The sequence below is a fragment of the Lathyrus oleraceus genome, chromosome 5 (genome assembly GCF_024323335.1).
Source record: "Lathyrus oleraceus cultivar Zhongwan6 chromosome 5, CAAS_Psat_ZW6_1.0, whole genome shotgun sequence".
Taxonomy (NCBI): Eukaryota; Viridiplantae; Streptophyta; class Magnoliopsida; order Fabales; family Fabaceae; genus Lathyrus; species Lathyrus oleraceus.
The window spans coordinates 75,015,871-75,160,049 of NC_066583.1; the positions used below are offsets into that span (position 1 = coordinate 75,015,871).

Genomic DNA, 144,179 nt, shown 5'->3' on the forward strand with positions numbered 1-144,179 from the left:
GGTGTTATGTAAACCTTTGCCGTGTCTTATTTATGTTTGTCATGCCTAAAAAACATGTAAGTAACTTGCTCATGTCTTACCAATTTATGTATCTTTATGCATCTAAATCCAAGGGAAAGGATCTTATGTTGACTCCATAGTCATGTATTGTTTGTTTATTAACTTTGTTTGCCCGTTCATGCATTTATCCTAAACCAAACCCTACCCCATTTTCAATCTAAGAACACCCACACAAACCTTGACTTACTTTTAGTCAATGGAACTTTCAATTACCCTTGAAAATGCTTTAGTACATATGAGGCATTTCAAACACAACGTTGACTTACTTTCAGTCAATGGATTCTTCAAATACACTTTCAAATGCTTTAGTACACATGAAGCATCTCAAACTCAAACTTTAACTTACCTTTAGTCAAGTAACATTCTCCGAAACATGTTTATCCCTTTTATTCTCCCGGTCAAAAATACACACAACTTTTAAAAACATAGATAAATTCAAAAGGTTCCTGTAGAATACTACAGATGTTTAAGGTGTTAATATCTTCCCTTTTCATAACCAACCCTCGTACCTTCGATCTCTACTTGCTTTGCTTTTAGTTTTACTATTTTCCATGCATGTTTATTTTGGGTTTATTTTTGAATCTTTTCCCCTTCCCTTGGAAAAATAAAAGTTCGGTGGTGATATCAATGTTTTGCTAATCAAGTTAATCCAGTAGCTTGGTCTCCGATTATCACCGCGACAATATCCTTGTTCCCCTCACAGACCGAGAGTACTCCAGTCTCCTTTCAACATGAAAGATATTTTTATATTGTTAGGAATTTTACAAGACTCTTCCTAGTCTTTCTATACATACACTAACAATCACACCAAGAACAATCCTCTTGGATTTTTCACTAAATTCAAAAAGAGAACAATTCTCCCTTTTAATGAACCTCTTGTTTCCAACAATCCTGGACAACAAGGATGCACAAAGTAATCTGAATTTTCAATAAGTATGTGAAATGGAATTGTATAAGTATTAATTTATGGATTGATCTTCTCCTTATAACAAACAAATCTCTTAATGATATACGAGTTTTCACTATGAATGAAATGAAACTTAGAATGTTTTTCTATGAAGGTTAAGTGTAGAAAGTTACACTCTTAAAATTCCGATTTTGATTTTGGTTGAATGGAGTTAATATTTGGGGAAGAAGTTTGAAGAATAGAGTAAATGAGAGTTGAAAATTTTGAAGAATATCAATGAAGAAGTTGGAAAGTGAAAGATTTTTCTAAAAAAGCACTTAAATGAATAAGACAAAACATGAATAAAATAAATTTATGCACAAATAAATTAACACATGTCAATTAGTCCCAGGTGTAATCGGTTAACCTCATATGGTTAATTGATTACAACATCAAAATATGCAGAAAATATGCATGGAAAGGGGTGTTAATCGGTTAGCCACTTTTGGTTAATCGATTAACGCTGAAAAAGCAGTGACTTCATAACTGGCAACATGCATGAAATTTCCATAATTTTTCGCTTTGACATGTTATAACATATAATAATGCAACTTTAGATTAACCATACATGTCATAAAAATTATTTTGGCATCATGTAAAATGAAAATTTGTAAATATAAGGATAAAGTCACATTCTTGAAAATGAAATGAAATTTTTTATAGTTAAAATTTTGTGTACCTTTAATTTATTATAGAGTATAATGAATAAATATTAAGGAATTATATGTCACATTCATTTAAAATGTCAATCTCTCTTCAAATTTTGTAAAAAACTGTCGCATCCGCGAAAAACAACCGGCGGGCTAAAAACAAAACAAACAGAGCCGCCACCGTGCGTTATTTATCCCAAAGAGGGAAACGAAACGCTCGAAGTAAACCTGGAAAAGACATGGTCTCGCGACCAAAGAGAGATGGGATCGGGAGTCGGTTATGCGAAGGGAAGGTATTAGCACCCCTACGCACCCGTCGTACTCGACGGGATCCACGCTCAGAAAGGAAGAAAAAGGTTGCTAAAACTGCTCACAAACATCACACACACACACTGGAAACAACACAGGTGGATGAAGAGGGGAAAGGGCTCGCTAGGATATCGCATCCTATGCCTACATATCTCATCTGGAATGAGAATCAGAGCTACCGTAGTTCGGCTCACGCACGCCGAAACAAAACACACACAAACAGGCAAACATGGAAACCGAATGCCAATCGCTGGACTTACATCAGACTCCGAACCTAACACACACAGGAAACCAACTGCCAATCGCTGGGCTTACGTCGGATTCCACACAACAAACGCCAATAGGATACGGACTGCCAATTGCTGGTCTTACATCCATATCCTAACACACTCAAGAAGGTTAACCAACAAACAAGTTACTAAGGAGTCTGGCACTCGAGCCTAGTAACTGTCAAGCAAACACGCACAAAAAAGGAAAAGGGTGCCCAGAGAGATCTCGTACGACCTCCTGCCTACGTACCTCATCTGGTATGAGGATCAGGGCAACGTAGTTCCCCTTAACAGGGAAAGAACTTCTAACCTAACCAGAGACTGGGAAATGACAAACTAGAAGGGAGACTAACTAGAAGGGAGACTAACTAGAAGATGAGATACGTAGGCATAGGATGCGATATCCTAGCGAGCCCTTTCCCCTCTTCATCCACCTGTGTTGTTTCCAGTGTGTGTGTGTGATGTTTGTGAGCAGTTTTAGCAACCTTTTTCTTCCTTTCTGAGCATGGATCCCGTCGAGTACGACGGATGCGTAGGGGTGCTAATACCTTCCCTTCGCATAACCGACTCCCGATCCCATCTCTCTTTGGTCGCGAGACCATGTCTTTTCCAGGTTTACTTCGAGCGTTTCCTTTCCCTCTTTGGGATAAATAACGCATGGTGGCGGCTCTGTTTGTTTTGTTTTTAGCCCGCCGGTTGTTTTTCGCGGATGCGACAACTGGCGACTCTGCTGGGGATATAGAAGTTGACCTCTTGCTGGTCCATCTTCCCTAAGCGAGTCTCTCCTAGCGCTCTCTAGGATAGATTAGGTTGCTTGTGCCGCTCTATTTATTGCATTTATTATTATTATGTTGTGATTATCTGCATAAATGTTTGCATGCATCATACTGTCATTGTGTTGTCTTCTGTACAGGTTGGTTCCTCTGTTTGGGGTGGGTGTTCTGAGTGGGGCTAAAACCCAGGCCCGAGTATACACCTAGGATTAGTGTGGTCTCATGTTGCCTCTCATGTTAGGTCAACATGTTTTGGGCGACGTGACATACCACAAGCCGGACGAGGTTCTTTGAGGGAGCTCTTCCTTTGTGGAGTATCCACTTTGGTTGAGTAACTTCATCTGAACTATTGACTTCGGTGACCGTTCTTTCCCGGATCTTTGGTTTAGACGATCTTACGAGAGCTGCAACGGAACACCCGAAAGGGCAAACCCGTTGAGTATCTTTGCCCGATTGCCGAGACCATTATCCGCCTTAGGATGACCTGATTAGAATTCACCTGTGAGGGGAGGGTTGATTCTTACAGATGCACGTTCTGAGGATGACTTTGATGGTGACTATTGGTTCCGTTATTGATCAAAGTCCTATTTATAAGTCGGATTTATGGATTTATTTCCGAGACGCCGGAGTTATGTCCGTGGTATTTATCAGTGGGGATCCGTTTATTTCAGGATTCCCTGGGCTGGTTCAGAGGGTCTTGTGGTTATCTGTTCAGAGAATCTATGGTGATGATGGTGATGTACCTTTCAGTTCCGTTTATTTCGGAACCTCAAGTCGGATTTATGATTGTTCAGTACCGCAGATGGTTGTGATCAGTTCAGAGATAAAGGCTTCAGTGCAACAGATGTTCAGATGACTTGGAGGATGGCACAGTGCATTGTATTCATGCATCAGCATCATTCACATTTTGCATTTATCTGCATCTAACACATGTTTATCCATATGCAGGGACATTCTTGATCGAGATCCTGGTTGAGAGACTTCTTTGCTCCAGACATGAGGACCGGTTTGAAAGACGATGTTGTTTACAGTTTCTTCGACCCAGAGATTGGTGTGCTGAGAGATATGATAGCATTGATTACACCTGACCATGTGGGGATGTTCCGTGAGGCATACGGTGGTATTCTGAAGTTGGTTTTCAGGCTCACAGACAATGATAGGAGCGCCATTCATACTCTTCTCCAGTTCTATGACCCGGGCTTGAGATGTTTCGTCTTCCCGGATTACTTGTTGGGACCGTTGATGGAGGACTATGCTAGCATCCTGGGTATTCCGATCAGGGATCAGATTCCTTTCTATGCCACTAAGGGGGAACCTGATGTTGCTGAGATTTCTCGTGCTCTTTATTTGAGCCCGGAGGTGACCAAGGGGGGTTTGAAGGAGAAGGGAAAGTTGCCTGGTTTTCATCTGAGTTTCTTGGAGGCTAAGGCCAAGGAGCATGCTGTTATGGGTAATTGGAGGACTGTCTGTGCCTTGATTGCTGGAAGCATCTATGGGATCATCCTATTTCCTAATCAGAAGAACTTTGTGGACATTAATGCCATCAGGTTGTTTATGCAGAGGAATCCCATTCCTACTCTGGTTGGGGATGTATACTACTCGGTCTATAATCGGAATGAGAAGCGGCGTGGGGGACTGATCAGATGTTGTGCTCAGCTGCTGTACAAGTGGTTTATGGGGTATTTGCCGTCCAGAGGTGCCTTTGTCTTTTTTGACCCTACTGTCAAGTGGTCATTCAGGTTGATGGGTTTGCGAGCCCAGGACATAGCTTGGACTCACAATGGTATGGCTGGACAAGATTTCATTTACAGTTGTGGGAGTCTTCCCAATGTACCTCTTATAGGATGATTTTCCATTACCTCACATTGATGTGTTGGTAGATAATACAGCTCAATTCTCGGTGTTTTCCTTCATGGATGGCTTTTCTGGCTATAATCAAATCAAAATGTCGCCAGATGATATGGAGAAAACAACGTTCATCACACCGTGGGGCACTTTCTGTTATAAGGTGATGCCGTTTGGTCTCAAGAACGCCGGTGCTACTTATCAGAGAGCCATGATGACTTTGTTTCATGATATGATTCATCATGAAATCGAATGCTATGTTGATGACATGATAGCAAAGTCCCAGACAGAAGAGGGGCACTTGGTAGATCTGGCCAAGTTATTTGACCGGCTGAGACAGTTCAGACTGAGGTTGAATCCGAATAAGTGCACTTTCGGAGTGCGGTCCGGTAAATTGATGGGGTTCATTGTGAGTGAGAAAGGAATCGAGGTTGATCCTGCTAAAGTAAAAGCAATAAGAGAAATGCCTGAACCGAGAACAGAGAAGGAGGTTCGTGGTTTCTTAGGTAGATTGAACTACATTTCACGGTTCATATCTCATCTAACAGCCACGTGTGAACCGATATTCAAGTTGTTAAGAAAAGATCAAACGGTCAGGTGGAATAATGATTGCCAAGCGGCATTTGAAAAGATAAAAGAGTATTTGCAGGAGCCTCCGATTCTGATGCCTCCTGTGGAGGGACGACCGTTAATCCTGTACTTGACGGTCCTCGAGGGGTCTATGGGGTGTGTATTGGGGCAGCATGACGAGTCTGGTCGAAAAGAGCATGCCGTATACTACCTTAGCAAAAAGTTTACCGACTGTGAAACAAGATATTCACTGCTCGAGAAAACTTGATGTGCTTTGGTCTGGGCTGCTCACCGACTGAGGCAGTATATGTTGGTTCATACCACTTTATTGATTTCCAAGATGGATCCAATCAAGTACATTTTTGAGAAGCCAGCATTGACCGGACGGGTTGCGAGGTGGCAAATGATTTTGACCGAGTATGATATACAGTATACCTCTCAGAAGGCGATCAAGGGGAGTGTATTGTCTGATTATCTCGCCCAGCAACCCATTGAGGATTATCAACCGATGAAGTTTGAATTCCCTGATGAGGACATCATGTTTCTCAAATCGAAAGATTGTGAGGAACCAATCCCGGAGGAGGGGCCTGACCCTGAATCCGAATGGATTCTGATGTTTGATGGGGCCGTTAACGTGAATGGTAGGGGAGTTGGTGCTGTTTTGGTTACGCCGAAAGGATCCCATATTCCTTTTGCTGCCCGACTAACATTTGAGTGCACCAACAACGTGGCTGAATACGAAGCTTGTATCTTGGGGATTGAAGAGGCGATTGATTTGAGAATCAAGAACCTAGTTATATATGGAGATTCAGCTTTGGTTGTGAATCAAGTTAATGGAAAATGGTATACGCATCAATCTCATTTAGTTCCATACCGGGATTATACGAGGAGATTGTTGACGTTTTTCACCAAGGTGGTAATGCATCATGTGCCTAGAGAAGAGAATCCTTTAGCTGATGCTTTGGCTACTCTGGCTGCCTTGATTAAGGTGCAATGGTGGAATCAGTTCCCCAGTGTTGAGGTGGGACGTCTGGATAGACCGGCTTATGTGTTTGTTGTTGACACAGCGCCTGATGATGAGAAGCCGTGGTATTATGATATCAAGCGCTATCTGGAGACTCAAGAGTATCCTGGGGGAGCATCCAAGAAGGACCGAAAGACTCTGCGGAGGTTGGCCATGGTGTTCTACTTGAATAAGGATGGGGTTTTGTACAAGAGAAGTTTTGATTGGGTCTTGCTCAGATGTGTTGATGATAATGGAGGCCCAATGTTTTAATTTTGTGCGGAAGTGTCATAAATGCCAGATTTATGCTGACAAGGTGCATGTGCCTCCGAATCCATTGAGCTTGATGTCATCTTCGTGGCCGTTTGCTATGTGGGGCATTGATATGATTGGGAAGATTGAGCATACGGCTTCGAATGGGCACCGATTCATATTAGTGGCTATTGATTACTTCACAAAGTGGGTGGAAGCAGCCTCTTATGCGAACGTGACAAAGCAGGTCGTTGCCAGGTTTCTCAAGAGAGACATCATTTGCAGATATGGGGTTCCCGAGAGAATCATTACTGATAATGGTTCTAATTTGAACAATAAGATGATGGAAGAACTGTGCCGAGAATTCAAGATCGAGCATCACAATTCTTCTCCTTATCGTCCGAAGATGAATGGGGCGGTTGAGGCAGCCAATAAGAATATTAAGAAGATTGTGCAGAAGATGGTTGTGACTTATAAGGACTGGCATGAGATGTTTCCGTTTGCATTGCATGGGTATCGAACTTTGGTGCGTACATCTACTGGGGCAACGCCTTTCTCATTGGTATATGGAATGGAAGCGGTGCTACCGGTTGAGGTTCAAATTCCTTCTTTGAGAGTCCTGATGGACGTGAAATTGCAAGAGGCGGAATGGGTAAAGACCCGGTATGAAGAGTTGAGCCTGATTGAGGAGAAGAGGCTGGCGGCCATTTGTCATGGACAGTTGTACCAACAAAGGATGAAGCGTGCTTTTGACCGAAAGGTACGACCTCGTGTGTATCACGTAGGTGATATGATGCTGAAAAGGATTCTTCCTCCTCAAAATGATCGTAGGGGAAAATGGACACCCAATTATGAAGGTTCATTCGTGGTCAAGAAGGTTTTCTCTGGCGGAGCCTTGTTGCTAACGACCATGGATGGCGAAGATTTTCCATCCCCTGTGAATGCAGACGCAGTTAAAAAATACTTCGTATAAGAAACCCGCTGGATGAAAAGAATAAAATAGTCCAGGCAAATATGGGCATCCCGACGAACCAAAAGAAAAATGATGAAAAGGTTCGGGCAAAAATTAGGGATAAAAGGGAAAATGTACACCCGGTAAGTCGAAAACCTGAAAAGGCGACTTGGGCAAAAAAGGGTATCCCGGTGGACTGAAAACCCGAAAGGGCAGTCCAGGCAAAAGAGGGATTGAAACGAACAACTGCGTCCAGCATGATCTTTTGTACTTTGGATATGACACATGGATAATCCCCGGTAGGGATCAGTCGGAAGCGTCTTGTTCAGAAGGCAGAAAGCAAGGAGAGTATGAGGACATATGGGGTGTAACCGAGTTGAAACTCGATGAGATCGCGGTTTCACATTGCCATTAGAATAGATTTTTCCTTTTGTGCGCAATTACCTCTTTTCAGGAATTGCTTCCTTTGTATTGCTCAGTTTGAGCCACACTTTTTCAATCAATAAAATGCATATTCAGTCAAATAATTTTGTTTTTTGTTTTCATTACCGCTTTGATTGCAAAAACATCTAATTGTTTGTGATAAAGAATCTTTGCATTTTAAGACGTACAAGTCCCTTCCAATGCATGTTTATAAGATTGAAAACTTGAAATCTTATTCGGAAGGTTGAGTGACCCAAGTGTTGCAATCTTGACACGCCTGGGGCACGTTTTTATCTAACGATCTCTTTTGCAGGTACTGTTAGATGTTTTCACGCACTTGCAGGTCGTGATGTGGAAGCTTTTGACGAAAGATCCCCGTGGAGTCCAATCAGGGACGAATGAATAGAAGAATGTTGGAGAGACGGAGAAAGAACGTACGACGATCTTGGATATTAATCAAGAAGACTCTTCAAAGTCTGAAGATTAGAAAGTTTGTACTAATATAAGGAGTTTGTTCTCTGTAGAGGACGAAACAGTCGAGAATACAAGGTGATGAATCAGAAAAGTCCAGACGAGTCTGGGAGTTCTCAAAATTGGAAAGTTGACATTGGATTTAGGTGAATACCAAGGTTCGACGAGTCGACGGGTGTTCAGTATCAGGCTTTCCTGGTTTCCCCAGCAGAGTCGCCAGCTGTCGCATCCGCGAAAAACAACCGGGGTTTTTCCCCAAGCAGAGTCGGGATTGTTACCTCCTCGCGAGTTATCGTCAGGCGACTGGGGTTCAATTGGAGAACGGGGTTCATTGTTTGGCAAACAAGACTACTATGAAGTTGTCGGGGTTCAACTGCGGTGATCCTGGATCATTCGCGTAAAAGAAAATATTTGTTCGGGGTTCAAGAAAACGAAAAAGAGGAAATCATCATAAAGTTTCGGGGTTCAAGAAAAGTAAAAAAGGGTAATAATAATCCCCAGCGGATACGGTGTTCAGGCCATGGTATTCCTGTGTTACCATTTATTTTGGTATCCAGGTCAACATTCTGTTTCGGTATTCAGGCCGACTTGCTCCGTACCAGACGGATTCTTCCTTTCGAGATTGCTTCTTTGCCGATTCTGACAGGCATTGTTAATTATTTCCCATCAGAGTGCAAATTGTTCGTCTGTTCTTGGTATTCAATCACTCTTCACCCTGATCATCTGAAAGTCGAGGCTATTCATATCGACAGGTTCACAGTGGATTGAATAGGGGCAGCTGTAACACCTCAAAATTTGCCCTCCTCTCTTGGGACTAGTTTTGCATATTGCATTTTCATTTTGTAGGACATTAGGCATTACATTTTTTTGCATATCATGTGGAAGCATTGAGCAAGTCATCCTCCTAGGTCTTTCTCAGAAGATGGAGAGGTTAAAAGATTCAAGCCTGAGGGTCTCATGGATTGATCACTAGCCATCTAAGGGTTTGTGCTTCAATTAGGGTTTCTTGGTTCCTCAAGGAGATTGATCATTATTTTGGTTGAATTGGTACATCATCATCATCATGGTCTTATCATCACCAAGAGGTTCATTGTGCCTGGTCAGATTCCTTGGGATTAGGGTTTTGACCTCTGGTCAACCCTAATCAATTGTATTATACCAATCAGGGTTTGTCAAAGAGATGAGGTCTTCATGGAGATGGGGATCATCATATGGTTTTGTTGAGCTTGTATAAGCTAGGGTTTCATCTTGGAGCCATTTCATCAAGAGATTGAGGCCCAAGTTCATCTGTGCATGACCAAGTCATCTATCAACTGAAAAAGTCAACCAAAAGTCAACTGTTGGATTTGGAGGTGGGAAGTGGTTAGAAATACTTCATTCATGTTCAAACAAGTCTCATTTGACATTTCAAACATCAACATTGAAGAAAATAAAGTCAGGATAAAACTTTCCAAAAATAGAAAGTGACTTATAATTTGAAATTGCCAAAAATGGAAAGGTTTTCTCCTCAAGATTACGTCATCAATAAAGCTTCAAATGAAATTTTGTTGAACATGAAAGTTGTAGATCTCTCTCTCCCATTTCCAAAAAGTCCAAGATCATCAATTTCTCATGTGTAGTTGGAGAGATATGGTCAAAACTTGGTCAAGTGAACATGGAACTTCAAAAGGGCATAACTTTCAAACCATAAGTCCAAATGAAGTGGCTCTTTTTGCAACATTCTCCTTTTAACCTCTAGTTTCCAAAATTGGCATTACATGGCATGCATTCCATTCACATAAATATTTGCATTTTCAATTGCACTTTTGGAGGGAAAATTAAAATTTAAAAATAAGGCATTGTTTACACATTCTATCAATTCCATTGGCTTCAAAAGGACATTTTAAGTGCATTTCAATTCATTTTCGTGTACTGTTCACTAACAATTTCCATGCATAGGGTAAAATGGTAAATTTGCACTTACACTCTAAATTCCCTAATTTTCATTAGCATTTGGTTAAGCATGATTAGGACTTGATTAGGAGGGACTATAAATGCCTAACCCTAACAGAATTTCATAACAACACTTCACAAATCTCAGATCTAGAATTTTTGATCAAATTTTTCTCTCATTATTTTCTCTCAATTTCTCAAAATCGAAGCACAAATCCTTGCCTCATTCATCATCTAGTATCATTACTGAGCAAGATGCAAGCAAGAACCACTTGAATTCGTGCAGTTTGGAAGCATACATGAAGCTTGAGCAACAATGGTGAATTTCAAATTCTGTAGATTCGAGCTCAATTGAACATCAAGACTTCTTCCAATCCACTCCACAAGCTTGCTAGAGGAAGATTGAAGCATAGCCAGGCCTGGAACACGTGGAATCATCAAGCTGTTCTTCAAGAGGTCACTTTTTCGATCTCTTTAATTCATGAAATCATTGATATATTCTTGTAGATCTTTTTGCTGTGAGGATTCTGAGCTTTGAACCACTCAATTCCATGCCATATCCACTGAGTTTCGATAGATTAAAGTTTCATGTTGAAATTTTGTTTGCTTCGATCCACATGATTTATGATGTTATAGGCTTAGTTATTGCTTGATTCATGCTCCTTGATGTGTGATCTACATGTACATGTGCTTAATTCTAAGATCTGGAAAATTTGTTCATGATTGTTCTTGACATCTACTGTTCATCGCGCGCGAGAATTTGAAGAAGATGATTCAGACCTTTAGGCCACGGTTTCAAAACCGTTCCCGTAGGTCATGTTAGGGCAACACTGTGATTGGCTGCATGCCATTCCCATGCAGTGCGCCAATTTGGATTTTAAAATGGTGCCGGGTTCGATACTAGGCAGTGGAGATTTTCATGAGCTATATTCCATTTTTCTTCCACATGTTCATATATGCATTACATGTTTTTTTTGTTTTTTCTTTAACTTTCAAAAATCAAAACAAATTGAAAATAGATCCAAAAAATGTGGGATTTTTTGCATTAGGTCACATTTTGTGTCTAGTTTGTTTTGATTATTTTTCCAGAAGTTGTGCTTGGTTGTAAAATTGTTTGGCCTAAGGAATGTTGACATGTATGCTTTTTGAACCATGCCTTACTAATTCATTTGTGAAATGATGGTTGTTTATCCAATGCTCATGAAATTTTACATGTTGAAACTAGACATCTTGCTGGACATTTTGGTGTTGAGTTTGCATTTTTATCAATTGCCATTGCTGAGTTATGATTTTTCTAAGTTAGGTGTGACAATTTGTGTCACACCTTGTGATGCTAAACTTGATGAATTTCTTTGCCATGCCAAAATAAACTCCAATTGATGTGATTTTTTGTATGATACGTCTTAGGGATGTTGTGAATGCTCATGAATATTTGTGGAATTTTTGGAATAATTTCTGATTTGATTGAGATTTTTCATTCTGGATGATCATTTTTGAACTTTTGAATTGTCTTGAACTTCAATTGTTTGTGAAATGCTTGTGGTTTATCCTATGAATGTGAAATTTTGCACATTGTTTCTAGACATGTTAGAGGTTGTTTTGGCTTTGGTTTTAAGTTTTTATCATTTGTCAATTCTGTTTTAGGCTTGTGCTAAGTTGATGTATCAAATTGTGTCACATTTGAGCTTGTTTTGATTGCCTTGCCTTATGGAATTTGATTACCATGCTTAATCTTGTCCAATTGCCCTAATTTTTGGTGTGATGATCATGTTGTGTGTTCTGTTTAACCATGAATTTTGTTGAGATTTATTGAATCATTTTTGAATTAATGTGCATTTGTTCATTCTGTTGTCACAATGTGCTTTCAACTTGCATATCTTGCCATATTTGGTTCATGAAATGAAATTGGTAATTGATATTGATGTGGGATTTTTTTGATGATGTTCTTAATTGATTGAAGTTGATTCATGTCAATTTTCATGTTCTGTTTTGGATTTTTTTTCTCCCTCTTTGACCCTAGGCCTTGACCTAGTGGTTTGTCTCATCTTTGAGCTTTGATTTCAGGTTGAACATCCAGGTTATATGGTTCATGATGCAACCTCACTTGAGCATTTGATGCTTGCTTTTGACTACTAACATTGTGTGTTTTATAGGGTTGTTAACTCATTTGAGTTTGACTTGTTGGCTTATGCCTTTGTTCATTGGGTTTGACTGTTAATATTCATGATTATCTGTTTGTCTGTACAGTTTAACTGACTTGTGTGATGTTTCAACAGGTACATAAGTTGCTTAAGTTCATTTTGAACTTGCTTTTGCTTGGTTGCTTAACCACATAGGTATAATATCTCTGACTTCATGTAGTCTGGAAGACATGTCCTGTTACTTGGGCAGGCACCTGTCTGAAGCCCTCCTTAAGAGGCAATGCTTATGAATGTTTATTTTTGTGCCAAGCAGGAAAAGTCCTTTGATAAGGCAATTGGCAGATAAAAGAGATGTGCAATCCATCTCCTGCTATTCAGTGTGTCATCCCTTTTCTCACACACCTTGTGTTGATGCATTGTGGATATTAACCCAAGATCCATGTTGTGTCAGTCATATGTGGAGAAGAGTTCCAACTTTCTGAACTCCCACTTTTATTTGTCTGAAGCTCTCTCAGGCCAGGGATAAGAGTTGTGAGGCACACCCCTCACTTCCCATTTCATCTGCTTCACCCTAACTCTCAATGTTAGGGTTAAGAGCTAACATCACCCGATTCCAGTTGGCTTGTGTTTCACAGCCTAACCTTGTGTGAGCCCACTTTGTTTGTATATAGTGTGTGCTAATTGTGTGTATGTTCGCTTTGCTTGTGCTGTTTAGGATAGCTTGCTCCCTGTGCAAGTTAGATAGAAACTTCAACCTAGGACCATGGTGAATTTACATGATAACTATTAGGCTCGAGTTAGTCTCTCTTCTAGTTTGTCATTTCCCAGTCTCTGGTTAGGTTAGAAGTTCTTTCCCTGTTAAGGGGAACTACGTTGCCCTGATCCTCATACCAGATGAGGTACGTAGGCAAGAGGTCGTACGAGATCTCTCCGGGCACCCTTTTCCTTTTTTGTGTGTGTTTGCTTGACAGTTACTAGGCTCAAGTGCCAGACTCCTTAGTAACTTGTTTGTTGGTTAACCTTCTTGAGTGTGTTAGGATATGGATGTAAGACCAGAAATTGGCAGTCCGTATCCTATTGGCGTTTGTTGTGTGGAATCCGACGTAAGCCCAGCGATTGGCAGTTGGTTTCCCGTGTGTGTTAGGTTCGGAGTCTGATGTAAGTCCAGCGATTGGCATTCGGTTTCCATGTTTGCCTGTTTGTGTGTGTTTTGTTTCGGCGTGCGTGAGCCGAACTATGGTAGCTCTGATTCTCATTCCAGATGAGATACGTAGGCATAGGATGCGATATCCTAGCGAGCCCTTTCCCCTCTTCATCCACCTGTGTTGTTTCCAGTGTGTGTGTGTGTGTGATGTTTGTGAGCAGTTTTAGCAACCTTTTTCTTCATTTCTGAGCGTGGATCCCGTCGAGTACGACGGATGCGTAGGGGTGCTAATACCTTCCCTTCGCATAACCGACTCCCGATCCCATCTCTCTTTGGTCGCGAGACCATGTCTTTTCCAGGTTTACTTCGAGCGTTTCCTTTCCCTCTTTGGGATAAATAACGCACGGTGGCGGCTCTGTTTGTTTTGTTTTTAGCCCGCCGGTTGTTTTTCGCGGATGCGACAGCTGGCGACTCTGCTGGGGAAACCAGGAAAGCCTGATACTGAACACCCGTCGACTCGTCGAACCTTGGTATTCACCTAAATCCAATGTCAACTTTCCAATTTTGAGAACTCCCAGACTCGTCTGGACTTTTCTGATTCATCACCTTGTATTCTCGACTGTTTCGTCCTCTACATAGAACAAACTCCTTATATTAGTACAAACTTTCTAATCTTCAGACTTTGAAGAGTCGTCTTGATTAATATCCAAGATCGTCGTACGTTCTTTCGCCGTCTCTCCAACATTCTTCTATTCATTCGTCCCTGATTGGACTCCACGGGGATCTTTCATCAAAAGCTTCCACCTCACAACCTGCAAGTGAGTGAAAACATCTAACACTACCTGCAAAAGAGATCGTTAGATAAAAACGTGCCCCAGGCGTGTCAAGATTGCAACACTTGGGTCACTCAACCTTCCGAATAAGATTTCAAGTTTTCAATCTTATAAACATGCATTGGAAGGGACCTGTACGTCTTAAAATGCAAAGATTCTTTATCACAAACAATTGGATGTTTTTGCAATCAAAGCGGTAATGAAAACAAAAAACAAAATTATTTGACTGAATATGCATTTTATTGAATGAAAAAGTGTGGCTCAAACTGAGCAATACAAAGGAAGCAATTCCTGAAAAGAGGTAATTGCGCACAAAAGGAAAAATCTATCCTAATGGCAATGTGAAACCGCGATCTCATCGAGTTTCAACTCGGTTACACCCCATATGTCCTCATACTCTCCTTGCTTTCTGCCTTCTGAACAAGACGCTTCTGACTGATCCCTACCGGGGATTATCCATGTGTCATATCCAAAGTACAAACGATCATGCTGGACGCAGTTGTTCGTTTCAATCCCTCTTTTGCCTGGACTGCCCTTTCAGGTTTTCAGTCCACCGGGATACCCTTTTTTGCCCAAGTCGCCTTTTCAGGTTTTCGACTTGCCGGGTGTACATTTTCCCTTTTATCCCTAATTTTTGCCCGAACCTTTTCATCATTTTTCTTTTGGTTCGCCGGGATGCCCATTTTTGCCTGGACTATTTTATTCTTTTCGTCCAGCGGGTTTCTTATACGAAGTATTTTTTAACTGCGTCCGCATTCACAGGGGATGGAAAATCTTCGCCATCCATGGTCGTTAGCAACAAGGCTCCGCCAGAGAAAACCTTCTTGACCACGAATTGACCTTCATAATTGGGTGTCCATTTGCCCCTACGATCGTTTTGAGGAGGAAGGATCCTTTTCAGCACCATATCACCTACGTGATACACACGAGGTCGTACCTTTCGGTCAAAAGCACGCTTCATCCTTTGCTGGTACAACTGTCCATGACAAATGGCCGCCAGCCTCTTCTCCTCAATCAGGCTCAACTCTTCATACCGGGTCTTTACCCATTCCGCCTCTTGCAATTTCACGTCCATCAGGACTCTCAAAGAAGGAATTTGAACCTCAACCGGTAGCACCGCTTCCATTCCATATACCAATGAGAAAGGCGTTGCCCCAGTAGATGTACGCACCGAAGTTCGATACCCATGCAATGCAAACGACAACATCTCATGCCAGTCCTTATAAGTCACAACCATCTTCTGCACAATCTTCTTAATATTCTTATTGGCTGCCTCAACCGCCCCATTCATCTTCGGACGATAAGGAGAAGAATTGTGATGCTCGATCTTGAATTCCCGACACAGTTCTGCCATCATCTTATTGTTCAAATTAGAACCATTATCAGTAATGATTCTCTCGGGAACCCCATATCTGCAAATGATGTCTCTCTTGAGAAACCTGGCAACGACCTGCTTTGTCACGTTCGCATAAGAGGCTGCTTCCACCCACTTGGTGAAGTAATCAATAGCCACTAATATGAACCGGTGCCCATTCGAAGCCGTAGGCTCAATCTTCCCAATCATATCAATGCCCCACATAGCAAACGGCCACGGAGATGACATCAAGCTCAACGGATTCGGAGGCACATGCACCTTGTCAGCATAAATCTGGAATTTATGACACTTCCGCACAAAATTAAAACATTGGGCCTCCATTGTCATCCAGTAATAACCCGCTCTCAGCAGCTTTTTCACCATTGCATTCCCACTGGCATGGGTACCGAACGACCCCTTATGAACCTCTTTCATCAATTGGCTTGCTTCTTTATCATCAACACATCTGAGCAAGACCCAATCAAAATTTCTCTTGTACAAAACCCCATCCTTATTCAAGTAGAACATCATGGCCAACCTCCGCAGAGTCTTTCGGTCCTTCTTGGATGCTCCCCCAGGATACTCTTGAGTCTCCAGATAGCGCTTGATATCATAATACCACGGCTTCTCATCATCAGGCGTTGTGTCAACAGCAAACACATAAGTCGATCTATCCAGACGTCCCACCTCAACACTGGGGAACTGATTCCACCATTGCACCTTAATCAAGGCAGCCAGAGTAGCCAAAGCATCTGCTAAAGGATTCTCTTCTCTAGGCACATGATGCATTACCACCTTGGTGAAAAACGTCAACAATCTCCTCGTATAATCCCGGTATGGAACTAAATGAGATTGATGCGTATACCATTTTCCATTAACTTGATTCACAACCAAAGCTGAATCTCCATATATAACTAGGTTCTTGATTCTCAAATCAATCGCCTCTTCAATCCCCAAGATACAAGCTTCGTATTCAGCCACGTTGTTGGTGCACTCAAATGTTAGCCGGGCAGCAAAAGGAATATGGGATCCTTTCAGCGTAACCAAAACAGCACCAACTCCGCTACCATTCACGTTAACGGCCCCATCAAACATCAGAATCCATTCGGATTCAGGGTCAGGCCCCTCCTTCGGGATTGGTTCCTCACAATCTTTCGATTTGAGAAACATGATGTCCTCATCAGGGAATTCAAACTTCATCGGTTGATAATCCTCAATGGGTTGCTGGGCGAGATAATCAGACAATACACTCCCCTTGATCGCCTTCTGAGAGGTATACTGTATATCATACTCGGTCAAAATCATTTGCCTCCTCGCAACCCGTCCGGTCAATGCTGGCTTCTCAAAAATGTACTTGATTGGATCCATCTTGGAAATCAATAAAGTGGTATGAACCAGCATATACTGCCTCAGTCGGCGAGCAGCCCAGACCAAAGCACAGCAAGTTTTCTCGAGCAGTGAATATCTTGTTTCACAGTCGGTAAACTTTTTGCTAAGGTAGTATATGGCATGCTCTTTTCGACCAGACTCGTCATGCTGCCCCAATACACACCCCATAGACCCCTCGAGGACCGTCAAGTACAGGATTAACGGTCGTCCCTCCACAGGAGGCATCAGAATCGGAGGCTCCTGCAAATACTCTTTTATCTTTTCAAATGCCGCTTGGCAATCATTATTCCACCTGACCGTTTGATCTTTTCTTAACAACTTGAATATCGGTTCACACGTGGCTGTTAGATGAGATATGAACCGTGAAATGTAGTTCAATCTACCTAAGAAACCACGAACCTCCTTCTCTGTTCTCGGTTCAGGCATTTCTCTTATTTCTTTTACTTTAGCAGGATCAACCTCGATTCCTTTCTCACTCACAATGAACCCCAGCAATTTACCGGACCGCACTCCGAAAGTGCACTTGTTCGGATTCAACCTCAGTCTGAACTGTCTCATCCGGTCAAATAACTTGGCCAGATCTACCAAGTGCCCCTCTTCTGTCTGGGACTTTTCTATCATGTCATCAACATAGCATTCGATTTCATGATGAATCATATCATGAAACAAAGTCACCATGGCTCTCTGATAAGTAGCACCGGCGTTCTTGAGACCAAACGGCATCACCTTATAACAGAAAGTTCCCCACGGTATGATGAACGTTGTTTTTTCCATATCATCTGGCGACATTTTGATTTGATTATAGCCAGAAAAGCCATCCATGAAGGAAAACACCGAGAATTGAGCTGTATTATCTACCAACACATCAATGTGAGGTAATGGAAAATCATCCTTCGGGCTAGCTCTGTTCAGATCCCGGTAGTCCACACACATTCTTACCTTTCCATCCTTCTTCGGCACCAACACAATGTTTGCAACCCAAGATGGATAATTAGTGACAGCAAGGAAACCAACATCCCACTGCTTCTGCACTTCCTCTTTTATTTTCATTGCCATCTCAGGTCGAGTTCTGCGCAACTTCTGCTTCACTGGAGGACAATCTGCTCTCAACGGTAGCTTGTGCACAACAATATCGGTATCCAACCCTGGCATATCTTGATAAGACTAGACAAAGATGTCGACATACTCTTTCAACAATGCTACCATTCTGCTCTTAACACTTTCCTCCAAAGCAGCCCCAACTTTCACCTCTTTTCTGACCTCGTCGGTACCCAGATTCACTATCTCAACCTGCTCCTCATGCGGCTGAATCACCTTCTCCTCTTGTTTCAACAACCTGGCTAATTCCTCCGGCAGTTCACAATCTTCTACGACTTCTTCTTCGGCATGATAGATCGGATTGTCGAAGTCATATGAGGGTGTAACAGGATTGTTATCAATGAGATCCGGAGAATGATCGCATCTGCATGAATGTTGATTCATGCATCGCTTTAGAACCGGAGCGAGACAAATTGAAAAGGAAAATGAAAACATTGCCATTTTTATTTTGCAAAATGAAACATGAGGTGGCCCTTACAATGAACCTTTACGTTTCGGGAAAAACGTATGGCTTCCATGCAAATAAAATTGAAAATAGAAATTCTTACTCTTCGAGTAGAGTCACAGTGATGATCTTTTCAGCCTTCCAGTTCTGGACTTCCATCCCTGGTGCACACGACTTTATCCATCGATCCATCTCGCAGTCACTATCGACTTCTTCACCCACCACACAGATATGATCTGGATCCAGCATTCCAGCACTGGTGAATGTGACTGACGGAAGACGTCCTCTACCTTGTCCTGACGAGCCTCGGCTCGGCTGGTAACCAACCCCGAATCTGTCCTTTTTAGCGGAGATGTCCATCATCTTCCCCCAACCAGGAGCTTCTCCATTCTTCACCACCTCAGCGGCCTGCTTGTACGAAGAAATGGACGGTTTCTCTTCTTCTTTGGCAAAAAGAGCATTCTCCACCCCGACGGTTTCAAATGCTTGACTCGGCGTCTCCCATATCTCACCGTCCATTTCAACATATTTGAACGATGATAGGTGGCTGACAAAGATGTCCTTCTCTCCACAAACGGTGACGACCTGCCCGTCCCAAATATACTTTAACTTCTGGTGCAAAGTCGAAGTCACTACCCCAGCAGCATGGATCCATGGTCGACCCAACAGGCAACTGTATGCCGGCTGAATATCCATGACATAAAATACTGACTTGAACACCTCGGGTCCGATCTTCACCGGGAGCTCCACCTCTCCAAACACCGCCCGCTTCGAACCATCGAAAGCCCTCACTATCAGGTCAGTGGGCGTCAGAATCAAACCTTCGCAGTCCATCTTCGCCAGGGCTTTCTTTGGCAACACATTTAAGGAGGAGCCAGTATCCACCAACACGTGCGAGAGCACGGCCCCTTTACATTCCATAGCAATGTGCAAAGCCCGATTATGTTTACGCCCATCCACAGTCAGATCCATATCGGTGAAACCCAACCCATGACTGGCATTGACATTGGATACCACCGTCTCCAACTGGTTAATTGTTATCTCCTGAGGAACATAGGCTCTCTTCAGAATTTTCAATAAAGCCTCTCTATGCCCTTCAGAGCTCAACAGCAACGACAAGATCGAGATCTTGGATGGGGTCTGTTGCAGATGTTCAACAAGCTTGTACTCAGACTTCTTGATGATTCTCAGAAATTCTTCCGCTTCATCATCAAGTTCTCTCTCCGACCCACCAGGCGCCGGTGTCACCACAGGAGTACCTTCGTTCACTACTTGTTTTCCCCTTGCCCTGGCTAAAGCCTCGGCCTTTTCTTTCTTTTCTTTTTCTCCTTCTCCACCCCTCAAAGTGTCTGGTGCAAACAACCTCCCACTACGAGTGAAACCACTGGGTCCGGCATTATCCACCTTTGAAATGGTGGTTTCACCTGTAATTTGATCCTCCAACTTCTCTCTGTTACAGTACACCTCTCCACCATAATGCCACGGCACGGCATCATCTTTGTCATAAGGAATTGGCCCAGGTACCGTGATAGTAACTGGAGCCGCATCGGCAAGCGTTGACAAATCAACCAGATCGAAATAGATAGTTATGGTGGAGACATCCTCCTTCCCCAAATCAGCCTTCTCAAACCTGAGACTTCCCTCGTCCATCAGCCTCTGGACAGCCTCCCTCAATAGTATACACCCATTCGGAACAACAGTGCACGCAACACAGCAATCACCACAGCCTGGAAAGACCCCATTCTTCAACAATTGTCGTTTGACCTCAGCCAACGGAGTCTTCAACTGATTAACATTTAACAGCCCGATTCGGCCCTCATCAGAGATTGCATTCACCCCCATTTGACCATGCGCCGGCATGGGATTAGCATTCACATTTGGAGACGGTGCAAAATTGATCGCCTTAGAATCCACTAAGTCCTGGACCACATGCTTAAAAGCTTTTCAGTTTTCTACATTGTGTCCAGGTGCACCCGAGTGAAATTCACATTTGGCATTTTCATCAAAACTGGCTGGCCTCTGATCAGGTCTCAAAGGAGCCAGAGTTCTCAGTTGTACCAACCCCAAATCTTTCAGCTTTTTCAACAAGAAAGAATAGGTCACAGGCGGCCTATCAAACTGACGATCATTCATCCTCCCGCGCACCTGATACCCAGCCCTCTGCGGCCTCTGCTGAAATGGCTGACGTTGTTGGTGCGGTTGTTGCTGTGCAGGCTGATTATCAGCAGGAATGGTTACCGCAGCAGTGTGCTGGTAGTAACGATCCCTACTTTGTCCTCGTTGGGTATACACAGCACTTGTATCACCCTCCTTCTTCCTCTGACCGTTTCCATAGGGCTTCTTCGAACCAGATGACGAAGCATTATCACCCTGGATTTTCCCCAGCTTCAACCAACTCTCTATCCTTTCACCAGCCACCACAATATCTGCAAAATTGGTAACCGGGCAACCCACCATCCTTTCAGCGAATGTCCCCTGAAGGGTACCCATAAACAAGTCAGACATCTCCCTGTCCACCAATGGAGGTTGCACCCTGGCAGCCAACTCCCTCCATCTCTGCGCATACTCTTTAAACCCCTCATTAGGCTTCTGAGACATACCCTGCAGCTGGGTACGACTAGGAGCCATATCAGCGTTAAACTGGTACTGTTTAAAGAATGCAAAGCCATGATCTTGCCAGCTCTTGATGTCAGAAGACTTCAACTTGGTGTACCATTCCAGGGATCCTCCGGACAGACTGTCTTGGAAGAAGTACATCCACAGCTTCTGATCCATCGTATACGCAGAAATCTTGCGGACGAAAGCTTGGAGGTGAGTCTCCGGGCAAGAACTCTCATTATACTTATCAAATGCGGGCGCCTTGAACTTCTGTGGGATCACAATCCCCTCAACCAGCCCCATATTCGACATGTTGACAAACCCCGGAGTAGCGTGACTTTCTAAAGCTCTGATCTTCTCTGCCAGCAACTGAATCTCTTTATTTGGTGGTTGGGCACCATATTGACCAAACGGTTCGTTAAGCATGGAGAATTAATATGCTTCTCTGTCTTCCTCCCTATCATCCTCAGCCCCAAAGAAAGGAGGAAACAAACTATCCTTCATATTACCGGGTCCACCACCTGTGGCAGCACCAAAACCACCAGCATTGTTAGTCACTACACCCACAATTGTCCTCTTTCCACCATCCCTAGATCCACCAAGACCATGGTTAGAGACACCATCCAGATTGACACCACTGTTGGCAGCTGAAGCCCGCTCGAGCTTCTCTACTTTATCAGCAAGTGCTTTCTGCCCTACGGCAAACCCTTGCATGATATTAATCAGCTCGTTCATCTTCTCTTTCAGCTCGAGAACATCTGTATTGGGTAGATCCATCAGTCTAGGTGTATTGCGTCTGGTGAAGTATCTGTGTGGACGTGTTGAATGCAAAGGAATGACTCTACGCGCACGAGCAATGATTCCTGAAACAATCAAGCACGTTAGAGACTGATACCTGCAAAATAGAAAACAAGTTATTATGTTTATACATGAATGCAATGTCTATCCACATGAGGAACATTCTGTCTTTCGACCCTGGCTTCATCGAGACAGATAATAATTCAGCAGCAATATTCTGACATTCATCAAATGACCCCATCATACAGATCAGAGATATATGATTTAGCAAAATACCACCCAACCATGTGTGTGCCATGTGAGTGCATACAGGAAAGCAAATAAAGCTTGAAGATCGATCACTGAATGAAAATAACCATCGCATACCAAAAATGCACCATAAGTGCCATAGTCATACATCAAGCTGATATAAATCAAATACAATTCTCCAGAATCAGAAAGGAAATACAAACAAATGAATTCCGTCAACAGGCCTGACGGTAATCCATACAAATGACAACAAAAGACTACACTGAAGAAGGCCCCACAGACGGCTCTGCATCATCTACCATCTTGGTAAATTTCACCGCGAACCTAAGCTCGGTGTTCTCCTGCTGCAATCTCCCTATCTCCTTCTGGCCAATCTTCATCTGTCTGAAGTAATGATCTCTCTCAGCAAGATAATGATCTCTCTCATCAAGATAATGATCTCTCTCATCAATGATCTTCACTTTCTCCGCTTCCCACTCTGTAGCAATGATTTTGGCTCTGGCGTCTCTCTGATCCCTCACAAGAATTTGTCTCCTCTTCTCATCTTCAATGACCTTCGAAGCTCTAGCCAACCTCTCTTTGGTGATGTCGTGCTCCCTTATGGATGACTCTAAAGCTTGGCTGACCTTGCCATAGTAAGCGGTATCCATCTCGAAGCGCTTCACCACAAGAGCATGCCTCTTATCCTTATCTTCCATCCTCCCTTTAATCTCCTGATTAGCCATCTGAATCCTAGCAACACTCATCTCCAATTCAGTCTTCTCTACTTGCAACTGATCTCTGGCTTTCTTCATTTCAAGGAACTCTTCCATACTGACAGAAGAACGTGGCCCCTCAATCAAAGGACACCAAGGATCACCTCCAGGAAATGGTAGATGTGTGAGCTCTATCCTCTTCCTAAGCCAATCATCAAACGGAGGAAAAGACCTGCTGTTAACCTTGCCAAAAGGAACCTTGCCCTTCCTCTGAATGTCACGCCACTCATCAGACACTTGCCTCAACTTGGCCTGATTGCCCTCAATTGGGAAGTAGAAAGACTCCTGAATCTCTCGCCCGAGCGGAGGACCCTCCACGGCAAATCCCATTTGTCTCCTCAGGAGCACCGGGTTGTAATTAATGCAACCTTGAACTCCTATAAGAGGTACATTGGGAAGACTCCCACAACTGTAAATGAAATCTTGTCCAGCCATACCATTGTGAGTCCAAGCTATGTCCTGGGCTCGCAAACCCATCAACCTGAATGACCACTTGACAGTAGGGTCAAAAAAGACAAAGGCACCTCTGGACGGCAAATACCCCATAAACCACTTGTACAACAGCTGAGCACAACATCTGATCAGTCCCTCACGCCGCTTCTCGTTCCGATTATGGACCGAGTAGTATACATCCCCAACCAGAGTAGGAATGGGATTCCTCTGCATAAACAACCTGATGGCATTAATGTCCACAAAGTTCTTCTGATTAGGAAATAGGATGATCCCATAGATGCTTCCAGTAATCAAGGCACAGACAGTCCTCCAATTACCCATAACAGCATGCTCCTTTGCCTTAGCCTCCAAGAAACTCATATGAAAACCAGGCAACTTTCCCTTCTCCTTCAAACCCCCCTTGGTCACCTCCGGGCTCAAATAAAGAGCACGAGAAATCTCAGCAACATCAGGTTCCCCCTTAGTGGCATAGAAAGGAATCCGATCCCTGATCGGAATACCCAGGATGCTAGCATAGTCCTCCATCAACGGTCCCAACAAGTAATCCGGGAAGACGAAACATCTCAAGCCCGGGTCATAGAACTGGAGAAGAGTATGAATGGCGCTCCTATCACTGTCTGTGAGCCTAAAAACCAACTTCAGAATACCACCGTATGCCTCACGGAACATCCCCACATGGTCAGGTGTAATCAATGCTATCATATCTCTCAGCACACCAATCTCTGGGTCGAAGAAACTGTAAACAACATCGTCTTTCAAACCGGTCCTCATGTCTGGAGCAAAGAAGTCTCTCAACCAGGATCTCGATCAAGAATGTCCCTGCATATGGATAAACATGTGTTAGATGAAGATAAATGCAAAATGTGAATGATGCTGATGCATGAATGCAATGCACTGTGCCATCCTCCAAGTCATCTGAACATCTGTTGCACTGAAGCCTTGATCTCTGAACTGATCACAACCATCTGCGGTACTGAACAATCATAAATCCGACTTGAGGTTCCGAAATAAACGGAACTGAAAGGTACATCACCATCATCACCAGAGATTCTCTGAACAGATAACCACAAGACCCTCTGAACCAGCCCAGGGAATCCTGAAATAAACGGATCCCCACTGATAAATACCACGGACAGAACTCCGGCGTCTCGGAAATAAATCCATAAATCCGACTTATAAATAGGACTCTGATCAATAACGGAACCAATAGTCACCATCAAAGTCATCCTCAAAACGTGCATCTGTAAGAATCAACCCTCCCCTCACAGGTGAATTCTAATCAGGTTATCCTAAGGCGGATAATGGTCTCGGCAATCGAGCAAAGATACTCAACGGGTTTTCCCTTTCGGGTGTGCCGTTGCAGCTCTCGTAAGATCGTCTAAACCAAAGATCCGGGAAAGAACGGTCACCGAAGTCAATAGTTCAGATGAAGTTACTCAACCAAAGTGGATACTCCACAAAGGAAGAGTTCCCTCAAAGAACCTCGTCCGGCTTGTGGTATGTCACGTCGCCCAAAACATGTTGACCTAACATGAGAGGCAACATGAGACCACACTAATCCTAGGTGTATACTCGGGCCTGGGTTTTAGCCCCACTCAGAACACCCACCCTAAACAGAGGAACCAACCTGTACAGAAGACAGCACAATGACAGTATGATGCATGCAAACATTTATGCAGATAATCACAACATAATAATAATAATGCAATAAATAGAGCGGCACAAGCAACCTAATCTATCCTAGAGAGCGCTAGGAGAGACTCGCTTAGGGAAGATGGACCAGCAAGAGGTCAACTTCTATATCCCCAGCAGAGTCGCCAGCTGTCACATCCGCGAAAAACAACCGGCGGGCTAAAAACAAAACAAACAGAGCCGCCACCATGCGTTATTTATCCCAAAGAGGGAAAGGAAACGCTCGAAGTAAACCTGGAAAAGACATGGTCTCGCGACCAAAGAGAGATGGGATCGGGAGTCGGTTATGCGAAGGGAAGGTATTAGCACCCCTATGCATCCGTCGTACTCGACGGGATCCACGCTCAGAAAGGAAGAAAAAGGTTGCTAAAACTGCTCACAAACATCACACACACACACACTGGAAACAACACAGGTGGATGAAGAGGGGAAAGGGCTCGCTAGGATATCGCATCCTATGCCTACGTATCTCATCTGGAATGAGAATCAGAGCTACCGTAGTTCGGCTCACGCACGCCGAAACAAAACACACACAAACAGGCAAACATGGAAACCGAATGCCAATCGCTGGACTTACATCAGACTCCGAACCTAACACAAACAGGAAACCAACTGCCAATCGCTGGGCTTACGTCGGATTCCACACAACAAACGCCAATAGGATATGGACTGCCAATTGCTGGTCTTACATCCATATCCTAACACACTCAAGAAGGTTAACCAACAAACAAGTTACTAAGGAGTCTGGCACTCGAGCCTAGTAACTGTCAAGCAAACACACACAAAAAAGGAAAAGGGTGCCCGGAGAGATCTCGTACGACCTCCTGCCTACGTACCTCATCTGGTATGAGGATCAGGGCAACGTAGTTCCCCTTAACAGGGAAAGAACTTCTAACCTAACCAGAGACTGGGAAATGACAAACTGTCGCATCCGCGAAAAACAACCGGCGGGCTAAAAACAAAACAAACAAAGCCGCCACCGTGCGTTATTTATCCCAAAGAGTGAAAGGAAACGCTCAAAGTAAACCTGGAAAAGACATGGTCTCGCGACCAAAGAGAGATGGGATCGGGAGTCGGTTATGCGAAGGGAAGGTATTAGCACCCCTACGCATCCGTCGTACTCGACGGGATCCACGCTCAGAAAGGAAGAAAAAGGTTGCTAAAACTGCTCACAAACATCACACACACACACTAGAAACAACACAGGTGGATGAAGAGGGGAAAGGGCTCACTAGGATATCGCATCCTATGCCTACGTATCTCATCTGGAATGAGAATCAGAGCTACCATAGTTCGGCTCACGCACGCCGAAACAAAACACACACAAACAGGCAAACATGGAAACCGAATGCCAATCGCTGGACTTACATCAGACTCCGAACCTAACACACACAGGAAACCAACTGCCAATCGCTGGGCTTATGTCGGATTCCACACAACAAACGCCAATAGGATACGGACTGCCAATTGCTGGTCTTACATCCATATCCTAACACACTCAAGAAGGTTAACCAACAAACAAGTTACTAAGGAGTCTGGCACTCGAGCCTAGTAACTGTCAAGCAAACACACACAAAAAAGGAAAAGGGTGCCCGGAGAGATCTCGTACGACCTCCTGCCTACGTACCTCATCTGGTATGAGGATCAGGGCAACGTAGTTCCCCTTAACAGGGAAAGAACTTCTAACCTAACCAGAGACTGGGAAATGACAAACTAGAAGGGAGACTAACTCGAGCCTAATAGTTATCATGTAAATTCACCATGGTCCTAGGTTGAAGTTTCTATCTAACTTGCACAGGGAGCAAGCTATCCTAAACAGCACAAGCAAAGCGAACATACACACAATTAGCACACACTATATACAAACAAAGTGGGCTCACACAAGGTTAGGCTGTGAAACACAAGCCAACTGGAATCGGGTGATGTTAGCTCTTAACCCTAACATTGAGAGTTAGGGTGAAGCGATGAAATGGGAAGTGAGGGGTGTGCCTCACAGCTCTTATCCCTGGCCTGGGAGAGCTTCAGACAAATAAAAGTGGGAGTTCAGAAAGTTGGAACTCTTCTCCACATATGACTGACACAACATGGATCTTGGGTTAATATCCACAATGCATCAACATAAGGTGTGTGAGCAAAGGGATGACACATTGAATAGCAGGAGATGGATTTCACATCTCTTTTATCTGCCAATTGCCTTATCAAAGGACTTTTCCTGCTTGGCACAAAAATAAACATTCACAAGCATTGCCTCTTAAGGAGGGCTTCAGACAGGTGCCTGCCCAAGTAACAGGACAGGTCTTCCAGACTACATGAAGTCAGAGGTATTATACCCATGTGGTTAAGCAACCCAGCAAAAGCAAGTTCAAAATGAACTTAAGCAACTTATGTACCTGTTGAAACATCACACAAGTCAGTTAAACTGTACAGACAAACAGATAATCATGAATATTAACAGTCAAACCCAATGAACAAAGGCATAAGCCAACAAGTCAAACTCAAATGAGTTAACAACCCTACAAAACACACAATGTTAGTAGTCAAAAGCAAGCATCAAATGCTCAAGTGAGGTTGCATCATGAACCATATAACCTGGATGTTCAACCTGAAATCAAAGCTCAAAGATGAGACAAACCACTAGGTCAAGGCCTAGGGTCAAAGAGGGAGAAAAAAAATCCAAAACAGAACATGAAAATTGACATGAATCAACTTCAATCAATTAAGAACATCATCAAAAAAATCCCACATCAATATCAATTACCAATTTCATTTCATGAACCAAATATGGCAAGATATGCAAGTTGAAAGCACATTGTGACAACAGAATGAACAAATGCACATTAATTCAAAAATGATTCAATAAATCTCAAAAAAACTCATGGTTAAACATAACACACAACATGATCATCACACCAAAAATTAGGGCAATTGTACAAGATTAAGCATGGTAATCAAATTCCATAAGGCAAGGCAATCAAAACAAGCTCAAATGTGACACAATTTGATACATCAACTTAGCACAAGCCTAAAACAGAATTGACAAATGATAAAAACTTCAAACCAAAGCCAAAACAACCTCTAACATGTCTAGAAACAATGTGCAAAATTTCACATTCATAGGATAAACCACAAGCATTTCAAAAACAATTGAAGTTCAAGACAATTCAAAATCTCAAAAATGAACATCCAGAATGAAAAATCTCAATCAAATCAGAAATAATTCCAACGATTCCACAAATAATCATGAGCATTCACAACATCCCTAAGAAGCATCATCCAAAAATCACATCAATTGGAGTTTATTTGGCATGGCAAAGAAATTCATCAAGTTGAGCATCACAAGGTGTGACACAAATTGTCACACCTAACTTAGAAAAATCATAACTCAGCAATGAAAATTGATAAAAATGCAAACTCAACACCAAAATGTCCAGCAAGATGTCTAGTTTCAATATGTAAAATTTCATGAGCATTGGATAAACAACCATCATTTCACAAATGAATTAGTAAGGCATGGTTCAAAACGCATACATGTCAACATTCCTTAGGCCAAACAATTTTACAACCAAGCACAACTTCTGGAAAAATAATCAAAAACAACTAGACACAAAATGTGACCTAATGCAAAAAATCCCACATTTTTTGGAGCTATTTTCAATTTGTTTTGATTTTTGAAAGTTAAAGAAAAAATAAAAAAAACATGTAATGCATATATGAACATGTGGAAGAAAAATGGAATATAGCTCATGAAAATCTCCACTGCCTAGTATCGAACCCGGCACCATTTTAAAATCCAAATTGGCGCACTGCATGGGAATGGCATGCAGCCAATCACAGCGCTGCCCTAACATGACCTACGGGAACGGTTTTGAAACCGTGGCCTAAAGGTCTGAATCATCTTTTTCAAATTCTCGCGCGCGATGAATAGTAGATGTCAAGAACAATCATGAACAAATTTTCCAGATCTTAGAATTAAGCACATGTACATGTAGATCACACATCAAGGAGCATGAATCAAGCAATAACTAAGCCTATAACATCATAAATCATGTGGATCGAAGCAAACAAAATTTCAACATGAAACTTTAATCTATCGAAACTCAGTGGATATGGCATGGAATTGAGTGGTTCAAAGCTCAGAATCCTCACAGCAAAAAGATCTACAAGAATATATCAATGATTTCATGAATTAAAGAGATCGAAAAAGTGACCTCTTGAAGAACAGCTTGATGATTCCACGTGTTCCAGACCTGGCTATGCTTCAATCTTCCTCTAGCAAGCTTGTGGAGTGGATTGGAAGAAGTCTTGATGTTCAATTGAGCTCGAATCTACAGAATTTGAAATTCACCATTGTTGCTCAAGCTTCATGTATGCTTCCAAACTACACTAATTCAAGTGGTTCTTGCTTGCATCTTGCTCAGTAATGATACTAGATGATGAATGAGGCAAGGATTTATGCTTCGATTTGGAGAAATTGAGAGAAAAAAATGAGAGAAAAATTTGATCAAAAATTCTAGATCTGAGATTTGTGAAGTGTTGTTATGAAATTCTGTTAGGGTTAGGCATTTATAATCCCTCCTAATCAAGTCCTAATCATGCTTAACCAAATGCTAATGAAAATTAGGGAATTTAGAGTGTAAGTGCAAATTTACCATTTTACCCTATGCATGGAAATTGTTAGTGAACAGTACACGAAAATGAATTGAAATGCACTTAAAATGTCCTTTTGAAGCCAATGGAATTGATAGAATGTGTAAACAATGCCTTATTTTTAAATTTTAATTTTCCCTCCAAAAGTGCAATTGAAAATGCAAATATTCATGTGAATGGAATGCATGCCATTTAATGCCAATTTTGGAAACTAGAGGTTAAAAGGAGAATGTTTCAAAAAGAGCCACTTCATTTGGACTTATGGTTTGAAAGTTATGCCCTTTTGAAGTTCCATGTTCACTTGACCATGTTTTGACCATATCTCTTCAACCACACATGAGAAATTGATGATCTTGGACTTTTTGGAAATGGGAGAGAGAGATCTACAACTTTAATGTTCAACAAAATTTTATTTGAAGCTTTATTGATGATGTAATCTTGAGGAGAAAACCTTTCCATTTTTGGCAATTTCAAATTATAAGTCACTTTCTATTTTTGGAAAGTTTTGACCTGACTTTATTTTCTTCAATGTTGATGTTTGAAATGTCAAATGAGACTTGTTTGAACATGAATGAAGTATTTCTAACCACTTCCCACCTCCAAATCCAACAGTTGACTTTTGGTTGACTTTTTCAGTTGATAGATGACTTGGTCATGCACAGATGAACTTGGGCCTCAATCTCTTGATGAAATGGCTCCAAGATGAAACCCTAGCTTATACAAGCTGAACAAAACCATATGATGATCCCCATCTCCATGAAGACCTCATCTCCTTGACAAACCCTGATTGGTATAATACAACTGATTAGGGTTGACCAGAGGTCAAAACCCTAATCCCAAGGAATCTGACCAGGCACAATGAACCTCTTGGTGATGATAAGACCATGATGATGATGATGTACCAATTCAACCAAGATAATGATCAATCTCCTTGAGGAACCAAGAAACCCTAATTGAAGCACAAACCCTTAGATGGCTAGTGATCAATCCATGAGACCCTCAGGCTTGAATCTTTTAACCTCTCCATCTTCTGAGAAAGACCTAGGAGGATGACTTGCTCAATGCTTCCACATGATATGCAAAAAAATGTAATGCCTAATGTCCTACAAAATGAAAATGCAATATGCAAAGCTAGTCCCAAGAGAGGAGGGCAAATTTTGAGGTGTTACAGCTGCCCCTATTCAATCCACTGTGAACCTGTCGATATGAATAGCCTCGGCTTTCAGATTATCAGGGTGAAGAGTGATTGAATACTAAGAACAGACGAACAATTTGCACTCTGATGGGAAATAATTAATAATGCCTGTCAGAATCGGCAAAGAAGCAATCTCGAAAGGAAGAATCCGTCTGGTACGGAGCAAGTCAGCCTGAATACCGAAACAGAATGTTGACCTGGATACCAAAATAAATGGTAACACAGGAATACCATGGCCTGAACACCGTATCCGCTGGGGATTATTATTACCCTTTTTTACTTTTCTTGAACCCCGAAACTTTCTGATGATTTCCTCTTTTTCGTTTTCTTGAACCCCGAACAAATATTTTCTTTTGCGCGAATGATCCCGGATCACCGCAGTTGAACCCCGACAACTTCATAGTAGTCTTGTTTGCCAAACAATGAACCCCGTTCTCCAATTGAACCCCAGTCGCCTGACGATAACTCGCGATCGCCATTGTGAACCCCGCTCTCCAGAAAACACCCCGTGTCTCCCTTTCTCCATTTGGACCCCGTTCTCCAGAAAATGCCTCAACACTTCCTTTTCTCCATTTGAACCCCGCTCTCCAGAAACTTGTGATAATTCCGCTGGCAACGTCGGAAATAACACCAAAACACCACTCTGATGGCGACATATCAGAGGGTACACCTTCACAAAAGGAAGGTAACATGTGCATCTCTTCCTCAGAAGACACCCATAACGACCTCTGTTGACCTTAGCCAAAGTCTAAGGTGACACATGAACAGAAGATAATCCTGAGGACCTCATCCCGGATATAATCTTCAACTCCAATCTCTATTTGAACCCCGCTCTCCAGAAAATGTCTCAACACTTCCTTTTCTCCAATTGAACCCCGCTCTCCAGAAAATGCCTCAACACTTCCTTTTCTCCAATTGAAATGCATTTTCGCGTTGATCGCGTAACGTCCTTTGATTTTATTTCCATCTCCGCCCGACGGAAAAGTTTCCTCCAATATCGTACTACTGGGGAACATTGCTAACCTGACGTCATGATGCTAAACTCCTCAGAGTAACATCTCCAAATTCTATCTCGCACGACAGAAATTTCCTCCAGTATCGCACTACTGGGGAATATTGTTGACCCAACACCACGATGCTAAACTCCTCGGAGTAACATCTTCACCATCCGGCGAAACCAAATCTCAAGCGGTAACCACGGCTCGAGTAACTGATGCTTGCAATGCTGATGATTTTCCAACTAGCAAAACCACTCCTCAAATGGTAACCACGGTTTGAGTAGCATCTCCACCTACTGGCAAAACCAAATCTCAAACGGTAACCACGGCTTGAGACTAGCTGATGCTTGCAATGATGATGCATGGTTATTTTTTAGCGTAATGCTCCATAATCATGGAAATGCTACGCAATTTATTATGCAATATGCTATGATCTCTTAAATGATGAATGCATAAAAAGGTATCCCCCTCAAGGGACTCTTCTGGGGAGCTCGAGGCACTCTGCTGAGGAACTCATCAACACTCCAATCTCCACCCCGCTGGGGAATAGCACTGCTGCTGGGAAATAGGCCACCCTTATCAGGAATAACCTCCTCTGCACCCGATCCGCTTGGGGACTTCGCTGGGGAAGAAACCACCACCGCACTCTGTGGGGAAAAACAACAATCTCCGACTTGCTGGGGAAATAACAATCCCGACTCTGCTCGGAGAAATAACCACCACCAATAGATATCTCCACTGGGGAATAGCAACCTTCAGACCTGGCTGCTGAGGAAACACCGATTTAAAACCTGCTGGGGAGATAACCATCCCGACCTTGCTAGGGAAGACACAGACCTCGAATCTGCTGAGGAGGTAACAATCCCGACTCTGCTTGGGGAAACCAGGAAAGCCTGATACTGAACACCCGTCGACTCGTCGAACCTTGGTATTCACCTAAATCCAATGTCAGCTTTCCAATTTTGAGAACTCCCAGACTCGTCTGGACTTTTCTGATTCATCACCTTGTATTCTCGACTGTTTCGTCCTCTACATAGAACAAACTCCTTATATTAGTACAAACTTTCTAATCTTCAGACTTTGAAGAGTCGTCTTGATTAATATCCAAGATCATCGTACGTTCTTTCGCCGTCTCTCCAACATTCTTCTATTCATTCGTCCCTGATTGGACTCCACGGGGATCTTTCGTCAAAAGCTTCCACATCACAACCTGCAAGTGAGTGAAAACATCTAACAGTACCTGCAAAAGAGATCGTTAGATAAAAACGTGCCCCAGGCGTGTCAAGATTGCAACACTTGGGTCACTCAACCTTCCGAATAAGATTTCAAGTTTTCAATCTTATAAACATGCATTGGAAGGGACCTGTACGTCTTAAAATGCAAAGATTCTTTATCACAAACAATTGGATGTTTTTGCAATCAAAGCGGTAATGAAAACAAAAAACAAAATTATTTGACTGAATATGAATTTTATTGATTGAAAAAGTGTGGCTCAAACTGAGCAATACAAAGGAAGCAATTCCTGAAAAGAGGTAATTGCGCACAAAAGGAAAAATCTATCCTAATGGCAATGTGAAACCGCGATCTCATCGAGTTTCAACTCGGTTACACCCCATATGTCCTCATACTCTCCTTGCTTTCTGCCTTCTAAACAAGACGCTTCCGACTGATCCCTACCGGGGATTATCCATGTGTCATATCCAAAGTACAAACGATCATGCTGGACGCAGTTGTTCGTTTCAATCCCTTTTTTACCTGGACCGCCCTTTCGGGTTTTTAGTCCACCGGGATACCCTTTTTTGCCCACGTCGCCTTTTCAGGTTTCGACTTGCCGGGTGTACATTTTCCCTTTTATCCCTAATTTTTGCCCGAACCTTTTCATCATTTTTCTTTTGGTTCGCCGGGATGCCCATTTTTGCCTGGACTATTTTATTCTTTTCGTCCAGCGGGTTTCTTATACGAAGTATTTTTTAACTGCGTCCGCATTCACAGGGGATGGAAAATCTTCGCCATCCATGGTCGTTAACAACAAGGCTCCGCCAGAGAAAACCTTCTTGACCACGAATGGACCTTCATAATTGGGTGTCCATTTGCCCCTACGATCGTTTTGAGGAGGAAGGATCCTTTTCAGCACCATATCACCTACGTGATACACACGAGGTCGTACCTTTCGATCAAAAGCACGCTTCATCCTTTGCTGGTACAACTGTCCATGAAAAATGGCCGCCAGCCTCTTCTCCTCAATCAGGCTCAACTCTTCATACCGGGTCTTTACCCATTCTGCCTCTTGCAATTTCACGTCCATCAGGACTCTCAAAGAAGGAATTTGAACCTCAACCGGTATCACCGCTTCCATTCCATATACCAATGAGAAAGGCGTTGCCCCAGTAGATGTACGCACCAAAGTTCGATACCCATGCAATGCAAACGGCAACATCTCATGCCAGTCCTTATAAGTCACAACCATCTTCTGCACAATCTTCTTAATATTCTTATTGGCTGCCTCAACCGCCCCATTCATCTTCGGACGATAAGGAGAAGAATTGTGATGCTCGATCTTGAATTCCCGGCACAGTTCTGCCATCATCTTATTGTTCAAATTAGAACCATTATCAGTAATGATTCTCTCGAGAACCCCATATCTGCAAATGATGTCTCTCTTGAGAAACCCGGCAACGACCTGCTTTGTCACGTTCGCATAAGAGGCTGCTTCCACCCACTTGGTGAAGTAATCAATAGCCACTAATATGAACCGGTGCCCATTCGAAGCCGTAGGCTCAATCTTCCCAATCATATCAATGCCCCACATAGCAAACGGCCACGGAGATGACATCAAGCTCAACGGATTCGGAGGCACATGCACCTTGTCAGCATAAATCTGGCATTTATGACACTTCCGCACAAAATTAAAACATTGGGCCTCCATTGTCATCCAGTAATAACCCGCTCTCAACAGCTTCTTCACCATTGCATTCCCACTGGCATGGGTACCGAACGACCCCTCATGAACCTCTTTCATCAATTGGCTTGCTTCTTTATCATCAACACATCTGAGCAAGACCCAATCAAAATTTCTCTTGTACAAAACCCCATCCTTATTCAAGTAGAACACCATGGCCAACCTCCGCAGAGTCTTTCGGTCCTTCTTGGATGCTCCCCCAGGATACTCTTGAGTCTCCAGATAGCGCTTGATATCATAATACCACGGCTTCTCATCATCAGGCGCTGTGTCAACAGCAAACACGTAAGCCGGTCTATCCAGACGTCCCACCTCAACACTGGGGAACTGATTCCACCATTGCACCTTAATCAAGGCAGCCAGAGTAGCCAAAGCATCTGCTAAAGGATTCTCTTCTCTAGGCACATGATGCATTACCACCTTGGTGAAAAACGTCAACAATCTCCTCGTATAATCCCGGTATGGAACTAAATGAGATTGATGCGTATACCATTTTCCGTTAACTTGATTCACAACCAAAGCTGAATCTCCATATATAACTAGGTTCTTGATTCTCAAATCAATCGCCTCTTCAATCCCCAAGATACAAGCTTCGTATTCAGCCACGTTGTTGGTGCACTCAAATGTTAGCCGGGCAGCAAAAGGAATATGGGATCCTTTCAGCGTAACCAAAACAGCACCAACTCCGCTACCATTCACGTTAACGGCCCCATCAAACATCAGAATCCATTCGGATTCAGGGTCAGGCCCCTCCTCCGGGATTGGTTCCTCACAATCTTTCGATTTGTGAAACATGATGTCCTCATCAGGGAATTCAAACTTCATCGGTTGATAATCCTCAATGGGTTGCTGGGCGAGATAATCAGACAATACACTCCCCTTGATCGCCTTCTGAGAGGTATACTGTATATCATACTCGGTCAAAATCATTTGCCACTGTCATACCCTAAATTTTACCCTGAGTTTTTCACTCGTATCAACATAGCATGAATCGATCCATTTTGTCGTGCATTTCATCAGTTAAAAAGAATTTATCAAGTTTTTAGATAAAAAGTCAGGACTTTTGGCATTTTATCTTATCTTAATAACCTTCATTCATCATATGTTGATTAAGAAGTCGAAAGACTTGATTTCTCGATCTCAGTGCATCATTCATTCAATTACATCTTGTTTCAGAGGTTCAGAAGGTGAGAATCAAGAGTGTTGTCGTTGTCTGAATATATACATGGTTTTGTTTGTGTTTGAGAATGAGAAGCAAATGGTCCAAGGGCGATTCATTTGTGTCTGATTGTTTGTTTGTATTTATTTAGTCAGTGAATCAGTGCATTCAACAGAAGTTTGCATTTTATACTTGTCACAACATGCATATTGTTTCGCATAATGCTTGAAATTCTAGCTAGGTTAATTTTTCAGATCTACAGACAGACCAGTCGCACCATTTCTCAGCTGTACGTCGAATTAGCGGACAAGAAATTTCAAAATTGAGCTTGAAGATGTCAGTTTTTTTTAATCTACGATTCGCGTGGTTTAACTTGGCGTGCTAGTTTTAATTTTTCGACTACTTTTTCAATCTCAATTTTATCCGCCTGAGCCATTTAACCGGTCAACTTTTATTTCAAAAAATCGATCAAAACCTGTATTTTAAGAGAAGTTTATTTCACGCTGATCATTTTAATGCGTTCATTTTTTTTTTCCGAGTATTTTTGCGCCCAAATTTTACTCAATTTTTGTCCGATTATTTTTACTCTTTTGTAAAAAAAACAATCGGAAGATTTATTTAGAATTATTTGTATTTTCAAGTCAATTTTAATTTGTGTTTATTTATTTTTAATTTAATTTTTGAAGATAAAAGAATTATTTTATTTTTTAAATAAAATTAGACAACCAATCACCTTTTGACACTTGTTACTATTTTATTTTTTAAAAATAGATTAATTTTGAACCATCATAAAGTTGACATATGGCATGTGTTTGGATATCTTTCTCCTCTTTTCCTTCCTTCCCACGTGGTCTCTCTCTTAGATATTTTTTTTATCTCTCTTTTCTCATTTTTTTATACTCTCATATTCTCTGCTCCATCATCATCATTCATCATCACACTTCACTTTCTCATCCCTTCTCCCAACACTTTCTTCATAAACTGATACTCACCATCAACATCACCTTTAACCCATCTCAAGAAAACCCCTTCCCTATTTTTCTTCATGATATACATTTCACATCATTACATACAACAATACCTCTGTTTTAACCAACACATAACACATGCTTCATGAACAACCACACTATTGAACTCATAAGGATGGATGGAAAACTTCAATAAATAAAAACCACCATGTAACTTTCTCCTCACACAACAACCTACTCCATCTCTTCATTCATCAATACACTTGAAAATCTCCTCCATAACTTTAGAAAATCAACGTACTTCAAAGTTCCTCCATAAACCACCATTTCTTCCGCCATCGTTTTGCTTGCCGGAAACCACACCCTCTGATCGAACCTCACCCTACACATACAAAACAAATCTCAACAAGTACTTCCTCCGTTCGTTTCGTCTTTGTCGGAACCAAACGACCAGCACCTTCAACCCACCACTGAGCACAATAATAACAATATACTGCAGCGGTTGCACCACCGTAAACCATTTGCCTTTCGGTAAGCTTCTATTTTTTACTTCAATGTTCAAACTTTTGTTACTAGTTATGCTTGTTTGTTTTATATATATATAAACTCTCCGTTCTAAGTTTTTTTAAATATATGTATCTTGATACCATGTATATATATATAAACAATATCTTATCATTTTTTTTAAATTTAAAATATACATACTGATAGTGTTAGTTTTGTAAGTGTATATTAAATTTTTTGTTTAATTTTTTCTAATATATTCATACTGTTAGTGTTAGTTTTGCATGTGTATATATAATTTTTTTGTTCTACACTTTTATAATATATACATATTGTTAGTGTTAGTTTTGTATGTGTATATTAAAATTTTTTATTTAATTTTTTCTAATATATTCATACTGTTAGTGTTAGTTTTGCATGTGTATATATAAATTTTTTATTCTAAATTTTTATAATATATACATATTGTTAGTGTTAGTTTTGCATGTGTATATACAAATTTTTGTTCCAGTTTTTTCTAATACATACATACTGTTAATGCTAGTTTTGCATGTGTATATATAAATTTCTTTGTTCTAATTTTTTCATATATATATATATATATATATATATATATATATATATATATATATATATATATATATATATGTATATAAGTTATTCAATTTGATTTTTATGTATATAGAATGTTTCAGTTTATTATACATATAAACAAATATTTCAGCTTAAGCTTATATGTAGATATGTTTTTTAAGTGACTGTCAAATTCTTATTTAAGATCCTGCCTAACCATCCTATGCATGTGTTCTTATTCTGGTAGAATTTTGGGCCTGCACGTCATATGCATAAAGCTGATAAATTTTAGTTTTTTTTTGCTATTCTTTTACTTTATTTATTTTATTATTTCCTATTTGCTATCATTTAATTGAAATTAATTTGAATGACTTCCCTTATTGAACGGGATATCATTAGAATATAAGCTTATTTACTCATTAAACCACACTGTATTTTGATTCTCTTTTTCTTATTATCGGTTTTTTTAGTAGTTAAATATTTAAGCATTAAAAACTAAATCATATTAAAATAATAAAAATCCACATTTATTTTCAAAACAAAAAAAAAACAAATTTATTTTCATATTTAAACTCAAAAATCATTTTCGACAAGTCAAACCATTTTCACGACAAGTATTCGATCCAACATCGAGTAGCTCTTTCGCTTAATTCAAATTATTTCATAAGTTAAATTGAAACACTTGATCCAACGTCAAGTCGTCCCACTATTTTTAAAAGCTTTTCACAATAAAAATGGAAGAAAATGATTAAGTTTAGACTTTCTCTGTTTCGAATGTTAGGATACTGCTGTAGAGCTCAATGTTCAAACATTCGTCTTCCATATTAACATACAGTAATTACCAGAATTAGGTCATTTCTTTTATAGAAGAAAAAGATTGATTGGGTACCGACCTTCTCTTTCCCGATTATTTGGACACTGCTGTAGAGCTCTCTGTCTGACTAATCGTCTTCCGTTAGTGAACATTGACCTAATTTGCCATACATTTTCATAATAAACTTTTGGATGAAAAGAGAGTGATTGAGCTTAGGCCTCTTCCTTTTCGGGCATTCGAGTAATGCAGTAGAGCTCCCTGCTTGGATGCCTGCCTCCGCTTAAAATCAACTCAAACTCATCAAACTTATTTCCCGCCGTCGTGCGATCCCGAAAACATTTTCAAAAAAGAGTATGCAACGTCCATTTTGATGCGAAACAAACAAAGACTTCAGCCTCCAAGAGCGAGCAGCAAGTAAAGGTTTAATCGCTCAAACGTGATCCGAGCATCACTCTCTTTAAAAGCAATCCACCCAGTAGTTCTCTTTGGGTAGAACTACGTATGCCTTGAGTTCTTCATAGCACCTGGAGATACGTAGGAGCAGGATTGCGAAATCTTGTCAGGCACATTAATATTAAAAAACCCTAAGTCTTTCCTTTCTTTCTTTCTCTTTCCTCACTCGATAAGTAGAAGTTCAGAAATGATATCACGCTAACACTCTTACATGAAACTAACTAGATGGGTCCCATCGAGTACGATGGATGTGAGGGGTGCTAATACCTTCCCCTTGCATAACCGACTCCCGAACCCGATTTGGTTGCGACGACCATTTCTTTTTGATTTTTATGGGTTTTATCGATATTTCCCCTTCTCCTCTTTGGAAATAAAATAAAGTTCGGTGGCGACTCTGTTTTATTTATATTTCGAGCGTTCCTTACGCTCGGGTATTTTTCGCGCCACGACAGCTGGCGACTCTGCTGGGGATGTACAAGTTGCCTAAGCGAGTCAACCCTAATTTAGTTTATTTTGTGCTTGAGTGTTTCTTTTATCTGTTTATTTACTTCTTATTTGTTCTATCTATATATGCCTTTATTATCTGTATTTCCAATTGTTGTATTATTGATATATGGTATCATTGGAACTTTCTGGACTATTGGCATTTGTGTGAGGAAAAGCTTTATACCCGAGCTATGAGAAAAAACTTAAGTTAGGATGGTGGTTGTGTAGTATTGACCTGCGAGACATCGGACTCGTTAGGTTGATGCGAGAACCCCACTCAGATGAGATCCCTTGAAAGTATTACTGTCTTACGATTAGTCGTTTTGGCGGTGATACTTTCAACCTCGATCTATGATTCTGAGGACCTTTTGTAGAACCCTGAACCTATGGATTTTAGGACTGATGGTTGTGTAGTGTTAACCTATGAGACTTAGAACTCGTTGGGTTAATACGAAGACCTCGCTCATAATAGATCATTTTTGAGGATATTGTTGTCTTACGAGTAGTCGTTATGACGATAATATTGTCTGGTGTGATCCATGACTCTGGGAACCGTGTCTAGAACTGTGGAGTCGATGGTTGTGTAGTATTGACCTACGAGACTTAGGACTCGTTGGGTTAATACAAAGACCTCACCTAGAATAGATCCTTTTAAAGATATTATTGTCTTACGATTAGTCGTTCTGACGATAATATTCTTGAATTGGGTCCATGACTCTAGGAACCTTTTAAACCCTAGAGCCTACCTGTTTGGTTTTCCTATTCCTGGAACCTTTCCTCCATGAAGTAATTAATCAAAATGTTCCAATGATCACCTACCCAATTGTACATACATAAACATAAAACATTTCATAATCATAACACATATGACATGTGCATATTTTCAAGGGACCTAAAGACTCGTTTGATTTCAGGCATTCAGAAGACATGGGTAGCAATCAAAAAAGTACTTATTCATTCAAGTTCAGGAATCCAAAGCTAGGATTGATTAAGGGGTTGATCTCAGATGTGAAAAAAATCAGAAGGAACAACTTTTGTGTTGAGTATGGTGACCTGTTGACTATCATGAACACCGAGGTGGATGCTTGGGCCATTTTCACTTTGGCACAATTCTATGATCCTCCCTTGCGGTGTTTCATATTCCAGGACTTCCAGTTGGCGCCAACACTTGAAGAGTTCTCACATATAGCAAACATTGGTATCAAGGATGAAATCTCTTACACCGGTCTAGGGGAACTTCCTACACATCAACAAATAGGTTCAGCTATACGTCTAGATAAAGCGGAAGTGAAAGCTAATCTTGGACCAAAAGGAGGCACTTCAGGTTTCACTTTGAAGTTCTTAGTGGGAAAAGCTTCAGATTTCAAAAATAAAGAAGATTGGGTCGCTTTCAATGCTGTGTTAGCCTTGATACTCTATGGGATTGTCTTGTTCCCGAACATTGATGACTTCGTGGACATGACTGCTATTCGCATTTTCTTGCTCAAGAATCCCATTCCCACCTTGCTTGCAGATGTTTATCACTCTATCCATTGGAGAAATGAGAAGAAGGGGGGGATGATCCAGTGTTGCGCTCCTTTACTGTATAAATGGTTCTTATCTCACTTACCAAGCGAAGGGCCTTTTATTCAGAACAAGGATAACCTCAAGTGGTCTCAAAAAATCATGTCTCTCACTACCAATGACATCGCCTGGTACTCTCGTGTTTATGATGATGTGGACATAATCGTCAAATGTGGCAACTTCCATAATGTGCCACTTATAGGAACTCGAGGTTGCATCAATTACAATCCTGAGCTTGCTATGCGGCAACTTGGGTTTCCTATGAATGACAAACCAGAAGACAAGTTGTTAGAAGGTTTCTTGTTGGGAGAAGGAGTGAAGGACGTTGATCTGGTGAAGAGGATAGGTCGTGCCTGGACTAAAGTTCGTAGAGAAGGAAAAAGGGAGCGTGGGAAGAAGAATTGTATAGCTAGAGGGCCATATACAAGTTGGGTCCAAGCCAGAGCTTCTCAAGACAAATTACCATACCCTTATGAGCCTCTAATGCATATAAATCCTCCAGAACCTACTCACGTCACTATGGAGGAAGCTAAAGAGCTCAAAGTTGTCATCCAAAATTTGGAAAAAGAGAATGAAGAGCTACGGTTGAACCTTCTCCGGATTACTGAAGAAAGGGATAATCATAAGTGGGAGCTTGGGCGGAAGAAAACACAACTTCAAGCAAATGTGGAAAGGACTGATAAGGAGGAATATAAGAGAAAAAGAGTCAAACAGGGGTTAGATCAGGCTGAGAGCTGTTTGAATACCGTCAAAAGCCAACTGAAAGAGGCTGAGAGCTGTTTGAATACCGTCAAAAGCCAACTGAAAGAGGCTGAGAGGGATTGTCGTGAGAAGGAGAAATGGTGGAAGCTCGCCACAAAACAAAAGAAGGAGATAAGAGAGACACTTGAGGCTGAGATAGCCAACCTCAGTGTTTCACTCCGTGAATCAAAAGAAAGGGAAGAACGAGAACACCGCAGTAAAGAGAGTGTTATGGCTGCTACTCAGGTTACACCTGAAATGTGGAATGGAAAGTGCCAGGAGGCTGAAAATGCTAATGAGTGGGAACGATACTGGAAAGGCCGACATGACTCTTTGCTACAAGAAGGTGAAGATTGGATGAACGCAAGGGCAAATGTGAATGCTAGTTTGCCAGCCTTCGAGGAAACCATCCAGTTTTTACATGAACAAAGAAATGAGTATCGAGACAAGTTTGCCAGTTTGATAGACTTCTGTAATGGCATGGCTACAAATGTGCCTTTGATGCTAAGATGTGCTTTGGAAGACATAGACAATGACAACATCCCTCGTTCAGTGACTGAATTTATTTATCTTTGTGAAGACATGATAAAAAGGTTCAAAGGAGAGTTGGAAGATCTCAACAAACAGAAGCCTGCAGTTTGACCTTTTTTTATGTTGTACTTTCCTTTATGTTTGAAAGAATATTTTGTACTCAATCCTTGTACTCTATTTTAAATTGATTGAATGAAGGATTTTGAGTTTCTTTTGTACAAAAAAGTTTGGTTCCATTCTTGTTTTATTCCCCGTGATCTCTTTGAATGCTTGCTAAGTTACAAGGAATCTAACACGGTTCCCTGAAAATAAAATTGAACATAAGCATAAAAGACATTTTTAAATCCACGTGCATTAACATATGCATCATGCATTTCATTTCTCAAAACAAAAACTCATTCCATTTTTCCTCGTGTCCAGTAGTTCAAGCTGATTCCTCAACGTACATACGCTACTCGCTCCAACACAAGAAGAATCATGGATGTAGTTAGAGAAGAACAAGATGCCTTCAGAGAGGAGATGGACTCTGTCAAAAGCAAGATCGAGCAGATCTTTGAGGCTATACAAGCTCTGGCTAGAAGGGAAGAAGAGGCTCGTGTTGCCGCTGCTGCAAGGAACGATGCTCTAGTTCAAGGGGTTGCTCTTCAGTCCGGACCTTCAGTTCCTATTCCAAATCCCGTTATCTACGGTCTTCCCCCAGGTTTTGTTCCACCGTCTGAAAGAACTCATGTTCCTCCACCTGCGCATACTTCTGGAGTAGCTGATGGAGTCGCTGCGCAAGGACCTCCGATAGTCAATCAAGTAGTCATGCCCCGCACTGATGAAGAGCTCCAGGACGAGTTTGAAATGCAGAATTACAATGGAGCTACTCCAGTGGTCATGCCTACTGCTGCCCAAGATTCTGAGGCTATCTTGATGTGTCGTGCTCTGGCCGAAAAGCTAAGAATCTTGGAAGGACATAACTCAACCCATTTAAGTGCCTTGGAGATGTGTCTAGTCCCAGACGTGGTGATTCCTCCAAAATTCAAAGCGCCTGAATTTGAAAAATACAAAGGACTCACATGTCCTAACATACATCTGAAAATGTATTGCAGAAAAATGGCTGCCTATGCCAGAGATGATAAGCTCATGATCCATTGCTTTCAAGACAGTCTAACTGGGGCATCTTTGGACTGGTACATGCAGTTGGAATGTAGCAACATCCACACTTGGGATGAGTTGGCTGAAGCATTCGCAAAGCAATACAAATATAATACTGACATGGCACCAAACCGTACTCAGCTTCAGAGTATGGCCCAGAAAGACAATGAATCTTTTAAAGAATACGCACAACGCTGGAGAGAATTGGCTGCAAGGGTGCACCCGCCGCTGGTTGATCGTGAATTAATTGACATTTTCATGGGAACCTTGCAGGGCCAATATTATGAAAGATTGATCAGTAGTGTGTCCACAGGATTTTCTGACATGGTGATCGTGGGAGAAAGAGTAGAAGAAGGACTGAAGAGTGGTAAAATCCAGGGAGGTTCCAGCAGTCAACCAATCTTGAAGAAGCCTTTCAACGGATTCAAGAGGAAGGAGGGTGAGACTAGTGCCATTTCTTCTCAGAGGGGGCGACCACCATACAAAGCTCCTGCTTCTGTGCCTTATTATCAGTACCCTTACGTAGCGGCTGCTCAATATCCAACCATGCCTTACCGTCCAATTTCTCCTGTTCCTATTCCAGCTCCGGTACCTCACTATCAAGTTCCAGTTCCTCAATATCAAGCTCCACAACCTCAATTCCAGGCTCCTCCACCTCAACATCAACAGAGAAATCAACAGAATAATCAACCACGTCCAGTTTAGCAGCAACGACCAAATCAACAGAGGCCATATCAACAGTACAATAATGTGAATACCACTTCTATCCCAATGACTTACACTCAATTGCTACCGTATCTGATTCAGAATGGGACTGTCGTGCCAAGGGCATTACCTCCAATGCCAAAGACGCATAAGCCTTGGTATGATGAGAATGCTAGATGTGCCTTTCATGATAATTCAGAGGGTCATACAACAGAGAATTGCAAGGTGTTCAAGCTTCGGGTCCAAGAGTTGATAGATCAGAAAATATTGTTTTTTGCTGATGTTCCAAATGTGGGGAACAATCCTTTGCCTAAACATGATGGTTCAGGTGTCAATGCTATAGATAGTTCAACCGGTGATGGATTGATAAAGGATGTGTTCAAGTTGAAGACTCTTTTAACAGTGGTCCATGCTAGATTGATGGAAGCAAAATTGATGAATGGAGTACATGATAATTGTGTGGTGTGTTCATCCAACCCTGATCAGTGTGGTGAATTCAAAATTTGTCTTCAACGTTTGATGGATCAGCGGGTTATTCAGTTCACTATAGCAAAGATTGATGAGGATGTTGTTGTGATTGTGCCTATATTTGATCAAGAGAGGCTTCCCAAGCCTTTTGTGGTCCCTTATCAGAGAAATGTTGACCTAGAGCCAGTGAAGAAGATTGAGCCCATGGTTATCCATGTTCCCGCTCCATTCTCATTTGACAGTACCAAAGCCGTGCCTTGGAACTATGAGCCTGTAGTTTATGTGGGTAACAAACCAGTAATCTTGAAAGAGCCAGACGTGACTAACATTGTTGGAGCTAGTGGTGTGACTCGAAGTGGAAGGGTTTTCTCTCCTGAAGTGATCCCAAACAAAGAAAGTGCACCAACAGTTGAACCAACAAAGGGGAAAGAGGTGAATCCTCCAGAAGTAGGAGAAGGCTCATCTAAGAAAGCAGTGACTGCTGAAGAGAATAGAGAATTCTTGAAGATCATCAAGAAGAGTGATTACAAGGTCGTAGATCAGCTCAACCAAACTCCTTCAAAAATATCCATTCTTTCTCTACTTATGAGTTCTGAGGCTCACAGGACTGCTCTATTGAAGTTCTTGAACGAAGCTTATGTGGCAGAAGACATCAGTGTTATTCAGTTTGATAATGTGGTTGCTAATCTCAATGCTAGTAGTTGTTTGATGTTCACTGATGATGATTTACCCCCTAATGGGAGAGAACATAATATGGCGCTTCATATCTCCATTCAATGTACAGATGTTACTTTGGCTCGAGTACTTGTGGATACAGGTTCATCCTTGAACGTATTACCTAAGATTACCCTGGCACATTGAATATTGAAGGGGTGCAGATGAGACCCAGTGCTTTGATAGTTAAAGCTTTTGATGGGTCTAAGCGAACAGTTATTGGGGAGATTGACCTCCCAATCCTGATTGGCCCTCAAACTTTCCGTATTACCTTCCAAGTAATGGATATTAGGCCTGCCTATAGTTGTCTATTAGGTAGACCTTGGATTCATGCTGCTGGAGCTGTCACCTCGACACTTCACCAAAAGCTGAAGTTTGTTACTTCTGGTAAACTGATATCAGTATCCGGAGAGGAAGATATTTTCGTCAGCCATTTGACTTCTTTCGGATACATTGAAGTAGGTGAAGACATTGTTGAAACTCCTCTCCAAGCCCTTGAAGTGGTCAATGTGGTCCAGACTAAGCCGAAACTTGTTGAAGAACCCAAGGGGGTCATGACCTCGTGGAAGAGTGTGAAAGCTGCAATTGAAGCTGGTTGCCCTGGAAGTTGGGGCACAGTGATTGAACTACCAGAGAAGAAAGACAAGTGTGGATTAGGATATCAGCCGTCTATTGAACTTTTCAAAGATCAGAATATACATCAGGGGAAGGTTCCTAGCATCCAGGAAATATTCTCCAAAGCTGGTTTCCGAAGTGATGATCAAGTGAATGCTCTTGAAGATGAAGATCTAGATTTGTCCAGGATGGTGTTTTGTGGACCTCCAGATGCTGCTCTCACTAACTGGAAGGCAACAGATGTTCCGGATATAGTTTCTTGTTCAAAGTAATTTACTGTTTTATAAAACATCCAATGCCATGCCCAAGGCATATGGATAGCTTTGTAGGGCCCATTTTGTGTTAATATTTAAGCCTTATCATTAATACAAAGCACATTTTTTGAGATCCCTGTCTTTCATCTTTTTAATTTATTTATTTTTTTACAAACAAATAAACAACAAAAAAATGGCATTTTTTATTTCACATCACTTTCATTTTTCAAAATCTTCCTCTAAAAAGAAAAATCATTTCCATGCAGATCATTAATAACTGGATCCATTGAACACGACAATGCTATAATTCCCTATGACTTCGACCTCCCGATTAACCAAGCTGAAGAGGATGGTAAGGAAGACTACGAACTCCCAGAAGAGTTGACCAGACTTTTGAAACAAGAGGAAAAGATGATTCAGCCTCATCAGGAACCAGTGGATGTGATCAATCTGGGGACTGAGGAGGATAGAAAGGAAGTCAAGGTTGGAACTGCTTTGAAAAAAAATGTGAAGGAGGAACTAGTCAAGCTACTACATGAATATGTGGATGTGTTTGCTTGGTCATATCAGGATATGCCAGGACTCGACACCGACATAGTTGTGCACAAGCTGCCGTTGAAGCCGGAATGCCCGCCCATCAAGCAGAAGTTGAGAAGAACTCGACCAGACATGGCTGTCAAGATCAGAGAAGAGGTCAAGAAGCAGTTTGATGCAGGTTTTCTAGCTGTTGCAACTTATCCGCAGTGGATTGCTAATATTGTGCCAGTTCCGAAGAAAGATGGAAAAGTTCGAATGTGTGTAGACTACAGAGACCTGAATAGAGCTAGTCCCAAAGATGATTTTCCTTTACCTCACATTGATGTATTGGTAGATAACACAGCTCAGTTCTCTGTATTCTCCTTCATGGACGGATTCTCAGGATATAATCAGATTAAAATGTCTCCCGAAGATATGGAGAAAACAACTTTCATTACACCATGGGGCACTTTCTGTTATAAGGTAATGCCTTTCGGCCTGAAAAATGCTGGGGCAACCTATCAAAGGGCCATGGTGACTCTTTTCCATGATATGATACATAAGGAGATTGAAGTTATGTGGATGACATGATTGCCAAGTCTCAGACAGAAGAGGAGCATGTTATTCATCTGAAGAAGTTGTTTGTAAGATTGAGGAAATACAGACTGCGCTTAAACCCTGCTAAATGCACTTTTGGAGTCAGATCTGGAAAGCTTCTAGGATTCATTGTGAGCCAGAGAGGCATAGAAGTTGATCCTGACAAAGTCAAAGCTATTCAAGAGATGCCAGCACCTCGGACAGAGAAGCAAGTTCGTGGTTTCTTGGGCAGATTGAACTATATTTCCAGATTCATCTCGCATCTGACAGCCACTTGCGAGCCAATATTCAAGTTGTTAAGAAAAGATCAAGTCGTTAGGTGGAACGATGATTGCCAGAGTGCATTCGATAAAATCAAACAGTATCTGCAAGAACCACCAATCTTAGTGCCACCAGTTCCAGGAAGGCCTCTCATTATGTATTTGACAGTACTCGATGAATCCATGGGATGTGTACTGGGGCAACACGATGAGACGGGTAGAAAAGAGCATGCTATCTACTACCTGAGCAAGAAGTTTACAGAATGTGAAATCAGGTACTCCATGCTAGAAAAGACTTGTTGTGCATTAGCATGGGTTGCTCGTCGTCTGAGACAGTATATGATTTGTCATACAACAATGTTAATATCCAAAATGGATCCCATCAAGTACATCTTCGAGAAACCTGGATTAACTGGCAGAATCGCTCGTTGGCAAATGTTGTTATCAGAATATGACATTCAGTATGTAACTCAGAAGGCCATTAAGGGTAGTGTGTTATCAGAGTACCTTGCGCACCAGCCAGTGGAGGACTATCAATCGATGAGACTCGACTTCCCAGATGAAGACGTCATGTACATAAGAGACTATGAGATTCCAGGCCCGGAAGAAGGACCCGAACCAGGATCGCGGTGGACGCTCGTGTTCGATGGTGCCTCAAATGCATTGGGTAACGGAATTGGGGCTGTTATAACTTCTCCAAAGGATTTTCATCTTCCCTTCACGGCAAGGTTATGTTTCCAATGCACAAATAACATGGCGGAGTATGAAGCATGTATCTTGGGAATTGAAGCAGCTATTGACCTACGAATCAAGATTCTTGAAGTGTATGGGGACTCAACACTTGTCATCTATCAAATCAAAGGAGATTGGGAGACCCGCCACCCCAATTTGATCCCATACCGAGAGCATGTCATGAAGCTAATCCCCTACTTTGATGAGATTAATTTCCATCATATTCCTAGGGAGGAGAATCAGCTAGCCGATGCCTTGGCTACTCTATCATCTATGTTTAAGGTCAAGTGGGCTAACGAATCACCTGCTATTACAATTCAACGTCTAGACGAGCCAGCACATTGCTTGGCAGTTGAAGCAGAAATAGATGGCAAGCCTTGGTTTTATGACATCAAACAATATCTTGAAAAGCACGAGTATCCAAATGATGTATCCATCACAGACAAAAAGACCTTGAGGAAATTATCAACCAATTTCTTCCTAAGTGGTGGTGTTCTATACAAAAGAAACTTTGATTTAGTTTTGCTCAGATGCGTGGATAGACACGAAGCCGACCTACTCATCAAAGAAATCCACGAAGGTTCTTTCGGCATTCATGCAAACGGACATGCAATGGCAAAGAAAATCCTTAGAGCTGGTTACTATTGGTTGACAATGGAAACAGACTGTTACCACTATGCTAGGAAATGCCACAAGTGCCAAATTTATGCTGACAAGTTGCACGTGCCACCTACTCCTCTGAATGTTTTATCAGCTCCATGGCCATTCTCAATGTGGGGCATAGACATGATTGGTATGATTGAGCCTAAAGCTGCAAATGGACATCGGTTCATTCTGGTTGCGATTGACTACTTTACTAAGTGGGTAGAAGCAACTTCTTATGCCAATGTGACGAAGCAAGTAGTCACTCGGTTTATCAAGAAAGAGATAATTTGTCGCTACGGAACTCCTAGCAAGATTGTCACTGATAATGGATCAAATCTGAATAATAAGATGATGAAGGAGTTGTGCGAGACTTTCAAGATTGAACATCATAACTCGTCACCTTATAGGCCAAAGATGAACGGAGCGGTAGAGGCAGCTAACAAGAATATCAAGAAGATCATTCAGAAGATGGTGAAAACTTATAAAGATTGGCACGAGATGCTACCCTTTGCTTTGCACGGATATCGAACAGCTGTTCGCACTTCAACAGGGGCAACCCCTTTCTCACTAGTCTATGGCATGGAGGCTGTGCTACCGATAGAAGTTGAGATTCCCTCACTTAGAGTCTTGATGGAGACAGAATTAGAAGAAGCAGAATGGATTCAAACCAGATTTGACCAGCTCAATCTAATCGAGGAAAAGAGGATGACAGCATTGTGTCATGGTCAGTTATATCAGAGGAGACTCAAGCGGGCGTTTGACAAGAAGGTCCGACCTCGAGAGTTTAATGTAGGTGAACTAGTTTTGAAAAAGATAATCTCCCTCCAGAAGGATTCACGTGGCAAGTGGATTCCAAACTATGAAGGACCGTTTGTGGTGAAGAAAGCTTTCTCTGGTGGAGCTTTAGTTCTCACGAACATGGACGGAGACGAGTTGACACACCCCGTCAATTCTGATGCAGTCAGAAAGTATTATGCCTAAGAAAAAGAGATGGATAATAAAAGCTCGCTAAAGTTGAAAACCCGAAAGGGCGACTTAGGCAAAAAAATGAGCATCCCGGTGAGTTGAAAACCCGAAAGGGCGGCTCAGGCAAAAATTAGGGATAAACAAAAATTAAGCCCGGTAAGTCGAAAACCCGAAAGGGCGGCTTAAGCAAAAAAGGGTAAAATCTCCCGGTGAACTGAAACTCTTAAGGAGCAGTTCACGCAAAAGTTAGGGAATATCCAAAGGCATAATACTGCAACGACACAAGTCAACACTGCAACAAAGCTCAGATGGAAGAAAAACAGTCTAATTACCATCTCCAGAAGCAAAGTAATGAGGACTAGAGGACATAGGGGAAAGTAGCAAAGTTGTATTTCGTTGGAAAATCAGTTAAATTTTTGTTGCCATTTACTTGCTTTCTTTCTCTGTAATCTCCTCTTAGAGGGGTTTACATCTTCATGAACCCCATGTATGAGTTATTCTTCTCATCAAATAAAATTGTTCAGTTGAACATTGCTTTACCAATTATTTCTGTTTTTCTGCTTAATGTTGCTTTTTATTTTTGATAAGATAAAAACATTAAAATAGTGGATACGACAAAGCTTTTGAAAACTTTAATTTGTTTTGATTTTGAAAGTATAAAAGGAATTTTTGTTGGTTTACAATAATGCATCCGGTTCACAAGAAGTGGGACATTTCCTAGATCATCGTAATCTAAAGAAAGTTTGAAATAGATTTTCTTCTAGAAGCAAGAAGTCCTCATTGAAGCCCGCTTGGCGAAAAAGCAGAAATCAAGATATTTTGCAACAACAAAAATCATCTTCATGGTGACAAAACTATCCAAGAGAAGGCGTTGGGGAATCCGAGCTTGATACCCACAAAATGCATAAACTAATATATTCATGCATTCACATTCATTTTGCATATCATGTACAAAAACAGATCATGCATAAACCTCAGCCGAGTTCAGCAACCTCTCAAGAAAGTTCAGTGTAATCCTCAGCAGAATGAAGATTCAAGGGGTGTTCTCAGGAGTAGAACATTCATTTTCTTCAGTAAGTACTTTCCGAATTTGATCATTGTTAGTGTTGATTCTCAATGCAATTTTATTCCCCAGCAAGGTGATTGATGTTCTCCCGTTGGAACTTTGGTGTAAATAGAATTTCTGCTTGGTTTCCCCGATAGATGTCTCCACACAGAGTTTCTCCAACATTGTATTTTCTCCATCAAAACTTCATAAATTCCCCAAGCGAGTTTCATACCAGCAGGATTCCTTAAGCAAGGGATCCCCAATAGTTTTATCTTCAGCAAATCTCTTTAAAGTAGAGGTCTAAGATAGACATCTCTTTGCAAGTAAGAAATCTCCCCAATGAGTCTAATGGAAGAGAGTTCCATAAACAAATAAGCTTTACTGAATGTTCCTCAGTATATCTCCAGCGAGCCTCCTGTGTGTTTATTCCCCATAGAGTCTCTTGTATTCCCCAACGGGTTTCTTCAATCAATCCAAGGAAGAGTTAGTGTTCCATGTTGATCTACTATGCGATGGAGCATTAGGTTGGACCTGTCAGTTCAATAATTGAGATTAAGGTTAATCCTTTTGAATATCATTAACTTTTCATCCCCAACAAGTCTCTGGGATCTTCTCATTCCCCAAAAGAGTCTTCTGTCAGCCAAGAGCAGCTGAGTATGCAGTTATTCACCAAAGAAAGCATTTTGTTTATTTCCCAGCAATTTGCATCAACCAAGAGCAGTTGAATGCATTAGTTTCAGCCGAGAGCAGCTGAATACTATTTTATTTTCCAGCGGTTCACTTCAACCAAGAGCAGTTGAATGCTTTAGTTTCAGCCAAGAGCAGCTGGACACCATTTTATTTTATGCAATAGTTTCAGCCAAGAGCAGCTGAACACTATTTTTATCTCCCATTTTCGCTTCAACCATGAGCAGTTGAATGCAGTGGTTTCAGTAAAAACCAGTTGAACATTATTTTATTTTATAGTTTTTGCTTCAACCAAGAGTCATTGAATGCATCAGTTTCAACCGAGAGTTGTTGAATATGACATCTTTAGCCAAAAGCAGTTGAATATGATCATTTATTCCCCTAGGAGTGTCTACCTTCAATGAAGAACGTCTGAAGACCAGTCGAGCATGTTATATTATAACAGATCAATCCCAAAGACCAAATGTCAGTCAAGAGCAACTGAACATGATTCTCTCATCCCTAGTCATTTGCATGTCATCTGAGAAATCAAGAGCATTTCTCCTTTACATTTATGATTAAGGAATCAAGAGTATTTCTTAATTAATCTGCACTATCATGATTAAGAAATCAAGAGTATTTCTTAACTCATACATATTTCATTTACATTCATGATTAAGAAATCAAGAGTATTTCTTAACTCATACATAATTCATTTACATTCATGATTAAGCAATAAAGAGTATTTCTTAACTCATACATATTTCATTTACATTCATGATTAAGAAATCAAGAGTATTTCTTAACTCATACATAATTCATTTACATTCATGATTAAGCAATAAAGAGTATTTCTTAACTCATCTTCATATCATAAGAGAAATCAAGAGTATTTCTTAATTCATTTACATTCATGATTAAGGAATCAAGAGTATTTCTTAATTCATTTGCATTTCATATGAGAAAATCAAGAGCATTTCTCATTTACATTCATGATTAAGGAATCAAGAGTATTTTTTAATTCATATGCATTATCATGATTAAGAAATCAAGAGTATTTCTTAACTCATACATATTTCATTTACATTCATGATTAAGAAACAAGAGTATTTCTTAACTCATCTGCATGTCATATGAGAAATCAAGAGTATTTCTTAACTCATCTTCATAGAATTTAAGAAATCAGGAGCATTTCTCATATCATTTATCATCCGATGATTAAGAGATCAAGAGCATTTCTCAATTCATCTGCATTCTCATTCAGCCATATGATGATTAAGAGATCAAGATTTTTTTTCTTAATTCATTCATCTCTGAGGAGTCAAGAGTACTTCTTAGCATACATATCATTTTTCATATGATGATTAAGAAATCAAGAGTATTTCTTAATTCATTTTTAAGGAGTCAAGAGTACTTCTTAGCACCCATATCATTTGTCGTTCATACGGTTGAGAAATCAAGAGTATTTCTCAATTCATTCGCATTCATTTTTAAGGAGTCAAGAGTACTTCTTAACCTTCATTTACATGCATATCGCCCGACAATTAGGAAATCAAGAGTATTTCTTAAATCTCGTTGCATTCGATTTACATTATTGTCTGTTGATTAAGAAATCAAGAGTATTTCTTAAATCCGAGGGCATTCAGTCATAACCATAAGCATATCATTCTTCTACATAAGAGGGCAAAATTTGGGTCTGTTTAGTATTTAAACTATCTTTAACCATGATGATTTGAAGAAGAGTTCTTCATATCCTCTAGTTAAAGATGTTTAAATAGGGGCAGCTGTCATACCCTAAATTTTACCCTGAGTTTTTCACTCGTATCAACATAGCATGAATCGATCCATTTTGTCGTGCATTTCATCAGTTAAAAAGAATTTATCAAGTTTTTAGATAAAAAGTCAGGACTTTTGGCATTTTATCTTATCTTAATAACCTTCATTCATCATATGTTGATTAAGAAGTCGAAAGACTTGATTTCTCGATCTCAGTGCATCATTCATTCAATTACATCTTGTTTCAGAGGTTCAGAAGGTGAGAATCAAGAGTGTTGTCGTTGTCTGAATATATACATGGTTTTGTTTGTGTTTGAGAATGAGAAGCAAATGGTCCAAGGGCGATTCATTTGTGTCTGATTGTTTGTTTGTATTTATTTAGTCAGTGAATCAGTGCATTCAACAGAAGTTTGCATTTTATACTTGTCACAACATGCATATTGTTTCGCATAATGCTTGAAATTCTAGCTAGGTTAATTTTTCGGATCTACAGACAGACCAGTCGCACCATTTCTCAGCTGTACGTCGAATTAGCGGACAAGAAATTTCAAAATTGAGCTTGAAGATGTCAGTTTTTTTAATCTACGATTCGCGTGGTTTAACTTGGCGTGCTAGTTTTAATTTTTCGACTACTTTTTCAATCTCAATTTTATCCGCCTGAGCCATTTAACCGGTCAACTTTTATTTCAAAAAATCGATCAAAACCTGTATTTTAAGAGAAGTTTATTTCACGCTGATCATTTTAATGCGTTCATTTTTTTTTTCCGAGTATTTTTGCGCCCAAATTTTACTCAATTTTTGTCCGATTGTTTTTACTCTTTTGTAAAAAAAACAATCGGAAGATTTATTTAGAATTATTTGTATTTTCAAGTCAATTTTAATTTGTGTTTATTTATTTTTAATTTAATTTTTGAAGATAAAAGAATTATTTTATTTTTTAAATAAAATTAGACAACCAATCACCTTTTGACACTTGTTACTATTTTATTTTTTAAAAATAGATTAATTTTGAACCATCATAAAGTTGACATATGGCATGTGTTTGGATATCTTTCTCCTCTTTTCCTTCCTTCCCACGTGGTCTCTCTCTTAGATATTTTTTTTTATCTCTCTTTTTCTCATTTTTTTATACTCTCATATTCTCTGCTCCATCATCATCATTCATCATCACACTTCACTTTCTCATCCCTTCTCCCAACACTTTCTTCATAAACTGATACTCACCATCAACATCACCTTTAACCCATCTCAAGAAAACCCCTTCCCTATTTTTCTTCATGATATACATTTCACATCATTACATACAACAATACCTCTGTTTTAACCAACACATAACACATGCTTCATGAACAACCACACTATTGAACTCATAAGGATGGATGGAAAACTTCAATAAATAAAAACCACCATGTAACTTTCTCCTCACACAACAACCTACTCCATCTCTTCATTCATCAATACACTTGAAAATCTCCTCCATAACTTTAGAAAATCAACGTACTTCAAAGTTCCTCCATAAACCACCATTTCTTCCGCCATCGTTTTGCTTGCCGGAAACCACACCATCTGATCGAACCTCACCCTACACATACAAAACAAATCTCAACAAGTACTTCCTCCGTTCGTTTCGTCTTTGCCGGAACCAAACGACCAGCACCTTCAACCCACCACTGAGCACAATAATAACAATATACTGCAGCGGTTGCACCACCGTAAACCATTTGCCTTTCGGTAAGCTTCTATTTTTTACTTCAATGTTCAAACTTTTGTTACTAGTTATGCTTGTTTGTTTTATATATATATAAACTCTCCGTTCTAAGTTTTTTTAAATATATGTATCTTGATACCATGTATATATATATAAACAATATCTTATCATTTTTTTTAAATTTAAAATATACATACTGATAGCGTTAGTTTTGTAAGTGTATATTTAATTTTTTGTTTAATTTTTTCTAATATATTCATACTGTTAGTGTTAGTTTTGCATGTGTATATATAATTTTTTTGTTCTACACTTTTATAATATATACATATTGTTAGTGTTAGTTTTGTATGTGTATATTAAATTTTTTTATTTAATTTTTTCTAATATATTCATACTGTTAGTGTTAGTTTTGCATGTGTATATATAAATTTTTTATTCTAAATTTTTATAATATATACATATTGTTAGTGTTAGTTTTGCATGTGTATATACAAATTTTTGTTCCAGTTTTTTCTAATACATACATACTGTTAATGCTAGTTTTGCATGTGTATATATAAATTTCTTTGTTCTAATTTTTATATATATATATATATATATATATATATATATATATATATATATATATATATATATATATAAGTTATTCAATTTGATTTTTATGTATATAGAATGTTTCAGTTTATTATACATATAAACAAATATTTCAGCTTAAGCTTATATGTAGATATGTTTTTTAAGTGACTGTCAAATTCTTATTTAAGATCCTGCCTAACCATCCTATGCATGTGTTCTTATTCTGGTAGAATTTTGGGCCTGCACGTCATATGCATAAAGCTGATAAATTTTAGTTTTTTTTGCTATTCTTTTACTTTATTTATTTTATTATTTCCTATTTGCTATCATTTAATTGAAATTAATTTGAATGACTTCCCTTATTGAACGGGATATCATTAGAATATAAGCTTATTTACTCATTAAACCACACTGTATTTTGATTCTCTTTTTCTTATTATCGGTTTTTTTAGTAGTTAAATATTTAAGCATTAAAAACTAAATCATATTAAAATAATAAAAATCCACATTTATTTTCAAAACAAAAAAAAAACAAATTTATTTTCATATTTAAACTCAAAAATCATTTTCGACAAGTCAAACCATTTTCACGACAAGTATTCGATCCAACATCGAGTAGCTCTTTCGCTTAATTCAAATTATTTCATAAGTTAAATTGAAACACTTGATCCAACGTCAAGTCGTCCCACTATTTTTAAAAGCTTTTCACAATAAAAATGGAAGAAAATGATTAAGTTTAGACTTTCTCTGTTTCGAATGTTAGGATACTGCTGTAGAGCTCAATGTTCAAACATTCGTCTTCCATATTAACATACAGTAATTACCAGAATTAGGTCATTTCTTTTATAGAAGAAAAAGATTGATTGGGTATCGACCTTCTCTTTCCCGATTATTTGGACACTGCTGTAGAGCTCTCTGTCTGACTAATCGTCTTCCGTTAGTGAACATTGACCTAATTTGCCATACATTTTCATAATAAACTTTTGGATGAAAAGAGAGTGATTGAGCTTAGGCCTCTTCCTTTTCGGGCATTCGAGTAATGCAGTAGAGCTCCCTGCTTGGATGCCTGCCTCCGCTTAAAATCAACTCAAACTCATCAAACTTATTTCCCGCCGTCGTGCGATCCCGAAAACATTTTCAAAAAAGAGTATGCAACGTCCATTTTGATGCGAAACAAACAAAGACTTCAGCCTCCAAGAGCGAGCAGCAAGTAAAGGTTTAATCGCTCAAACGTGATCCGAGCATCACTCTCTTTAAAAGCAATCCACCCAGTAGTTCTCTTTGGGTAGAACTACGTATGCCTTGAGTTCTTCATAGCACCTGGAGATACGTAGGAGCAGGATTGCGAAATCTTGTCAGGCACATTAATATTAAAAAACCCTAAGTCTTTCCTTTCTTTCTTTCTCTTTCCTCACTCGATAAGTAGAAGTTCAGAAATGATATCACGCTAACACTCTTACACGAAACTAACTAGATGGGTCCCATCGAGTACGATGGATGTGAGGGGTGCTAATACCTTCCCCTTGCATAACCGACTCCCGAACCCGATTTGGTTGCGACGACCATTTCTTTTTGATTTTTGTGGGTTTTATCGATATTTCCCCTTCTCCTCTTTGGAAATAAAATAAAGTTCGGTGGCGACTCTGTTTTATTTATATTTCGAGCGTTCCTTACGCTCGGGTATTTTTCGCGCCACGACAGCCACCTCGCAACCCGTCCGGTCAATGCTGGCTTCTCAAAAATGTACTTGATTGGATCCATCTTGGAAATCAATAAAGTGGTATGAACCAGCATATACTGCCTCTGTCGGCGAGCAGCCCAGACCAAAGCACAACAAGTTTTCTCGAGCAGTGAATATCTTGTTTCACAGTCGGTAAACTTTTTGCTAAGGTAGTATATGGCATGCTCTTTTTGACCAGACTCGTCATGCTGCCCCAATACACACCCCATAAATCCCTCGAGGACCGTCAAGTACAGGATTAACGGTCGTCCCTCCACAGGAGGCATCAAAATCGGAGGCTCCTGCAAATACTCTTTTATCTTTTCAAATGCCGTTTGGCAATCATTATTCCACCTGACCGTTTGATCTTTTCTTAACAACTTGAATATCGGTTCACACGTGGCTGTTAGATGAGATATGAACCGTGAAATGTAGTTCAATCTACCTAAGAAACCACGAACCTCCTTCTCTGTTCTCGGTTCAGGCATTTCTCTTATTGCTTTTACTTTAGCAGGATCAACCTCGATTCCTTTCTCACTCACAATGAACCCCAGCAATTTACCGGACCGCACTCCGAAAGTGCATTTGTTCGGATTCAACCTCAGTCTGAACTGTCTCAGCCGGTCAAATAACTTGGCCAGATCTACCAAGTGCCCCTCTTCTGTCTGGGACTTTGCTATCATGTCATCAACATAGCATTCAATTTCATGATGAATCATATCATGAAACAAAGTCACCATGGCTCTCTGATAAGTAGCACCGGCGTTCTTGAGACCAAACGGCATCACCTTATAACAGAAAGTGCCCCACGGTGTGATGAACGTTGTTTTCTCCATATCATCTGGCGACATTTTGATTTGATTATAGCCAGAAAAGCCATCCATGAAGGAAAACACCGAGAATTGAGCTGTATTATCTACCAACACATCAATGTGAGGTAATGGAAAATCATCCTTCGGGCCAGCTCTATTCAGATCCCGGTAGTCCACACACATTCTTACCTTCCCATCCTTCTTCGGCACCGGCACAATGTTTGCAGCCCAAGGTGGATAATTAGTGACAGTAAGGAAACCAGCATCCCACTGCTTCTGCACTTCCTCTTTTATTTTCATTGCCATCTCAGGTCGAGTTCTGCGCAACTTCTGCTTCACTGGAGGACAATCTGCTCTCAACGGTAGCTTGTGCACAACAATATCGGTATCCAACCCTGGCATATCTTGATAAGACCAGGCAAAGATGTCGACATACTCTTTCAACAATGCTACCATTCTGCTCTTAACACTTTCCTCCAAAGCAGCCCCAATTTTCACCTCTTTTCTGACCTCATCGGTACCCAGATTCACTATCTCAACCTGCTCCTCATGCGGCTGAATCACCTTCTCCTCTTGTTTCAACAACCTGGCTAATTCCTCCGGCAGTTCACAATCTTCTTCGACTTCTTCTTCGGCATGATAGATCGGATTGTCGAAGTCATATGAGGGTGTAACAGTATTGTTATCAATGAGATCCGGAGAATGATCGCATCTGCATGAATGTTGATTCATGCATCGCTTTAGAACCGGAGCGAGACAAATTGAAAAGGAAAATGAAAACATTGCCATTTTTATTTATTTGATTAAACTGCAAAAATAAATGAAAAACAGGGAACACCGCTTTTAATTGAAAAACATCCTTTTATTTATGATGCAAATTTGCAAAATGAAACATGAGGTGGCCCTTACAATGAACCTTTACGTTTCGGGCAAAACGTATGGCTTCCATGCAAATAAAATTGAAAATAGAAATTATTACTCTTCGAGTAGAGTGACAGTGATGATCTTTTCAGCCTTCCAGTTCTGGACTTCCATCCCTGGTGCACACGGCTTTATCCATCGATCCATCTCGCAGTCACTGTCGACTTCTTCACCCACCACACAGATATGATCTGGATCCAGCATTCCAGCACTGGTGAATGTCACTGACGGACGACGTCCTCTACCTTGTCCTGACGAGCCTCGGCTCGGCTGGTAACCAACCCCGAATCTGTCCTTTTTAGCGGAGATGTCCATCATCTTCCCCCAACCAGGAGCTTCTCCATTCTTCACCACCTCAGCGGCCTGCTTGTACGAAGAAATGGACGGTTTCTCTTCTTCTTTGGCAAAAAGAGCATTCTCCACCCCGACGGTTTCAAATGCTTGACTCGGCGTCTCCCATATCTCACCGTCCATTTCAACATATTTGAACGATGATAGGTGGCTGACAAAGATGTCCTCCTCTCCACAAACGGTGACGACATGCCCGCCCAGATATACTTTAACTTCTGGTGCAAAGTCGAAGTCACTGCCCCAGCAGCATGGATCCATGGTCGACCCAACAGGCAACTGTATGCCGGCTGAATATCCATGACATAAAATACTGACTTGAACACCTCGGGTCCGATCTTCACCGGGAGCTCCACCTCTCCAAACACCGCCCGCTTCGAACCATCGAAAGCCCTCACTATCAGGTCAGTGGGCGTCAGAATCAAACCTTCGCAGTCCAGCTTCGCCAGGGCTTTCTTTGGCAACACATTTAAGGAGGAGCCAGTATCCACCAACACGTGCGAGAGCACGGCCCCTTTACATTCCATAGCAATGTGCAAAGCCCGATTATGTTACGCCCATCCACAGTCAGATCCATATCGGTGAAACCCAGCCCATGACTGGCATTGACATTGGATACCACCGTCTCCAACTGGTTAATTGTTATCTCCTGAGGAACATAGGCTCTCTTCAGAACTTTCAATAAAGCCTCTCTATGCCCTTCAGAGCTCAACAGCAACGACAAGATCGAGATCTTGGATGGGGTCTGTTGCAGATGGTCAACAAGCTTGTACTCAGACTTCTTGATGATTCTCATAAATTCTTCCGCTTCATCATCAAGTTCTCTCTCCGACCCACCAGGCGCCGGTGTCACCACAGGAGTACCTTCGTTCACTACTTGTTTTCCCCTTGCCCTGGCTAAAGCCTCGGCCTTTTCTTTCTTTTCTTTTTCTCCTTCTCCACCCCTCAAAATGTCTGGTGCAAACAACCTCCCACTACGAGTGAAACCACTGGGTCCGGCATTATCCACCTTTGAAACGGTGGTTTCACCTGTAATTTGATCCTCCAACTTCTCTCCGTTACAGTACACCTCTCCACCATAATGCCACGGCACGGCATCATCTTTGTCATAAGGAATTGGCCCAGGTACCGTGATAGTAACTGGAGCCGCATCGGCAAGCGTTGACAAATCAACTGGATTGAAATAGATAGTTATGGTGGAGACATCCTCCTTCCCCAAATCAGCCTTCTCAAACCTGAGACTTCCGTCGTCCATCAGCCTCTGGACAGCCTCCCTCAATAGTATACACTCATTCGGAACAACAGTGCACGCAGCACAGCAATCACCACAGCCTAGAAAGACCCCATTCTTCAACAATTGTCGTTTGACCTCAGCCAACGGAGTCTTCAACTGATTAACATTTAACAGCCCGATTCGGCCCTCATCAGAGATTGCATTCACCCCCATTTGACCATGCGCCGGCATGGGATTAGCATTCACATTTGGAGACGGTGCAAAATTGATCGCCTTAGAATCCACTAAGTCCTGGACCACATGCTTAAAAGCTTTGCAGTTTTCTACATTGTGTCCAGGTGCACCCGAGTGAAATTCATATTTGGCATTTTCATCAAAACTGGCTGGCCTCTGATCAGGTCTCAAAGGAGCCAGAGTTCTCAGTTGTACCAACCCCAAATCTTTCAGCTTTTTCAACAAGAAAGAATAGGTCACAGGGGGCCTATCAAACTGACGATCATTCATCCTCCCGCGCACCTGATACCCAGCCCTCTGCGGCCTCTGCTGAAATGGCTGACGTTGTTGTTGCGGTTGTTGCTGTGCAGGCTGATTATCAGCAGGAATGGTTACCGCAGCAGTATGCTGGTAGTAACGATCCCTACTTTGTCCTCATTGGGTATACACAGCACTTGTATCACCCTCCTTCTTCCTCTGACCGTTTCTAAAGGGCTTCTTCGAACCAGATGACGAAGCATTACCACCCTGGATTTTCCCCAACTTCAACCAACTCTCTATCCTTTCACCAGCCACCACAATATCTACAAAATTGGTAACCGGGCAACCCACCATCCTTTCAGCGAATGTCCCCTGAAGGGTACCCATAAACAAGTCAGACATCTCCCTGTCCACCAATGGAGGTTGCACCCTGGCAGCCAACTCCCTCCATCTCTGCGCATACTCTTTAAACCCCTCATTAGGCTTCTGAGACATACCCTGCAGCTGGGTACGACTAGGAGCCATATCAGCGTTAAACTGGTACTGTTTAAAGAATGCATCGCCAAGATCTTGCCAGCTCTTGATGTCAGAAGACTTCAACTTGGTGTACCATTCCAGGGATCCTCCGGACAGACTGTCCTGGAAGAAGTACATCCACAGCTTCTGATCCATCGTATACGCAGAAATCTTGCGGACGAAAGCTTGGAGGTGAGTCTCCGGGCAAGAACTCCCATTATACTTATCAAATGCGGGCGCCTTGAACTTCTGTGGGATCACAATCCCCTCAACCAGCCTCATATTCGACATGTTGACAAACCCCGGAGTAGTGTGACTTTCTAAAGCTCTGATCTTCTCTGCCAGCAACTGAATCTCTTTATTTGGTGGTTGGGCACCATATTGACCAAACGGTTCGTTAAGCATGGAGAATTGATCTGCTTCTCTGTCTTCCTCCCTATCATCCTCAGCCCCAAAGAAAGGAGGAAACAAACTATCCTTCATATTATTGCCCATCTGACCGGGTCCACCACCTGTGGCAGCACCAAAACCACCAGCATTGTTAGTCACTACACCCACAGTTGTCCTCTTTCCACCGTCCCTAGATCCACCAAGACCATGGTTAGAGACACCATCCAGATTGACACCACTGTTGGCAGCTGAAGCCCGCTCGAGCTTCTCTACTTTATCAGCAAGTGCTTTCTGCCCTACGGCAAACCCTTGCATGATATTAATCAGCTCGTTCATCTTCTCTTTCAGCTCGAGAACATCTGTATTGGGTAGATCCATCAGTCTAGGTGTATTGCGTCTGGTGAAGTATCTGTGTGGACGTGTTGAATGCAAAGGAATGACTCTACGCGCACGAGCAATGATTCCTGAAACAATCAAGCACGTTAGAGACTGATACCTGCAAAATAGAAAACAAGTTATTATGATTATGCATGAATGCAATGTCTATCCACATGAGGAACATTCTGTCTTTCGACCTTGGCTTCATCGAGACAGATAATAATTCGGCAGCAATATTCTGACATTCACCAAATGACCCCATCATACAGATCAGAGATATATGATTTAGCAAAATACCACCCAACCATGTGTGTGCCATGTGAGTGCATACAGGAAAGCAAATAAAGCTTGAAGATCGATCACTGAATGAAAATAACCATCGCATACCAAAAATGCACCATAAGTGCCATAGTCATACATCAAGCTGATACAAATCAAATACAATTCTCCAGAATCAGAAAGGAAATACAAACAAATGAATTCCGTCAACAGGCCTGACGGTAATCCACACAAATGACAACAAAAGACTACACTGAAGAAGGCCCCACAGACGGCTCCGCATCATCTACCATCTTGGTAAATTTCACCGCGAACCCAAGCTCGGTGTTCTCCTGGTGCAATCTCCCTATCTCCTTCTGGCCAATCTTCATCTGTCTGAAGTAATGATCTCTCTCAGCAAGATAATGATCTCTCTCATCAAGATAATGATCTCTCTCATCAATGATCTTCACTTTCTCCGTTTCCCACTCTGTAGCAATGATTTTGGCTCTGGCGTCTCTCTGATCCCTCACAAGAATTTGTCTCCTCTTCTCATCTTCAATGACCTTTGAAGCTCTAGCCAACCTCTCTTTGGTGATGTCATGCTCCCTTATGGATGACTCTAAAGCTTGGCTGACCTTGCCATAGTAAGCAGTATCCATCTCGAAGCGCTTCACCACAAGAGCATGCCTCTTATCCTGATCTTCCATCCTCCCTTTAATCTCCTGATTAGCCATCTGAATCCTAGCAACACTCATCTCCAATTCAGTCTTCTCTGCTTGCAACTGATCTCTGGCTTTCTTCATTTCAAGGAACTCTTCCATGCTGACATAAGAACATGGCCCCTCAATCAAAGGACACCAAGGATCACCTCCAGGAAATGGTAGATGTGTGAGCTCTATCCTCTTCCTAAGCCAATCATCAAACGGAGGAAAAGACCTGCTGTTAACCTTGCCAAAAGGAACCTTGCCCTTCCTCTGAATGTCACGCCACTCATCAGACACTTGCCTCAACTTGGCCTGATTGCCCTTAATTGGGAAGTAGAAAGACTCCTGAATCTCTCGCCCGAGAGGAGGACCCTCCACAGCAAATCCCATCTGTCTCCTCAGGAGCACCGGGTTGTAATTAATGCAACCTTGAACTCCTATAAGAGGTACATTAGGAAGACTCCCACAACTGTAAATGAAATCTTGTCCAGCCATACCATTGTGAGTCCAAGCTATGTCCTGGGCTCGCAAACCCATCAACCTGAATGACCACTTGACAATAGGGTCAAAAAAGACAAAGGCACCTCTGGACGGCAAATACCCCATAAACCACTTGTACAGCAGCTGAGCACAACATCTGATCAGTCCCCCACGCCGCTTCTCGTTCCGATTATGGACCGAGTAGTATACATCCCCAACCAGAGTAGGAATGGGATTCCTCTGCATAAACAACCTGATGGCATTAATGTCCACAAAGTTCTTCTGATTAGGAAATAGGATGATCCCATAGATGCTTCCAGCAATCAAGGCACAGACAGTCCTCCAATTACCCATAACAGCATGCTCCTTGGCCTTAGCCTCCAAGAAACTCAGATGAAAACCAGGCAACTTTCCCTTCTCCTTCAAACCCCCATTGGTCACCTCCGGGCTCAAATAAAGAGCACGAGAAATCTCAGCAACATCAGGTTCCCCCTTAGTGGCATAGAAAGGAATCTGATCCCTGATCGGAATACCCAGGATGCTAGCATAGTCCTCCATCAACGGTCCCAACAAGTAATCCGGGAAGACGAAACATCTCAAGCCCGGGTCATAGAACTGGAGAAGAGTATGAATGACGCTCCTATCACTGTCTGTGAGCCTGAAAACCAACTTCAGAATACCACTGTATGCCTCACGGAACATCCCCACATGGTCAGGTGTAATCAATGCTATCATATCTCTCAGCACACCAATCTCTGGGTCGAAGAAACTGTAAACAACATCGTCTTTCAAACCGGTCCTCATGTCTGGAGCAAAGAAGTCTCTCAACCAGGATCTCGATCAAGAATGTCCCTGCATATGGATAAACATGTGTTAGATGCAGATAAATGCAAAATGTGAATGATGCTGATGCATGAATGCAATGCACTGTGCCATCCTCCAAGTCATCTGAACATCTGTTGCACTGAAGCCTTGATCTCTGAACTGATCACAATCATCTGCGGTACTGAACAATGATAAATCTGACTTGAGGTTCCGAAATAAACGGAACTGAAAGGTACATCACCATCATCACCAGAGATTCTCTGAACAGATAACCACAAGACCCTCTGAACCAGCCCAGGGAATCCTGAAATAAACGGATCCCCACTGATAAATACCACGGACAGAACTCCGGCGTCTCGGAAGTAAATCCATAAATCCGACTTATAAATAGGACTCTGATCAATAACGGAACCAATAGTCACCATCAAAGTCATCCTCAGAACATGCATCTGTAAGAATCAACCCTCCCCTCACAGGTGAATTCTAATCAGGTCATCCTAAGGCGGATAATGGTCTCGGCAATCGGGCAAAGATACTCAACGGGTTTGCCCTTTCGGGTGTGCCGTTGCAGCTCTCGTAAGATCGTCTAAACCAAAGATCCGGGAAAGAACGGTCACCGAAGTCAATAGTTCAGATGAAGTTACTCAACCAAAGTGGATACTCCACAAAGGAAGAGCTCCCTCAAAGAACCTCGTCCGGCTTGTGGTATGTCACGTCGCCCAAAACATGTTGACCTAACATGAGAGGCAACATGAGACCACACTAATCCTAGGTGTATACTCGGGCCTGGGTTTTAGCCCCACTCAGAACACCCACCCCAAACAGAGGAACCAACCTGTACAGAAGACAGCACAATGACAGTATGATGCATGCAAACATTTATGTAGATAATCACAACATAATAATAATAAATGCAATAAATAGAGCGGCACAAGCAACCTAATCAATCCTAGAGAGCGCTAGGAGAGACTCGCTTAGGGAAGATGGACCAGCAAGAGGTCAACTTCTATATCCCCAGCAGAGTCGCCAGCTGTCGCATCCGCGAAAAACAACCGGCGGGCTAAAAACAAAACAAACAAAGTCGCCACCGTGCGTTATTTATCCCAAAGAGGGAAAGGAAACGCTCGAAGTAAACCTGGAAAAGACATGGTCTCGCGACCAAAGAGAGATGGGATCGAGAGTCGGTTATTCGAAGGGAAAGTACTAGCACCCCTACGCATCCGTCGTACTCGACGAGATCCACGCTCAGAAAGGAAGAAAAAGGTTGCTAAAACTGCTCACAAACATCACACACACACACTGGAAACAACACAGGTGGATGAAGAGGGGAAAGGGCTCGCTAGGATATCGCATCCTATGCCTACGTATCTCATCTGGAATGAGAATCAGAGCTACCGTAGTTCGGCTCACGCACGCCGAAACAAAACACACACAAACAGGCAAACATGGAAACCGAATGCCAATCGCTGGACTTACATCAGACTCCGAACCTAACACACACAGGAAACCAACTGCCAATCGCTGGGCTTACGTCGGATTCCACACAACAAACACCAATAGGATACGGACTGCCAATTGCTGGTCTTACATCCATATCCTAACACACTCAAGAAGGTTAACCAACAAACAAGTTATTAAGGAGTCTGGCACTCGAGCCTAGTAACTGTCAAGCAAACACACACAAAAAAGGAAAAGGGTGCCCGGAGAGATCTCGTACGACCTCCTTCCTACGTACCTCATCTGGTATGAGGATCAGGGCAACGTAGTTCCCCTTAACAGGGAAAGAACTTCTAACCTAACCAGAGACTGGGAAATGACAAACTAGAAGGGAGACTAACTCGAGCCTAATAGTTATCATGTAAATTCACCATGGTCCTAGGTTGAAGTTTTTATCTAACTTGCACAGAGAGCAAGCTATCCTAAACAGCATAAGCAAAGCGAACATACACACAATTAGCACACACTATATACAAACAAAGTGGGCTCACACAAGGTTAGGCTGTGAAACACAAGCCAACTGGAATCGGGTGATGTTAGCTCTTAACCCTAACATTGAGAGTTAGGGTGAAGTAGATGAAATGGGAAGTGAGGGGTGTGCCTCACAGCTCTTATCCCTGGCCTGGGAGAGCTTCAGACAAATAAAAGTGGGAGTTTAGAAAGTTGGAACTCTTCTCCACATATGACTGACACAACATGGATCTTGGGTTAATATCCACAATGCATCAACACAAGGTGTGTGAGCAAAGGGATGACACACTAAATAGCAGGAGATGGATTGCACATCTCTTTTATCTGCCAATTGCCTTATCAAAGGACTTTTCCTGCTTGGCACAAAAATAAACATTCACAAGCATTGCCTCTTAAGGAGGGCTTCAGACAGGTGCCTGCCCAAGTAACAGGACAGGTCTTCCAGACTACATGAAGTCAGAGATATTATACCTATGTGGTTAAGCAACCAAGCAAAAGCAAGTTCAAAATGAACTTAAGCAACTTATGTACCTGTTGAAACATCACACAAGTCAGTTAAACTGTACAGACAAACAGATAATCATGAATATTAACAGTCAAACCCAATGAACAAAGGCATAAGCCAACAAGTCAAACTCAAATGAGTTAACAACCCTACAAAACACACAATGTTAGTAGTCAAAAGCAAGCATCAAATGCTCAAGTGAGGTTGCATCATGAACCATATAACCTGGATGTTCAACCTGAAATCAAAGCTCAAAGATGAGACAAACCACTAGGTCAAGGCCTAGGGTCAAAGAGGGAGAAAAAATCCAAAACAGAACATGAAAATTGACATGAATCAACTTCAATCAATTAATAACATCATCAATAAAATCCCACATCAATATCAATTACCAATTTCATTTCATGAACCAAATATGGCAAGATATGCAAGTTGAAAGCACATTGTGACAACAGAATGAACAAATGCACATTAATTCAAAAATGATTCAATAAATCTCAACAAAATTCATGGTTAAACAGAACACACAACATGATCATCACACCACAAATTAGGGCAATTGTACAAGATTAAGCATGGTAATCAAATTCCATAAGGCAAGGCAATCAAAACAAGCTCAAATGTGACACAATTTGATACATCAACTTAGCACAAGCCTAAAACAGAATTGACAAATGATAAAAACTTCAAACCAAATCCAAAACAACCTCTAACATGTCTAGAAACAATGTGCAAAATTTCACATTCATAGTATAAACCACAAGCATTTCACAAACAATTGAAGTTCAAGACAATTCAACAGCTCAAAAATGATCATCCAGAATGAAAAATCTCAATCAAATCAGAAATAATTCCAAAAATTCCACAAATAATCATGAGCATTCACAACATCCCTAAGAAGCATCATACAAACAATCACATCAATTGGAGTTTATTTGGCATGGCAAAGAAATTCATCAAGTTGAGCATCACAAGGTGTGACACAAATTGTCACACCTAACTTAGAAAAATCATACCTCAGCAATGAAAATTGATAAAAATGCAAACTCAACACCAAAATGTCCAGTAAGATGTCTAGTTTCAATATGTAAAATTTCATGAGCATTGGATAAACAACCATCATTTCACAAATGAATTAGTAAGGCATGGTTCAAAAAGCATACATGTCAACATTCCTTAGGCCAAACAATTTTACAACCAAGCACAACTTATGGAAAAATAATCAAAAAAAACTAGACACAAAATGTGACCTAATGCAAAAAATCCCACATTTTTTGGAGCTATTTTCAATTTGTTTTGATTTTTGAAAGTTAAATAAAAAATAAAAAAAACATGTAATGCATATATGAACATGTGGAAGAAAAATGGAATATAGCTCATGAAAATCTCCACTGCCTAGTATCGAACTCGGCACCATTTTAAAATCCAAATTGGTGCGCTGCATGGGAATGGCATGCAGCCAATCACAATGCTGCCCTAACATGACCTACGGGAACGGTTTTGAAACCGTGGCCTAAAGGTCTGAATCATCTTCTTCAAATTCTCGCGCACGATGAATAGTAGATGTCAAGAACAATCATGAACAAATTTTCCAGATCTTAGAATTAAGCACATGTACATGTAGATCACACATCAAGGAGCATGAATCAAGCAATAACTAAGCCTATAACATCATAAATCATGTGGATCGAAGCAAACAAAATTTCAACATGAAACTTTAATCTATCGAAACTCAGTGGATATGGCATGGAATTGAGTGGTTCAAAGCTCAGAATCCTCACAGCAAAAAGATCTACAAGAATATATCAATGATTTCATGAATTAAAGAGATCGAAAAAGTGACCTCTTGAAGAACAGCTTGATGATTCCACGTGTTCCAGGCCTGGTTATGCTTCAATCTTCCTCTAGCAAGCTTGTGGAGTGGATTGGAAGAAGTCTTGATGTTCAATTGAGCTCGAATCTACAGAATTTGAAATTCACCATTGTTGCTCAAGCTTCATGTATGCTTCCAAACTGCACGAATTCAAGTGGTTCTTGCTTGCATCTTGCTCAGTAATGATACTAGATGATGAATGAGGCAAGGATTTTGAAGGTGAGAAAAACAAGAAAGGGGGGGTTTGAATTGTTTGGAAAAATAAGCGCTTTTCAAAATGAAAATCACACAAGGATTTTATACTGGTTCGCTTATAACACAAAGCTACTCCAGTCCACCCGGCCAAGGTGATTTCGCCTTCAACAAGGACTTAATCCACTAATCTTGAAAGATTACAAACAACGCCTAAGAGAAAAATCTCTTAGTCCTCTCAAGTTTACAGACTACACTAAGTCACTTGAGGAAATCAACAAACAATAAATGAAAGATTTATGTAATCTAGAGTGCTTCTAAGAAAGCAAATATTACAGTATTAAGAACAAGAGTTTTTCACGTTATAAGCAAAAGCTTTGTGAAGATCTTAGAGAGTGTTTTTCTTGAGTGTTGATGTTTCAGTATAATTTTGGCTTGTTGGCTTGCTAATAGTTCAAGGTTGATTTGCAGCCTATTTATATATTCGTTGAAGTAGTAGTTGAAACTGGTGGATATTGAGATGAAGTTACGCCATCACATAAATAGCTTCTGCAGGATGACTTTTTCTTCTTGAAATGACTACTTACCACAAGTAGTATTTTCTTTATTGAGATTGGAGATTAACGTCTCTTTCTCAATTAGGAAATCCATTTGCAAAACTTTTCTTGACTTAAACGTTACTCTTTCATGATTAGCAATTCCATGCTCAGAGTATTTGTGTTTCTGGAGAATCTTGGAATCTTGCTTCTGATGTGGATCTCTTGTGAGTTCAGATAGCGCTGAGAACTTCTGGAGCTTAGAGATAGCGTTGTTCAGAGTCAGAACATCTAGAGTTTACTTCTTGTTCAGATGCTTCTGATACTTTGCTGTTCTTGCTCAGAGTTAGACTTTCTTGAACGTGTTCTCACTTCAGATGCTTCTGATCATTTGATGATTTGTATCTGATCTGGTTTTGTATCTGATGACATCATCAGATTTCTTCCTTCTTTCTTTAGAACCCTGCACACTTAGAAACTTTTCGTTAGGGTGCCATTTTTGGTTTCATCCTTTGTTATCATCAAAATCAAGGAATCTGTTGTAGAACAATTTTTGTTCTTACAATCTCCCCCTTTTTGATGATGACAAAACAAACTTAAATAGCAGATGAAACATGAATAATATCAGATCAGATAGACAGAAGCTCCCCCTGAGATAGTGCTAGGGAGTTCAGAAGTTCTTACCAGAGCTTACTTCTAAGTAAAGAGATTTCTTGATACCTTCTGCAAATTCTTAAGTCCAGGTTAGGTGAATTTATTTTTAAGAAAAATATGTTTGCAGAATGCTTAAGGTATTTAGACAATATTTCCATCAGAGCTATTAATAATTTCTCCCCCTTTTTGTCAGAATCAAAAAGACATAGTAAAAAAAAGTAAAGAGAAAAACTGAAATTCATATAAAAGCACAAAGGCAACAAGAAAACATCAGATTCAGAGAGAGAGCAAAAACAAAGACAACAGGCAAGCAAAAAATAAATCCTAAGTGCCTAAGGGTTCGGAGGCGGAGGCATTCTCTGAAGCAACATTGCAAGCATGTTCTGGATGTTGTCGTTGATAGAATCTTGCTTGTCCATTCTGGCCCGGAGTTCATTCTGATCTTGCTTGAGTTCTTTCAGAGTCTGAAGAACCATAGGGATCACAGAAGAGGACTCCCCCAGAGTCAGAGCCTGCTGAGCTTCAGCTTCAGCAGCAGCTTGTGCTTCTGCATCCGCCAGAGCCTTAGCTTCAGCTTCCTTTTCCCTTAGGATTTCAGCTTCCTTAGCAAGTCTTTCTTCTTCTAGCCTTCTTGCTTCTTTTTCAGCTTCCTTGACCAATCTCTCTTCCTCCAGCCTTCTGGCTTCAGCTTCTCTGGCAAGTCTCTCCTGGAGTCTTGCCTCAGCATCTCTGATGTAGCCATTTCTGACTTGTTCAGATATGTTCTTCAGTCTAAAAGACTCAGAGGTCATCCAGCCAATGACTCTGTTCCAGTGTGTCCTTACAGATTCAGGATCATCACTGACTTCAGAGTTAGTGGTCAGAGACTTGACCTTTTGTACTGAAGCTTCTGCTACCTGCATGATGGCTTCCTCAAGGGTAGGTGTAGAAAGTTCAGGTTCAGGTTCAGGTTCAGAGGTATGAGGTGGAGAGTTTGGAGGGCTGAGATTTAATGTGTGAGGTTCAGATTCTGATTCAGGTTGGGGTTCAGATTCTGCTTCTGGTTGAGGTTCAGATGTTTGGGGTGAAGCGTAAAGAGGGTTTAAATCTAAGGGTTCAGTTTCAGCTTCAGGTGCAGCGGAGATGTTTGGTGGGGTGATATCAGAGGTGTGGGGTTCAGAGGGTTGAGTTTCAGAAGGTATGGTGGTTGTTTGTTGTGGTGGAGGTGAAGTTGCTTCAGATTGTGTTTGTGTTTGTTGTTGTGAAGCAAGTTTATGAGCATAAATTGTGGCTATGGTTGGGGAATCAGGGTCAGAAAATTCTGGGTCAGAAGAGAGGGAAACATATGGGGGTGATTCTGGTTGTGAGGATGATGAAGAGGAAGTGCTTTGGTGGGTTTGATTAGGTTCAGAGGGAGGTATGAATGTACGGGCTATATTTAGAACTGGTGTAAGTTGGGAGGTTCTGGTGATTGAGGGTGAAATATCAGAGGTGGTATAAATAGGTTGTGAAGAGAGAGGATTAGAAGAAGCCATCAGAGGATTAGAGGTAACAGGAGGAACAAACTTACCAGTAGAGATATTCAGAGGAGCTGAAGATTTGCTTCCAGAAGCTTCTCCAAGTCTGGCCTTCTTTGCCTGTGGTGCTATCTTCTTTTCAGAAAGACCTCTCTTGTATCTGACGAAGTCTTTGATCGCTCGACTGGGTGAGTCGAGAATGGGATACAAACTGCAAGTGCACAGTTCTATCGCGTAGTTTTAAAAGATATCGATCCCACAGGGACTTATGAATCGATATACCGTTATCTAAGGTTACTACGTAAATCTAAGGTGGAAATGTTTGATTGTTTGGGGAAAAGCTAAGATCTAAACTAATATCTAGATTAAATATTAATAAAACGGATATCGGTATGTAGTTCGTCAAAACTAGGGAATCAAGTCTTTGTCGGTTTCTTGGTTTTAAAATGAATCGTTTCGGTTAACTTCATTGGTTAAAGGTTCTATCTCAAACTCTCGCTCTGTTGAATAAACCATGATCTTATATTAATGTTGCTGTCACTTATAATTAAGTCAAAAACCATATTTTGAAAACAATAAAGTTGCAGAAACTCTTTTTAAGAAAATACTGACCGTTTTAAACACCCTTATCTCAAACTCTCGCTCTGTTGACTTAGGTTATATAATTAAATCCAAATGCTTAACTCTCGTCCTCACATCCAATCTTTAAAAATACTTTTTGGAAAAGGTCAGAATTTAATTAACTCTAAAACTTGCTCTCGCCCTGATCTAGAATTAATGCCTAACTTACACTGTCCAGTTAAAATCTCAAACTCTCGCTCTATTGATTTTAACTTCTTTATGTCTTTTACTTTTGTAAAAAATCTTGTTATTAAACCTGTAAGTTGAAACCGTAAAAAGATTGATTTTGATTTTAAGTTTAAATAGACCGACTCAGTCTTGATCCCTTATTCTGCTTACTTTACATACCGATACCTAGGCAAATTAGCCAGACATGCTAAATAAATAAGAATTTATATCATGCATAGACAGACTCATTCCAGGCAGGCAATATGAATAAACAATAGAATAAAACATTAAAAATTAAATAACAATTAAAGAACCTGAATGCGTAATACAATGGTCTTGAACACTCCACCACAAGCCGGTAGGATTTGTTCTTGGATTCTTCAATTAGACAGTAAATTAAATCAAGGAAATAAAACTGGAATATAACGTAAGGTTAAATCCGGTATAAAGTTGCACAATAGTTTCCGGTGTAGAAACTATTATGCGAAAAATATCTAAAAGCTAAAACTGGAAAGATAAATTTGCAAGGGAAAAAGAATGTAAATCTTGCAAAAGAAATAAATAAAATAAACAATGCTAAGTTGCTGGAAAGGAAGAAAAATAAGCAAAGGCGTGAAAAGAAAATTTGGCAGAGCTTCGGCAAACTGAGCGTGCAAAAACTGCGACTTTTTTAGGTTTGTGAGATGGCTATTTATAATAGCCTTGGTAACTGCCTTCCGTTTCCCGCGAGTCTTCAGCATGGCTAAATACACGGCGTGGGCATAGGACACGAACTCTCTCAACGTTCTTCTTCAATTCTTCTGAGAGCGTGACTTGCGCCAAAAAGCTAGTGGAATGGTGTGACGCTCGTCACACCATGTGTGACGCTCGTCACAGGGATGCTTCTAGTGTGACGCTCGTCACAACCCTTGTGACGCCCGTCACAGGCACAACGTGCACTTTCTTTTGGGCTGGGCTTGGTCTTTGATATTTGTTTCCTTTTTACTCCTTTCTACACCTCCTTTTCTTCCCTTTTTCACTTTTGCTTCAAAATGGATACCTGACATAAATAGAAAAGAAATACTGCATAATATCTGATAAAATGGGATAAATTAAAGTAAATGATAATATAATCTAATTGAATTAAGTCTTCAAATGTGATATAATTTCATGTTATCAAACTCCCCCATACTTAAATCTTTGCTTGTCCTCAAGCAAAATTCAGTATAGAACTTGTTAAAAGTTTTAGCCAGATGAAATTTCAAAGCACACATCAATTCGTACTAGGTTGCAAATGGATTTTTGTTTAGGAGGACTCGAGTTTAATCTTGACATCAACAACTACCGTTACAACTTAGATAACCCTACTTTATGCCAATCAGTTCAAGTACCCTATGATAGCTATCCTGGTTCCTTTAGTCTTATTTTACCCGTTTTCATTCTAGCGAAATCACATTAAGCCCTTTATCCTTTCGCGCACATAGTGGGGTAACCGGTTAGTGATTATGATCCGCTTTTAGCTAGAAGTTCTGGTACATAAGTCGGATAACTTCATCATTCAGCCCATTGCAAATTGCGGGGGATCGAACCGTAGTCCGCCCTACCAAGTTCAGTACCAGATTCCTACTGAACCAACTCATAATGGGTCTTTTGTATTGTGCTTTTGCATGATCTGCAACCTTTAGATTAAATGATCTGGTAAGGATCACCTAATTTAATTAGTGCATTTCTTGATATATTTATATATCTTAGGTTACTTTGGGGATCATTCACTTATATTCATCGGCTCTCCACGTAGTTTGCTATTAAGATGGTGCTGACTTCTGTATAAACTACTTGGGGTTGCCATAGAACTAAAAGTTCAAGGAATCGGTATAATAGGTACTTATCCTGATCTAACATATTGAGGTTCTCAGAGCGTTGTTATGGTAATGATTTTGTTTTGATTTCACTCAAAAAAATTTTAGGTAAGCAACCTTTATACTTATTGGGTGTGTTGAAAAACTTTTTGTTATGGCTCAAGAAAATTGAGGGGAATAGATAATAGAAAATTTTTCACACTTAGGAACTTAACTTAAAATAATTTTTTTTTTTTTTTTTATAGGGAAAAAAAAGGGAAATAACGATGAAAGGGAGAGTACATACTTGAAAAATGAGAATGGAAAGAATATTGTTTCCCCCCCCCCCCCCCCCATACGTAAACTAAACATTGTCCTCAATGTTTTAAGGGAAATGAAATACAAAATGGAAATGCAAAGAAAATAACAACTAAGGCTGCCTTCCGCCTCTGGTTCTTGGCCCTGGTGATCTTTGACGTATGTCTAAGTTGTCGAACCTGCTAAACAATTCAGTAAACCGCTGGTCGGTTATGGCATTCCGAGCGTCCTGTTGCTGTTGCATTTGACGCATCATCTGCATCATCTCTGCATTCTGTGTCTGCATACCATCGATAGCATCCATAATGTCGTCGTTGGTCGCAGGCCTTCTTCGTCGACGACGTTGGGAGGATGGGCCGGCTGCATTACGGGAAGGGTTGAGCGGGACTGATTGTTGTGTTGGCGGATGGTCACCTTGTTCCATTTCTTCAAACTCATCAGTTTGCTGGTTTGTTTGTGAAGGCTCGGTGGTTTCAGGAGCGTTTAGATCATAGAGGTGGCGGCTGGGGTTTGTGACATCAGTTAGGGTGGTATTGGGTAGCACAACACTCGGGACTGCTTGGTTGTTCACCATAAGATAATAGCCTTCGCCTACTCTGTTTTTAATCAGGCGGCTAGAACGGCAATAGCTGATATCCATAGACAGGGGAGGTAGGGATTCTAAAGTTTGGAGTCTATCCCCTAGGTTCAGGCCAAGTGCTATGGAGGTTATCAATCCACCAATTATAAAGGGTTGCCGGCCTCTAGCACATAAGGTACGGATATGATGAAAGAGAAAAGAGGCGGCGTTTACCTGGGCTTGCGGTTCGAAGACGCACTGGAGGAAAAATAACTCCTTTGAGTTGACCTTACTGTTGTTTGGTCTACCAAAAACTGTGTTTTGCAAGATACGGAGAAAATAACGGATGGTGGGGTTATGGATGTAGGAGAGAAGGAGTTCTTCCCAGTTGTAGGTCTCTATACCGGAAATTTTCTTAAAAAGGTCAAAAACGCCAACTGTGTTCCAGTTTAGGTCGGGAGGGATTCTGGGGTAGACTTGGCCTTCTGTGGTAAATTGTAGCATGGTACTCAATTGGTTTTGGGTTAGAGAGTACTCGGTGTTAAACATGCGGAAGGTTGCGGTACCGGTCAGAAATTCACCCTCACCGGCGGGAGTGGTGTAGTCGTAAGAACTTAGGAATTCTAAGGTTAGGGAAGGGTAGGTGGGTTGGTTATGAGTGCAAAGGAAGGTTAAATCGGCTTTACGGAGCATCCACTCGATACCTTGGAGTAAGCCTAATTGTTGTAAACAAGTTAAATCGGGGTACCTGGTGGAAGCGACGCCTCGCTGTTGGAAGCGCTCGAATTGCTCTTGCTGATAGTTGTCATCTCCGGATCGGAAGATGATATTTCCGAAATTTTGATTTCCCGCCATTGTGATGAATTTTTGAAGGGATGATTTGGAAAGAAAAAGAAATGTATTTGATATAGAGAATTGTTTGTGGTGAATGAAGGAAGTTTTGGTAGGTATTTATAGGAGAAGGATTGGAAGGTAGAAAGAAAAAGTGGTTGAAGAGTAATTAAGTGTGGTAAACGAAAAAATGAATGGGGAAGGTAAAAATTAAAGTGTAACGTTCGTCTCCAACGGCTCCCTAACGTTCACATGTCTGAGGGGCGTTACGCTCGTCACAAGGCTGTGACGTTCGTAACAGGCGTTTTGCGTGCCGTTCGTCATGGAGTGTGTGACGCTCATCACACAGTCCTTTTTGGCAAGGCTTCAGTAGCGCTTCACAGAATTACTTTGGTAGCGTATTTTAATGTTTCATTTTGCTTATGATCATTTTTAGTCTGCAGTTTTAATGTATTGTGCACGCTTACTTGCTTTGTATAATAATAATAGGTAACAACAGTAGAGCATAATAGCCATTGCATAATAAAATTAACTAAACAGCTTCAATAAAAATGATCATAATGTATTACAGGGAAGGAAAATAATGAAATGAAATAGAAATAAACATGAATTCAAATAACATTAATGAAAAATCTAGCCTAAAACTAAATAACTTAGAAAGAAAAATAACTAAATTCCATCTATCTTCGGATCTCTGGCCGGAGGAGCAAAAGAGTTAACATGATGCCGTAACATACGTAACTGACTTGCCGTGCTGCTCATGTATTCTAGGATTTCAAGTCTCAAGCTGTGGAAATCTTCCCTGAGGGCGTCTTGTTCTGACATCAAGGCTTCAATGACGGTTTTAATATCTGTTCCTGGCATATGATGTCGGAGATCAGGCATGGCTGATTCTTCGGTCAGGGCAGGCTGAGGGGGAGGATCAATATCATAGTAGCCGGAAGGTGTCTGAGGGTCAGATTCAGCAAGAGAGATATGGTCAACATAGTGCTCATAGTCATCACAAATCTCATAATCCTGGATGGATTCAGTGGATCCAGCAGGAGTTGGGGTTTCATTCAGGTTATAGAGCCAGTTCCTTTGGTTATGAACACTAGTTCTAGGATCGGGCATGGTGAATAGGCAGAGAACCTGGTTATCAATAATAAGCTCGAACTCATCAGACCCTATGTTTGCTATAAACATAGTGTTGAAGAGGAAAGGTATACTCATAGTAGTAATGCCACAAAAAGGGCTAAGGTCAAGCATAGGCTGACGTAATCCAATAGCATTACCTATCATAGTGATCAAACCGCCTATTCTAATGGGTGCTCGCTCATCCTGGATAAGGTGGTCCAAATTAGCTAACATAAAAGTAGCACCGTTTACTGGACGGTTCTGGGAAGCACAAAATATGATGAAGAGTTCATCACGTGAAACTGAAGTACTATTTGGCTTCTTCCCAAATAAAGTGTGGGTCAGGATCTTATGGAAATAGCGAAAAGCCGGGTTATGTATGTTTCCAGAGAGAAACTCATGTTCCTCGGGCTCATCATTTCCAGTCAGCTTACCCCAAAAGTGTTCAAGCTCTCTATATTCAAAAAGTTCTTCCTGGCTTACAGTGAATGTATCAAAGGAGGTAGGAAAACCCAAAAGGTTGGTGAAGTCTCTAATATTAAATTGGTACTCCATATTGAACATTCTGAACTGGATAAAACCTCTGCTAATTCCTTTTCCATGGCTAGGTAGATAGATTAATGAACTAAGGAATTCTAGTGTGAGTCTCCGGTAGGTGGTGAAATGTCTCAGGATAGGGGAGGTCTCCCATCCTATCTGATTCAGCAAAAACAGGACACTCTGTCTCAGTCCAAGGGCAGTCATAGCCCAATCATCAGCATATAAACTAGGTAGCATCTCTCTAGCGGCTAGTTCTTCAAACTTTCGTTTCTAAGCCATTCCTCTGAACTTGATACCCATACGATCAGAATGTCCCATCTGGTTAGTGTTAGCTAGAGAAAAGAAACATGAGTTTAAGTCAGGATTTGGCCAAATGCCGAAAGAAGAAAAGAATTATTATTATTATATATATATATATATATATATTTTTTTTTTCTTTTTGAATAAATCAATAATGAATACTAAATAGAAATTAAAAGAAATAATTAAGAGAAAAATAGGGAAATGATAATAATAATAAAATAATAAAATAACAAATTAATTTGTGGGTTGTCTCCCACTAAGCGCTTTGTTTAAATGTCGCAAGCTCGACAAAGAAACTGTTAAATATAGTTTATGAGTCCTGGGGGCGTTTCGTCTAAGTGTAGAATCTGCGAATCCTCGTTGGTTTCCGCATAGTGATAATGTTTCAGACGTTGCCCGTTTACGGTGAACGGTTCTGTAGATTGTCCTTTTATTTCTACCGCTCCACTGGGAAAGATTTTAGTGATATGAAAAGGTCCTGACCATCTGGATCGTAGTTTTCCCGGGAATAACTTTAGTCTAGAGTTAAATAAAAGTACTGCGTCGCCTTGCTTGAAGATTTTCCTTGATATACGCTTGTCATGCCATTGTTTTATTCTTTCTTTATAGATTTTGGCATTTTCATAGGCGTCTCTTCTGAGTTCCTCTAATTCGTTTATGTCAAGGATTCTCTTTTCACCGGCGGCTTTATAATTCAAATTTAAATTTCTAATAGCCCAATAGGCTTTATGTTCTAATTCTACCGGGAGGTGACAGGATTTTCCATAAATGAGCTTAAATGGGGTCGTCCTTATGGGAGTTTTATAAGCAGTTCGGTATGCCCATAAAGCTTCTGGTAATTTCAATGACCAATCTTTCCTTGAAGTGGCGACCGTTTTTTCTAGTATCTGCTTGATTTCTCTGTTAGATACTTCCACTTGTCCACTGGTCTGAGGGTGGTAAGGTGTTGCTATCCTATGTCTCACTCCATATTTAAGTAGTAGTTTTTCGAGTACCTTGGATATAAAGTGTGATCCACCATCACTGACTACTATTCTTGGGATGCCAAATCTCGGAAATATTATATTTTTAAAGAGTCTAGTTACTACTCGGGTGTCATTTGTTGGAGAAGCTATAGCTTCGATCCATTTTGATACGTAGTCAACAGCCACGAGTATGTATTTGTTACCGAAAGAGGATGGGAAAGGTCCCATGAAGTCTATCCCCCACACGTCAAAAATCTCTACTTCCAAAATACCTTTTTGTGGCATCTCGTCACGTCTAGATATGTTTCCCGTGCGTTGACATCTGTCACACTCCTTAATAGCCGCATGTACGTCCTTCCATATAGTTGGCCAATAAAAGCCAGCTTGTAGGATTTTAGAGCAGGTCTTGGATGTACTTGTGTGTCCGCCATAAGGCGCAGAGTGACAGTGTTGGATTATATTTTCTACCTCTTCTTCGGGTATACATCGACGGAAAATACCATCGGGGCCTCTTTTGAAAAGTAAGGGATCATCCCAGTAATAGTGTTTTATGTCGTGGAAGAATCGTTTCTTCTGTTGGTAAGATAAAGTAGGTGGAACTATTCCGGCAGCTAAATAATTGACTAGATCAGCGTACCATGGTATGACAGATATAGCTAAGGTGGTTTCTACTTGCATGTCGGAGTTGTTCTCTTCCAAAGTAGCTATGAGTTTATCATACGAGAAATCATCATTAATGGATGTTCTTTCTGGTTCAAGGTTCTCAAGTCTAGAGAGATGGTCTGCTACTACGTTTTCAGTTCCTTTCTTGTCCTTGATTTCTAAGTCGAATTCTTGCAGTAACAAGATCCATCTTAGGAGTCTAGGTTTAGCATCTTTTTTGTTAAAAGGTGCCTGATAGCAGCGTGATCAGTGTAAACTATTATTTTGGCTCCTACCAGGTAAGAACGAAATTTATCTAGCGCAAATACCACTGCTAGGAGTTCTTTCTCGGTTGTGGCATAATTCATCTGTGCTTCATCCAGGGTTCTGCTAGCGTAATATATAACGTGAAGCTTTTTATCCTTTCTTTGTCCTAAAACAGCACCTACAGCATAATCACTGGCATCGCACATTATTTCGAATGGTTCATTCCAGTCTGGTGTTTGCATAATGGGTGCGGAGATCAATGCTTGTTTAAGAGTTTGAAATGCTTTTAAACAGTTATCGTCGAATATGAATTCAGCATCTTTCATCAACAGTCCGGTTAAGGGTTTAGTTATCTTAGAGAAGTCTTTGATGAATCGTCAGTAAAAACCGGCGTGTCCTAAAAAGCTTCGTACTTCTCTCACAGTTCTTGGGGGTTGAAGATTTTCGATTACCTCTATTTTGGCTTTGTCTACTTCAATTCCTCTGTTCGAGATGATGTGTCCTAAAACAATGCCTTCTTGTACCATAAAGTGGCACTTTTCCCAATTAAGTACTAAGTTTACTTTTACACATCGTTCCAGAACTCTTTCCAGGTTTTCAAGGCATTCTTCGAAACTCTGTCCGTATACAGAAAAGTCATCCATAAATACTTCCATGATGTTTTCGAGAAAGTCGGCGAATATTGCCATCATGCATCTTTGAAAAGTTGCAGGGGCATTACACAGACCAAACGGCATTCGTCTATACGCGAAGGTACCAAAAGGGCATGTGAATGTTGTCTTTTCCTGGTCATCAGGGTGAATTGGTATTTGAAAGAAGCCTGAATAACCGTCTAAATAACAGAAATGTGAATGTTTAGCTAATCGTTCTAACATCTGGTCAATGAATGGTAAAGGGAAATGATCTTTTCGGGTTGCTTTGTTTAGTTTCCTATAATCAATGCACATTCTCCATCCCGATTCGATTCGTTTAGTTATAGTTTCTCCTTTTTCGTTTTCAATAACGGTTATGCCTCCTTTCTTTGGTACAACGTGTACAGGACTAACCCATTTGCTATCAGATATAGGATATATAATACCTGCTTCTAATAACTTGGTTATTTCTTTCTTTACTACCTCACTTAGGATCGGATTCAGTCTTCTCTGGTGTTCCCTAGAGGTTTTACAGTCTTCTTCTAACATGATGCGGTGCATACAAATAGAAGGGCTTATTCCTTTGAGATCGGTGATGTGGTATCCTAGTGCGGTTGGATATTTTCTTAAGATATGTAGGAGTTTTTCTGTTTCGAGTCTTCCTAGATCTGCATTAACTATCATAGGTCGTTCAAGTTCTAAGTCTAGGAACTCATATCTCAGATTTTTGGGAAGTGTTTTCAAATCAGGGGTTGGTTTGTTAAGACACTGCGTAGGATCCGGTGTTATTGCTAGGCATTGTTTAGATTTGTCCTCTAAAAGATAGTCTGATGATTTGTCTTCTCCTGACTCTGCTTCTTTTATGCATTCATCGATGATATCCATGAAGTAACATGTATCTTCTATTGCAGGTGCTTTCAAGAATTGGGAAAGAATGAATTCAATTTTCTCTTCACCTACTTCGAAGGTGAGTCGTCCTCGTTTTACGTCTATGATTGCACCGGCAGTTGCTAAGAATGGTCTTCCTAGTATAATAGGTGTCGTATCATCTTCTCTAATGTCCATAATTGTGAAGTCAGTGGGAATGTAAAACTGACCTATGCGTACGGGAACGTTTTCAAGGATTCCTACAGATTATTTGATGGAACGATCTGCTAATTGCACAGACATTTTGGTCGGTCTTAATTCTCCCATTTCCAGTTTCTTACATATGGATAAAGGCATAACGCTAATTCCGGCTCCTAAATCGCATAAGGCTTTGTCGATGACAAATTTTCCTATGTGACAGGGTATAGAGAAACTACCCGGATCCTTGAGTTTAGGGGGCATGTTTTGGATTATAGCGCTACATTCGGCAGGGAGTGTAACGGTTTCGCTATCCTCAAGTTTCCTCTTATTAGAAAGAATTTCTTTTAAGAATTTAGCATATGAGGGCATCTGCGTGATAGCTTCGGTAAACGGAATTGTAACGTTTAATTGTTTAAGGAGATCAACAAATTTTCTAAATTGGCCTACATCTTTGGTTTTAACAAGCCTTTGAGGGTAAGGTATAGGTGGTTTGTAAGGTGGTGGAGGTACATAAGGTTCCTTCTTTTCTAGGGTTTCCTTATTACTCTCTTCCTTTTCCTTAGGTTCACTTTCCTCAGTAGATTTCTTAGGGTTTTGGTTTTCTATCCTTGGGTCAGACGGTCCTTCCACTTCCGTTCTACTTCTCAATATAATTGCATGAGCTTGGCTTCTCGGATTGGGTTGGGGCTGTCCAGGGAATGTACCAGTTGGTGCAGCAGTAGGTGCTTGTTGTTGAGCTACTTGAGATATTTGCGTTTCTAGCATTTTGTTATGGGTAGCCAGGGCATCTACTTTACTTGCTAGTTGTTTTAGTTGTTCGCCAGTGTGTATGTTCTGGTTTAAGAAATCTTTATTGGTTTGTTGTTGGGAAGCTATAAAGTTTTCCATCATGATTTCCAAGTTGGATTTTCTAGGGGTATTATTGTTAGGATTCGGTTTCTGATATCCTGGAGATATAGATGGGGCTTGATTTGGAGACTGTCCAGGTGCGTATAAAGCATTGTTACTCTTATATGAGAAGTTTGGATGGTTCTTCCAATTTGGGTTATAGGTATTCGAATAGGGGCTTCCTTGAGCATAGTTTACTTGCTCTGTTTGGATTCCAGTCAAGAGTTGACATTCCGCAGGAGTGTGGCCTTGGATTCCACAGACCTCGCAATTCTGAGTTATAGCAACCACGGCGGCTGGAGGTGATATGTTTAAACTTTCAATTTTCTGGACCAAAGCATCCACTTTTGCATTGACGTGATCAAGGTTACTTATCTCGTACATGCCAGTTTTCGGTTGAGGTTTTTCCACATTCGTTTGTTCGGTTCCCCACTGATAGTGGTTTTGGGCCATGCTCTCGATAAGCTGGTAAGCATCAGCGTAAGGTTTGTTCATTAGTGCACCACCTGCAGCGGCGTCTATTGTTAACCTTGTATTGTATAAGAGACCATTATAAAATGTGTGAATTACTAACCAGTCTTCCAAACCATGGTGTGGGCAAAGTCTCATCATGTCTTTGTATCTTTCCCATGCTTCGAAAAGAGACTCGTTGTCTTTCTGTTTAAATCCGTTTATCTGGGCTCTTAACATAGCTGTTTTGCTTGGTGGAAAATATCGGGCAAGAAAAACTTTCTTCAACTCGTTCCATGTGGTGACTGAGTTGGAAGGAAGAGATTGAAGCCATCTTCTAGCGCTATCTCTTAATGAGAAAGGAAAAAGACGAAGTCGAATTGCCTCTGAAGTGACACCATTAGCTTTAACAGTATCAGCGTATTGAACAAATACGGATAAATGAAGGTTTGGATCTTTGGTAAGATTTCCAGAGAATTGGTTCTGTTGCACAGCCTGCAACAACGAAGGTTTAAGTTCAAAGTTGTTTGCTTCGATTGCGGGCGGAGCAATACTTGAATGCGGTTCATCTTGCGATGGAGCGGCGTAATCTCTAAGAGCACGAGCTGGTTCTGCCATCTCGGTTAAAGAAGGAAAAATGTTTTTGAAATCTGGAAGGTTTATAGGAGGGAGATTGTTTTCAGCACGATATTCCCGAATTCGTCGTAAGACTCGGAGATATAGTTCGATATCGTTGATTCGTAAATAGAGCGGTTCGCCTTGAGAGCGAGTGCGTGGCATACAAATCAACGAAAGAAAGAAAATAGAAGAAAAAGAAACCTTAGTCTCTACAGCGTAACGGAAGAGTTACGATATCGATTGAATAAAAGTTCCCCGGCAACGGCGCCAAAAACTTGATCGCTCGACTGGGTGAGTCGAGAATGGGATACAAACTGCAAGTGCACAGTTCTATCGCGTAGTTTTAAAAGATATCGATCCCACAGGGACTTATGAATCGATATACCGTTATCTAAGGTTACTACGTAAATCTAAGGTGGAAATGTTTGATTGTTTGGGGAAAAGCTAAGATCTAAACTAATATCTAGATTAAATATTAATAAAACGGATATCGGTATGTAGTTCGTCAAAACTAGGGAATCAAGTCTTTGTCGGTTTCTTGGTTTTAAAATGAATCGTTTCGGTTAACTTCATTGGTTAAAGGTTCTATCTCAAACTCTCGCTCTGTTGAATAAACCATGATCTTATATTAATGTTGCTGTCACTTATAATTAAGTCAAAAACCATATTTTGAAAACAATAAAGTTGCAGAAACTCTTTTTAAGAAAATACTGACCGTTTTAAACACCCTTATCTCAAACTCTCGCTCTGTTGACTTAGGTTATATAATTAAATCCAAATGCTTAACTCTCGTCCTCACATCCAATCTTTAAAAATACTTTTTGGAAAAGGTCAGAATTTAATTAACTCTAAAACTTGCTCTCGCCCTGATCTAGAATTAATGCCTAACTTACACTGTCCAGTTAAAATCTCAAACTCTCGCTCTATTGATTTTAACTTCTTTATGTCTTTTACTTTTGTAAAAAATCTTGTTATTAAACCTGTAAGTTGAAACCGTAAAAAGATTGATTTTGATTTTAAGTTTAAATAGACCGACTCAGTCTTGATCCCTTATTCTGCTTACTTTACATACCGATACCTAGGCAAATTAGCCAGACATGCTAAATAAATAAGAATTTATATCATGCATAGACAGACTCATTCCAGGCAGGCAATATGAATAAACAATAGAATAAAACATTAAAAATTAAATAACAATTAAAGAACCTGAATGCGTAATACAATGGTCTTGAACACTCCACCACAAGCCGGTAGGATTTGTTCTTGGATTCTTCAATTAGACAGTAAGTTAAATCAAGGAAATAAAACTGGAATATAACGTAAGGTTAAATCCGGTATAAAGTTGCATAATAGTTTCCGGTGTAGAAACTATTATGCGAAAAATATCTAAAAGCTAAAACTGGAAAGGTAAATTTGCAAGGGAAAAAGAATGTAAATCTTGCAAAAGAAATAAATAAAATAAACAATGCTAAGTTGCTGGAAAGGAAGAAAAATAAGCAAAGGCGTGAAAAGAAAATTTGGCAGAGCTTCGGCAAACTGAGCGTGCAAAAACTGCGACTTTTTTAGGTTTGTGAGATGGCTATTTATAATAGCCTTGGTAACTGCCTTCCGTTTCCCGCGAGTCTTCAGCATGGCTAAATACACGGCGTGGGCATAGGACACGAACTCTCTCAACGTTCTTCTTCAATTCTTCTGAGAGCGTGACTTGCGCCAAAAAGCTAGTGGAATGGTGTGACGCTCGTCACACCATGTGTGACGCTCGTCACAGGGATGCTTCTAGTGTGACGCTCGTCACAACCCTTGTGACGCCCGTCACAGGCATAACGTGCGCTTTATTTTGGGCTGGGCTTGGTCTTTGATATTTGTTTCCTTTTTACTCCTTTCTACACCTCCTTTTCTTCCCTTTTTCACTTTTGCTTCAAAATGGATACCTGACATAAATAGAAAAGAAATACTGCATAATATCTGATAAAATGGGATAAATTAAAGTAAATGATAATATAATCTAATTGAATTAAGTCTTCAAATGTGATATAATTTCATGTTATCAGTCTTCTTCAGAATCCAGACAGTCGTCGAGGCTGAAATCAGAGATGTCAACACCATCATCCAGCAGACGCTGAAGATAGATAGCAACAGCATCTCTGGGTTCATTCTTGAAGAACCTGGCCAGGCCATGAGGCATCTTCCTCTGATCTTTCAAACAATCCCAGGATGTGTCCAGAGTGGGTCTGACTTGAATCTTCTTAATTATCCCCATACTCTTGAGGTTTCTGGCATTCAGAGGCTTCCCAACATCTATTGCCAGATCATCCATCAATTTGGTCTTTTCCAGATGGTCTACCAGTCCATGCTCAATGAAGACGTCAGATAGCAATCTTCCCAGAGGAATGTAGGATCTGGGCTTCATGTTGTTTCTGGTTTCTCTGACCGAATCTCTCAGATATCTGAAAAGGAGAGCAGGGAGGCAGATCTTCACACCCTTCTGAATGCAGTACAGAATGCATTTCTGGTCTGCATTGATGTAGTCAGAAGAGTTAGAGGCTGGACGGTGGTGAATGGTTCCCAGAATGATCTTCAGCCACACTCTGAGGTTCTGATGCAGCTCCTTGTTCTTTGAAGGATTTCCTTCAACGTTGGGTTTGAAGATTGTTGGGTTGATAACATCAGTAATGCGCTTTGACCTAGGAGGGATGTTGTAAATCCTTTTTCCTCCACTTCTCTCCATGTTCAACAGAGAGGCAATAGACCCTTCAGTAATAACAATCTTCACCCCTAGAACATATGAGACGATAAAGTTGTCATCTGCATCTGTAAATCTCCAGAACTCCTTGACGAGAAGTGGGTAAATAGGACCATAAAGTCTTTGGAAATAGTTTTCCCACCCTTGTTGACGAAGTTCTCCAGTTAGATCAACGCCATTTCTTCTTAGGTTGTCGAAATCAACTAACGATTCACACAACACGTCCAAACCTTCAAAAGGGGTTGAAAGGTTGATATGGCGTTCACGGTCAAGAACGTGAGGTTCTTTGTAAACAGGGGTGATGGTGACGCCTGTAACCGTTGGAGTTTGAGTGTTTGAGGTTTGAGCAGTAGAACTAGATTCCATTTGTTGAGAGAAGTTAAAGACTTCTTGTTGTTGAGCGTCCATGGTGAAGAAGAAGATGAAGATTGAAGAACTTGCAGAGAATGCTTCAGAGAGTTTTAGGGTTTTAGAGAGGGTTTGAGAGTGAGTGAGAGTGATAAGTGTGAAATGTGAGAAAAGTGTTTATATACTCTAAGTAAAACACATGCAAAACGACACACATTCCAGCGTTAGCACAAAAATCAAAATAGCACGCTTGGGGGGAAAAAATGATTACAGCTAATTAATGAATGTCTAATCCCAACAGTACGCACACTGCTCTAGGAGATTTCAAACGTTCTGACCTTTGATTTCTTTTGACAGCTGTCTAGAAGTTCTAGGGTTAGACGCTTAGTGCTCCACGTGTTGATGTATCTGATCTTCAGGAATACCAAAGGATAGGTTTCTGAAGATTTCTAACTCAGATATCTTCTTAACTTGGTAGAAGTATCAGAGTCAGAGGCAGAAATATATTTGTTTACATCAGAGTCTCATTTTACTTTTTCAGAGCCACACTTCATTCAGGGCAATTTTTAATGTTCAGATGTTCTAAGATAAAAAAAATCTATCTTCAGCTAGAGGCTTAGTAAAGATATCTGCCCATTGATGTTCAGTATCAATGAACTTCAATGTTACTATCCCTTTCTGAACATAGTCTCTGATAAAATGATGTTTTATTTCAATGTGTTTGGCTCTGGAATGTAGAATGGGATTCTTACTTAAACAAATAGCAGCAGTATTATCACAAAAGATAGGAATGTTACTCTCAAAGATTTGTAGATCTTCTAGCTGATGCTTCATCCAGAGCATCTGAGTTGTGCACAGTGATGCTGAGATGTATTCTGCTTCTGCAGTTGATAGAGCAATAGTTGACTGTCTTTTGCTAGCCCAGGAGATTAGATTGTTTCCAGAAGCTGGCAATTTCCAGAAGTGCTTTTTCGTTCTATTCTATCTCCTGCATAATCTGCATCACAATAACCCGAGAGTCTATACTCTGATGTTTTCTCATACATCAGGCCCAGGTTAGGAGTTCCTTTCAGATACTTAAGAATTCTCTTAACTGCTGTTAAATGAGATTCTCTAGGATCTGATTGGAATCTGGCACAAAGACAGACACTAAAGAGAATATCAGGACGAGTAGCAGTCAGATAGAGAAGAGAGCCTATCATACCTCGATAGAGCTTCTGACAAACCTTGTTGCTTACCTCTTCCTTTTCCAGAATGCAAGTTGGGTGCATGGGAGTTTTTGCAGAGTTGCATTCAGTCATGTCAAACTTCTTCAGAACGTCTTTAATATATTTACTTTGATGGATGTACGTGACTTCTGAAGTTTGATTAATTTGAATTCCCAGAAAGAACTTTAGTTCTTGCATTAAACTCATCTCAAATTCTGCCTGCATTAACTTAGAAAATTCTCGCGACTGGAGCAAAAGTTTCATTATAATCAATACCTTCTTGTTGACTATAACCTTGAGCTACCAGTCGTGCTTTGTTTCTGACAACTTCTCCTTTCTCGTTCAGCTTGTTTCTGAAAACCCATCTGGTTCCAATGACATGAGTGCCTCTGGGTTTAGGAACGAGATCCCAGACATCATTCTTTGAGAATTGATCCAATTCTTCTTGCATAGCTGCCACCCATTCGTTATCCTGAAGTGCTTCATCACAAGACGTAGGCTCAATCAGAGACACTAGTCCCAGAGGAATATCTTCAGAAGTTCTGAAGGTAGATCTTGTTCTGACAGGTTCGTCCTTGTTTCCCAGAATCAAATCTTCAGATACATTAATACGACTTTTGACTTTCTTTGGGATTTCTGGAGATTTTATTTCTTCAGAGTTTTGAGTGACAGTTGCTTCTGGAGTTTTATCAGATTCTACAAGAGTGATTTCCAAATCTGCAAACTTTTCAACTAGCTTTGACTTTTCAGGGTCAAGCTTATCATCAAATCTGACATGAATTGATTCTTCCACAATTTTGGTTTCTGTGTTGTATACTCTGTAGCCTTTAGAGCGTTCTGAGTATCCTAACATAATACCTTTCTGTGCTTTGGAATCAAACTTGTTCAGATGTTCTTTAGTATTTAATATAAAACAAGAACATCCAAAAGGATGAAAATATGAAATGTTTGGTTTTCTTCCTTTACACAGTTCATAGGGAGTCTTTTCTAGAATAGGTCTTATAGAGATTCTATTCTGAATGTAACACGCTGTATTTACAGCTTCTGCCCAAAAGTGCTTTGCTACATTAGTTTCATTGATCATGGTTCTGGCCATCTCTTGGAGTGTCCTATTCTTCCTCTCTACAACTCCATTTTGTTGTGGAGTTCTAGGGCAGGAGAAATCATGGGATATTCCATTATAATCAAATAATTCTTCAAAATCTTTATTTTCAAATTCTCCACCATGATCACTTCTGACTCTAACAATTTTAGAGTCAAATTCTTTTTGCACTTTGGAACAGAAACTTGTGAATACAGAGTGAGACTCACTCTTGTGCTTTAGGAATTTTACCCATGTCCAGCGACTGTAATCATCAACAATGACTAGTCCATACTTCTTTCCATTAACTGATGCTGTTTTCACAGGACCAAATAAGTCAATGTGAAGAAGTTCCAGAGGCTTAGAGGTAGAAACAACATTTTTCTTTTTAAAAGATGTTTTTGAAAATTTTCCTTTCGGACAAGCTTCACACAGAGCATCTGAAGAAAACTTCAGTTTAGGTAGGCCTCTGACTAACTCGAGTTTAGTTAGCTGAGAAAGTTTCCTCATGCTAATGTGGCCCAAGCGTCTATGCCATACCCATTTCTCTTCGTGAACTGACATTAGACATTTAACATTTTGATCTTTTAAATCAGAAAGATTTATTTTGTAAATGTTGTTTTTCCTCTTGCCTGTGAAAAGGACAGAGCCATCGTTCTGATTAATGGCTTTACATGTTTTTTGATTGAAGATTACATCATAACCGTTATCACTTAATTGACTTATGGATAACAAGTTATGCATTAATCCTTCTACATAAAGAACATCAGATATAGAGGGAAGAGTACCCTTACCAATAGTTCCGGAGCCTCTGATCCTTCCTTTCTGATCTCCTCCGAAGCCTACAAATCCAGCGTCTTTAAGTTCCAGACTTTGGAACATAGACTTTCTTCCCGTCATGTGTCGCGAGCATCCAGAGTCCAAGTACCATGACTGGTGTCTGAACTTTGCTGCATAGGATATCTGCAACATAGATAATCTTATCTTTCGGTACCCAGAATCTCTTGGGTCCTTTCAGATTAGTTTTCCCAGAGTTTCTTATAACTTTGGGTTTTCTAGCATTTTTAAATTTTTGTTCTTGTGTGTGTGTGTAATGATATGAAAAAGGAGATTTAATTTGATCACTTGTAGAAGTTTTATCTTCCTTAGGATCATACCCAATTCCCCTTTTATTGTTCTGACTTACTCCATAAATCATGGATGCCATAATACTCCTATCTATCCCATTCTTCAGAAATTCTTGAAAGGCTTCTTCATATTTATAAATAATTTTATTTGAAGTTTGTGGTGCTTGAGACAACGCTTCTTCTAATTCTAAGCTTTTTGTTTTTGCTCCATCTCTTTCTAACGTTAAAGATCTGATTGTATCTTCATGTGCTAGAATTGTTATCTCAAGTTCACTACATTCTTCAAATTTTGTTTTAAGACAGCCTTTAATGTTTTTAAACTTTTGTTTTAATTTCTGATAAGAGGTAAGAGTTTCTGACAAACATGATTCTAAGTCAGATCGAGAAAGTTCAGAAAATACCTCTTCAGATTCTTCGTCTGAGCTGTTGGATGTGATAGCCATAAGTGCTACGTTGGCCTGTTCATCAGAGTCAGATTCTGATGATCCAGATTCACTGTCATCCCAAGTAGCCATCAGTCCTTTCTTTGTTCTGAAGGTGTTTTTCTTGAAGCTTTCTTTTCTAGGGTTGTCTTTCTTTAGCTTAGGGCATTCATTCCTGTAATGACCTGTTTCTTTACATTCATAACAAGTAATATCTTTGTTAGCTTTACCTTTTGAAGTTGACTCTGATCGATCCCCTCTGGGTCTTGGTCTTCTGAAGTTGTTGTTCCTCTTTTTCCAGAGTTGCTTAACTCTTCTGGTTAGTAGGGACAACTCTTCTTGATCATCAGAGTCTTCAGGTTCAGAGTCGTCAGTATCTTCAGTTTCTGCCTGGAGAGCTTTGGTTTTGTCAGGTTTCCGTCTTTCAGATCTGGACTTTAGCGCTACGGACTTGTTCCTTTTCTGAGGTTCATCCTCCTCTAGTTCTATCTCATGACTTATGAGAGAACTAACAAGCTCTTCAAGGCTGATATTGTTCAGATCCTTTGACAGCTTCAGAGCAGTAACCATAGGTCTCCATTTCTTTGGCAGACTTCTGACTATCTTCTTAACATGATCTGCAGTTGTGTATCCTTTGTCTAGCACTTTAAGACCTGCAATAAGAGTTTGAAATCTGGAAAACATAGCCTCTATAGCTTCGTCATCTTCCATTTTGAAGGCTTCATATTTCTGGATAAGCGCCAGAGCCTTCGTCTCCTTGACTTGGGAGTTTCCTTCATGGGTCATCTTCAGAGAGTCAAGTATATCTTTGGCTGTCTCTCTGTTGGTGATCTTTTCATATTCGTTGTATGATATAGCATTTAGAAGTATTGTTCTGGCCTTGTGATGATTTTTGAAGATACGTTTCTGATCTTCTGACATCTTGTTTCTGGGAACTTCAGCTCCATTTTCCAAGACTGGAGGTGTATATCCATCTGTGACAATGTCCCAGAGGTCAGCATCATAACCCAGAAAGAAGCTTTCGATTCTATCTTTCCAGTAATCAAATTTCTCTCCATCAAAAACAGGAGGCTTAGCATTGTAAGAATCTCTTTCATTTGAGTGGGCCATTGTTTTTCTCGTACTGGATCTCTCTACACGGTTAAGTGTTTGATTAGAAAATCAATAACAGAGCCGGAGCTCTGATACCAATTGAAGGTGAGAAAAACAAGAAAGGGGGGGGGGGTTGAATTGTTTGGAAAAATAAGCGCTTTTCAAAATGAAAATCACACAAGGATTTTATACTGGTTCGCTTATAACACAAAGCTACTCCAGTCCACCCGGCCAAGGTGATTTCGCCTTCAACAAGGACTTAATCCACTAATCTTGAAAGATTACAAACAACGCCTAAGAGAAAAATCTCTTAGTCCTCTCAAGTTTACAGACTACACTAAGTCACTTGAGGAAATCAACAAACAATAAATGAAAGATTTATGTAATCTAGAGTGCTTCTAAGAAAGCAAATATTACAGTATTAAGAACAAGAGTTTTTCACGTTATAAGCAAAAGCTTTGTGAAGATCTTAGAGAGTGTTTTTCTTGAGTGTTGATGTTTCAGTATAATTTTGGCTTGTTGGCTTGCTAATAGTTCAAGGTTGATTTGCAGCCTATTTATATATTCGTTGAAGTAGTAGTTGAAACTGGTGGATATTGAGATGAAGTTACGCCATCACATAAATAGCTTCTGCAGGATGACTTTTTCTTCTTGAAATGACTACTTACCACAAGTAGTATTTTCTTTATTGAGATTGGAGATTAACGTCTCTTTCTCAATTAGGAAATCCATTTGCAAAACTTTTCTTGACTTAAACGTTACTCTTTCATGATTAGCAATTCCATGCTCAGAGTATTTGTGTTTCTGGAGAATCTTGGAATCTTGCTTCTGATGTGGATCTCTTGTGAGTTCAGATAGCGCTGAGAACTTCTGGAGCTTAGAGATAGCGTTGTTCAGAGTCAGAACATCTAGAGTTTACTTCTTGTTCAGATGCTTCTGATACTTTGCTGTTCTTGCTCAGAGTTAGACTTTCTTGAACGTGTTCTCACTTCAGATGCTTCTGATCATTTGATGATTTGTATCTGATCTGGTTTTGTATCTGATGACATCATCAGATTTCTTCCTTCTTTCTTTAGAACCCTGCACACTTAGAAACTTTTCGTTAGGGTGCCATTTTTGGTTTCATCCTTTGTTATCATCAAAATCAAGGAATCTGTTGTAGAACAATTTTTGTTCTTACAGATTTGTGCTTCGATTTGGAGAAATTGAGAGAAAAAAATGAGAGAAAAATTTGATCAAAAATTCTAGATCTGAGATTTGTGAAGTGTTGTTATGAAATTCTGTTAGGGTTAGGCATTTATAATCCCTCCTAATCAAGTCCTAATCATGCTTAACCAAATGCTAATGCAAATTAGGGAATTTAGAGTGTAAGTGCAAATTTACCATTTTACCCTATGCATGGAAATTGTTAGTGAACAGTACACGAAAATGAATTGAAATGCACTTAAAATGTCCTTTTGAAGCCAATGGAATTGATAGAATGTGTAAACAATGCCTTATTTTTAAATTTTAATTTTCCCTCCAAAAGTGCAATTGAAAATGCAAATATTCATGTGAATGGAATGCATGCCATTTAATGCCAATTTTGGAAACTAGAGGTTAAAAGGAGAATGTTGCAAAAAGAGCCACTTCATTTGGACTTATGGTTTGAAAGTTATGCCCTTTTGAAGTTCCATGTTCACTTGACCAAGTTTTGACCATATCTCTTCAACCACACATGAGAAATTGATGATATTGGACTTTTTGGAAATGGGAGAGAGAGATCTACAACTTTAATGTTCAACAAAATTTCATTTGAAGCTTTATTGATGATGTAATCTTGAGGAGAAAACCTTTCCATTTTTGGCAATTTCAAATTATAAGTCACTTTCTATTTTTGGAAAGTTTTGACCTGACTTTATTTTCTTCAATGTTGATGTTTGAAATGTCAAATGAGACTTGTTTGAACATGAATGAAGTATTTCTAACCACTTCCCACCTCCAAATCCAACAGTTGACTTTTGGTTGACTTTTTCAATTGATAGATGACTTGGTCATGCACAGATGAACTTGGGCCTCAATCTCTTGATGAAATGGCTCCAAGATGAAACCCTAGCTTATACAAGCTCAACAAAACCATATGATGATCCCCATCTCCATGAAGACCTCATCTCCTTGACAAACCCTGATTGGTATAATACAATTGATTAGGGTTGACCAGAGGTCAAAACCCTAATCCCAAGGAATCTGACCAGGCACAATGAACCTCTTGGTGATGATAAGACCATGATGATGATGATGTACCAATTCAACCAAGATAATGATCAATCTCCTTGAGGAACCAAGAAACCCTAATTGAAGCACAAACCCTTAGATGGCTAGTGATCAATCCATGAGACCCTCAGGCTTGAATCTTTTAACCTCTCCATCTTCTGAGAAAGACCTAGGAGGATGACTTGCTCAATGCTTCCACATGATATGCAAAAAAATGTAATGCCTAATGTCCTACAAAATGAAAATGCAATATGCAAAGCTAGTCCCAAGAGAGGAGGGCAAATTTTGAGGTGTTACAAAAACGTCTCGAGAAAGCGGCTTTGTGAATATATCCGCGAGTTGATTTTGAGTATCGATGAAATAAATATCAATGTTACCTTTTAGAACATGATCCCTTAAGAAGTGATGTCTAATATCGATGTGTTTGGTTCTCAAGTGCATGATTGGATTATTTGAAATATTGATTGCACTTGTGTTGTCGCATTTGAGAGAGATGCTACCTAGATTTACACCATAGTCAAGAAGTTGTTGCTTCAACTAAAGTATTTGTGCATAGCAACTACCGGCGGTGATATATTCTGCTTCTGCAATGCTGAGAGCCACACTCACTTTCTTTTTACATGACCAAGAAACTAGAGCATTTCCAAAAATATGACATGTTCCATTCGTGATTTTCATATCCGTATTACATCCTACATAACTTGCATCAGAGAAACCAACAAGACTACATATACTACCTTTGGAGTACCATAAGTCGACATTGGATGTTCCTTTTAGATACTTCATTATTCTCTTCACAGCAGTGAGATGAGATTCCTTTGGACATACTTAAAATCGAGCACATAAACATACATTCAACATAATATCGGGTCGACTAGCCGTTAGATACAAGAAGTAACCGATCATACCTCGATACTTAGTGATACCAATTGGAGTTCCAGATTCATCATGATCAAGATATGTCCCCGATCCCATTGGAGTGGTTATATCTTTGCAAGTATCCATGTCAAATATTTTGATAAGTTCTTTGTAATATTTAGATTGATTGATGAATATCTCATTCTTTGTTTGTTTGATATACAACCCAAAGAAGTAGTTCAACTTACCCATCATGGACATTTCAAATTCTCCATGAATGATTTTTGAGAATTCTTCACATAAGGATTCATTCGTGGATCCAAATATGATGTCATCTACATAAATTTTCACTAAGATAGTATGATGGTTAATTCTTTTGATAAACAAATTAGTATCCACTTTACCTTTTTCGAAACCATGTTCGCAAAGAAAATTACTTAACCTATCATACTAAGCCCTTGGTGCTTGCTTCAATTCGTACAAGGCCTTTTTGAGTTTGTACACATGATTAGGATGTTTGAAGTCTTCAAATCCTAGAGGTTGACTTACATAAATTTCTTCAAGTATGTATCTATTTAGGAATGCGCTTTTAACGTCCATTTGGTATAACTAAAAATTCAAAGAACAAGCATATGCCAATAATAACCTAATTGTCTCTAGTCTATTAATAGTAGCAAATGTTTCCTCAAAATCTATACCTTCCTCTTGATTATATCCTTGGGCTACTAATCTTGCCTTGTTCCTTACAATGATACCATTTTCATCTAGCTTATTTTTTAAAATCGATTTAGCACCAATAACATGCTTACCTTTTGGTCTAGGAACTAAATCCCATACTTGATTTCTTTCAAATTTATTAAGTTCCTCTTGCATGGCTAGAATCCATTGATCATAATCTAAGGCATTTGCGACATTAGAAGGTTCAACTTAAGAAACAAAAGCCATGTTAAGACAAGCATCTTTAAGATTCAAACGAGTAGATACTCCCTGATTTATGTCTCCAATAATTTTGTCTATAGGATGATCTCTACGCGTTCTCCATTCTTGAGAAAGATCTTATTGATTTGACTCTTGTTGAGTGAATTCCTCTTTGTCTTTTATTTGATCACCATCATTGACTTTGATAGAATCTTCCGTAGGATTTCCTATAATCTCATCATCATCACAACTAACTCCATCCTCTTTTTAGGTGTTAGATTCATCAATGAAACATGCATAAATTCTTCAGTTGTTAAAGTTCTTTTGGTATAAACTCTAAAAGCTTTACTATAAAGAGAATACCCAAGAAAAATACCTTCATCGGATTTCTCATTAAACTTACCAAGATTGTCTTTGTCATTATTTAAGACAAAGCACTTACATCCAAAGATGTGAAAGTAAGATATGTTTGGTTTCCTTCCTTTGAATAGTTCATAGGGGGTATTTTTCAATATAGGTATAATAATAATTCTATTACTTATATAGCATGTCGTGCTCACCGCATCCGCCCAAAAATACTTTGGAAGATTTGAGTCGCTAGGCATTCTTCTTGCAAGTTCCATAAGTGGCCTATTCTTTCTCTCCAATACTCCATTTTGTTAAGGAGTCCTTGGTGCCGAGAAATTATGAAATATTCCATGTTTTTTTCAAAACTCTTCGAATGAGTCATTTTGGAATTCTCCATCATGGTCGCTTCTTATAGAGGAAATAGTTAGTGATTTCTCATTTTGGATTTACTTCGCATATTTATTGAACGCCTTGAATGCATCACTTTTATGCATTTAAAATAATGTCCAATTGTATCTAGAAAAATCATCAACAATAATTAAAGCATACACATTACCTCCAAAGCTTCTTGTTCTTGACGGACCAAATAAGTCCATATGCAACAATTGTAGTGGCCTTGTAGTGGATACTACATTCTTTGATATGAAAGTTTATTTGGTTTGTTTTCCCTTTTGACATGCATCACATAATCTATCTTTGACAAACTTTATCTTAGGCAATCCAATAACAGGATCATGCTTTATTAGTTTATTCAAATGTTCCATATGAATATGAGCGAATCTTTTATGCCAAAGCCATGAATCATTATTGTTTTCCATGAGACATTTTACCTTCAAATAAAAATAATCAAGGGAAATCATAAATATATTAAATCTTTTACCTTTGAGTTTTACCTCATATGTGACTTCATCTTTAATCAAGTATTCATCCTTGGTGAACTTGATCTTGAAGCCTTTGTCACAAAGTTGGCTAATACTTATAAGATTGTGCTTTAGTCCTTCAACATAAAGAACATCTTCAATGGATGTGAAAGGTGGTACTCCAAATTTTCTTATGCCAATAATTCTTCCTTTGTTGTTATCTCCATATGTAACATAATCCTTGGCCTTAATCACTAGAATTGAAAAAAAAATAACATCTCCCGACATATGCTTGGGACAACCACTATCAAGATACAAAATATTTGATGTGGTTTTCAAGCATACCTACAAAACAAATCAAGTTTTGTTAGGTACCCAAATTGCTTTGGGTCCTTCATAATTAGTACCTTTCTTTACCCACACATAATGCCCACTTTCCATACTAAAGTTTCTAACATAGCAAGCATTAGGTGTATGGCCAACTATTCCAAAATAAAAACAAGTAGGTTCAAAATTGCTTCTATATCTAGGAACATAAGATTTATTTTTAACAAATCTTTTCCTTTTAGGATAGTGATGAACAACTTTTGGTTTGTTCACTTTCTCTTTGGATGGTTGGTCATTAGCTTTAACAAAGATAGTTTTACTAGAACTTGATTTGGAAAACTTTGAATAACCAAGTCCGCTTTTATCATTGGAATATCTTTGTTGACAAAGGACGCCTTCCAATCCAATTTATCCTTTCTCATACCTTTCAAGAACCCTTTTAATTGGACAATTTGTAAAGAAAGTGATTCACAATTTTGACATACAAAATTCTATTTTTCACTAATCATCTTTTATTTTTCATCTTCGACATCTTTTTCCATTGTCACGACTTTTTCTTCTAGGGATGAAATTAGTTTCTTTTGTGATGATATTCTTTTATACAGAATTTTGCATTCTTTAAGAAGTTCATTTATGGCAACTTGTGCATCACTATCATAAATAGAAAAATCGTTACTGACCTCATCTTCTTCATCATCGGAATGGTGTGAAGTCATCAATGTTAAATTTGCATATTCATCGGTTTCTGATCCGGATGAAGAACTTATCTCATTATCTTCCCATACAACATACGCCTTTTTATTCTTGAATTCCTTCTTGCCTTTAAAGCCACCTTTCTTTGAGAGTTTCGTACAATCCGGATTTATATGACCTTGATTTCCACATTCATAGCATGTGACATCTTGTGTAGACGCGGAAGTCTCCCTTTTCCTGAAATGTTTATTTCTTTTTGCGTAAAAGGATTTGTCATTTTTACCAAAACACTTACCAAGCCTTTTAACAAGGAGCATTAAATTTTCATCTTCCTTCGGTGTGCCATCATCTTTAACTTCTTTTGAATCTAATTTCAAGCAATGCCTTTGGATTTATTCTCTTGACTTCATTTTTTTTCAAGTCTTCCAAGTTCAAGTTCATGTTCTTGGAGTTTTCTGAATAATGATGCGGACGTCATGGTAGAAAGACTTTTCTTCTCTGATATAGCAGTCACTTTTAGTTGTCATTGTCTAGTCAAGGATCTTAGCACTTTAAGGTTGAGATCATCATTTGTAAAGGTCTTTCCAATGTAATTAAATGATTTGTCAAGTGAACAAACCTTTTCTGCAATGCAACAATGGATTCCTCGGGCTGCATTATGAACATTTCATATTCTTGACTTAATGGGTTCAATATGGATCTTTTAACTTCAGCGGTTCCTTCATGAGTCTTCACCAAAGTGTCTCATATTTCTTTTTCCAATTTACATTGAGAGATACGGAAAAAATCGTCCATACTTAATGCACTTTGAAGAATATTGATAGCTTTCTTTTCATTAAGTATTCTTTTCTTATCATCTTCATCATAGGAACTTTTAACCTTAGGAGTGCCAACACCATTAACCACACTAGTTGGATTATGTGGACCATTTTCAACGGCTTCCCATATAACTTCTCCTTGTGCTTCTAAATGTGCCTTCATGCGGATTTTCCAGAAGTCAAAATATTCTCCAGAAAATAGAGGGGGTTTGTTGCTACTACCACCATCTTTGAAAATCGGGTTTACGCTTGCGGAAGCTATCTTCTGGATCTAAGGAGCAAGTTATCAATAACCTGTTCTGATGTCAAATGTAAGTTGAGTGTGCACCTAAGAGGGGGAGTGAATTAAGTACTATGAAATTTTTTCCGGATTTTGACTTGTTTTAAGAATCTTTCCTAAGTGATTAGTATGTGATGAAAATGGTAAATGCTGAAAGATAAAGAACATCGAGAGATATCCTGGTTCCCCTCACAGACCAAGAGTACTCTAGTCCCCTTTCAACATGAAAGATATTTTTCTATTGTTAGGACTTTTACAAGACTCTTCCTAGTCTTCCTATAAATACACTAACAATCACACCAAGAACAATCCTCTTGAATTTTTCACTAAGTTCAAAAAGAGAACAATCTTCCCTTTTAATGAACCTCTTGTTTCCAACAATCCTGGATAACAAGGATACACAAAGTAATCTGAATTTTTGATAAGTATGTGAAATGGAATTGTATAAGTATTGTAGCGGTAAACTCATGACCATCAAGCTATGGATAAACTTAACATCAATAAAACCAGAGTCGCCATCGCGCTTTTAATGTTTCCAAAGGAAAAGGGAAAAGTACGAACAAAACACAAAGATAAGAAGTTTTGAAATTAAAACTAATAAAATGCCAGAGATTACAGATAAGAGGGTTGGTTACACAGAGGGAAGGTGTTAGCACCCAAAGTGTCCTAGGTACTCCTAGGGAGCCCTTTTTTATGTGTGTGTGTGTGTGTTTTGGTATAAAATTATGTTTGCAATAAATAGAGTGTGGGGATCAGAAAAGAATTCATTAATTATATTTTTGTGTTTGACAAGACCTTCGGACTTGTGCCTACGTACCAACATAAAAATGAGGGATCAAAACCTCTTAGTTCGTGGTATCAATTTCAAAATGAGTGGATTGATTTTAACAAAAATTTAAATTTAAGAAAGGCATAAAGGGCCTAAAAGAGTTTGAATGAGTGTTAGTTCTTTTTGTCTTTTCAAATTTTAAGTCAATATGATTAGATTCATTTACAAGCTTGATTTAAGAAAAGAGTTTAAAAATGCAATGGCATAAGGCCAAAGTTTCTAATTTGCAAGAGTCTAAGTATAGAAATTACAAGCAAAGAAGATTTTGAAAAGGAGGAGAGATTTGAAATTTCATAAATAGGAGGAGATGAAGAGACTAATCCTAAGTAAAAAATTAAAAGTTAAGAGTTGAAAAGATCTGACCAATGGGATGTAATCCAATAGACAAGAATGTCATATAGAAACACATTTTTCCTTTGGACTATAAATCAAGCAATATCAATAAGCAAGTGGAAAAATGAAGAGTAAGACATAAAATAAAGATATCCACATCCAAGATAGCAACTTCACAGTCTTCTCTTAATCTTCCCATGTATCAGATGACATACTCCTTGAATGGCTGAAAATAAGGCATTAGACACAGGTTCAAAGTAACATTTGCATCAAGACCATATAGCAGATGAACTTATATGGATCTCAACACTTGCATTAGATGAAATCTCAATTCAATAACTTGGTTTCAGAAATGTTGGCATTGGCCAAGTCCTTTTGCATAGGGAATGTTGCCTAATTCTAAGTCCAAAGCTCAGATCAAATCCAACATTCCACACAAACATTTTTAGGGGGTTTTGTTGTTTATCAAGTATTTTAGGGTCCTAAGACCATAAACACAAACAAAATACACAAGCAAATATATACAATCACAATATATGGCTCAAGTGAGCAAAGTGAAAATGACATAAACATAAACAAGTTAAATGATATGTAAAATGGCAAATGGAATTGTAAATGACTTGAATTTAATTGCATAAACTAAATGACTTGAAATTAAAAGCAATAATAATAAAAGTTAGTCAAATGTTAGTTAATTAGATGTTAGTGATATTTTGCTTTTCAATTGTTTAAGTCATTCTTTGGAGAACACGCAACCCTCTATTCAAAAGCATGGATCCTTGAACCAAGACATCTTCCAAAGGAAGGAAAAAAGGCCAAGTTTCCACACAATACCATGAAAGGGGGGAGACTTAGAATCTCACTTACTAGAATGCTATGCTTTTGGGTTAAAATTTAGTGCTATGTTAAGCAATCGTAATTTGACTTATGTAGAAGTCACAACTATCTGAGGTCGAATAATAGAAATTTTGGTGTTAATGCATGTTAGAGATATGGTATAACAGACCATACTTCTAAAATATACCACACACAAAAAGAAAATGATAAAAAGGGTGGACATAATCCCATCTATACTTATGTTGGTTCATCTAACACAAAGTTATTGATGAACCAATTAGCCTTAGGATATTGAGACTTCATTGGTCAATGAGAGGAACGGGATAGAATGGGATTTAAGATAAAGAGGGAGGGGAAATGAGACAAACACAAATTGGTCATGGGAGTAATTTTATCAAATTAAAACCATTCATTCATTTTGGGAGATGAAATGTACATTTCATCAATCCCCTAAATCCAATGATTTTAATCCAATAAAAGTCAAATCAACCTCGACTAAGGCCCAAACACATAGTCAAACTTCACAAGTCAATAAAAATGGCACAACATAATGTTTACACAATTAAACAATTAAAAAACAAATTAAAATGCATTTAAATTAAATTATGTTTGATCAAAAACCTAAAACCTCTTCAAAACACCAAATAAATGGCCAAGAGATTTACTATAGGTCAAACAAGGTCAAAGGACCTTGGACAAAAAATTTCATAATTTTTGAAAAGTCAGGAGTATTTTTAAACAATTAAAATTATGCACAAAAACAATTAATTCATGAAAAATTCCAAAATTAATCCAAAAAATAATTTTAATTCAGAAAATGAAAGAGGAAAATATTTGAAATTTTTTGGTGAAATTCCCATCATTTTTGGATTAAAAATGAAATTAATATTAATTACTTAAAAATAAGAAATTAAATGAAATAATCAGAAATTCAAAAAAATGAGAACCATCTGATCTCCCTGATTAATTGAGGTGGCAGATCAGATGGTGAGAAACGCGCGTTCCACATGTGCCTTGGTCAACTGAAATACACGCGTGGTAATCAAAAGTAACGCGCAAGATTAAAACAATTCAAATGGATCCTATGGATGAGATGCATGACAACACATCACCGGAGCCAGGGCTCCGGTCTTCTTCTCCGGTCGACCTCACCGGACTGGTCCACCATCAACCATCACCAAAATGAAAAAGCAAGACATGGATTTAAAGAAAAAATGCTCGGGAGCTCGAATTTGGCCTCAATTTTGTCCAATTCCAAGTATATAAAAAGATACATGGATTTGAATTTTGAGGATCATGAACTGAGGTGCTTCGATTTGACCTCAAAGCAACTCAATCTTCTTGCCTACATTGATAGGACTTCAGACAACCAAAAATCAACAAGAATGGTGAAGAATTGAGAGAGAATCAAAGAGAAGAAGTTTCTGAAAAATCACCTTCAAGTTGATCTAATTCCACTTTATCTTGATCTGGATTTGATTGCTTTCTCTTCCTCTTGCTTGCAGAAGTCAATTGAGATGAAAAGGAAAGTGAATTTCTGGAGTTTGAACTTCCAAACAGAAGATGAAGTTCAAGCCCGATTTCAAGAGAAACCTTCAAAGTTCTATGACAGTGGGGGTTTGAATCAGTCTAGCAAAGCTTGGGCAAGGTGTTGATCCTGATTTTGAAGCCTTAAGCTTGTTTAAATAGGCAATGCACTTGATATTTGCACCACTTGAAAATTGGCCAATTTTAGAAACTCCTTTGCATGGGTGCATAGGCAATGATTTGGGCCTTAGGAATGATGCAATCCACTTCCAATTCATGTGCAAAGTATACTGAATCCATCATGTGGAAGCATGCCAAAGAATTTGACCATTTGAAATCCAATCTTGCCAAAACACTTCCCATAACGAAGCCATGGGCAAGTCCCTCAATTTTTATCCAAATGAGATACTCTTGGACTTTTTAGAAAGGTGAGATCAAGGGGAACAACTTTAATGTTGAACACTTTTTCATTTGAAGCTTGTATCATGATGAATGTTTAGGTGGAAGTTTGGGAAATCAAACATATTTGAAAATTTTCTAAATCCCAAGTCAAATGTTCACTTCTTCCACCTTGAATAACTTTTTCTATGGACTTCAAATGAGAAATGTTCCTTCATAAAAGTTGTATATATTTCAAACCTATTCAATTTGGTCACCAATTTGACCTCATTTGGATTTGGAATGAAGGAGTTATGCATTTTAGAAGTTGAGGAAAATCATTTGTTCAATGGTATTGGTCCAAAATGACCTATAATGTTTCCTCTTGGTACATGCATTTTCAAGTTGAATTTGCACTTCATCCAAACATAAACTTTGAATTAGACATCTTGAATTTGATCATGTAATTTGAATGGCTTCCATATCATATAAATTGAGCAAGTTATGGTCTTGGGAAGTTGGCCTCCAAACTAGGGTTCAGACAAAATAACCTATAATCTTTCATCATAACAAATGACTTTAAAGGCAAAAATAGCTCTTGACTTAAACATGAAAGTTGTTTGGAATGTCATTTTGAGTAACGTTTCACTTGGAATCATTTTTATATGACAAAAAGTGTAGGAGATAAGGTCTAGGAAACCCTAGTTTGAACTAGTTTACTTTCTCTGGTCAACCACCATGAACCAACTTGCTAGTTTGACATTCTATTGACTTTTGGGACTCATGGAGGATCATATATGCATAAGATGATATAATGTGAAGTATACCTTGAAATATTTGATCAATTGTTGAAGAAGTCACACAAGATACCCAGATGAATTAGGGTTTCCAAGGCAAACCAACCCCAAACTCTTGATGATTTCTTGATCAAAATAACATGTGGAGATCATGGGGATCCATATATGATACTTAGAGCCAATGTGAACCAATTCTTGATTGATCTCTTTTCATTTAGGGTCTTAAACCCTAGATATGAGCTTGATAGAGAATAGGTGAGCATACCCACTACCTACAAAAGCAACAAACTATATATTGACATATTTTTGGTATTTTGGTTAGTAAATAATAAAAGATGAAGTATGATACAATTAAAAGTGCTTGGTGATCTCTCCCAATGCAAACCCAATGAATAAGGGGTAAGGAGGATTCCAAGTTGTGATCCCAATGCTAATGCATATGATGAGATAGCATGAGGGATCTTAGGGTCAAAATTGGGGTCTTACAGCTGCCCCTATTTAAGGACGTTCTAGCTGAGGATATGAAGGTTAAAATCTTCATATCGACTCAGTAGAATGGACTTAAATAACAACAATAAAAATAAATTTTGGTCCCTAAGAGACCTCATGATGCATATGATATGAATGTAAAAATAATCTCTGTGGGGGAAGTTTTGCCACAAAGGAAAAGAATCTAGAGAGACTGAAAGTCTACAGGAGTATAATGCACTCTGTAAGGAAAACTCACTGGGGAGGCAGAGACTCTGGGGGGATAAAAATTTGTGTGTAGGCCAGGCTACGACTTAAAACTGCTAGGGGACACGATAGATTCCATGAAAATAAATCAATGGAAATACTCAACCGGGGATAAAAGGAAAATTTTGCAGGGTAAACAGGTAAATCAGAACAAAGCTGAAATGCCTTAACCAAACAGGAAAAGGCGATTTCACTGAGGAAATACATACTCAAACTCAACTGGGGAAGAAAAGAACTTCAACACAGGAGTAACAGAAGTATATTATCCATTACTGGTTACTCGGTAAGGAGATAACATAATCTGACAGAGAGGACATATGTTACCGGTTAGGGTAAACATATCAAGGATGACTCACTGAGGGGAGCAGAAGGTGTATTCATTACCAGTTACTAGGTAAGAATAAGCCGTTGGGGAAATCCAAATAGGGTTTATAACTACCGGTAACTGGGCAGAAGATCAAAGAAAGAGAATATATGTCACCGGTTAAAGTGAACATATCAAGGATAAACTCATAGGGAAGAATATCCGTCATCGGTTAGGATGAATATATCAAGGATAGACTGCCGAGGAAAAGTAGGAATTACATCTATCAGTTACTGGATAGAATACCTAAGAGAATATTTGTCACCGGTTAGGATGAACATATCAAGGATAGACTCTGAGGGGAGAAATAGGAATTACATATATTAGTTACTGGATAGAATACCAAAAAGAGAATATCCGTCACCGGTTAGGATGAACATATCAAGGATAGACTCCGCAAGGGGAAACCGGATTTACAACTACCAGTTACTGGGAAGAAGACCTCCAAGAGGAGGAAACCCGTCATTGGTTAGGATGAACATATCAAGGATTAACCCTCCGGGAAATGAAATAGGGATTACAACTACCTATTTACTGGGTAGAATACCAAAAAGATAATATTTGTCACCGGTTAGGATGAACATATCAAGGATAGGCTCAAAAGGAAAGAATATTCATCATCGGTTAGGATGAACATATCAAGGATAGACTTTCTGAGGGAACGTGAAAACAGATCCGCTGGAGAGAAAGTAAATTACTATTATCGGGTATTGGGCAAGAGTAAAGTACTCACAAATCGAGAAGAATATTACCAGTTACTGGGTAATAGACTCTCAGGGGACCAAAAGCATCTATCTAGGTAAGATCTAGAAATAAAAAGGTCAATCAAAGACTCAACCCAATGAGGATATAACTCAGAGGGAGTGGTTCCATCCAGGTAATCAACTGGGGAGGAAGCTGAAATGATAATCATCCACGAGGAAATAACTCAGTGGGGAGTGAGGAAGGTTAAATTCTTTCTTCTTAAAGGGATGTCACTCTACAATTGAAAGAGGACAGACATACCAAATCTGTGTGGGGAGAGGATACCACCATAGTAGAGGATCAGAGAAATAATGAATCACAAAGTGCAATAATAATGCAATAATGGAATCTATGAATGTATATGTATATGTATATATGATGATTATGCTGACAAAACAATCATGAAGGATACAAATGTCAATTATACGAACCATTGATACAAGACTCAGCCAATCTTAACAGGATGAAGGAATCAACTGGAGAAAGAGATGTTACAAATGAACATGAATCTTCTCAAGGGTTCGACCTTAGTTGGGGAAGAGGAAAGATCTGCTGAGGATTTACACTATCAACTCTGCGGGGAAGTTTAGGTCAACACCATATCAAATGGGAGATAACCTTGCAGAGGACAAAAAGAGTTGCTCAAAAATCAGTGTTAGCAGGGATCAAGCACAAACTTTACTGAGGAGAGTAACAATTTGTGATAAACCTATGCAAACTGCTGAGAAAAGGCGCCTACAATTCAAGGGAAGCAAATACAAACTCAGCTAGGGGGAAAACCAACAAAACTCGTTCGGAGATGTTGAATTATCGTTAGGGAGGAAACAGAGATCGTGCCAACTGCTTAGGGAAAACCAACAATGCTTCACATTCTAGGGCTCACCTGTTCTCAGACCGCTGTTGATATTCCTTAATGACATCGACGTGCTCTTAAAAAGTATTTGCTTTTATTATTTTAAGAAAAACATGATTTTGATTTTTAAATTCAGTTTCAAAATGATCATCATAAATTTAATTCTATTTAGCTTAAATAAGTAAGAGTAGAAACAATTGGATAAAAGGCTCAATTTTATTTAATAGAATGGTAGTCTGTAAATGACAAGACTCCATAGATCTTTACAAAAGTTGAAAAATGGTAATTTACATGGAAAAGGGCTACATTGAATATAATGATCACTGATCCTTCTACCGACTTCAATATCCATTGTACTTTTGGCTTCGGTTGAGAATGATGAATCAGAATTAACTGACTTGCTCAAGAATGTCTTTAAAGTTGAAGGTCAAATGAATGTCGTTACTTGCCATAATCCCTAATTTTTGCATAAATTGCCCCAAGATGGGGTACTCAATCTATCAGGATAAATTTTCTGTTTTATGTCTCTAACTTTTGCCTAGATCACCCTTTCGGGTTTTCAATCCACCGAGAGGCTCATTTTTCCTAAGCCGCCCCTTCAGGTTTTCATCTTAGCGAGTTGTTCTTTTCTTTCTTAGGTGAAGTATTTCTTGACTGCATCGACATTCACGGGACGAGTGAACTCTTCATCATCCATAGTTGTAAGGATCAAAGCACCGCCCGAAAAGGATCTTTTAACAACATATGGGCCTTCATAATTAGGAGTCCATTTTCCTCTAGCATCTGGTTTGAAAGATAGAATCTTCTTGAGTACAAGGTCACCTTCTTTGAACACACGAGGTCTGACCTTCTTATAAAATGCTTTCTTCATTCTCTACTGATATAACTAACCATGACACATGGTAGTTAACCTCTTATCTTCAATCAAATTTAGCTGATCATACCTAGTCTGACACCATTTAGCTTATGTCAACTTGGCTTCCATCAAGACACACAATGATGGGATCTCAACCTCTACCGAGAGCATAACTTCCATGCCATAAACAAGTGAGAAAGGGGTTGCCCCCGTTGAAGTGCGGATGGATGTATGGTACCCGTGTAAAGCAAATGGTAACATCTCGTGCCAATCTTTTTACGTCACAACCATTTTCTGAATGATCTTTCTTGATGTTCTTGTTTGCAGCTTCAACAGCCTCATTCATCTTGGGTCTGTAGGGAGAAGAATTATGATGTGCAATCTTGAAGTCTTTGCAAAGAGCTTCCACCATATTATTGTTCAAGTTCAATCCATTATCATTAATGATCTTACTTGTCACACCATACCGGAATATAATCTGATTCTTGATAAACCTCACAATAACTTGCTTGGTTACATTCGCAACAATGTCGCTTCAACCCACTTTGTGAAGTAATCAATATCCACCAAAATGAAACGATGTCCATGTGAAGCTTTGGGCTTACTCATACCAATCATATCAATTCCCCACATGGAGAATGGCCATGGAGAGGAAATGACATTCAACAGTGTCGGTGGAACATGAATCTTATCTTCATAAATTTGACACTTGTGGAATTTCTTCACAAACTTGCAACAGTTAGATTCCATTGTCAACCAATAATAACCTGCTCTCAACATCTTCTTAGCCATAGCATGTCCATTGGAATGAGTACTAAAGGAACCTTCATGGACTTCAGTCATCAACAGGTTTGCTTCGTGTCTATCCACGCATCTGAGCAGAACCATATCGAAGTTTCTCTTGTAAAGAACATCACCATTCAGGTAAAAGTTGCCAGCTAATCTTCTCAAAGTCTTCTTATCTTTCAAAGATGTCCCATGTGGGTAAATCTGACTTTGGAGGAAACATTTGATATCAAAATACCACGGCTTTTCATCTTTGATTTCTTCAACATAAAACACATGAGTTGGCCTATCAAGACGCATCACCGTCAAATTGGGAACTTCATTCCAGAATTTTACCATAATCATTGAAGCCAGCGTTGCAAGAGCATCTGTCATCCAGTTTTCATCTCGAGGGATATGATGAAACTCAACCTTTATAAATAAAATTTAAATCCTCCTCGCAAAATCTCTATATGGTATCAAACCGGGTTGATTTGTCTCCCATTCATCTTTGATCTGATTCATAACCAAAGCTGAATCTCTATAGACGTCAAGATACTTAATTTTGAGATCAATGGCCTCTTCAAGCCCCATAATGCAAACTTCATACTCAGCCATATTTTTTGTACACTTGAAAGTCAATCTAATTGTAAACGGAAAATTCGTGCCTTGAGGATTAATAATTACTGCCCCAATGCCATTACCATATTGATTAACAACTCCATCAAATACCATGCCCCAACGGGAACCCGGTTATGGCCCTTCTTCAAGCAATGGTTCATCACAATCTTTCATCTTTAAGTACAAAATCTCTTCATCAGGAAAATCACATTGCACTGACTGATAATCTTCAATTGGTTAGTGAGCCAAATGGTCAGCCAAGACACTACCTTTAATCGCCTTTTGAGATCGGTATTCAATATCATACTCGAATAACAACATATGCCAATGGGAAATCCTCCCAGTTAAAGTAGGATTCTCAAAAATATACTTGATTGGATCCATTTTGGATATCAACCAAGTGGTATGATTCAACATATACTAACGCGGACGCTTAGCAGCCCAAACCAATACGTAGTAAGTCTTTTCTAGCATAGAATACCGAGTCTCACAGTCAATGAACTTCTTACTGAGGTAGTAAATAACATATTCTTTCTTTCCAGTTTCATCTTGCTGACCTAAAACACAACCCATACTTTCATCAAGCACAGTCAAATACATGATCAACAGTCTTTCTTCAACATATGGTGACAGAATTGGAGGTTCGAGCAGATATTCTTTGATACTGTCAAAAGCTTTTTGGCAATCCTCGGTCCAATCACAAGACTGATCTTTCCGAAGAAGCTTGAATGTAGGCGCACATGTGGCAGTCATATGCAAAATAAATCTCGAGATGTAATTCAAGCGACCGAGAAAACCTCTGACTTGCTTCTCAGTTTTGGGCGCAAGCATCTCTTTTATTGGTTTGACCTTGGCAGGATCAACTTCAATACCCTCCTCGCTGACAATAAAGCCCAACAACTTACCAGAACGAACACCAAATGTACCCTTATTGGGATTCAAGCGGAGTTTATACTTCCTCAAACGCTGGAATAGCTTCAACAAATGCTCAACATGTTCCTCTTCATCAATGTATTTAGCAATCATGTCATCAACATAGACTTCGATCCAGTGGCGGAACTGAGGGGGGACGTGGGAAGGCCACGACCACCCCTAAACTTTTTATTTTTTTTTAATTCATATATATAAATTACTAAAACATCCTTATTTTAAATTAAAATTATTTTTTATTTTTTATTCAAAGTTAGGTTAAAATACAGATAAGGTAAAAAGCTCTTACCTTTCCTTTCTTTCTCATATAGGTTTGCTACCGGCACCGGAATCGGAACAAATTAAAGTGATCGGCATCTAACAGGTAAAAAACTTTATTCATTCTTCGTTTATAAAAAGTAACAAATTAAAGTGATTGCTTGATTTGTGTTTTTGAGATTTTTAGGGTTCTTCTTTCTTGATGTATTAAAATGATCTATATGAGGTTTATTAAGCCAATTCATAACACTGTAATTTACAAATATAGTTATACACTGTAATAAGGTTTATTTAATCATTATTGCTGCTACTTTCTAATAGTGAAGTTACCGGTATTTGAAAATGGATTAAAGTTTATTAATTAAGTTTATTAATTTTTTTCTATTTTAATTTTTATGTTCTCTAAATTGATTTTTGGATCTGATATGATATTATAGGAAGAGTAAAGATGAATAATAGGAAAAATGATTCTTTTTTCAAAAGGAAAGCATGTGAAATTGAAAGAGAAGAGAGAGATGAAGAAATTATAATCCCGACATCCGAATCTGAAACAGTTCTTGAGAATCCAACAATTGAAGAGCATCATGGTTTTGAAAATTCTTTAGAACGCGATCCTGGAAAGCGTCCTCCGATTTGGCAATATCCACCAAATCAAGTGGATGCAATACGAAGAGCTTATCTAAAATGGGGTCCATATCAAATTCATTTAGAAAACTATCCTTTGTCTGGTAACGAGGATCATCCGAGAAGGTTTCAACATACTTGGTTTAGCATATTTCCATCATGGTTAGAATATTCACCATCTGAAGATGCCACATAGTGCTTACCATGTTACCTTTTTAGCAAAAAACTAAGTGGACGTCCCGGATCACTTGTCTTTATTTCTAAGGGTTTTATAAATTGGAAGAAAGTTAGGAATGGAAAACATTGTTCCTTTCTTAAACACATAGGGAAGGATCCTTGCTCACCACACAAATTGGTGATTCCAAATTTTGTGTCGTTGTTGATGAAGCTCGTGATGAGTCAAAAAAGGAACAAATGGCTCTTGTATTAAGATTTGTTGATAAAGTTGGTTTAATACAAGAGAGATTTTTTGATGTGGCACATGTTAAAGACACCACATCTTTAACTCTTAAGGAAGCAATATGTGATATACTTTCTCGACATAACCTTGATGTTTCTAACATTCGTGGCCATGGGTATGATGGTGCTAGCAATATGAGAGGAGAATGGAATGGTTTACAAGCCCTCTTTAAGAAGGATTGTCCTTATGCATACTATGTTCATTGTTTTGCTCATCGATTGCAACTTGCATTAGTTACATCATCAAGAGAAGTCAAACCTGTTCATAAATTTTTTGAGAAGCTGATCTTTGTTGTGAATGTTGTTTGTTCTTCTACAAAGCGTCATGATGAGTTACAAGCTGCCCAATTAGAAGAAATTGCTTATTTGTTAGAGATTGATGAGATTGTAACTGGTAAAGGTGCAAATCAAGTTGGTACATTGAAACGAGCTGGAGATACTCGTTGGGGATCACATTACGATTCAATTTCTAGCTTGATAAACATGTATGAAGCAACTTGTTTAGTTTTTAAAAAAATTGCAAAAGATAGAGGGAGTTATGCTACACGTGGGGATGCAGATAGTTGTTACAATTACTTGAAGGAATTTGATTTTATATTTATTTTGCACTTGATGAAAGAACTCATGGGAATAACAAATATGCTTTGTCAAGCCTTACAAAAAAAAATCAAGATGTAGTTAATGCTATGAACTTGGTTCGTTTAAAAAAACATCTTATTCAAAGTTTGAGAGAAAATGGTTGGGATATATTGTTTACTAAAGTGGTATCTTTTTGTGAAAAGCATGGTATTAAGATTCCTGATCTTAATGATGTTCATTCAACAACAAGATTTGGACGCTCCCGTCTTGAAGAGAATCAAGTCATAATTCAAAATTACTTTGAAGTTGAAATCTTTTTCACTACCATTGAAAAACAGTTACAAGAGTTGAATAACAGATTCAATGAGCAGAAAATGGATTTGTTAACTCTTTCTTGTTCTTTATCTCCTAAGGATGGATATAAAGCTTTTAGCATTGATACTATTTGTTCTTTAGTTGGAAAATATTATCCTATGGATTTTAGTGATCAAGAGAAGAATAATTTGCAATTTCAGCTCCAATATTTTCTATTTGTTGCTCGTCAAGCATCAAACTTGAATAATTTATTAACTATTCAAGAACTATGTTCATGTTTGGTTGCATCTGGACAGGCTGAAACTTACTTCTTGATTGATAGACTACTTCATCTTATCATGACTCTTCCCGTTTCTACGGCCACAACTGAGAGGTCTTTTTCAGCAATGATATTTATTAAGAATAAGTTGAGAAATAAGATGGATGATGGGTTTCTTGGAGATAGCATGATAGTATATATTGAAAGGGAGATTAGTGCAAGCATTAGTTCGGAGTCAATTATTGACGATTTCAAGTCACTCGGAACGCGTAAAGCATTACTTTAAGGTAGTTTTAAGTCATGTAATTTAAATTTTTAGTAATTAACTTTGTATTTATTTTAACTTTAATGTTTTATTTTAAATACTATTTACATTTTATTTATAATCTTTATTTTACGTTAGCGGTCATCCCAAATTTTTTTATCTGGCTCCGCCACTGCTTCGATCTCTTTATGCATCATATCATGAAAAAGAGTAGTCATAGCTCTCTGGTATGTTGCACCAACATTCTTTAAACCGAAAGGCATCACTCTATAACAGAATGTTCCCCAAGGTGTAATGAATGTGGTTTTCTCCATATCTTTGGGTGCCATCTTAATCTGATTATATCCGGAAAATTCGTCCATAAACGAAAAGACTTTGAATTCAGTTGTATTGTCTACCAACATATCAATGTGTGGCAGAGGAAAATCATCTTTCGGACTAGCTTTGTTCAAATCTCTATAATCGACACACATACGGACTTTTCCATCCTTCTTCGGAACAGACACAATATTGGCCATCCATTGCGGATACTCAGCGGTAACAATGAAACTGAGGTCAATCTGCTTTTGCACTTCTTCTTTGATTTTCACTACCATATCAGGATGAGTCCTCCTCAACTTCTGCTTGATTGGCGAGCATTCTGACTTCAACGGCAATCTATGCTCCATGATCTCAGAATCCAAACAAGGCATGTCTTGATAGGACCAAGCAAACACATCTGAATACTCTCGAAGAAGATCAATCAACCCTTTCTTAACCTCGAGACATGGTTGAGACCCAATCTTGACTTCCTTCACATCATCTTCGGAACCAAAGTTGACTAACTCAATCTGCTCTTCGAATGGCTGAATGGCTTTTTCCTCGTGCTCAAGTAGACGAGACAATTCATCAGATACTTCTTCATTATTTTCTTCCTCAGTCTCAAACACAGGGAATTCAAAGTTTGGAGAAGGAGTAGGATCATTGTATTCAATGGGTTTAGAAACCAACATGCATAATGATTTGATATTTTGATTTTAGAGAAGTGAATTGTGACCAAATATTATGCAGATGGACAATTATTATTTATTTAATCATGTCTTATGTGATTACCATTTTTCAAAAAACCAAAAGTAAAAATAAAACATCATAGATGTGGATGAATAGAATTGCATTTTATTAATGATAAAAATTGAAAAATGCCCAACAATCTTCACTTTTCCCTTAGGCATAGGAGAAAGATTTTTCTCAAAAATAATGAAAAAACAAGTTATTCAGAGCGATGGATAATAATAGGAACATCAACAGCAACCCAATTGTTGTAATCCTTTCCATGGGTCACAAAATTGGTGTAATCTTCATCTTCATCACCCTCGATCACGGCAGCTGAGTGTTGTTCATTACCATGGATGAACCCTCTGCTACAGAAACTCGGTTACATATCTTCAGCTTTAACATTAGACAGTCCTCGCTGGAATCCCAAACTGGCTCTATTCTTGTTCTCGGTGACCTCTACCATTCGGCCCCATTGATCAATATTGTCATCTTCAATAATTTCCTGTGCATCTTTAAAAGAGGACATGGATGCCCCAGTTTTCTTCACTTTAGCAATAGATAGAGTTTGGAACAGAGTTTCAACCTCCTCATCAGCTTCCACATATAAAAATCATATCAACTAACATTTATCAACAACAACAACAACAAAAAACCATAAAATCTCGAACAAAAAGAAAATCATGTGAAAATCATGTGAAACATAACAACAACATACACGAAAACAAGAGAATAAGGATGAATAATACTTTTATGTATAAAGAACAAGATTGATGCTATATTGTAGAATATGAAAACTAATTACAAAGAAGAAGAGAGAAAATGTGTACTAGAATTTTATCATGAGAGATACGGCGATATTGTCAAGAAGCGAGACTTAATATATATATATATATATATATATATATATATATATATATATATATATATATATATATATATATATATATATATATATATATATATATATATATATATATATATATATATATAAAACACAAACATTTGTAAAGAAAAAATAAAAAATTATTGAAGTTGGAATTCGAACCCCGTCACTTCATAAATCTATAATCCCGATTAATTGTTTTGACCGTAATTTAATATTATCAAAGATATATTTTTATATTTTTATAGTAGTGTAGCTAATATAGGTCATAATGCAACATATTTCATTTGGTTTGATAGGCTCCCTATAGAGATGCTATGATTTGTATAATTATGAGGTTTTTTTACAAAAATAACCCACTTTTTCAAGGAAATTCCCAAAATACCCCTGGTTTAAAAAAAAATCCCAAAATACCCCACTTTTAGGAGGAGTCGTCATTTGAATTGGAGACTCCTCTTAAAACTTGAATGGAGGCGCTAATTGGATTGGCTAGGGCAGGTGCCCTAGCCAATCCAATTGGCGCCTATGTGTAGGTTTTAAGAGGAGTCGCCAATTCAATTGGAGACTCCTCCTAAAATGCATTTTTTTGTGTTTTATGGTATAAGTGAAAGATAAATTTGATATAAGACGACTTGATATTAATAAAGTTTGGAGTTTACACAAAGAAACCTAATGGTGATGACCGGGATCACCTAACCGACCTCCGGTCCCACATCCTCTAGCTACCCTAACCCTTGGCCCTAACCCACGTTGACGATTCTACACCGGTGTTTGTTCATCTGAGGGGCCAGGAGCGTCACTACTAACTACAGGAGAAGGTCCGTTGAGGTATTCAGACAAGTCGGTATAGTCTTCAGTATGCATCGATGGTGTACCACCGCCGTAGCTGAGCTCATGACCCATGCCAGAGAAGTTGGGATGTGGTTGACTCATGGATGGGCGACCGGGACGGTTGAAAGGAGACATGGTTTTTGCTTTCGAAACACTGATACCATTAGAATCACGATCAAGAGAAATGCAACCTTCTTTCATTTGAAAAAAAGAATACAATCCTTTATAGGATCGGGGATTGTGTCAAAGATCACATATCAAAATCCAATATTTTTTTAGAATAGTCAATGCAAGTATTTTCCCCTTAAGGTACGAGACGATGAAGATGTTGAATACATGTTTGTTAGTCATGAACCTTCAGGCTGCAACTGTATTGAGTTGTACATTACTCTTCAACCATGTATATCATCTCAACAGTCTCAACTAACCGGTCTGGATGAATCTGGTGAAGATGATCGACAATGGTCAGATGACGTCAACCCAGAAGCAGAGGCAGAAGTGGATGTCGTTGATGAAGAAGAAGAGGAGACTGAGATACAGGTCGTGTTAGACTATGGCACGGATCTAGAAGGGGGGGTTGAATAGATCCCAATTAAAAACTTAAGTCGGCGCTACCAATTAAAATTGGTTTTGAAAAATTGTTTTAAGTGCGGAAGCGGCCGAGGAAAACTTTAGTCTAAAACGAACCGTTATTGGAAAACCGGATATGCGTTAAGCTAATGGATTAGAGATAAAGTGAAATACAAATCACTACACTAGTTGCACAATCAATGATATGTTTCACTTACTAGGATTCCTAGTTCCAATGATCCAACTACCAAATCAAACTAGATACAAACTTAAGACAACTTTGGTTTAGGCAAATTTTCAAACACTTGGTGTGCATAAACACTCCAAGTGATATTTGTGTTGATTAAGAAATTCAAATTGATCTAGTACAATATACTATTGTACTTTGGATTCAAAGACAAAGTTTTAATCTCTTACTCAATTTATATCAATGTTTGGTAAAATTTGCTTAAACTATAATCACTTAATTTTTAAGCTGAAAAACAATTATGCAGAAAATTAAAGAAGACAGAGATTTGATGAGGCAGTTCCCCCGCCGTCCTCGCTTCGGGGTACGTCTGCCCTCAATTCTAAAATTAGAATTGAGATGATTTAATTAGATATCACCTGTAGAATTTAACCGTTTATACAAGGATTGCAAAGCAAGTAAACAACAGAACTCTCAAGATGTTGAATGTTGCTTCCTATCCTTGTTCCTTGATTCAAGATGAATCAAGACCTTCGATCGTTGTTGCTAGACCTCCGATTCCATCCCCTTTGTTGAAGAACCTTCCGTTCTTCAATCCCTCGGCCCGGCTGATCTCAACCACAACGAATCGAACCTGAATCATTCCCTTCAATATCACTGAATCCGCTACTAGACTGATGAAGACTTCCTCTTCTCAATCACCTTCGCTCAGCTGAATATTGATGAAGCAATTCGTCCAAAAAACCCCAAACACAAACCGGTCTTGGAGGACAGAACCCTAATGGTTTTATTCAAGAAAGAACCTGCCACAAGCTTCAACCCGAACCGGATTCTCCAATCGCAGCTTCGAATCTTATCACCTTTAACCGAACACGAAGCACATCAAAAATGGTTGTGTGTAGTTGATGTGTTGTGAGATGTTGAAGATGAAGATGATGAATCTTGGACACCTATTTCACTCTTTCTTGTTTCCTTGAACACTTGAAATCAATTTGACAAATGTTAGTTGATAAAAGTGATTTGACTTCTATTTATAGTAAGTAGCTTTTCAACCAAAATAACAGCTTTTCAAACAGTGGAAAAATACTCAGAAAACTGAGTTCACGCACGAGCGGTCGACCATAGGTCGGCGTGCGCTGACCCGTGGGAAATGTGCCGACCCCTATGGTCGACTCAAGTATTCCATGAGCTGGCCCGTGGGAAAGGCGCCGACCCCTATGGTCGACTCAAGTGTTCCATGAGATGACCCGTGGCCAACTGAACTATGCCATGCGCCGACCTGTGGTCGACTCAAGCAAGCATGCGCTGACCCGTGGGCTATGCGTCGACCCTTATGGTCGACTCAAGGCCTTCAAATCTGCAAAAATTCGTATTTTATGATTTTCATGCATTTCGTCATGATCACACTTTGTCCACATATGTTTTAAGAATTATAACAGATTTAGATAAGCATAGGAAAGGATATGATAGGTGATGTGTTGCATTTGTTTGTAGACGTGGAATCGACAATGCCGATTCGTCCATGGTGGTCATTTGTCATCATCGAAACTTGTGATTGTATGTTGTCTGACAATTTGCCTTTACATACTCCCCCTTTTTGATGATGACAACCTGTGCAAAACCAACGAGACAAACAACATGCAGTATTGACACATTATGCACACTCCCCCTTTCTTTTGTAACCTAAGGCTATCTGCAAAAAGAATGACTGTTAGTTGTGGTGAACATTTTTGGCTGCCTGCTTTTGTACACTTTCTCCCCCTTTGACAACATCAAAAAGAGACAATGAATGATTAGTCAACGTAACAAAAAATTCCACAGGAAATAACACAAACAGATAATAATATCACACCAATATCATTTCTGAGCGATAATCATTAATTAAAGGAAGATACACATTAAAATTAATGTTGCACAAACAAGCAAAATACAAAGTGCATATGAGGGTCTATGTCCTAATTGCGGTGTCCTAGATGGTAACAGATGCTCGGGTTTCTGTAGGGGTCAGCCAGAGTAGATAGGTAGTCAGCAACACCGCTCAGATGCTTGAGACTCCCGTCGACCGCCCGTTCCTGGCGTTCAAATGTTTCCGAAAAGGCTGCATACCGGTCATTCAAGCTTATAGAGAGGGTGTCGAGCCGCTCATTTTGGGCTTGAATTTGACTGCTAATATGAGCATAGCGCTCATCCTGAGTTTGCATGAAGGATTGTTGTGCTAGCTGCATGTTTCGCATCATATCCAACAATTCTGAAGAGTTTGCGTTCTGTGGAGGAGACGGAGGAGATTCTTCATCATCCTGGTGATACGGCTGGTAGAATTGACGTTGAGTTGACCAGCCCGTATGTTGCCAGTCACCCCAGCCACCCCAGATGGGAACATCTTCTTCAGTTGAATGTGACTGCTGAACCCAAGCGGAGTCGGAGTAGTCATGAGTGTCAACACGTGGAGGACTATTATCTCCACCACGGTGATCAAAAGCGTGCTCGGCTTCCTCTTCTTCATTTTCCTCTTCATCTTCTTCTTCTTCACTTTCATCACTGTCATCATCTGCTGCAACAGGCGCAGGAACATTTCCTCTTCGAACAAACTTGTACATTCTCCGCTCATCACACCAAAAATATCCCATCATAGACAGAGTTTTTGGGCTGAACTCTTTGTCAGATGAGATGGAAGTGTACGGAAAGGACGGATGATTAACATCGGCTGCAGTAAGGATTTCTTGAATGAAGGATCCGTAGGCAAGAGTCGTTCCTCGTCCGGAATCACGTAGGCTGAACATCCTACTGGCAATGTAGTAGGGCCAGTTGATTTTCTGCTTGTTCTTCAGAATGTACATGAGATGAACCTCAGATGTTCAACTCTGGAGTGACCACCTTTCTTTGGTCGCAGGATGCGAGAGACAATCCACTGAAGAATCCGTTCTCCGGTTTTCAGCTTGCCGGCAGTGACAGTTCGTGGGAACGAGTCACTGTTAACAATATGATCAGGATATGGTCGTTTCAGCATATCATTCAATGCACTCTTAAACTCGTAACCTTCTATTAGGTGAGAGTCAGTCACCTCAGCTAGAGGATTTTCAGCATCATCCAATGACATATCAAAATACTGGTTCCAGACATTTGACTTAAATGATACCTTTGTCGTGCCGATTCTGGAGTGAAACTTGTGCCCGTGAAACTTATCATGAATGCCGGGGTAGAACACCCGGACTAAGTCTTCGTTGTACTTAGCGTTGCATTCCAAGAATTTGACAATGCCTTGATGCTGTAGCAGAGCCATGATTTTTACAAGGTGCATGCGTTCGGCGGTAAGCTTGTAGAACGCATGTTGTCGAACAACTCCTCTTTTGCTGATATCTTTGTTGAAGGATTCGACGCGAGCTGGTGGAACTAACGACACAGCGGAGATGGGTAGAGATGCGGCGGATGATTCTCGGGATCTCTTGCCGGTAGGTCTGCGAGATGTGGAAGCCATTTGAGCAGGTTTGAAACTTAGTGTGTGTGGGTAGAGAGTGAAGGTTTGTGAGGGTTTTTGAGAGTGATTTTGCTAGACAGAGGTTTTTCCCTATTTGTAGAGGAAAGGTTAGGGTTTTGGGAAGATGAAAGATTAAGGGACAATAGACACTAGGTAGATGCAGGTTACAAGGTAGTGGGTAGTTTGAAAGGTAATGGAATGTAAATGCACACTTAATGATGGTTTTTGAATGTAGATGCATGAAACGGTTTAAATTTTTCTGCAGAAAAATAGAATTTTTGAGCGATGCGCCGATCATACCTCTGTATGCGTCGACGCATACTGTTTGATTTTTGAGAAATCACAAAAAGTGTTAAGTGTGCGTCGACCATAGCCCTGCTACGGTCGACTCATACAGACAAAATTTCAGTTTTTCACTATTCTGCACATGCGTTGACCAGTTTGATGCATAATTAAAATGCCATACAGCAATAAACATCCAAAGAGATACATCATGCATATATATATACAATATCATTTTGTGGTATAGCTATTTTAACCATGAAACTTTGCACATAGAGAGAGAGAGAGAGAAAAGGGAACAGTATCACCTCGATGCCTGAGTGAGTTGGTGAATAATAAACTTGTGCTTGCAACAACATCAACTTGTTAGAAGTACAAGATTATAGTCTTAAATGGAATAAGGTAAAACAGCAAATTATAGTGCCCGTTCCGAAATATCGAGAATACCAAGTTCTCGGCGGATATGAAAGAAAGGTTCAGTGGCTAGCGGCTTTGTGAAGATGTCCGCTAGTTGATTTTCAGTATTAACATGTTCAAATACAATGTCACCTTTCTCTACATGATCCCGAAGAAAGTGGTGTCGAATTTCGATGTGTTTGGTGCGAGAATGCAGCACAGGATTCTTGGTCAGGTTAATGGCACTTGTATTGTCACAAAAAATGGGAATACATTCAAGTTTGAGGTTAAAATCCAATAGTTGTTGCTTAATCCATAGGATTTGGGCACAACAACTACCGGCAGCAACGTATTCCGCTTCGGCGGTTGACAAAGCGACTGAAACCTGTTTCTTGCTATGCCAACTGACCAAAGAGTTTGAAAATAAGTGACAAGTGCCACTGGTGCTTTTCCTATCCGATTTGCAACCGGCAAAATCGGAATCGGAGAAACCTACCAATGAACAATTATTACCTTTGGAATACCATAGTCCATACTTCGGAGTACCGGATAGGTATCGAAGTATTCGTTTGACAGCTTTTAGATGGGATTCCTTGGGACATGATTGATATCTTGCGCACATGCATACGCTAAACATAATATCGGGACGAGATGCAGTAAGATAAAGGAGTGATCCAATCATACCTCTATATCGTTTTACATCTATTTCCTTACCGTCTTCATCTTTGTTCAAGTTTGTACAAGTAGGCATGGGGGTGTCTATGGCCTTAGCTTTTGCCATGTCAAATCTCTTGATAAGGTCCAAACAGTACTTTGTCTAGCTCACGAAAGTTCCTTCTTTGAGCTGTTTAATTTGCAAGCCGAGAAAGTATGTGAGCTCCCCCATCATATTCATCTCGAGTTCGCCCTGCATAAGGTCTGAAAATTCTCTCACAAGATTCATGTTAGTAGACCCAAATATGATATCATCTACATAAATTTGCACTAATATCAAGTGCTTTCCTTGACGTTTAATGAAGAGGGTTGTGTCAACCTTTCCTCTTGAGTAACCTTGATCGAGTAAGAATTTGCTTAATTTCTCATACCAAGCTCTAGGAGCTTGTTTGAGACCATACAAAGCCCTTTTCAGTTTATAAACATGATCAGGATACTCATGGGATTCGAAACCCGGAGGTTGTGCGACGTAAACCTCTTCATTTATGTGACCGTTAAGGAACGCACTCTTAACATCCATTTGGAATAGTTTAAAGTCTTTCGCACAAGCGAAGGCAAGGAGAAGGCGTATAGCCTCGAGTCGGGCAACCGGCGCATAAGTTTCCTCATATTCGATGCCTTCCTCTTGGTTATGCCCTTGCGCGACTAAACGCGCCTTATTACGGGTTATTACCCCGTTTTCGTCTAGCTTGTTCCTAAACACCCATCGGGTGCCGATTACTCGATGATCTCGCGGAGGAGGGACAAGGTCCCAAACCTCATTTCTGGTGAACTGATTAAGTTCCTCCTGCATTGACAAAAACCAGTGTTCATCGAGTAGGGCTTCTTTAGGGTTTTTAGGTTCAATTTGCGAAACGAAAGCGAAGTGATAACAGAAATTACTTAGCTTAGATCGAGTTGTAACACCCTTTGAGATATCTCCGAGAATGTTGTCGATTGGATGGTCTTTGGAGGACTTCCAAGCTTGAGGGAGATCATCGTTTGAAGGCGGATGAGCTACCTCGGTTTTCTCATGATGTACATCTTTATCCTTCTCAATTTTGACTATGTCGGGTTGATCAATCCCCGGCTCGCCACCTTTGAGTATGTCTTCGGTAGATGTACCTGCACCATGAAAAACACTACCCTTTCCGACGTTTCTCGGATTGGATTCATTAAAAGTGACATGTACAGACTCTTCTACAGCAAGTAATCGTTTGTTGTATATTCTATATGCTTTTCTAGATTGAGAGTATCCGAGGAAGATACCTTCATCGGCCTTGGAATCGAATTTTCCCAAGTTTTCCTTTCCATTATTCAATACGAAACATTTGCAACCAAAAACATGAAGGTGAGAAACATTTGGCTTTCGCCCTTTTAAAAGCTCATACGGTATTTTATTTAGAATGGGGCGAATGAGCACCCTATTCAGAACATAACAAGCCGTACTAATGGCGTCGGCCCAAAAATATTTCGGTAAGCCACTTTCATTGATCATTGTTCTTCCCAATTCTTCCAAAATTCGATTTTTACGCTCCACAACCCCATTTTGTTGAGGAGTACGTGGAGCGGAGAAGTTATGATCAATACCATGGTTACCGCAATATTCTTCAAATAAGTGATTTTCGAACTCACCCCCATGATCGCTTCTAATTGCAACAATGTTTGTATTTAGTTTATTTTGGGAAAGCTTAGCAAATCTTTCAAAGGCGGCAAACGTATCGCTCTTGCTTACTAAAAAAATAGTCCAACAAAATCGAGAAAAGTCGTCCACTATTACGAAACCGTAATAGTTTCCTCCTAGACTTTTAATCCTAGATGGCCCAAATAAATCCATATGAAGAAGCTCGAGAGGTCTCGTTGTTGAAACGATATTTTTGGATTTAAATGAGATCCTCGTTTGCTTCCCTTTTTGACAAGCATCACAAAGGTGATCCTTGGTGAACTTAATTTTGGGGAGACCTAGGACTAGATCTTTTGAGACTACTTTGTTTAGTAAGTCAAAGTTAACATGTGCTAAACGCCTATGCCATAACCATGAATCTTCACTCATTGTTACAAGGCATTTGTCACTTGTTAACCATACTTCATTTAAGTCAAGCATATAGACATTGTTCACACGCAGACCATTAAACATACTCTTCTTATCATCATTATGTACAATTTTGCAACAGTCTTTTGAAAATGATACGTTGTATCCTTTGTCACATAATTGACTGGTGCTAAGTAGATTGTGTTTAAGACCTTCGACAAGCAATACATCAGAAATAGTAGTAGAAGAGGGATTACCTACACTACCTTTACCAAGTATTGCTCCACGGTTGTTGTCACCATAAGTTACATATCCCTTCTTCTTAGCCACGAAGTCAATGAAGAGTGATATGTCTCCTGACATGTGCCTTGAGCATCCACTGTCGAGAACCCATCTTCTCTCGGTAGTCTCGAGGCATTGTACCTGTGGCAATATAATTAACAAGAGAAGGTACCCAATGGCTTATTGGGTCCTGAATGGTGAGGAACGAAATGGTTGCATTTGGGCAGCCATTGATAAATGCCTTTAGGAACTAAAAATCTCCTAAACCTACATTTAGCAATGGAGTGGCCTTTCTTGCAACAATAAAGACAAGAGAAATTTACATTTTGATTGTCTTTGCTATCTTCATCCTTTATAACATATTTATATTTTTGATATGGATTAACCATACTTTTTCGAAAGTTTGATTTGTCGATAGCAAAGGTAATCTTGGGCTCAAGAGCCTTGTCAAGTTTGGCCTTTAGGTTTCTTACTTCACCTTGCCAAATGTAACAAGTATCACACCCAAAGTTCATCATTCTACTTCTAAGGTCCTCATAACTTGTTTTTGTGCTTTCCACTATAGAAGCTTTAAGTGCCTCAAGTTTCCGTTCGGATTCTTGAATTTTATGTTCCAAATGAGAAAAAAAATTCTTATTTGAGGCAAGCCTTTTAAAGGCCTCTTTCGCTTCACGGTGTAAAGTATCAAAAGCAGTTTGCAATTCATGATGAGACATACTCGAGGATTTTTCATATTTAGCATGTCGTACCTGTTTCTTTTTGTTCTTTTGATGAGCAGAGAGACATAGGTTTGCATATTCATCTTCATCACTAGAACTATCATCATCGGAGGAGTCGCTATCGCTTTCCCAAGCTATGTATGCTTTCCTTGGCTTTGATGATTTCTTGTGTGATTTGTATGATTCCTTTTCCTTTGTCTTCTTGTTCATTGGACAGTCCGGTTTGTAATGACCCGGCTTTCCACATGTATAGCACGACCCTCTAGTCATTTTACCTTTTGAGTCATCATTTTTAGAGTACCTAGATTGTTTCCGGAAGTTTACCAAGTTCTTCTCGGAGTGTTGTGTGAGAGAATTCTTTACTTGAATTAATTTTGAATGATAGCAAATTGTGTGATCATCATACAAATGTTGGTTGTGCATTACATCACTTGATACACTTGTGTTTTTATTGTGTTTCTATCCCATTCTATTGTTGCATAACTTTACATAAAAGACCTACATTGACACATCTCTTAAAATAACACATAAAATCCATTTTATGTCAGTATGCATCAACACATAAGCCTTTGCATCGATACATACTGCATGTGGTATATCACAAAACTTCTTTTGTTCAGTATGCATCGATGCATACGAGTCATGCATCAATACATGAAAGGCAAAAGGCTCCATGTATCGATCCATACGATCCCTGCATCGATACATGATCAATTGAAACAGACTGTGTATCAATACATACGCATTAGGCATCGATACATGCTAGTGAAAAAGGAGCATGCATCAATACATACGAATTGTGCATCGATACATGATTAATTCATTTCACCAAATACTCACTTATATTACAGTATGCATCGATGCATACTCTCATGTATCAATGTATAAAGCTGTTTTTGTTTTATAACAGTTCATGTGGTTGCATATACAAGACAGGTTATGACAGTAGCAAAAGGAACGAATTCATTGAGGGAAAACAATTGAACACAAGATCAAAAGCAGTGTTGGAGCAATTGTTTGAGAGCAATTAGAAACCTGAAAGAGACTTCATCTTCTTCATCTTCTCAATCACTTTTCTTCAAGAACATTTACACATAACCATTCTTGTTCTTTGGATTAAAGAAGCATCGAGATAACGTTCAGTGGTACGATCAAGGATCTAGCTGTGGTTTGCAGTGGAACGATCGAGGATCTAGCTGAGTAGAAGATTGAAGGGGGTTTCTAGGAAAAACCTACTGGTTTGTCCTTCAAGAACTGGAGTGTTCTTGAGGGTTTGGGAGTCACGTTTGCAGAACATATTCAGCCGCAGCGTTGCGTTTGGAGATCGGGGGATTTCGCAAGCAGGTCGTGGAACCGGTGAATTGTTTGCAATTTCGTGCAGTAAAATCTTGATCGTGCTCAGATCAAGTGAAGGTTCATACAAGAAGAGGTTCTTAGAGTTTAGAATTCTGTCTTTGTATCATAACCTTGTATCAACGGATTCGGCAAAAATTGATAATCAAAGTTCTCAATTTCATTTGAAATTGAGAGGGAGACGTACCCACACGCGAGGACGACGTGGGGAACTTCCTTACCAAATCTCTGCGTATCGTATTCTTACCTTACTCCTCTTTACGTTTTAAAATTGTTTTCGCAATTTCAGTTAGTGTGTGGTGATTGTTCCTGTTGCAAGACAGCAGTGGCAAGAAAACTTTTAATCAAACTCCATTGCTGTTTATCATCGATCACATACACACCAACTGTTTGACAAAACGGTTAGCTAGATTTTATTCATTGGAAATAGACTTTAATGATAAGTGCATTCAATTAGTTAAAATTCTGGTGTGAATTGTTTCTGTCATTCTCATTAAAATCCAGCAATTAAACTTGTGTGTCCGGCTTTCTAGTAGCGGTTCAGAATAGACGGAAGTCGATTCGGGACTGATTTTTCCGCCAACTTTGAAAACTCTGATAAAATTTCAAATCCGTTAAATTTCAAAGAGGTGATCTATTCACCCCCCCTCTCGATCACTAGCCACACCGTCTAACAAGTGGTATCAGAGCGCCGGTTCGCTGGTGCTCTGTGGCTGCCTGTAACAGTATGGATTCTGAACCAAAGGGGGCGTATAATAGAGCGCCTATTTTCAACGGTGAAAATTACGGCTACTGGAAAGACTGCATGCGAGTTCATATAAATTCTGTGAATAGGCTAGTATGGGCTGCCATTGAAAATGGTCCTTTTCAAATCACTATGACAAATGCGGCTAGCGCCATAGTTCCTAAACCAGAAGCTGATTGGAATGAGAAAGATGAGAAAAAGTGGTCGTGTGATTGGAAAGCTCGAAATATACTAATTTCAGCACTTGGTGTTGATGAGTATTATCGAGTATCCCATTGCACGACAGCTAAAGAAATGTGGGATGCTTTAGAAGTTGCCCATGAGGGTACGACTGAAGTAAAACAGTCCCGCATTAACACACTTAATCAAGAGTTTGAGCTCTTTCGCATGAAACAAGGAGAATCTATCTCCGACATGCAAAAGAGATTCACTCATCTCACTAATAGGTTGAATGCACTTGGAAAACCTGTTTCCAATGAAATTGCTACTAATAAAATTCTGAGGTGTCTTAGCAGGGAATGGCTACCTAAAGTAACAGCTATTAAGGAAGCCAACGATCTAACGACACTTACGATTACAACTCTGTTTGGAAAGCTGGAAGAACATCAGCAAGCATTGGAAAGTCTTGAGAAATATGAGAACAAAAGTAAGAAGGAAAAGGAGAAGAAAAGAGACAAAGAGGGAGAGAAGAAGCCAATAGCTCTTGTGGCCTCTAGCTCTAAGTCCTCACAAAAAGAGCAAAGTGACAATGATTCTAGTAGTGACAAAGATTCGGATGATGAGGAAATGAGACATTTTGTAAGGAGATATAATAGATTCATTCGAAAGAACGGAGTCAAGCATTCCGACAAAAATCTCATGAAGTTTCGAAGACAATCTACAGATTCAAAACAGGAAGAGAATAAGAAGAGTAGAGGAAGAGGATCTTGTTTTAATTGTGGTAAATCTGGACATTATAAAACAGATTGTCCTATGAAGTATAAGGATCAAGGAAAAGCTCCACCAAAAGGGTACAACAAACAAAGAAGAGCTTACATTGCATGGGAAAGTGATAGTGATTCATCAAGCACACAAAGTTCAAGTGATAGTGATGAAACCGCAAATCTGTGCCTTACGGCTCACACCAAAAATCTGTCCTACCACAAGAAGAAAATCAATGATAAAAAGGTAAAACAAGCCTATTATAATAATTTCTCTTCTATGACTTTTGCTGAACTGAAAATAGCTTTTGAAAAACTGCATAACGAAGCTGTAGATGCTTTTAAAAGATTATCTTCCGATAAACAAATTTTTTCATTTCTGGAAGGTAAAGTATACAAAGCTGAAAATGCTTTAGAATCATTAAAAACTAGTATTGCAGAAAATTCAAAATATATTGACATTGATGGATGTAGTAAAGTTAGGTATTGTGACGCTTGTCATATTTGGCAAAAAGAGGTAAACACTCTCAAGGTCAAATTAGAAAAAGCTTTACAACCTAAAGTTACTTATGTCGTTGACTCTAGGTTGTTTAAGAAGTCATTAAATCCTCCATATGCAAAATACTCTTTTATTCTAAAGGATTCAATGAACAAGAAACAACAAACACATCATCATGGTTTATGTCATTATTGTTGTCATGCTGGCCATACCATTGAGAAATGCAAGTTTAGGAGATTTCTTGTCCCTAAAGGCATTTATCAATGGAAGCCAAAAGGCAACCATGTTAGCACTTACCCACTCGGACCCAATGAAAATTGGGTACCAACTTCTCTCTTTTGATATTGTAGGATGAGTGCCTTGCTTCCGTAGATAGAAGATGGTTTCTTGACAGCGGCTGCTCAAGGCACATGACCGGTGACATATCACTTTTCATAGACTTCAAAGCAAAGAAGAAGGGATATGTTACTTATGGAGACAATAACAAAGGAGCTATACTCGGTAAAGGTAGTGTAGGTAATCCCTCTACCACTACTATTTCTGATGTCCATTTAGTAGAGGGGCTTAAACACAACTTGTTAAGCATAAGTCAATTGTGTGACAAGGGTTATAAAGTTTCTTTCACAAAAACTTGCTACATAATTGAACATGCTGAACAGAACATTGTGTTTAAGGGAGTAAGAGTAAATAATATAATAAGCGTTTACTTACTGTTGAAGAATCTGTCCATGTATCTGTTGATGAGTCTTATCCGAAAAGTGTCGGAAAAGGTATTTCTTTTGATGACGCAGGTGTATCTACAGAAGGCATACTTAAGGAAGCTGTTTCGGAAACTGATCAGTCCAGAACAGCTGCCCATGAGAAGGAGGAAGATACTAGTCATGAAGAAGATGAGGAAGAAAGGACAGCTGAAGTGAATGACCTTCCACCAGCTTGGAAATCTTCAAAAGACCATCCTATCGACAACATCTTGGGAGATATTTCAAAGGGAGTAATGACTCGTTCTAAGGGTTATGCAGGGTGAATCTGAGATGAGTCTCATGGGGGAGCTGAATTACTTCCTAGGAATGCAGATAAAGCAACTTGATGAGGGTGCAATAGTATGTCAAACAAAATACTGCAGAGAACTACTCAAGCGCTTTGGAATGAATGACTCAAAATCAATTGACACCCCTATGCCTACCAAAGGAAATCTGGATAAGGATAAGCATGTTTCTTCTTATTTTTATTATGCCTCACCTTCGTTGATGAAAATTGTTTTAGATTACACTTATTCCTCACAAGGGTACACCAACAGAGGTAATATCATTCCTATCTATATCTCATTTAGAATTATATGATTGTGTATGTTAGAACAAAAGTTTTTTTTTTTAACATTAAAAATTCTGATTTGTGAATCATACTTGGGCATAACCATCATGACATAGCGCATAATGCATATCCATACTGCATCAAAAGTCATCAAAATCTGCTTTGGCATCAGTATGCATCGACACAAAACATGTATGCATCGATCCATATATTCTGAATTTCAATTTTTTTCAAAATGGTTCAGGATGCATCGATGCAGCCATCGCACGTATCGATACACAGGCCAAATGTGAATAATAGGCATCGATGCATGACCATTTGCATCGACACATACTGATGCTATTTGAATTAAATGCATTTTCACAATCCAAATTAACCCACCTGCATTTCATCTCACTGCATTTCATTTCATATTGCTCAAGTTTTATTTTGTTGCACAATATATGGTTTAGCTTATGTAACTCTTAAACTCGTTCGTATCTTTAAAATTCTTTTCTATTGCTGTTTATCTCTACTGTTTTTTCCCTTATTCGTCATTCTTTGTGAATGATTCTTTACCTTGAAGCTTCCTTCTTTGTGAATGATAGCTTTTTATCAATTTTTTTGCCATGACCTGCTTCACCATGCTACCATGATAAACCTGTTTCTCTCTCTTTTTGATGTTGACAAAGGGGGAGAAAATGCAGATATGCACAAACTCAGGGGGAGTATCACACATCCTGCCAAAAATTTGCCATCATCAAAAAGGGGGAGTTTGTGAGAGAATTCTTTACTTGAATTAATTTTGAATGATAGCAAATTGTGTGATCATCATACAAATGTTGGTTGTGCATTACATCACTTGATACACTTGTGTTTTTATTGTGTTTCTATCCCATTCTATTGTTGCATAACTTTACATAAAAGACCTACATTGACACATCTCTTAAAATAACACATAAAATCCATTTTATGTCAGTATGCATCAACACATAAGCCTTTGCATCGATACATACTGCATGTGGTATATCACAAAACTTCTTTTGTTCAGTATGCATCGATGCATACGAGTCATGCATCAATACATGAAAGGCAAAAGGCTCCATGTATCGATCCATACGATCCCTGCATCAATACATGATCAATTGAAACAGACTGTGTATCAATACATACGCATTAGGCATCGATACATGCTAGTGAAAAAGGAGCATGCATCAATACATACGAATTGTGCATCGATACATGATTAATTCATTTCACCAAATACTCACTTATATTACAGTATGCATCGATGCATACTCTCATGTATCAATGTATAAAGCTGTTTTTGTTTTATAACAGTTCATGTGGTTGCATATACAAGACAGGTTATGACAGTAGCAAAAGGAACGAATTCATTGAGGGAAAACAATTGAACACAAGATCAAAAGCAGTGTTGGAGCAATTGTTTGAGAGCAATTAGAAACCTGAAAGAGACTTCATCTTCTTCATCTTCTCAATCACTTTTCTTCAAGAACATTTACACATAACCATTCTTGTTCTTTGGATTAAAGAAGCATCGAGATAACGTTCAGTGGTACGATCAAGGATCTAGCTGTGGTTTGCAGTGGAACGATCGAGGATCTAGCTGAGTAGAAGATTGAAGGGGGTTTCTAGGAAAAACCTACTGGTTTGTCCTTCAAGAACTGGAGTGTTCTTGAGGGTTTGGGAGTCACGTTTGCAGAACATATTCAGCCGCAGCGTTGCGTTTGGAGATCGGGGGATTTCGCAAGCAGGTCGTGGAACCGGTGAATTGTTTGCAATTTCGTGCAGTAAAATCTTGATCGTGCTCAGATCAAGTGAAGGTTCATACAAGAAGAGGTTCTTAGAGTTTAGAATTCTGTCTTTGTATCATAACCTTGTATCAACGGATTCGGCAAAAATTGATAATCAAAGTTCTCAATTTCATTTGAAATTGAGAGGGAGACGTACCCACACGCGAGGACGACGTGGGGAACTTCCTTACCAAATCTCTGCGTATCGTATTCTTACCTTACTCCTCTTTACGTTTTAAAACTGTTTTCGCAATTTCAGTTAGTGTGTGGTGATTGTTCCTGTTGCAAGACAGCAGTGGTAAGAAAACTTTTAATCAAACTCCATTGTTGTTTATCATCGATCACATACACACCAACTGTTTGACAAAACGGTTAGCTAGATTTTATTCATTGGAAATAGACTTTAATGATAAGTGCATTCAATTAGTTAAAATTCTGGTGTGAATTGTTTCTGTCATTCTCATTAAAATCCAGCAATTAAACTTGTGTGTCCGGCTTTCTAGTAGCGGTTCAGAATAGACGGAAGTCGATTCGGGACTGATTTTTCCGCCAACTTTGAAAACTCTGATAAAATTTCAAATCCGTTAAATTTCAAAGAGGTGATCTATTCACCCCCCCTCTCGATCACTAGCCACACCGTCTAACATGTTGGATGTCGTTCTTTCTCACGTAACGATTGTAGCGTTTAACGAACAGCCCCATATCTTCACTCTTGTTCTCTTCTTCTTCGTCGCTCGATGAATAATCACTTTGCTCTTTTGCTTGAGACTTTGAGGAGGAAGTCTTTAGAGCTATTGATTTCTTTTCACTCACCTTTGCTTTGTCCTTCTTTTCTTTCTTTTTGTGTTGTTCTAGGCTCAAGAGTACTTGTTCGTGCTCTTCTAGTTTGCCAAATAATGTTGTCAAGTCTAATGTGGTAAGATCATTTGCTTCTTTGATGGCGGTCACTTTCGGCTGCCATTCCCTGTTAAGACATCTTAAGATCTTATTAGTAGCAACGTCATTGGAAACAGGCCTACCAAGTGAATGTAATCGATTGATGAGATGAGTGAATCTCTTTTGCATGTCAGCAATGGTTTTCCCTTTCTCCATGAAAAAGAGATCAAACTCTTGTGTTAGTGTGTTGATTCTAGCCAACGTAACATCGTTAGTCCCCTCATGGGCAATTTGTAGTGAATCCCACATGGCCTTAGCGGTAGGACAATGGGATACACGATAGTATTCGTCTACACCTAGTGAGGAGATTAGGATATTTTTGGCTTTCCAATCATAATTGTATTTCTTTTCATCATCATCGGTCCATTGTGCTTCGGGCTTAGGCACCAATTCATTGTTCTCATTGGTCATGGTTATTTCAATTGGACCATTGAGAATAACATTCCATATTTTTCTATCTATGGAATTTATGTGCACCCGCATACAGTCTTTCCAATAACTATAATTTTCACCATTGAAAACGGGAGCTCTATTATAAGCCCATTTAGGTTCGTTAGCCATTTTCTATCAAAGTTATATTTTGAAGCACGGAGTGAACCGGAGCTCCTGATACCACTTGTTAGACTATGGCACGGATCTAGAAGGGGGGGTTGAATAGATCCCAATTAAAAACTTAAGTCGGCGCTACCAATTAAAATTGGTTTTGAAAAATTGTTTTAAGTGCGGAAGCGGCCGAGGAAAACTTTAGTCTAAAACGAACCGTTATTGGAAAACCGGATATGCGTTAAGCTAATGGATTAGAGATAAAGTGAAATACAAATCACTACACTAGTTGCACAATCAATGATATGTTTCACTTACTAGGATTCCTAGTTCCAATGATCCAAATACCAAATCAAACTAGATACAAACTTAAGACAACTTTGGTTTAGGCAAATTTTCAAACACTTGGTGTGCATAAACACTCCAAGTGATATTTGTGTTGAGTAAGAAATTCAAATTGATCTAGTACAATATACTATTGTACTTTGGATTCAAAGACAAAGTTTTAATCTCTTACTCAATTTATATCAATGTTTGGTAAAATTTGCTTAAACTATAATCACTTAATTTTTAAGCTGAAAAACAATTATGCAGAAAATTAAAGAAGACAGAGATTTGATGAGGCAGTTCCCCCGCCGTCCTCGCTTCGGGGTACGTCTGCCCTCAATTCTAAAATTAGAATTGAGATGATTTAATTAGATATCACCTGTAGAATTTAACCGTTTATACAAGGATTGCAAAGCAAGTAAACAACAGAACTCTCAAGATGTTGAATGTTGCTTCCTATCCTTGTTCCTTGATTCAAGATGAATCAAGACCTTCGATCGTTGTTGCTAGACCTCCAATTCCAGCCCCTTTGTTGAAGAACCTTTCATTCTTCAATCCCTCGGCCCGGCTGATCTCAACCACAACGAATCGAACCCGAATCCTTCCCTTCAATATCACCAAATCCGCTACTAGACTGATGAAGACTTCCTCTTCTCAATCACCTTCGCTCAGCTGAATATTGATGAAGCAATTCGTCCAAAAACCCCCAAACACAAACCGGTCTTGGAGGACAAAACCCTAATGGTTTTATTCAAGAAAGAACCTGCCACAAGCTTCAACCCGAACCGGATTCTCCAATCGCAGCTTCGAACCTTATCACCTTTAACCGAACACGAAGCACATCAAAAATGGTTGTGTGTAGTTGATGTGTTGTGAGATGTTGAAGATGAAGATGATGAATCTTGGACACCTATTTCACTCTTTCTTGTTTCCTTGAACACTTGAAATCAATTTGACAAATGTTAGTTGATAAAAGTGATTTGACTTCTATTTATAGTAAGTAGCTTTTCAACCAAAATAACAGCTTTTCAAACAGTGGAAAAATACTCAAAAAACTGAGTTCACGCACGAGCGGTCGACCATAGGTCGGCGTGCGCTGACCCGTGGGAAATGCGCCGACCCCTATGGTCGACTCAAGTGTTCCATGAGCTGACCCGTGGCCAACTGAACTATGCCATGCGCCGACCTGTGGTCGACTCAAGCAAGCATGCGCTGACCCGTGGGCTATGCGCCGACCCTTATGGTCGACTCAAGGCCTTCAAATCTGCAAAAATTTGTATTTTGTGATTTTCATGCATTTCGTCATGATCACACTTTGTCCACATATGTTTTAAGAATTATAACAGATTTAGATAAGCATAGGAAAGGATATGATAGGTGATGTGTTGCATTTGTTTGTAGACGTGGAATCGACAACGCCGATTCGTCCATGGTGGTCATTTGTCATCATCGAAACTTGTGATTGTATGTTGTCTAACAATTTGCCTTTACAGGTCGATCACATGCTGAACAACGATGATGAAGATGATGATCAACCACCACCAATACCTCCTAGTCATGTCTACAATCCGCCTCAAATATGATAAATATGGATCTTCATGACGATGAAACATCCAACAGTGTTTTCTATAATCCGTATCCGAGATCAGAAGGCGAATTAAAGGTGGGAGACATGTTTCGTACCAAAGAAGAATGTGTTCTGGCAATCAAAAAATTCCACATGAACAACTCTGCTGACTTTACAATGAAACACACTGATTCTAGAAGGTATGTTATCGAATGTCGTAACATGCTTTGTAAGTTTCGTTTGGCGGCGTCTTACAAGAAGAAAAAAGACTCTTGGGAGATCGCTTCAATAGACCCACCGCACAGTTGCATTGCAACTAACGTTGAACAAGATCACCGTAAACTAAGTGCAGCTTTGATATGTCAAGACATTCTGTCGTTGGTTAATAAAGACCCATCAGTGAAGGTGAGTATAACTACATCCCATATCAGAACAACATATAATTATACTCCATCTTATAAGAAAACCTGGATTGCGAGGACAAAGACTGTTGAACAAGTTTTCGGCAACTGGGAGGATTCATACAAGGAATTGCCATGGTTTTTATGGGCACTAAAAACATATGTCCCAGGAACTGTGGCCATTATGGAGACAGTGCCAACGATGATGCCAGACGGAACCTGTGCTACAGGTAATAGAATATTTCACCGTCTCTTTGGGGCATTTGACTCGTGCATCAAAGGTTTCGCATTCTGCAAACCTATTATTCAAATTGATGGCACTTGGTTATACGGAAAATACAAGGGTACTTTGCTCATGGCGGTTGCACAAGATGGCAACAACAATGTATTTCCCATTGCCTTTACTCTTGTTGAAGGTGAAACGGTTGGTGGATGGGGTTTCTTTCTTCGACATCTCAGAACGCATGTGGCTCCACAAGCCAATCTCTGTTTGATTTCTGATAGACATGTTGCCATTGAGAGTGCCTACAACAACCATGACAAAGGATGGCATGATCCTCCTTCTACACATGTCTACTGTATCAGACACATTGCACAAAACTTCATGCGTACTATAAAAGATAAGAATCTTCGCAAGAAGATGGTGAATGTTGGGTATGCTCTAACTCAGCCGTCATTTCAATATTATCGTGATGAAATTAGACTGTCTAATGAAGACGCAAGGAGATGGATAAATAACATACTAGTAGAGCAGTGGACAAGGGCATTTGACAGAGGTTGTCGATGGGGCCACATGACAACAAAAATTGTGGAATGCATGAACGGGGTATTCAAAGGAATTCGAAATCTGCCGATAACCGCCTTGGTAAGATCAACCTATTATAGGTTGGCTTCTATGTTCGCAACCAGAGGTGAAAGATGGAGTGCGGTGTTAATGCCCGGGCAAGTATTCAGTGAGTGTTGCATGAAGGTCATGAAAGAGGAGAGCATCAAAGCTAGCACACACGCTGTAACAGTCTTTGACCGTCATAGACAAAATTTCAGCGTCCAGGAAACAATGGGCCACAACGAGGGGAGACCAAATTTAGCCTACGTTGTTAGACTAAACAGAAGTTGGTGCAATTGTGGAAAATTCCAGGCCTTCCGCATACCTTGCTCCCATGTCATAGCAGCATGCGCTTATATTCGTGAAAACGCTTACAACCATTTATCTAATGTGTACAAGGCCAACACCATCATGAATGTATATACTCAAAGCTTCTCAGTACTACCAATGGAGGATTACTGGCCTCCATATGAAGGTGATATTGTTTGGCACAATGACAAGATGCGTAGAAAGAAGAAAGGAATGCCAAACAACACACGTATAAGAACAGAGATGGATTCCACAGATAAAATGATAAGATTATGTAGTATCTGTCGTCAACCAGGACACAACAAGAACAACTGTCCCAATCGAGGAGCATCATCTAGGTCTTAAGCTTTTTGTAATATTGTATTTTTGTAACATTCAATCATTATATATTATTAAGTTCTTGTTACAACGAGGTTCACAACAAACATCAATACAAAATATTTGAAAACATTAATATTTCTAACTGATTACAACAATCAAATTGATGTCGTCTCGACCGAACATCATTTCCCTAGCATCCTTATCAGTCTTCATTCGCACCCAACCAAAGATACTGTCAAGTCTCTTAATACTTCTGATTTTTCCCCTTCTGGTATTTTCCCATCTAACCAACGAACCAGCTCCCTCTTCAGTTGATCGAACGTGGTGATGTTGCAAAACAGCATCAGCATTTGAGGTTTGTCTCTCGCATAAATCACTTTTCCGTATCGGCGACGAACACCAAACATGATAGTCAAATGATTATATGAGATGTGGAACAATTAGTCACACAACGCATCTATTTATAAGACAAAAAATGCATTTTATGAGGAGTCTCCAATTGAATTGGCGACTCCTCTTAAAACCTACACATAGGCGCCAATTGGATTGGCTAGGGCACCTGCCCTAACTAATCCAATTGGCGCCTCCATTCAAGTTTTAAGAGGAGTCGCCAATTCAATTGGAGACTCCTCCTAAAAGTGGGGTATTTTGGAAAAAAAATTGAAACCATGAGTATTTTGGGAATTTCTTTAAAAAAATGGATTATTTTTGTAAAAAACCATAATTATGATAGGTTGGGTCTTCTCGACTTTGGCATTTGTCACTCTTGAAGGATTTAATTTTTCCCCATTTCCTTTTGTTCCCTTCTCTTTTCAATAGATTCGTGCAACTAATGCTCATCTTTGTGTAAAAAAATGTTTTTAAGGAAAATAATTGTGATTTAAATTTCATCTAAAATTGATTACAAAAAATTGTGATTTCAATCTAAACGATTAAATATTTAGATTAATCATACAAAGCTATGTTCTGAGAAGTCTTTCTTAATTAGTTTCCATCGTTACATCATAAAAATGAAATGAAATGAAATGGACTTAATTATAAGTTACAAATCAATATGCATTTAATATAGTGCATTAAAAAATTTCAATCTACCTTAATGCGTAGATACTGTAGCGTTATTAAGCTGAATTATCGTAGTAATGGATACCATAACAAAGTTACTTAAAATTGAAAATTTCCAACATTCGCTAAGTGCTTTAGGAATTTTTATTTTTGTTAGTGTTTTTTTTCTTGTGTGGATTTTTGATGTTCTCACCGGTTTAAATATGTTGTGATGATTGATTTTGATATAAAAAGTTTGTGATTTTTATTGTGTTTGGTCAAGTGAATCTAGATTTTCTTATGGTAAAGATTTTTTAATTTTTTTAGTTTAAAATCAATAGTTTGAGTTTATTGGAAGTTTGGTCCAAAAATAAATAAATTTGAAGACAACTCTTTTGAACTTTTTTTTATTTGATTAATATTAGGGGTGATAATTAGATTCATTAAGACAAAATTCATCTAATTCATCCATTAAAAAATTCATCTAATTCATTCACTACATAATAGATTAAACTAAATCTATTCATTGATTGATTCAATCCATCCAACACATTTTAATGATTCATTGAATTTTTTTGTATCTTCATTAGATTTTTTTGAAAAAATTAATAAATCTCATTTAAAAAATCAATTTTTTTTAAATATTAAAATGACATTTTTTTGGAAAATACAAAATTCAGATTTTTTCTCCCAAAAATCGATTTTTTTCAAAAATAAAAAAACCGATTTTTTCCGAAAATTAAAAAATATTTTTTTTGAAAATACCAAAAATCGATTTTTTTTAAAAAAATTCATTATTTTACGAAAATACAAAAAATTATTTTTTTCGGAAATAAAAAAAAATTGATTTTTTTTAATTTTCCAAAAATACAAAAAAAAATGTTCTTTTCCAGAAAAATACAAAATAATATGTTTTTCCCGAAAATTAAAAAAGTGATTTATTTTGAGAAAAAAATAAAATTTAAAAAAATATATAAAAAATAAAAATAAAAAAATGTTTTTTTAATAAAAAAGTTTTTTTTCAAAAAAAAATAGATTATTTAATAAAAAAATTCTAAAATAGAAAAAAATTGGATGGATAGATATTCATCCACTAAAAACATGATAATAGACCGATTTGATGAATTTTATTCTTAATGGATAAATTGAATTTGATATTTATAAAAAAAAAAATAATAGATTGTTAGTGGACTAATGAATTATTTTGATTTATATATTAACAATCAAATTCATCCATTTTATCATCCTTAATTAATACTACTTGTTGCTTTTTTTTAAGTGACACCAACCTTAGAAATTAGGAAATCTTCAGTACACATCAGCTTGCAATAGCCTCTATACATCAAAAAATTTATACAGGAATAAAATTATTTTTAGGTAGGTTGGGTTTCACTTGACAATTAATTATTTAATGTTTTCCATTATAAATTTAACATAAAAGTGAATTCAAACTCATGCTCTACGTTTTATCTTTCTTTACATGATTGCGAGCAAAACCCTCTCAAGAGATTGAAATTTTACAAGTGGATTAAGTTTAATGGCAAATTCAGATAAAAAAATATTGGGATGGCCAATCAGATAAATAAATTAAAATTTTAAAATAATTATTTAATATTATATAGAAAACAAAATAAAAACTAATATTTATATTAAGTTTCTCTTTTAAACTAATCCGATGTCTCCTAAAAACACATTTTTCATATCATTTTTCAATTTAATTTTAATAATCTATATTATTGAATTTTTTTCTCATTTATATCGATAGAAATAAAAAAAAAAGTCATGTAATGTGAAGTAATCTATCCATCAATAATTCAATTTTGATATGTCATATTATAATTGCATAATTTTTAATAGTTAATAAATTATTAAAATTTAATGCTTGGAGAACATCAAATAAAAAATATTAAAATTAAAATTACAAATTCCTCTTCTCTTAATCATTGAAATATATAAAATAATATTTTTTAACTAGTAATTTCAACTCTATAATATTGCTCTATTTCGACATTATCATTTTTAAAAGAAGTGTATTGAATAATTTTTTATGATTTTATCACTATATGAATTTTAATATTATATTTAATTTGTTATATATATTATAATAGATGAAGAAGTCATTTATAATTTACTTGATTTTGTTTTCAATTTGGATGATCATCCATATATTTAAATTTGACATAATTGATTTTCCCCATTATTATGTTATATTTTATATTAATGGTTTATTTTTTAAATTTGTAATTCTCATTAATAACTTTAATTTTGGGATGAGTCAGAATTATTTACGCGAAGTTATGAATATGATTTTAGGAACTTTCTTTTCAAACTTAAGACATTTCAAACTTTTAATATTATTTAGGCCAATTTAATGAAGAACCGTTTTAATTTTATGAATAAGATATGATAAATATTTTTTTTTATTTTTATAGAAGATGAAATAAGGAAAAATATTAGTCTAATATTATAAATTGTATTATAAATGTCCATTAACTATCAAACCTCCATCATTACAAATAGATTTAAAATGAGTCGTTTTAGCATGTTGTACACACTAACAACTCCTACACCTAACATTATTAATGATATGCCTATTATTTTTAACAACTCATACACCTAACATTATTAATGATATGCCTATTAGCTTTATGTTATGGTAGCTTGCTTATTTATTTATTTTTTTATAGTATCTCTGTCCTCTTTTTATTTTTATTAATATATATTTTCAACTTTGCTATTAAATAAAATAATCATTAACTCTTTTATTTTTCTTTAAAAAAGGTAAAGAATTAATAAATTACAAACAAAATAAAAATAAACTAATATAAATAAATAAAACTATTACTTTTATTACCTAATGTGGCACCACCATTTTTTTTGGATGCACTAATGTGAAAAATATAAATAATATTTTTAATTTAATAACGACTTTAAATTAAATTGTGTGATAAAATAAATAAAATGGTAGAAAGTAATGAAATGAAAAGATATGTAAATTAATATGAAAAGGATAGGTAGATTCAAAGCTTCAGTAAAAAAAAATTATTTAAACAATTTATTCATATTTTTTAAATATTCATATAATTTATTCAAAATTTAAAACTGAATGTCAATAAATTCAACAATATATTATGTTTTTCAAGAGAGTTATTGTTTATTATTTATATTTTAATTATATATCACTATCTAATCCAACTATTAAGAAGTGTAATTTGACATAGAAATGAGTTTGAATTAAAAAACTAATATTTAAATGAAATATAAAAAACACTTCTAAACAACTATATTTGTGAATAGATGACCTATAATATTACTCTTAATAATAAAGAAGTTGAAGTTTAAAATAAAAATAGTACTTAAAAAAAAAGAAGTTAGATTTATTATGTTATCTTCCAATTTTGCCACAAATAATCCTATATTAGTTACATTTTCTCTCATATTTGTAAACGAGATGCTTCCTTATCTTTTTAATCAATAATACAATATTTTAAAATGTATAAAAATAAAAATTATTTTATATGACATGATTTTATGTTTATAGCTATATAAATAAGTCTATTTTTAAACTTTTATTTAAAGTCTGATTTATGATAACGTGACTATACCATTTGAAGAAAAAACAAATAATTATATCAAGAAATATAAAAAAAATTGGTTAATAATTTTAGTTTAGTTAAATCTCATATCTTCTCATGGCTTTTTTTAAACTATATTTTAATCTTGAATATTAATTTGTTCATAAGTTTATGGAATAAAAAACAAAAAGAATTTAAATAGAAACAAAGTTTCCTTTTGAACTTAAATATTTGCACTATATATATATATATATGAAAGAATTATGGCAGGAAAGTTTTTTATTTTATTTTATTTTATAATGTCTCATCGTGTAATTTGAATAAAGTCATGTAATAATATTTTGTTTGTAAGTTTGATCATGCAATAATATGTTATTTTTCATTCATGCAATTTGAATAAATTTATGCAATAATTATTATTTTGTTATAAGTTGATCATGTAGTAATATATAATTTTTTAATCGTATATTTAAATAAGTTCATGTCGGTTGTAAGTTTGATCATGCTAAATAATCTTGTATAAATTGGATCGATCAGTGACGGAACTGAGGGGGGACGTGGGAAGGCCACGGCCACCCCTCAACTTTTTATTTATTTTTAATTCGTATATATTAAATTACTAAAACATCCTTATTTTAGATTAAAATTATTTTTTATTTTTTATTTTTCATTCAAAGTTAGGTTAAAATACAGATAAGGTAAAAAGTTCCTACTTTTCCTTTCTTTCTCATATGGACTTGCTACCGGCACCGGAATCGGAACAGATTAAAGTGATCGGCATTTAACAGGTAAAAAACTTTATTCATTCTTCTTTTATAAAAAGTAACAAATTAAAGTGATTGTTTGATTTGTGTTTTTGAGATTTTTAGGGTTCTTCTTTCTTGATGTGTTAAAATAATCTATATAAGATTTATTAAGCCAATTCATAACACTGTAATTTACAAATATAGTTATACACTGTAATAAGGTTTATTTAATCATTGTTGCTGCTAATTTCTAATAGTGAAGTTACCGGTATTTGAAAACAGATTAAAGTTGATTAATTAAGTTTATTAATTTTTTTCTCTTTTAATTTTTATGTTCTCTAAATTGATTTTTGGATCTGATATGATATTATAGGAAGAGTAAAGATGAATAATAGGAAAATTAATTCTTTTTTCAAAAGGAAAACATGTGAAATTGAAAGAGAAGAGAGAGATGAAGAAATTATAATCCCGACATCCGAATCTGAAACTGTTCTTGAGAATCCAACAATTGAAGAGCATCATGGTTTTGAAAATTCTTTGGAACGCGATCCTTATATGCTCTTCAGATTCGGATGGCTCACCAACAACGCTTTCTCTCCACCCACAATGACAAGTTTGCCATTCTTCACAACTTTCAATTTCTGATGCAGGGTAGACGTCACAGCTCCAGCCTCATGGATCCATGGCCTTCCCAACAAACAGCTATAGGTTAGATGGATATCCATTACTTGAAAAGTAATATGAAAATCACTCGGATCTATCTTCACTGGAAGGTCCACTTCTCCTATAACAGTCTTGCGAGAACTATCAAATGCTTTGACGATTACACCATTATACCTCATCGGGGCGCCTTGATAGGATAATCTGGACAGAGTTGACTTAGGGAGTACATTCAAAGAAGAACTGGTATCAACCAACACATTTGACAATGCATCTTCCTTACAGTTCATCGATATATGTAGTGCTAGATTGTGATGTTTTCCTTCCTCGGGAAGTTCTTCATCACAAAAGCTCATATTGTTGCAAGAAGTAATGTTAGCCACAATGTGGTCAAACTGATCCATAGTTACATCATGCTCTACATATGCTTGCTCCAACACTCTTTGCAATGCTTCTCTGTGCGCTTCAGAATTCATGAGCAGAGACAACACTAGAATTTTTGAAGGAGTTTGGAGCATCTGTTTCACCATATTAAATTCAGTCTTCTTAATCAATCTTAGTACCTCATCATCATCATTAGGCTTTAGCTTGCTGGATTCACCAGTCTGGCACACGGGAGCACTAACTAGATTTGCTACGGGTACATTAACCTTCTTACCAACCGACATATCTTTTATCACTTCTTTCGGGAAGACAGGTCCAAAAACACGACCACTACGGGTCACCTTTGCTATATCGGCAATGTTCACAATAGAATTGGTCGTAGGAAATGGAACCTCTTGACCATTCTCCAACATGGTAGCATTATACTGATACGGAACTTCTCTATCAGATGCATACGGGACGGGGCCCGCTAACCGTATCACTAACGGCGATACCGATCCATTGACGTTGTTACTGTTGCTGCTGTCAAACTGAATTACTACCCGCTTCATGGTCTTAAATACTGGTACTATAACATTCACATCATTTATATCCCTTGATTGACAAGACTTGGATAAGCCATTCATACATCAGTTTTTGAATATCTCTCTTGATGATGACGCATCCTCGAGGGTTTACACTGCAAATCACACAACCATCATGGTCATGCTCACAATCACTAACCAAGCAGATGTCTCTATAAATTACGACCAAAGATTGTCGGATATGACAAACATTATAAACCTTATATTCTCCCGAACAACCATCTACCATATTAACGGAGGAATTACCATGAGCAGGAAATAGGTTAGCTTCGCGCGGTCCTCAAAGGACACCATTCCACTTTCCACTAGCTTATGGACCTCATACTTCAATGGGTAACAGTTTTCGATATCATGATCGGGAGCTCCTTGATGAAAGGCGCATCGGAGTTCTGGCTTATACCACCATGGAAGTGGTTCTGAAATTTGCGATGGATTCCTTGGTTGGAGTAGGTTCTTGAGAACCAAAGATGGATACAGTTCGGCGTACGTCATAGGAATAGGGTTAAAAGAGACCTTCTTCCTCTCGAAATTTTGTTGTTGTTGTTATTGTAGTTGTTTGTTCTTTGTTGTGGCTATTGTTGAAGTTGTTGTTGAACTGGCACTGATTGATTGTTTGAAAATACTGGAATAACTGATGAAACTTGGTGATGGTGCTGACGCGGTTGCAGATTTCTTTTGATATGAGGCCTCATCTTCCTCCCTACTGACATTGCATTGGTTTCACCTTCCTTCTTTCTGGAAAAATTGCTCCCATACTTCTTGCTTGATGATACCTCTT

General features: G+C 38.9%; 1 pseudogene; it reads left to right on the forward strand.

Annotated features, from left to right (window-relative positions):
- Positions 1–83,986: 83,986 nt before the first annotated feature.
- Positions 83,987–84,086, forward strand: LOC127089195 (uncharacterized; annotated as a pseudogene).
- Positions 84,087–144,179: the final 60,093 nt, after the last annotated feature.